Here is a 121,896-nt window from a genome sequence, read left to right as displayed (position 1 = left end):
AATGCTCGACCATGTTCACCAGCTTGTCGCTAACTTTATCTGTTTGCTGTTTGGTGCTAAGAGTGAGCAGTGTTCTAACAAGGCCTTTCTATCTGAACACTTTAATCCACGACAAGCTGATTTGCAGCATATTTAATATAACTGTAGATTCATATATATGGTTGCATTATTTGACAATACATGAAGGTGGGTGAGAGTTTGGTGCTCTAAAATGTGTCTTTATACAACATTGATGTTCAAGACCACAATGGAAAAACAACATAATACAAATCATACGGATCCCCTATAGTCCATTAGATTTGCAATTTTTTTTTTCTTAAAAAAACTTCCATTCATTTTCTATACCGTTAACTTATATACTATTGACCAACTTGGATTAATTAACAGTCAATCAGACGGTTAAAATACAATAATGTGTTTCAATTTTAAATTCCGTCTATTCAAGTTTTGTCCTTAAAATTAAAGAAATAGCTGTGAATAACCCTTGCTCTTATATGTAATGACTAATGCTGGCATATTATGTATATTTATTATGTACATTATGTTTATTTTTAATTAATTTCACAGTGCTAATAATTCTGAAACACCCTGTATGTAAATATAGCATCAAATATATTGTAATCTTATCTCAAATATATTGCTAATTGTAAAACTGTTCATTGTTTTGTGTATGTGAGGGCAGTGACAGTGAAGTAGTGGGTGACGTCAATTGAGAGGGGACAAGCCAGGTTAGGGAAGAATGGCTTGGGCAGTTAGACTGAATATGGAGAGTGTGGGCGTGAGTTGTGGCCAGCAGCAGCTCCTGTGTAAAGGTGTTTTATTTGCTGTCATTTTGGTTATTAAAACGAACAGATGAGTGCATCCTTGACCATTACGACATAATTGTATTTACTGTTGTGAACTCAAAGACACTCAGCAGTGCATAGAAAACAGAAACAACAACAGAGAGAATGTAAGACCTTGCGTCCAAGCCCCTGTCAGAACAGGGAAATAGAATTCTGACCAGCCAAGTTCCTGGCAGGAGCCTCATGTGGATGCAAGGGGGAACAGCTCACTCAGAAGAGAAAACCCGAAGTAAGGAAGAAACTGCAGAGATGAACAGATCAGTGCCACGACCAAAGTCGGTGTACGGAAGGTGAACATCCTGTGGCGGTTCGGTGAACCGTGAGGCGGGAAAATAGGACCCAAGAGCAACCGGGGTGAGGTGAACAGGGTTTATTGAATGAGAAGGCAGGGGAGCAGCACGATCGGGAACCGGGACTGGGAAGCTGGGAGTGGAGCGGCGCGGCGGGTCGGACGAGGTGGCGGAAGCGAGGATCGGCTGGCAGGCGGCGGGCGCTGGTTGCGGGAGGCGGCCTGGTGGCGAAGCAGCGGGAGCAGCGCGGGGAAGGTGGGCACTGGGAGCTCGGGTTCGGACGGCTGGAGGGGGAACAAGCAGACACGAAAGTCAGACGGGCGTGAGCTTCGACACGATCAGGCGAGCATGAAGCGTGCAGAGACATGAGCCAATACCACGTAAGGTCACGGGATAATCCGGCGTCTGGCTCCTGGCGAGGCTGGGTCTTATCCCGGTGGTGATTGCTGCTGATGAGCGGCAGGTGTGCAGGAGCCGACGCCCTCTCGAGCCGGAGGCGTGCCTGGCTGGAAACTGCCGGAGAACTGAAAACAATAATAACTTCGCCAGGCCCCCCAAACCCTAACCACCACACATCCGTCACAATGTGGTGCAGGATCAACCTCCACATGGCACATGGAGAAGAGTCAATGGTGGAACAAGATAACCACAGCATGACAGTTGTCCACCTGAGCCATCAGGATGGAATCCGGAGATAGCCAGCGGGCTATCTGAAAGAGCTTGCTTGCACGAAAAGTGAGTAGTGGTCACAGCCAATGAGAGCATACAGCAGGACAGGTAAAAACCTACCTGGATTCCACCTTCGACCACGGTATGACGGTTAACATCTTGTAACTGCTGACAGGTTGGCCAACTACTTCAGTGGACAATACAATACAATACAATTTTATTTTTAAAGCGCATTTCACAACAGATGGAGCTGTAACAAAGCGATTTCCATATGGTGTAATATAAACACGAATTAAAACACATAAACGCATTTACAATAGATACCAGAAGAACAGCAGAACAGCGACAGTCTTATGTTGAGTCGAAAGCAATTTATTATATAGTGGGGGAGGGACAGATCATGTCAGGGCCAAAGCAGGGGAGATTGCTGCTTGATGTTTATTTTTTTTTACACTTAGAATCAATCACACTTTTAGAATCAAACATACATATGTAACAAATATAGACCAAATTCTCAGGTATATATTTTGTATGTAATTTTCAGATTTTGTGTCAGCGCACAGTTATGTATGATCAATCAAATATAGAGTGTTGTTGCCCCACCATCGTGTATCTTGTCTCACAATATGGGATAAGATTTTACACTGGATTTTGCATCTCGTTGAACAAGGACAAAATTATTGTTGTTCTGCTTTTTTTTTTTTTTTATTCGAAAGTGAACCTTGAAGTCTGCTAAAGAAAATGTTTATCACTGATCTTGGAAAATAAATCATTGGCAGATCCATTGAACAAACTTCAATGTCAAATATTCCACAGTCAGCACTGGATTAAAGTCCTTAGAAAATGCACCTTGGCCGCAGCTCTTAACCTCAGATGCCTTCCTTAAACTGAAAATTTGAAACATCCGAACAATCCTGACAAACAAATGTCCTCACTGTGAAGGTGAAGGTGGACTCTTAAGACGCTGACAAGGGAAAATCGGGGTTGAGCAGGGGTTTATTGTGACCGGCAAGTAACAACCACAATTCAATAGGCAAGATATCTTGCTATCAATCTTATTGCAATAATTGGGTATCTATAATTACTGTCGTCGAGAGAGGATAACGAAAAACGCTGGTGGATCAAACTCACACCAGGAAATCAAAATGAGAAACAGAAATAGCTTGCAACGCAAGAAGACCGAAAACGACAATTGCTTGCCACCAAAGGGCAAGGTGAATCCAAACACAAAACGAGAAAGAAAAGCGAGCCGAGGAATAGCTGGATGCAAAGTAACCAAAACACACAAATACCATACACGGAACAAACGTGGCGGGAACTATAGCAAAGGCACATGAACGAGAGCAATGTTGGTCAATAATCCGACGCTTCATTGAGCGCAGCTGCGTGGCTCGTGAGCGCGTCTCGCTCGCGGCCGGGTCCCAGGATCGCGCGCCGTCTGAACACGCCCACTCAGCTGCAACGAAAACAGACGGATCGTGACACTCACTAGTCAGACTCATGACCCAAATGGCAGTTCAGGAATCTGGAGTCACTGATAGTGCCATGGTGCATTCGCCTGATTTGTGTGCGGGTAGTGTGGGATCGGTTACCACTCTGTGACGGTGTCTCCGTCTGTCCTGCGACTGGCTGGCGACCAGTTCAGGGTGTAGTGTGCCTTTCGCCCGTAGTCAGCTGGGATAGGCTCCAGCACCCTCCCGCGACCCTGTACAGGATAAGCGGTGTGGATAATGACATGACATCAGAAATCTGTAACAGTAGAGTGATAGATGCTGTACAAATTGAATAATGATAAATGCTTTGCATTTAGCTGTGGATGTACAGCATTCTTTAGAATTAAGAATAATTAGAGATACATAGATACTAATGTAACTGCCATGTAAGCTAAGCAACTTGCTTAACTTGGGCGGTGAAGTAAATACAAGGTTTAAGCATTTGTTGTTCATCATTTTGGCCATACAATACAACACAACTTGCTGTAATAAAACGCTTTCCGTATGGTGTAATATAAATTAGTGGAAAATTGCACCACAAATTAAAACACATAAACAATACATACCAGAAGAAGAGCAACAGTCTCGGTAAGCTAAAGAATAAAAATGTGTCTTCAAACGGGTTTTAAAAGTGGACAGAGAGGGGGCTTGCCTCACATTTGACTGGAGGTCATTCCATGGGGAAGGATGGGCAACAGAAAAGGCACGATCCCCCCTGAGGCTGTGCTCAGCAGCATGTGAGACCTGAGGCAGCGTGCAGGTGTGTAGGGGTGGAGGAGCTCAGAGAGGTACGCTGGGACGAGGCCATTTAAAGATTTGAAGATGAACAGAAGTATCGTAAAGCAAACTCTAAAGTGCACTGTGAGCCAGTGAAGAGAGGCTAAGGTTGGGGTTATGTGATCCGTCTTCCCAACTTCAATTAAAATACGATCAGCAGCATTTTGCACCAGTTGGAGGCGCTTGAGGGAGGACTGGCTTGCTCCAAAGTAAAGTGCATTAGAGTAATCTAGCCTAGATGTAACAAAGGCATAGATTACTGTTTCTAAGTGCTGCTGGGAAAAGAAAGGGCTTCACTTTAGCCAACTGCCTAAAATGAAAGAAGCTGGATCGAACAACAGCACTCATTTGTCAACCTAATTTAAAATAATTGTCCAGTTTGGCGGCACGGTGGATGACTGGTTTGCACGATGGCCTCAAAGTGCAGAGGTTGTGGGTTTGATTCCGGCTCCGGCCTTCCTATGTGGAGTTTGCATGTTCTCCCTGTGCCTGTGTGGGCTTTCTTCGGGTCCTCCAGTTTCCTTCCGCATTCCAAAAAATGCATGGTAGGTTAATTGAACACTCTAAATTGCCCGTAGGTATGAGTGTGAGCGCGGATGGTTGTTCGCTTATGTGTGCCCTGCGATTGGCTGGCAACCAGTTCAGGGTGTCCTCTGCCTACTGCCCGAAGACTTCTGGGATAGGCTCCAGCGACCCTTGTGAGGAAAAGCGGTACAGAAAATGGATGGACGGATGGATGTCCAGTTTGAAACTCAGGTTTGTGACTGTTGGCTTTAGATAAGATGCCAGGAGGCCAAGCTCAACAGGTTTGGAAGAAGAAGGGCTACTGGGACCGAACACCATAACTTCTGTCTTCTTTTCATTGAAATTCAAGAAATTCTCTACCCCCAGATTTTGATTTCCTCTAGGCAGGACAAAAGTGGTCTCTTGCACACGTGCAGATTGTTTCAAGTATCCCTTAACTGTAAGCACAGACACATTTGAAAATATATTTCAATAGACAACCGTTTATTCAACAGCCATCCAGTTTGTGCTTTATCTCCCTTACTAATAAACACAGAGACTCCAAAGCCACTTCTACTTCACAACAGTAGGGGGAGTAGTCCAAAAAATCAATAATTCCTTCTCGCTACTTAAGACATGATCTGTTTTGTCTTTGCTCTCTGACACCCCCCCCACACACACACATGCTTCACATGTACATATACTAAAATGAGGGTTTTGCATTCACGTGCAGAAGTGGGGGGGTCGTTCAAAGGACAGAAACACACAGGCAGTCTCTCGTCTGCCCTTAACTTAAACCTCCCCCCACCCAAACATACACGCACACACACACCTCTTCTCCTCTTGTTCCCCTCTGGCCTCAACTTAAACCCTCACCCCAATCTTACCCCAGCCATCACAACCTAGTCTACCCCCTACACTTCCAACAGTCGTTTCCCCATTACCTATCATACACCCACCTCCACACACACGCACATATTCAAACACTCATTTACATATACTGACAATCTTTCTGATACGTTATGCCCTAAATGCTTAAACACATTGCTCACGACTGAATCTGTCGACATTTTTTTTGGTATCTTTCCGAACGATGGCATGTGTGAATGCGCCTGTTATACAGTAGAATCAAAGTTCTGAATCGTGAATGACAAATCAACTGACTAATGTGTTTACGTGCAGGCTCAACCAGCATGGATTGGCCTGAATTGTAAATAAAACGTTGAAAAATTGTGTTTTAAAAAAAATAATGCTGTATAACACAGCTGATACACATTATAAAAAGGCAACTACAGTACATACCTCAACCTACTGGAGATGTCTAAAGCTGGTCTCATTTCTTTTAGCCAAAACACTGAGTTTTTTTAATTGAGAATTCATTAACTAAAGTATATAATACAAAGGGTTTAAAATGTGAGGCAAAGGTCGAAAGGGATTTTCTTTTTTAGCTGCGTAGTTTTTAAGTAGCACCTATCTTGTTAAAATTGCCATTTGTATTTAGAGACAAATCATAGAAGGTAACAAAAATAAATATTAGCCAGATGGCATCACTTCATTGCTTCATTTGAAAAGAAATTCTTATATTTAAGTGAAAGGTGTTTAGATATGCATTTGATTCAAAGCTGACACTAAAAGGTAAAAAGAACAAAGTTTAAAAAAAAAATAAAGCGTCTTTTGTGATGTGATTCTGAAAAAAAAATAAAGTGAAATACAATAAGAAATGTTTTTCTGTGGCAAAAGTTTCGAGGGTCATTTGGTCAGTGAGAACAACAAGCACCTGTGGTTAAATTTTACAAGGTGCAAACACATCAGCCAAATGGAAGATTGCTGCACGCACGCTCTCAGACACACACAGACACACACCCTCGCACACACACACTTACAGCCAGCTGTTGTTAGCGAGCCCTGTGCGAGAGTTCATGATGGTGAAGACACGGCAGGGGGCTGCGACCTCCACACACTGCAATCTGATAGTGGAGGCAGGGCGGGAGGCCTCGGGATGTGTCTGATGTTGAACTTTATTCTGGGCCTCACTTTCAGTTTAGAAAACTCGAAACAGTGTATGAAAAGGTCACATGATTGAGTTATTTTTTTCAAAAGTGTAGAAAAATTAAATGAACCTGGCAAACACCAACAGTTACAGGTAAAGTGTTAGCCGTGCTCTCAAATTCTGTTTGTTTGTTTTTTTTTGCTCAGTTTCCCCATTTTAAGGTTGTCAAACAAATGCAATTATCTGACAATGATAACCCAAAATGTAAAAATGGATTTTGAAAATGGTAATTTGTTGTATTAAACAAAAAAAAATTGAAATTTACCTGCGTGAAAACATTTTTGTGACCTTCAGGAAGGGTCGTCGCTGTGCGCTTGGGACAATTTCTGCTGGCCACTCCTCGGAAGGTTCACCATTGTTTCATGTTTTCTCCATTTGTAGAAACCACTGTCACCGTGTTTCACTGGCATCCTAAAGCTTTTGGAAAGGCTTTGTGTAACTCTTTCTAGACTGACAGATGTCACATTCTGTTTCTCATCTGTTCTTGAATTTCTTTAGATTGTAGCATTTAGTTGCAAGTTCTTTTCGATGATTTGGCAGTTTTGGATGACCTAGCTTCTCTTGAAATGTCCGTCTTGAAATTCACCTTGCAAGTGTATCTGCAATTAAATCCACACTTTCCCCACCTGTGGCGATTGTGGTTTAAAAAAAAAATAGCAAGATTATATTTTACAGTTTCAAACAGTTAGTGTTGTGCGCGCCTCCCAGCGAACGCTGGGAGTTGCGAGGTGGACCCCAAAATCGCAGACACAGCAAGATGTGGATTTACAAGGGTATTTATTATTACTAATGGAATATATCTTCCAATCAGTACAATCAGGGTGCCGACAACTAGTGAACTAAACGCGCTGGCGGAAAGGTCGCGCCAGGAAAGAGGGAACTGACGGCAAAACAGAATGGCCGAGTGGTCTAAGGCGCCGCGTTCAGGATCCAGTCTCCCCAGGAGGCCTGGGTTCGAATCTCGAATTTTATGGGGAATTAGCTCAAATGGTAGAGCGCTCGCTTAGCATGCGAGAGGTAGCGGGATCGATGCCCGCATTCTCCAATATTAGGCTGCCAGGATGGCCGAGTGGTCTAAGGCGCCGCGTTCAGGACCCAGTCTCCCCAGGAGGCCTGGGTTCGAATCTCGAATTTCCCCATTGTGGGACTAATAAAGGGAATATTATTATTATTATTATTATGAAAGCACTTGCAAAAGGCAAGGAACAAAGAACATAAATTGCTTACCGCTGAAGGGCAAGAGGTAGCCAAATGAGCGAACGAGAAACAAAAGGAGAGTAGCCTTAGCTTGATACAAACGAGGAAACACAAAGCGTCAACTGCAAATGCAGAGCGAGAACAAGATACGAGATCGAGACGTGGGATCATGAGTCGTGAGCGATGAAGCAATATTCCGACGCTGAGGAGTCCGTTCCCTCGGCTTATGTAGAGCGGTAATCATGGCGTTGATGTGAGTCTGGTACGCAACCGGTGGGCGCGTCTGTTCCGCTAGGGCGGCATGAATCGAGGAGGTAAGTGGCTGGAGGGAAACGCCCACTCAGCTGGAAAAACAATAACAAAGAGACACGGCATGACAGGACGGATCATGACAGTACCCCCCCCTTAACGGACGCCTCTTGGCGGACCACCTGGTTTTGACGGGTGTGCTGCGTGGAAGTCTCGGATGAGGGATGGACCCAGGATCCAGGAGCGGGGAACCCATTGACGTTCCTCCGGGCCGTAGCCTTCCCAGTCGACCAGGTATTGAATTCCTCTCCCCCTGCGCCTAGAGTCCAGGATTTCACGTACCGTATATACTGGGCCACCATCGATGACCCTCGGAGGCGGAGGTGGGGTGGTTGGAGGAGCCATGGGAGAAGACGACACCGGCTTGAGCAGGGACACGTGGAAGACCGGATGGATCTTCATGGTGGGAGGTAGTTTGAGCTTGACGGATACCGGGTTGAGGACAGCTTCCACCTCGAACGGGCCTATGAATCGTGGTCCCAGCTTGCGGGAGGTTCCGGCCAGGTTGAGGTCCCGGGTGGACAGCCACGCCTTGTCCCCCACCTTGTAGACTGGGGCGGGGCGGCGGTCGGCGATCCGCCGATTCCGTTCGGCGGTGCGGGACAGGGCTGCCCTGGCGTCCCTCCATACATGGTGTGCCCTCTTTAGGTGTCCCTGGATAGAAGGGACCTCCTCTACCCCCGCTTGAGTGGGAAAGAGCGGGGGCTGGTACCCGTAGGCAGTCATGAAGGGCGAGCGCCCAGTGGCAGAGGAAATCAGGGTATTGTGGGCGTATTCTACCCAAGGCAACTGGTCGGCCCACGAGGACGGACGACCGAGGCAGACGCACCTGAGAGCCGCTTCCAAGTCCTGGTTCGTTCGCTCGGACTGGCCGTTGGTCTGGGGGTGGTATCCTGACGACAGGCTGGCTGTGGCCCCCAGGGACTGGCAGAAGCGTTTCCACACTCGCGACACGAACTGCGGCCCCCGGTCGGACACCAGGTCGGAGGGAATGCCGTGAAGCCTGAAAACATGGAGAATGAGTAAATCGGCTGTTTCCAGCGCTGACGGAAGTTTCGGCAGGGCGACGAAGTGGGCGGATTTAGAAAAGCGGTCGACAATGGTAAGTATGACCGAATTTCCCTTGGAGACCGGTAGGCCTGTTACAAAGTCCAGTGAAATGTGCGACCAAGGTCGCGGGGGAACGGGCAGAGGGTGTAGAAGACCCGCCGGAGGTTGATGGGAAGCCTTGCTTGAGGCACGAGGCGTGACAGGCCTTGACAAAGTCCTTGATGTCCCTGCCCATCGCGGGCCACCAGAAGCGTTGACCGATAAGGCCATGGGTTCGTCGAGACCCGGGGTGACAAGCCACCCTGGACGAGTGCCCCCACTCGAGGACCTCTGCTCGATATCGGGGCGGCACGAACAGCCGTCCAGCTGGGCATCCGGGTGGGGCGTTGGCGTTGTCCTGCGCTCTTCGTATCCGTTGCTCCACCTCCCACTGCAGACCTCCCACCAGGCGGTGTCTCGGCACCACGCAGTCGGGTTCCGACTCCTCCTCTGCCGGGTCATGGATGCGCGACAGCGCATCTGGCTTGGTATTCCTGGAGCCTGGGCGGTAGGTCATGGTGTAGTTATAGCGGCTGAGGAGTAGGGTCCAACGCGCCAACCGAGGGTTGAGTCTTTTAACAGAGCGGATGTATGATAAATTTTTATGGTCAGTGAAAACGGTGAATGGTTCGGTGGTACCCTCCAACCAGTGTCTCCACTCCTGGAGTGCCAAGACCACGGCCAGTAGTTCTCGGTTCCCCACATCATAGTTGGCTTCGGCGGGTGTTAGTCGGCGTGAGAAGAAGGCGCAGGGGTGGAGTTTCTGGTCGACCGGGCTTCGCTGGGATAGGACCGCCCCCACTCCCGAATCCGAGGCGTCCACTTCTACAACAAAAGCATAAGCAGGATTAGGATGACGCAGAACTGGGGGTCTCGTGAAGGCCCGTTTTAAATTGTCAAAAGCGGCTTGGGCCTCTGGGTTCCACGCGAAACGGGTTTTAGTAGAAGTTAGGCGAGTAAGGGGTAACGCTTGGTGACTGTAGTTTCTGATGAAACGGCGGTAGAAGTTTGCGAATCCTAAGAAACGCTGTAATTGTTTACGGGTGGTGGGTACCGGCCACTCCACCACCGCGCGGGTCTTGGCCGGGTCGGCCCTAATCTGCCCTTCCTCAACGATAAACCCCAGGAATTGAACGGAATTTTGGTGAAACTCACATTTTTCGGCCTTGACATAAAGCTTGTTCTCTAGCAACCGCTGCAACACGGCCCGGACGTGTTGCTGATGCTCTTCGAGGGAGCGGGAAAAAATCAAAATATCATCGAGATAGACAAAGCAGAAAATGTTCAACATGTCTCTTAGCACGTCGTTGATTAGACTTTGGAATACCGCGGGAGCATTGGACAACCCGAAGGGCATAACCAGGTACTCGAACTGCCCTAGGGGCGTCTTAAAGGCGGTCTTCCACTCGTCCCCCGCCCGTATCCTCACCAAGTGGTATGCGCTACGTAAGTCTAATTTGGTAAATACGGCAGCCGATTGCACTGGGGCGAACGCGGAGTCTAGGAGTGGCAGCGGATAGCGATTCTTAACCGTTATGGCGTTCAGTCCCTTGTAATCGACCACAGGCCGCAAGGTCTTATCTTTTTTCTCCACGAAGAAGAGACCGGCCCCTACCGGGGATTTAGAGGGTCGGATCAAACCGGCTGCGAGGGACTCGGTTATATAATCCTTCATCGCGGTTCCCTCGGGATGAGAGACCTGATATAGGCGCGCTGACGGCAGGGTCGCGTTGGGCAGGAGATCGATGGCGCAATCATATGGGCGGTGCGGGGGTAAGGACTTGGCGTTGTCCTTGCTAAAAACGGCTCGTAGGTCGTGGTAGGCTTGGGGCACGTTTTCTAAGTTTATGACTTCGGGGGGAGCGGGCCGGCCCCTTAACCCTTCCTCTGCCGAACGCAGGCAGTGGGCATAACAATAGGGGCTCCAATTCTCGATGGCCATTCGCCCCCAATCTATCTCCGGGTTGTGCGCTTTCAGCCACGGTATCCCGAGGACGACCGGTGCCGCTCTAGACGGCATGACTAAAAATGATCGTTTTTCGATATGGTTGCCCGATATTTTTAGCGTAAGTGGCTGTGTTACCCGTCGGATATCCGCCAGCAGGCGCCCGTCAAGATCGCACACTCTCTCGGACTCGTCTAGTTCCGCGACCGAACAACCCAATTCTGTTACTAAACCAGAGTCAATGAAGCAGTCATCTGCGCCCGAGTCGATCAAGGCGCGGATCCGGATGCTGGTGTTCAGTCCCGTAATCTCCCCGTCCACCTCCAGTCTCACGATGTCCTTAGAATCTATGCCCCCCTGTCCATGGTGATCGGGGTTGGAGTTCTCCTCCCCGGTGCTGAAGGCGACGGGGTGGTCGGCGGCTGACTTACATTGGTCGGTAGGTGTCGGACGAGCAGTCCGGCGCGGCGGTCGAGTCGGGCATGATGACACCTGGTGTCCCGGTTGTCCGCAATAGAAGCAGGCTCCCGAGCTGCGCCGTCGTCGTCGCTCCTCCGAGTCGAGTCGCCCGGCCCCCAGCTGCATCGGCTCATCGGCGGGCGGCGGTGCTAGGAATCGGGGGGGCGTAGGCTCGCCGCGGCGCTGCTCCGCTCCCCTCTCTCGGCGGCGCTCTCTCAGGCGGTTGTCTAGACGTATTGCCAGGCTGATGAGCTCCTCTAGCGTGGCCGCGTCCTCGCGGACGGCAATTCATCCTTCAGGGCCGAGTTTAGACCGCGGCGAAACACGGACCTCAGCGCGCAGTCGTCAAATCCGCTTTCCGCTGCGCGAATGCGGAAGGCTATGGAGTAATGTGCCACCGAGCGAGTCCCTTGTGTACAGTACAAGAGTTCGGCCCCGGCCTCTTTTCCCCGGAGCGGGTGATGAAACACCCGCTGGAATTCGGTTAGGAAAGCGGGGAACGACGAGCGAATCTCCGGACGGGCATCGCTCACGGCCATGGCCCACGCTCTCGCTTGGCCAGTCAAGAGACTCATCATAAAAGCTATTATTCATGGGCGTAAGTGAAGGGCTGCTGATCGAAAATTAAACGGCAGTGATGGATAAAATGTCCACAGTGGCCGGGTTCCCCCCCGTAGCGGGGTGGGTGGGGTAGGTTAGGTTCGCGACCAGAAAAAACGGGGGGGCTCGGGTCGGCCCCTGTCGCCGGCTGCGAACAGAGCGCCCCTATACGGACGTCAACATTCTCCAAGCGGTGGGCTAACAGGCCGACTGCGTCGCGGAGCGTCGCGAGCTCAGCCTCCTGTTGTCCCGTCCTCCGTCCCTGGCTGGCCAAAGCGTTTAGGATCTTATCTGTGTCTGCAGAGTCCATGGTCGGAATATTCTGTTGTGCGCGCCTCCCAGCGAACGCTGGGAGTTGCGAGGTGGACCCCAAAATCGCAGACACAGCAAGATGTGGATTTACAAGGGTATTTATTATTACTAATGGAATATATCTTCCAATCAGTACAATCAGGGTGCCGACAACTAGTGAACTAAACGCGCTGGCGGAAAGGTCGCGCCAGGAAAGAGGGAACTGACGGCAAAACAGAAAGCGCTTGCAAAAGGCAAGGAACAAAGAACATAAATTGCTTACCGCTGAAGGGCAAGAGGTAGCCAAATGAGCGAACGAGAAACAAAAGGAGAGTAGCCTTAGCTTGATACAAACGAGGAAACACAAAGCGTCAACTGCAAATGCAGAGCGAGAACAAGATACGAGATCGAGACGTGGGATCATGAGTCGTGAGCGAGGAAGCAATATTCCGACGCTGAGGAGTCCGTTCCCTCGGCTTATGTAGAGCGGTAATCATGGCGTTGATGTGAGTCTGGTGCGCAACCGGTGGCGCGTCTGTTCCGCTAGGGCGGCATGAATCGAGGAGGTAAGTGGCTGGAGGGAAACGCCCACTCAGCTGGAAAAACAATAACAAAGAGACACGGCATGACAGGACGGATCATGACAGTTAGGACTTCCGGGTGTGTCGATTCCGCATAGCGCTGCCCCCTAACGAGTGAGTATCCAATCACAAGCCGCGTTCATAACCTTCAGCATAAGGCCAGCGAGAAGACCTTACTGTATCAACTCGTGATCTGATTGGCTATCGCAACTGTCAATCAACTCTGAAAGCTTTGATAGAACAGATGCCCGCACGATTGTATGTGAAGGCCTCGGACGAATAATGCGTGCTACTGGTATTGTGAAATCTGCTTGGCAACAAGAGCTAGCTGAATTCTGATTGGATAAAAACTCAAACTAAAATTACAACACTATGATATAATGTGACATCAATGTGAAGAATATGGTGATGATTTCTTGATTATGTTAGGCCAGCAGAGAAGGCCTTAAGTGCCCACCACTGTATTTAAGTGATTTCTTGGTTGAGTAGGGCTGGAGGGAATTGGGCTTGGTAAGGTCAGTTCACTGACCTCAGTCATCCCCCAAAATTTGATTAGCCACAGTTAATTTATGATTTAACAAGACCGGCAAGACATTTTTACACAGGGCCCTGAGCTTTGAATACTGTATGTTTTTCCTCCTTATTAGATAAAATCTTCCTTTAAAAATGGCATCTGCTGTATACTTGGGTTATCTTTACGTTCATATTAAAAGTGGGCCAGTCATTTTTCACGGCAGTGAAATTAATGACCAGTTGAAAAACTGCCACGTTAATGGGCTGGTGGGTTTGGATTTTGGTTTGCTGATGGTCATTTTGATCAGCATTTTGTTTTTGGCCCTTATTGACATTTACTTCCGGCATTGAATGAATGTTGTCATTAAATTAATTTTAATCACTGTGATATGATTACGTTTTTCCTTTGTATTATAATTTATGCATCTGTGTTTTATACTACAGTAGGTCACGATCCATGCGGGCGGAAAAGCAATTATACAGGAGAAGGAATTTGCCCGACTGTTAAAATGTGAATAAATACTTTGAGTCTAGAAACATTAATTTAAGGAAATTAAAAATACCTCATTGTAGGGTGGATTCACAATGGGCCATAGCAGGTATACTGCATCTTGATTTCATTAGTCCTCCCTCCCCTGTCCATCACTGGGCAGCCCTTACTATTGAAAGACATTTCCTTTTCCGACAAGTGCACTTTTTCCAATACAGATTATAACTTGGTGTCAGGTTTTGGTTGTAGTGTACAGGGACCGGCACAGTGGCCGCCTGATTAGCATGATGGCCTCTTAGTGAGACACAACATTGGTCGTGGGTTCGATTAAGGCTCCGGCCATCCTCTGTGGAGTTTGCATGTTCTCCCCCCGCCTGCGGGGGTTTTCTCCCACATTCCAAAAACATGCATGGCAGGTTGATTGGACACTCTAAATCGCCCCTAGGTATGAGTGTGAGTGCGGATGGTTGTTCGTCTTTGTGTGTCCTGCGATTGGCTGGCAACCAGTTCAGGACGTCCCCTGCCTACTGTCCGAAGATAGCTGGGGTAGGCTCCAGCACCCCCCGCAACCCTTGTGAGGAGAAGCGGTACATATAATGGATGGATGGTTGTAGGTGGACCCAAATGAGGGGAGTGGTTTTAGGAATTTAAAAGGCAAACAAAGAACTAGGAAAATCAAAAATATCAAAGTACAAGACAAGGATCAATGTAACAAACAAAAAACAAACGGCCTCAACTTGCAACAGAATACATGGATAACTGACGTGGACAAAGAAACAGGGGACTAAATACAAGAAAATTAACGGTACAACGGGGAACACCTGGACAAGACGCAAAGGTTTAGAGGGAGCAGATTGGTCAACACGAGGGAATGGGACGACAGAGGTGGCTACAATAAGCTTTAATGAGAGACATTGGAACACAAGGAAAATCATGAAACAAAATATCCATCCATCAGTAGACAGGGTACACCCTGAACTGTCTGCCAGCCAATCGCAGGGTACGCATAGACGGACAACCATCCGTGCTCACACTCTTCCTTCGGGGCAATTTAGAGTGACCAATAAACCAGACATGCATGTTTTTGGAATGTGGGAGTAAAGCGGAGTACCCGGAGGAAACTCATGCAGGCAGGGGAGAACACGCAAACTCCACACAGGAAGGCTGGAGCTGTAATCGAACTATGTGCTATGAGGACATGAAACTAAATACTAAACGCAAAATTGACAAACACAGACCATGACACTTTGGCATGAAAGTTGCCATGCCTCCAACAAGTCAGCAACATTGTAAGCCCACTGTGCCTACTACTCAAATTCCAAAAGAGTGTGAATGGTTTTCTTTCAAGTTTACGTTTACACACACACGTGTAATGTACAGTGACATTTGCAAACATGACAGAAAATGCCATTATAAAATTAAAAACAAAAAACACTATTATTGTAAAAATGAAAGACAATGCAACAGTAATTTCGTCTAAATAAAGTCACCGTACCAAACAACAAGGAATAGTCAAAATCCCAGTTGTGACTTGAATCCACAATTCGTGTCTTCGGAGGCCAGTGCCTTATCCAATAGGGTTGTGGGACACAAATTGGCAGAAAATGTTTTAAGATTATCCACTCTTTACCACCAAGGGAAGTCCCAGTATAAGACAAGGATAGCCAACAACACAAATAGGATTTGAGAAAACCGGTGCCTCATCCCTGAGGCCAATGGGACACAAACTCACAGAAGATCTTTGAAGAAAATCCACTGGTAACCACCTAGGGAATACTCAAAAGGGACTACTGAACAACGAGTAAAAGCCATCACCCAAAATTGGTCTTGAAGCCAGAATACTTTGTTTCGGAGAGCAATGCCTTGTCTATTAGGCCACTGGGAAACACGTTAGTGGGAAATGCTTTAAGACAATCCTTCGTTAATAACCTAGGGAAGGTGCAACATACACAGAATCGAAAAACAAGGAAATGCCAACACCACAGGTAGGACTTGAACCCAAAATCCCTGGTTGTGGAGGGGATTGCCTTGTCCATTAGGCTACTGGGACACGAATCAGCCGCAAATGTTTTAAGACATTCCATCAGTAATAACCAAGGGTAGGCGTAACAGACAGAACCGAACAAGGAAAAACCAAGACCCCAAACGGGACTTGAACAGACAATAGCTGGTTAAGTAGGCCAGAGGATTGTCCGTTACGGCCACTGTGACAATGATTAGCTATGAATGCTTTAAGGCAATCCATCAGTAAGACACAAGGGCGCAAAACCCAAATACTGAACAACAAGGAAAAGACAACGAAGTCACAAAGCCAGAATCCCTGTTTTAGGAGTACAGGGGCTTGTCCATTAGGCAAAAGGGACACAAATTAGCATTGGATACTATAAAGTAATCCATCAGTTATAACTGCGGTCAGGCGCAAAAGCCAAATTACCGAACAACAAGGAAAAGCAGACATCCCAGATGGGACTCGAACCCATAATCCGAGGTTTAGCAGGTTGTCCAATGGGACATAAATCACAGGTGTATGTTTTAAGAGAATCGATCAGTAATAAGCAACGGAAGCAAAAGCCAAAGTACCAAACAACCAGGAAGAGCCAACATCCCAGATGGTTGTTGAAACCAAGATCCCTGTTGTAGGAGGCGAGGGCCTTCTTCATTGCGCACCTGGAATTCTGTGAATGTTTTAAGACAATCCATCAGTAATAACTGCGGGAAGGCGCAAAAGCCACAGTTACGAACAACAAGGAAAAGCCGAGACCCCAGAAGGGACTTATACACACTATCCTTCATTTAGGAGGCCAGTGCCTTGTATATTAGGCCACTGGGACATAAATTAGCTCTGTATTTTGAAGACAATCAACCAGTTTCAATCAAGGGGAGGCACAAAAGTCACAGAACCACACAACAATGAGAAGGCACCACAACTGAACAACAAAGCAACGCCAAAATACCAGATGGAACTTGAACCCACAATGCTTTGGAGGCCAGTGCCTTTTCCATTAATCCACTGGGACTTAAATTGACTGTGTATGTTTTACGCCAATACATCAGTAATAACCAAGGGAAGGCGCAAAAGCCACAGTACCGAACAACAAGGAAAAGCCAACAACACAGGAGGGATTTATACACACAATTTCTGTCTTAAGAGATTTGTACCCAGCATTCTTGATTTCAAAGCCCAGTGCCTTGTCCACTAGGCCACTGGGACATAAATTGGCTCCGTATGTTTTAAGGTAATCCATCAGTAATTACAGAGGGAAGGCACTAAGGCCACAGTACCGAACAACAAGGAAAAGCAAAAGCATTAATGGGCTGCATATATTTTAAGACAATCCATCAGTAATAACGGTGGTTAGGTGCAAATGCCACAGTATGGAACAACAAGTAAAAGCCAACATCTGAGCAGAGATTTGTAACCACCATTCTTGGTTTCGGAGCCTTGCCCTTTCACTGGTGCAGGTGGAGAGGGCAGACGCTTGCAGAAATCCACCACCAGCTCTTTGGATTTGTAGGCGGTTCTTCTGACACCAGTCCACAAAACCCTGAGTAACCCCTCTGTACTCCTGATCGTCACCGTCAGTGATGAGGCCGACAATCGCAGCGTCATCAGAAAACCTCTGCAGGTGACAGGGAGTGGAATTGTATTTGTAGTCCGGGGTATAGAGGAACAGTTCCCTGCGGCGCTCAAGTGCTGCAGAGGAGCACATCAGACACACAATCATGTGTTCTCACGTACTGTGGCCGGTTTGTGAGGTAGTCGTGGATCCATATGACGAGGTGGTGGGCCACTCCCGCCTGCTCCAGCTTGTCTCCCAATAGGGTGGGCTGGATGGTGTTGAAAGCACTGGAGAAATCAAAGAACATGATCCTCACAGTGATCCCCGTCTTCTCCAGGTGGGAGAGTGAAGTGTGGAGCAGGTAGATGATGGCATCATCCACACTGATGCCAGGCTGGTATGCGAACTGGAGTGGGTCCATCGAAGAGCTCACCAGGGGGCGCAGATGGACGAGGACCAATCACTCCAGAGTCTTCATCAGATGAGACGTCAGCGCCACTGGTCTGAAGTTGTTGAGCTCCCCTGTTGGGGGGTCTTTGGAACCGGAATCAGGCAGGATGTTTTCCACAGCTGGGGGACTCTGCCCAGCTTCAGGCTCAGGTTGAACATATGCTGGACAATTCCACACTGCTGGTCTGCGCAGGATTTGAGGAGCTGGGAGCTAATCCCATCTGGACCCGCTGCCTTCATCTTCCTCAGCTGGTTCTTCACCTGAGATGTTGTGATGAACAGGGCTGAGCAGGAGGAAGTGGTGGTTGTCTGATGTGGCTGGGAACTGAAGCCTGTGGGGGGAGGAGGGGAGAGAAGAGGGGAGAGAGAGGGGGAGAGAGAGGGGGAGAGAGGGTCTCGTTCGTAGCGGCATGAGGGGTTGATGGGGGCTAAAGCAGCGGACAGGCATCGGATCAAACCTAATGAAAAATAGGTCAACTCATTTACCCACTAAAACCCCCCCCCCCTTCTGGGTCTTTGGTTGGCCGTGGCCTGAGATGGTCTTCAGGCCCCTCCAGACATCCCTGGCATTATTAAACTGCAGCTGTTCCTCCAGCAACATCCTGAAGGACTTTTTCCCCTCTCTGGTCCTCCTTCTCAGCTGATGTTGCACTCTCCTCAGTTCCTCCTTGTCGCCTGTGTTGGAATTTAGTTTTAAATCAATGTTGGAATTTAATTTTAAATCAATGTATACTCAAATTAGCAATCTGACTCCAATTTGTGACCTTACCCAACTCTCACTCATCCAACAATATGCGCGCTCGTTCTGCAATAGAAAGGTATCAGGAAGCCGGCATTTTCACGCACGAGTGGATTTATTCCTAACACGGATTTTCTACATGTGCACCTGGGTCTCGGGTCCCTCTCAATACAACTCTGTACGCCTCTCTTGCCTCCAGCAGACGTACTCTACATCCGAGTTGCCCAGTAACGATTCATACTATACAATATGCAAATAGCACAACAACAAAGGCATCCTGGCATGATTCTATTGGCTATGTGTATCCTGCAGTTAACTTTAGCTTGCTCTTATTGGTCTTTCTTGCCCCGCCGAATCCCGTGGCTCCTCCTGCGTGTGATCTTTTGAAGGCTGCTCCTTCATCCACTGCCCCCCGAGTCATCTCGTCTCGCTCAGCACCGTCTGCTTCTAAAACATTCCATTCTTGCACATTCCTGCACCCCACACACCGTTTCGCTCCACCAGTCACACACAGGATGCAGCAACAGCTAATGATCTACACCAAGCTCAAATTCCTGTATTCCTTTAATAGTCAAATGTATGAAATCCTTTAAGTGTAACCGAAGTTTGGACCATGCTAATGACAAGACCCTCAGGAGATGACTGCAGGAAGATTGGATCAAGGCTGCAACAATAGGAGGTGTGAACGAGACACCTCTGAAACAATGGACTTTACTTCGGGACAACAAAAGTCATGCTGGCGGCTCCTATCAGTCTACCCTTTGCTCTGTGTTTAGATCATGACTGCCATGATTACATTATCCTTTACCTGACACAAAAGCCTTCTTTTTCTCTTTCAGGAGAGCTTTAATGACATGAATTACCATGGAACGAAAAAGCCAAAATGAATGATAAGGAAAAGCCAACATCCCAGACGGATCTTGAGACCACAATCCTTGGCTTAGGAGAACAGTGCCTTGAACATTGGGCCACTGGGACATAAATTGTCTCAGTATGTTTTAAGACCATCCATCAATTACAACCGAGGGAAGGGGCAAAGGTCAGAGTACTGAACAAGAGAAAGCCAACATCCCAGATGGGACTTGAACCGACAATGGCTGGCTTAGGAGGCCAGAGCCTTATCCATTAGGCCTCCTGGACACAAGACGGCTGGGAACGTTTTGAGACAATCCATCAGTATTATCCTAAGGAACGCGCAAGGTACTGTCATGAACAACAAGGAAACTATTACAACCCAGAAGAGAATTTGGACCAACAGTATTTGCCTTTGGTGGGCAATGCCTTGTCCACCAGGCCACTGCGACATGAATGACCATGGAACGTTTTCAGACAATGCATCAGAAATAACCGAGGGAAGAAGCAAAAGCCACAATGAACAATCAGGAAAAGCCAATATCCTAGTTGGATATTGAACTCACAATCCCGGGGTTAGGAGGCCAGTGCCTCGTCCAATAGGCCACTGGGAGAGTTATGGGCGGCATACATTCTAAGACGATCGATCAGTAATAACTGCGGTTAGGTGCAAATAGTACAGCACCGAACAACAAGGAAAAGCCAACATCTGAGGAGAGATTTGTTCTCACTATTCTTGATTTCAAAGCCCAGTGACTTGTCCATTAGGTCACTGGTATATAAACTATCTCAGAATGTTTTAAGACAATCCATCAGTAATAACCTAAAGAAGGCATAAATGCAACATTCATGAACAGCAAAGAAACGACTACGACCCAGATGGGACTCGAACCCACAATGCCTAGCTAAGGAGGGGAGTGCCTTGGTCCATTAGGCCACTGGGACACAACATGCAGCAAATGATTTAGGACAATCCATCAGTAATAAGCTAAGGAAGGCGCAAAAGGGCAAAGTCATGAACAACAAGGAAATGACAGCATCCCAGACGGGACTTGAACCCATAATCCATGGCTGAAGAGGCCAGTGCCTTGTCCATTAGGCCACTGGGACATGAATTGGGTCGGTACGTTGTCAGACAATCCATCAGTTACAACCGAGGGAAAGCGCAAAGGCCACAGTAGCGAGCAAGAAGGAAAAGGCGACATCCAAGATGGAGATCGAACCAACAACGGCTAGCTTCAGAGGGCAGCGCCTTGTCTATTAAGACACTGGGAAACATGATACCTGCGAATGTTTTAAGACTACCCATCAGTCATCACCTAAGGAAGGCATAAATGCAACATTCATGAACAGCAAACATACAACTACGACCCAGATGGGACTCGAACCCACAATGCCTGGTTTAGGAGGCCAGTGCCTTGTCCATTAGGCCATGGGGACAGTCATGGACTGAGGTGGTACTTAGACAATCCATCAGTAATAACCTCGATTAGGCGTAAATTCGACAGTAATGAACAACAAGGAAGAGCCAAAATCCTTGCACGAATTCCACACATCATTCTTGGTTCCGGATTCCAGTGCCTTGTACATTAGGCCACAGGGACATTAATTCGGTCAGTATGTTGAAAGACAATCCATGAGTTCCAACCGAGGGAAGGAGCAAAGGCCACAGTACCGAAAAACAAGGAAAAGCCAACATCCCAGGTGGGACTGGAACCCACAACCCCTGGCTTAAGAGGGTAGTGCCTTGTCCATTAGGCCACTGGGACACAAATTGGCTGTGAAGGTTTTGAGACAATTCATCAGTAATAACCCAAGGAAGGGGCAAAGTCATTAACATCAAAGAAATGACTTCATCCCAGATGGGACCTGAACCCATAACCCAAAGGTTAGGAGGTCAGTGTCTTGTCCATTCGGTCACATCCATTAGAAATCACCATGGTTATGTGCAAAGAGCACAGTACATGACAACAAGGAAAAGCACCCTAGCAGAGATTTATACCCACAATCCCAGATTTAGGAGGCCAGTGCCTTGTACATGAGGCCACTGGGACATAAATTGACTCAGTATGTTTTCAGAGAATCCAACAGTAATAACCGAGGGAAGGGACTAATGTCCCAGGAAGGAAACACAAGGCCTGTACATTAGGTCATAACTAAGCTGTGAATGTTTTATGACAATTGATCAGTAATTACGGTGTTAAGGCGCAAACGCCAAATTACTCAACATCAAAGAAACACCAACATCCCAAATGGCGCTTGAACCCACAACACGGAGCTTCGGAGGGCAGTGCCTTGTCCATGAACACACTGGGACACACAATGTTTGTGAATGTTATAAGACAACCCATCAGTCACAACCTGAAGAAGGCGTAAATTCCACAGATATGAACAGCAAGGAAACCGCTACGACCCAGATTGGACTTGAACCCACCATGCCTGGCTCAGGAGGGCAGCGCCTTGGTCCATTAGGCCACTGGGACATAAATTGCCTCAGTATGTTTTCAGACAATTCATCAGTAATAACCTAAGGAAGGCGCAAAAGGTTAAAGACATGAACAACAAGGAAATGACAGCATCCCAGACGGGACTTGAACCAACAATCCCTGGCTTAGGAGGCCAGTGCCTTGTCCATTAGGCCACTGGGACATAAATTGTCTCAGTATGTTTTCAGACAATCCATCAGTTCCAATCGAGGGAAGGCGCAAAGGTCAGAGTACTGAACAACAAGAGAAAACCAACATCCCAGATGGGACTTGAACACACAAAACCTGGCTCAGGAGGCCAGTGCCTTATCCATTAGGCCACCAGGAGACCGGGTCTGGTAATGTATTAAGACAATCCATCATTATTTACATAAAGGTACCGTCATGAACAAATAGGAAACTTTTAAAACCTAGAAGGGAATTTGGACCAACAGTATCGTTTGATGGGCCATCCCTTGAATGACCATGGAAGGTTTGAAGACAATGCATCAGAAATAACCGAGGGAAGAAGCAAAAGCCAAAATGAAGGATCAGGAAAAGCCAAGACCCCAGATGGGACTTGAAGCCACAATCCCTGGCGTAGGAGGCCAGCGCCTTGTCCATTAGGCCACCAGGACGTTAATTGGGCCTGTATGTTGTAAGACAATCCATCAGTTTCAACCGAGGGAAGGCGCAACAGGGAAAGCCAACACCCCAGATGGGACTGGAACCCACAATCCCTGGTTTAAGAGGGTAGCGCCTTGTCAATTAGGCCACTGGGACACAAACTGTCTGCGAAGGTTTTGAGACAATCCATCAGTAATAACCTAAGGAAGGCGTAAATGCCACAGATATGAAGAGCAAGGAAACGACCACTACCCGGATGGGACTTGAACCCACAATGCCTGGCTAAGGAGGGCAGTGCCTTGTCCATGAACACACTGGGACACATAATGTCTGCGAATGTTATAAGACAACCAATCAGTCACAACCTGAAGAAGGCGTAAATGCCACATATGAACAACAAGGAAACTACGACTCAGATGGGACTTGAACCCATTATGCCTGGCTAAGGAGGGTAGCGCCTTGGTCCATTACGCCACAGGGACAAACCATGCAGCAAATGTTTCAGGACAATCCATCAGGAATAACCTAAGGAAGGCGCAAAAGACAAAGACATGAACAACAAGGAAATGACAGCATCCCAGATGGGACTTGAACCCACAATCCCTGGCATAGGAGGTCAGTGCCTTGTCCATTAGGCCACTGGGTCAGTAATGTACTGCACAGATTAACAGACAATCGATCAGTAATAAACGCGGATTAGGGAGACAGGGTGTCTGTGAATGTTTTAAGACACTCCATAAGGAATAACCTCAGAAAGGTGCAAAGGCCACAGTACCGAACAACAAGGAAAAGCCAACATCCCAGGTGGGACTGGAACCCACAATCCCTGGTTTAAGAGGGTAGTGCCTTGTCCATTAGCCCACTGGGACACAAAATGGCTGTGATGGTTTTGGGACAATTCCTCAGTAATAACCCAAGGAAGGGGCAAAGTCATTAACAACAAAGAAATGACTTCATCCCAGATGGGACTTGAACCCATAACCCAAAAATCAGGAGGTCAGTGTCTTGTCCATTCGGCCACATCCATCAGAAATCCCCGTGGTTCGGTGGAAAGAGCACAGTAGATGACAACACGGAAAAGCATCCCATAGATTTATACCCACAATCCCAGGTTTAGGAGGCCAGTGCCTTGTACATTAGGCCACTGGGACATAAATTGGCTCAGTATGTTTTCAGAGAATCCATCAGTAATAACCGAGGGAAGGGCCTAATGTCCCAGGACGGGGACACAAGGTTTTGCCAACATCCCAGATGGGACTCGAACCCACAATCTGAGGTTTAAGAGGCCAGTGTCTTGTACATTAGGTCATAACTAAGCTGTGAATGTTTTATGACAATTGATCAGTAATTACGGTGTTAAGGCGCAAACGCCAAATTACTCAACATCAAAGAAACACCAACATCCCAGATGGCGCTTGAACCCACAACACGTAGCTTCGGAGGGCAGTGCCTTGTCCGTGAACACACTGGGACACACAATGTTTGCGAATGTTATAAGACAACCCATCAGTCACAACCTGAAGAAGGCGTAAATGCCACAGATATGAACAGCAAGGAAACCGCTACGACCCAGGTGGGACTTGAACCCACAATGCCTGGCTAAGGAGGGTAGCGGCCTGGTCCATTAGGCCACTGGGACATAAATTGTCTCAGTATGTTTTCAGACAATCCATCAGTAATAACCTAAGGTAGGCGCAAAAGGGCAAAGACATGAACAACCAGGAAATGACAGCATCCCAGACAGGACTTGAACCCACAATCCCTGGCTTGGGAGGCCAGTGCCTTGTCCATTAGGCCACTGGGACATAAATTGTCTCAGTATGTTTTCAGACAATCCATCAGTTCCAATCGAGGGAAGGCGCAAAGGTCAGAGTACTGAACAACAAGAGAAAACCAACATCCCAGATGGGACTTGAACACACAAAACCTGGCTTAGGAGGCCAGTGCCTTATCCATTAGGCCACCAGGAGACCGGGTCGGGGAATGTATTAAGACAATCCATCATTATTTACATAAAGGTACCGTCATGAACAACAAGGAAACTTTTAAAACCTAGAAGGGAATTTGGACCAACAGTATCCTTTGATGGGCAATCCCTTGAATGACCATGGAAGGTTTTAAGACAATGCATCAGAAATAACCGAGGGAAGAAGCAAAAGCCAAAATGAAGAATCAGGAAAAGCCAAGATCTCAGATGGGACTTGAAGCCACAATTCCTGGCGTAGGAGGCCAGCGCCTTGTCTATTAGGCCACCGGGACGTTAATTGGACCTGTATGTTGTAAGACAATCCATCAGTTTCAACTGAGGGAAGGCGCAAAGGCGTCAGTACCGAACAACAGGGAAAGCCAACATCTCAGATGGGACTGGAACCCACAATCCATGGTTTAAGAGGGTAGTGCCTTGTCCATTAGGCCACTGGGACACAAACTGTCTGCAAAGGTTTTGAGACAATCCATCAGTAATAACCTAAGGAATGCGTAAATGCAACATATGAACAGCAAGGAAACGACCACTACCCGGATGGGACTTGGACCCACAATGCCTGGCTAAGGAGGGCAGTGCTTTGTCCATGAACACACTGGGACACACAATGTCTACGAATGTTATAAGACAACCCATCAGTCACAACCTGAAGAAGGCGTAAATTCCCCATATGAACAGTAAGGAAACGACTACGACTCAGATGGGACTTGAACCCATTATGCCTGGCTAAGGAGGGCAGCGCCTTGGTCCATTACACCACAGGGACAAACCATGCAGCAAATGTTTTAGGACAATCCATCAGTAATAACCTAAGGAAGGCGCAAAAGACAAAGACATGGAAAACAAGGAAATGTCAGCATCCCAGATGGGACTGGAACCCACAATCCGTGGTTTAGGAGGCCAGTGCCTTGTCCATTAGGCCACTGGGACAGTAATGTACTGCACAGATTAACAGACAATCGATCAGTAATAAACGCGGATTAGGGAGACAGGGTGTCTGTGAATGTTTTAAGACACTCCATAAGGAATAACCTCAGAAAGGTGCAAAGGCCACAGTACCGAACAACAAGGAAAAGCCAACATTCCAGGTGGGACTGGAACCCACAATCCCTGGTTTAAGAGGGTAGTGCCTTGTCCATTAGCCCACTGGGACACAAAATGGTTGGGATGGTTTTGGGACAATTCCTCAGTAATAACCCAAGGAAGGGGCAAAGTCATTAACAACAAAGAAATGACTTCATCCCAGATGGGACTTGAACCCATAACCCAAAAATCAGGAGGTCAGTGTCTTGTCCATTCGGCCACATCCATCAGAAATCACCGTGGTTCGGTGCAAAGAGCACAGTAGATGACAACAAGGAAAATCATCCCAGAGATTTATACCCACAATCCCAGGTTAAGGAGGCCAGTGCCTTGTACATTAGGCCACTGGGACATAAATTGTCTCTGTATGTTTTCAGACAATCCATCAGTAATAACCTAAGGAAGGCGCAAAAGGGCAAAGACATGAACAACAAGGAAATGACAGCATCCCAGACGGGACTTGAACCCACAATCCCTGGTTTAGGAGGCCAGTGCCTTGTCCATTAGGCCACTGGGACAGTAATGTACTGCACAGATTAACAGACAATCGATCAGTAATAAACGCGGATTAGGGAGACGGGGTGTCTGTGAATGTTTTAAGACACTCCATAAGGAATAACCTCAGAAAGGTGCAAAGGCCACAGTACCGAACAACAAGGAAAAGCCAACATTCCAGGTGGGACTGGAACCCACAATCCCTGGTTTAAGAGGGTAGTGCCTTGTCCATTAGCCCACTGGGACACAAAATGGTTGGGATGGTTTTGGGACAATTCCTCAGTAATAACCCAAGGAAGGGGCAAAGTCATTAACAACAAAGAAATGACTTCATCCCAGATGGGACTTGAACCCATAACCCAAAAATCAGGAGGTCAGTGTCTTGTCCATTCGGCCACATCCATCAGAAATCACCGTGGTTCGGTGCAAAGAGCACAGTAGATGACAACAAGGAAAATCATCCCAGAGATTTATACCCACAATCCCAGGTTAAGGAGGCCAGTGCCTTGTACATTAGGCCACTGGGACATAAATTGTCTCTGTATGTTTTCAGACAATCCATCAGTAATAACCTAAGGAAGGCGCAAAAGGGCAAAGACATGAACAACAAGGAAATGACAGCATCCCAGACAGGACTTGAACCCACAATCCCTGGCTTAGGAGGCCAGTGCCTTGTCCATTAGGCCACTGGGACATTGATTGTCTCAGTATGTTTTCAGACAATCCATCAGTTCCAATCGAGGGAAGGCGCAAAGGTCAGAGGACTGAACAACAAGAGAAAACCAACATCCCAGATGGGACTTGAACACACAAAACCTGGCTTAGGAGGCCAGTGCCTTATCCATTAGGCCACCAGGAGACCGGGTCTGGGAATGTATTAAGACAATCCATCATTATTTACATAAAGGTACCGTCATGAACAACAAGGAAACTTTTAAAACCTAGAAGGGAATTTGGACCAACAGTATCCTTTGATGGGCAATCCCTTGAATGACCATGGAAGGTTTTAAGACAATGCATCAGAAATAACCGAGGGAAGTAGCAAAAGCCAAAATGAAGGATCAGGAAAAGCCCAGATCCCTGATGGGACTTGAAGGCACAATCCCTGGCGTAGGAGGCCAGCGCCTTGTCCATTAGGCCAACGGGACGTTAATTTGGACCTTTATGTTGTAAGACAATCCATCAGTTTCAACCGAGGGAAGGCGCAAAGGCGACAGTACCGAACAACAGGGAAAGCCAACATCCCAGATGGGACTTGAACACACAAAACCCGGCTTAGGAGGCCAGTGCCTTATCCATTAGGCCACCAGGAGACCGGGGCTGGGAATTTATTGAGACAATCCATCATTATTTACATAAAGGTACCGTCATGAACAACAAGGAAACTTTTAAAACCTAGAAGGGAATTTGGACCAACAGTATCCTTTGATGGGCAATCCCTTGAATGACCATGGAAGGTTTTAAGACAATGCATCAGAAATAACCGAGGGAAGAAGCAAAAGCCAAAATGAAGGATCAGGAAAAGCCAAGATACCAGATGGGACTTGAAGCCACAATCCCTGGCGTAGGAGGCCAGCGCCTTATCCATTACGCCACCGGGACGTTAATTGGACTTGTATGTTGTAAGACAATCCATCAGTTTCAACCAAGGGAAGGCGCAAAGGCGACAGTACCGAACAACAGGGAAAGCCAACATCTCAGATGGGACTGGAACCCACAATACCTGGTTTAAGAGGGTAGTGCCTTGTCCATTAGGCCACTGAGACACAAACTGTCTGCGAAGGTTTTGAGACAATCCATCAGTAATAACCTAAGGAAGGCGTAAATGCCACAGATATGAACAGCAAGGAAACGACCACTACCCGGATGGGACTTGAACCCACAATGCCTGGCTCAGGAGGGCAGTGCCTTGTCCATGAACACACTGGGACACACAACGTCTGCAATTGTTATAAGACAACCCATCAGTCACAACCTGAAGAAGGCGTAAATGCCACATATGAACAGCAAGGAAACGACTACGACTCAGATGGGACTTGAACCCATTATGCCTGGCTAAGGAGGGCAGCGCCTTGGTCCATTACACCACAGGGACAAACCATGCAGCAAATGTTTTAGGATAATCCATCAGTAATAACCTAAGGAAGGAGCAAAAGACAGACATGAAAAACAAGGAAACGTCAGCATCCCAGATGGGACTTGAACCCACAATCCCTGGTTTAGGAGGCCAGTGCCTTGTCCATTAGGCCACTGGGACAGTAATGTACTGTACAGATTAACAGACAATCGATCAGTAATAAACGCGGATTAGGGAGACGGGGTGTCTGTGAATGTTTTAAGACACTCCATAAGTAATAACCTCAGAAAGGTGCAAAGGCCACAGTACCGAACAACAAGGAAAAGCCAACATCCCAGGTGGGACTGGAACCCACAATCCCTGGTTTAAGAGGGTAGTGCCTTGTCCATTAGCCCACTGGGACACAAAATGGCTGTGATGGTTTTGGGACAATTCCTCAGTAATAACCCAAGAAAGGGGCAAAGTCATTAACAACAAAGAAATGACTTCATCCCAGATGGGACTTGAACCCATAACCCAAAAATCAGGAGGTCAGTGTCTTGTCCATTCGGCCACATGCATCAGAAATCACCGTGGTTCGGTGCAAAGAGCACAGTAGATGACAACAAGGAAAAGCATCCCAGAGATTTATACCCACAATCCCAGGTTTAGGAGGCCAGTGCCTTGTACATTAGGCCACTGGGACATAAATTGGCTCAGTATGTTTTCAGAGAATCCATCAGTAATAACCGAGGGAAGGGCCTAATGTCCCAGGACAGGGACACAAGGTTTTGCCAACATCCCAGATGGGACTCGAACCCACAATCTGAGGTTTAAGAGGCCAGTGGCTTGTAAATTAGGTCATAACTAAGCTGTGAATGTTTTATGACAATTGATCAGTAATTACGGTGTTAAGGCGCAAACGCCAAATTACTCAACATCAAAGAAACACCAACATCCCAGATGGCGCTTGAACCCACAACACGTAGCTTCGGAGGGCAGTGCCTTGTCCGTGAACACACTGGGACACACAATGTTTGCTAATGTTATAAGACAACCCATCAGTCACAACCTGAAGAAGGCGTAAATGCCACAGATATGAACAGCAAGGAAATCGCTACGACCCAGATGGGACTTGAAGCCACAATGCCTGGCTAAGGAGGGCAGCGCCTTGGTCCATTAGGCCACTGGGACATAAATTGTCTCAGTATGTTTTCAGACAATCCATCAGTAATAACCTAAGGAAGGCGCAAAAGGGCAAAGACATGAACAACAAGGAAATGACAGCATCCCAGACCGGACTTCAACCCACAATCCCTGGCTTAGGAGGCCAGTGCCTTTTCCATTAGGCCACTGGGACATAAATTGTCTCAGTATGTTTTCAGACAATCCATCAGTTCCAATCGAGGGAAGGCGCAAAGGTCAGAGGACTGAACAACAAGAGAAAAACCAACATCCCAGATGGGACTTGAACACACAAAACCTGGCTTAGGAGGCCAGTGCCTTATTCATTAGGCCACCAGGAGACCGGGTCTGGGAATGTATTAAGACAATCCATCATTATTTACATAAAGGTACCGTCATGAACAACAAGGAAACTTTTAAAACCTAGAAGGGAATTTGGACCAACAGTATCCTTTGATGGGCAATCCCTTGAATGACCATGGAAGGTTTTAAGACAATGCATCAGAAATTACCGAGGGAAGTAGCAAAAGCCAAAATGAAGGATCAGGAAAAGCCCAGATCCCAGATGGGACTTGAAGCCACAATCCGTGGCGTAGGAGGCCAGCGCCTTGTCCATCAGGCCACCGGGACATTAATTGGGCCTGTATGTTGTAAGACAATCCATCAGTTTCAACCGAGGGAAGGCGCAAAGGCGACAGTACCGAACAACAGGGAAAGCCAACATCTCAGATGGGACTGGAACGCACAATTCCTGGTTTAAGAGGGTAGTGCCTTGTCCATTAGGCCACTGGGACACAAACTGTCTGCGAAGGTTTTGAGACAATCCATCAGTAATAACCTAAGGAAGGCGTAAATGCCACATATGATCAGCAAGGAAACGACCACTACCCGGATGGGACTTGGACCCACAATGCCTGGCTAAGGAGGGCAGTGCCTTGTCCATGAAAACACTGGGACACACAATGTCTACGAATATTATAAGACAACCCATCAGTCACAACCTGAAGAAGGCGTAAATGCCCCATATGAACAGCAAGGAAACGACTACGACTCAGATGGGACTTGAACCCATTATGCCTGGCTAAGGAGGGCAGCGCCTTGGTCCATTACGCCACAGGGACAAACCATGCAGCAAATGTTTCAGGACAATCCATCAGTAATAACCTAAGGAAGGCGCAAAAGACAAAGACATGAACAACAAGGAAATGACAGCATCCCAGATGGGACTTGAACCCACAATCCCTGGCATAGGAGGCCAGTGCCTTATCCATTAGGCCACCAGGAGACCGGGTCTGGGAGTGTATTAAGACAATCCATCATTATTTACATAAAGGTACCCTTTTGAACAACAAGGAAACTTTTAAAACCTAGAAGGGAATTTGGACCAACAGTATCCTTTGATGGGCAATCCCTTGAATGACCATGGAAGGTTTTAAGACAATGCATCAGAAATAACCGAGGTAAGTAGCAAAAGCCAAAATGATGTATCAGGAAATGCCCAGACTCCAGATGGGACTTGAAGCCACAATCCCTGGCGTAGGAGGCCAGCGCCTTGTCCATTAGGCCACCAGGACGTTAATTGGACCTGTATGTTGTAAGACAATCCATCAGTTTCGACCGAGGGAAGGCGCAAAGGGGACATTACCGAACAACAGGGAAAGCCAACATCCCAGACTGGAACCCACAATCCCTGGTTTAAGAGGGTAGTGCCTTGTCCATTAGGCCACAAACTGTGTGCAAAGGTTTTGAGACAATCCATCAGTAATAACCTAAGGAAGGCGTAAATGCCACAGATATGAACAGCAAGGAAACGACCACTACCCGGATGGGACTTGAACCCACAATGCCTGGCTCAGGAGGGCAGTGACTTGTCCATGAACACACTGGGACACACAATGTCTGCGAATGTTATAAAACAACCCATCAGTCACAACCTGAAGAAGGCGTAAATGCCACATATGAACAGCAAGGAAACGACTACGACTCAGATGGGACTTGAACCCATTATGCCTGGCTAAGGAGGGCAGCGCCTTGGTCCATTACACCACAGGGACAAACCATGCAGCAAATGTTTTAGGACAATCCATCAGTAATAACCTAAGGAAGGCGCAAAAGACAAAGACATGAAAAACAAGGAAATGTCAGCATCCCAGATGGGACTTGAACCCACAATCCCTGTCTTAGGAGGCCAGTGCCTTGTCCATTAGGCCACTGGGACAGTAATGTACTGCACAGATTAACAGACAATCGATCAGTAATAAACGCGGATTAGGGAGACAGGGTGTCTGTGAATGTTTTAAGACACTCCATAAAGAATAACCTCAGAAAGGTGCAAAGGCCACAGTACCGAACAACAAGGAAAAGCCAACATCCCAGGTGTGACTGGAACCCACAATCCCTGGTTTAAGAGGGTAGTGCCTTGTCCATTAGCCCACTGGGACTCAAAATGGCTGTGATGGTTTTGGGACAATTCCTCAGTAATAACCCAAGGAAGGGGCAAAGTCATTAACAACAAAGAAATGACTTCATCCCAGATGGGACTTGAACCCATAACGCAAAAATCAGGAGGTCAGTGTCTTGTCCATTCGGCCACATCCATCAGAAATCACCGTGGTTCGGTGCAAAGAGCACAGTAGATGACAACAAGGAAAAGCATCCCAGAGATTTATACCCACAATCCCAGGTTAAGGAGGCCAGTGCCTTGTACATTAGGCCACTGGGACATAAATTGGCTCAGTATGTTTTCAGAGAATCCATCAGTAATAACCGAGGGAAGGGACTAATGTCCCAGGATGGAAACACAAGGTTTTGCCAACATCCCAGATGGGACTCGAACCCACAATCTGAGGTTTAAGAGGCCAGTGGCTTGTACATTTGGTCATAACTAAGCTGTGAATGTTTTATGACAATTGAGCAGTAATTACGGTGTTAAGGCGCAAACGCCAAATTACTCAACATCAAAGAAACACCAACATCCCAGATGGCGCTTGAACCCACAACACGTAGCTTCGGAGGGCAGGGGCTTGTCCATGAACACACTGGGACACACAATGTTTGCGAATGTTATAAGACAACCCATCAGTCACAACCTGAAGATGGCGTAAATGCCACAGATATGAACAGCAAGGAAACCGCTTCGACCCAGATGGGACTTGAACCCACAATGCCTGGCTACGGAGGGCAGCGCCTTGGTCCATTAGGCCACTGGGACATAAATTGTCTCAGTATGTTTTCAGACAATCCATCAGTAATAACCTAAGGAAGGCGCAAAAGGGTAAAGACATGAACAACAAGGAAATGACAGCATCCCAGACGGGACTTGAACCCACAATCCCTGGCTTAGGAGGCCAGTGCCTTGTCCATTAGGCCACTGGGACACAAATTGTCTCAGTATGTTTTCAGACAATCCATCAGTTCCAATCGAGGGAAGGCGCAAAGGTCAGAGTACTGAACAACAAGAGAAAACCAACATCCCAGATGGGACTTGAACACACAAAACCTGGCTTAGGAGGCCAGTGCCTCATCCATTAGGCCACCAGGAGACCGGGTCTGGGAATGTATTAAGACAATCCATCATTATTTACATAAAGGTACCGTCATGAACAACAAGGAAACTTTTAAAACCTAGAAGGGAACTTGGACAAACAGTATCCTTTGATGGGCCATCCCTTGAATGACCATGGAAGGTTTTAAGACAATGAATCAGAAATAACCGAAGGAAGAAGCAAAAGCCAAAATGAAGGATCAGGAAAAGCCAAGATGCCAGATTAGACTTGAAGCCACAATCCCTGGCGTAGGAGGCCAGCGCCTTGTCCATTAGGCCACCGGGACGTTAATTGGACCTGTATATTGTAAGACAATCCCTCAGTTTCAACCGAGGGAAGGCGCAAAGGTGACAGTACCGAACAACAGGGAAAGCCAACATCCCAGATGGGACTGGAACCCACAATCCCCGGTTTAAGAGGGTAGTGTCTTGTCCATTAGGCCACTGGGACATGAACTGTCTGCGAAGGTTTTGAGACAATCCATCAGTAATAACCTAAGGAAGGCGTAAATGCCACATATGATCAGCAAGGAAACGACCACTACCCGGATGGGACTTGAACCCACAATGCCTGGCTAAGGAGGGCAGTGGCTTGTCCATGAACACACTGGGACACACAATGTCTGCGAATGTTATAAGACAACCCATCAGTCACAACCTGAAGAAGGCGTAAATGCCCCATATGAACAGCAAGGAAACGACTACGACTCAGATGGGACTTGAACCCATTATGCCTAGCTAAGGAGGGCAGCGCCTTGGTCCATTACACCACAGGGACAAACCATGCAGCAAATGTTTTAGGACAATCCATCAGTAATAACCTAAGGAAGGCGCAAAAGACAAAGACATGAAAAACAAGGAAATGTCAGCATCCCAGATGGGACTTGAACCCACAATCCCTGGCTTAGGAGGCCAGTGCCTTGTCCATTAGGCCACTGGGACAGTAATGTACTGCACAGATTAACAGACAATCGATCAGTAATAAACGCGGATTAGGGAGACAGGGTGTCTGTGAATGTTTTAAGACACTCCATAAAGAATAACCTCAGAAAGGTGCAAAGGCCACAGTACCGAACAACAAGGAAAAGCCAACATCCCAGGTGGGACTGGAACCCACAATCCCTGGTTTAAGAGGGTAGTGCCTTGTCCATTAGCCCACTGGGACACAAAATGGCTGTGATGGTTTTGGGACAATTCCTCAGTAATTACCCAAGGAAGGGGCAAAGTCATTAACAACAAAGAAATGACTTCATCGCAGATGGGACTTGAACCCATAACCCAAAAATCAGGAGGTCAGTGTCTTGTCCATTCGGCCACATGCATCAGAAATCTCCGTGGTTCGGTGCAAAGAGCACAGTAGATGACAACAAGGAAAAGCATCCCAGAGATTTATACCCACAATCCCAGGTTTAGGAGGCCAGTGCCTTGTACATTAGGCCACTGGGACATAAATTGGCTCAGTATGTTTTCAGAGAATCCATCAGTAATAACCGAGGGAAGGGACTAATGTCCCAGGACGGAAACACAAGGTTTTGCCAACATCCCAGATGGGACTCGAACCCACAATCTGAGGTTTAAGAGGCCAGTGGCTTGTACATTAGGTCATAACTAAGCTGTGAATGTTTTATGACAATTGATCAGTAATTACGGTGTTAAGGCGCAAACGCCAAATTACTCAACATCAAAGAAACACCAACATCCCAGATGGCGCTTAAACCCACAACACGTAGCTTCGGAGGGCAGGGGCTTGTCCATGAACACACTGGGACACACAATGTTTGCGAATGTTATAAGACAACCCATCAGTCACAACCTGAAGAAGGCGTAAATGCCACAGATATGAACAGCAAGGAAACCGCTTCGACCCAGATGGGACTTGAACCCACAATGCCTGGCTACGGAGGGCAGCGCCTTGGTCCATTAGGCCACTGGGACATAAATTGTCTCAGTATGTTTTCAGACAATCCATCAGTAATAACCTAAGGAAGGCGCAAAAGGGCAAAGACATGAACAACAAGGAAATGACAGCATCCCAGACGGGACTTGAACCCACAATCCCTGGCTTAGGAGGCCAGTGCCTTGTCCATTAGGCCACTGGGACATAAATTGTCTCAGTATGTTTTCAGACAATCCATCAGTTCCAATCGAGGGAAGGCGCAAAGGTCAGAGTACTGAACAACAAGAGAAAACCAACATCCCAGATGGGACTTGAACACACAAAACCTGGCTTAGGAGGCCAGTGCCTCATCCATTAGGCCACCAGGACACCGGGTCTGGGAATGTATTAAGACAATCCATCATTATTTACATAAAGGTACCGTCATGAACAACAAGGAAACTTTTAAAACCTAGAAGGGAATTTGGACAAACAGTATCCTTTGATGGGCCATCCCTTGAATGACCATGGAAGGTTTTAAGACAATGAATCAGAAATAACCGAAGGAAGAAGCAAAAGCCAAAATGAAGGATCAGGAAAAGCCAAGATGCCAGATGAGACTTGAAGCCACAATCCCTGGCGTAGGAGGCCAGCGCCTTGTCCATTAGGCCACCGGGACGTTAATTGGACCTGTATATTGTAAGACAATCCCTCAGTTTCAACCGAGGGAAGGCGCAAAGGTGACAGTACCGAACAACAGGGAAAGCCAACATCCCAGATGGGACTGGAACCCACAATCCCCGGTTTAAGAGGGTAGTGTCTTGTCCATTAGGCCACTGGGACATGAACTGTCTGCGAAGGTTTTGAGACAATCCATCAGTAATAACCTAAGGAAGGCGTAAATGCCACATATGATCAGCAAGGAAACGACCACTACCCGGATGGGACTTGAACCCACAATGCCTGGCTAAGGAGGGCAGTGGCTTGTCCATGAACACACTGGGACACACAATGTCTGCGAATGTTATAAGACAACCCATCAGTCACAACCTGAAGAAGGCGTAAATGCCCCATATGAACAGCAAGGAAACGACTACGACTCAGATGGGACTTGAACCCATTATGCCTAGCTAAGGAGGGCAGCGCCTTGGTCCATTACACCACAGGGACAAACCATGCAGCAAATGTTTTAGGACAATCCATCAGTAATAACCTAAGGAAGGCGCAAAAGACAAAGACATGAAAAACAAGGAAATGTCAGCATCCCAGATGGGACTTGAACCCACAATCCCTGGCTTAGGAGGCCAGTGCCTTGTCCATTAGGCCACTGGGACAGTAATGTACTGCACAGATTAACAGACAATCGATCAGTAATAAACGCGGATTAGGGAGACAGGGTGTCTGTGAATGTTTTAAGACACTCCATAAAGAATAACCTCAGAAAGGTGCAAAGGCCACAGTACCGAACAACAAGGAAAAGCCAACATCCCAGGTGGGACTGGAACCCACAATCCCTGGTTTAAGAGGGTAGTGCCTTGTCCATTAGCCCACTGGGACACAAAATGGCTGTGATGGTTTTGGGACAATTCCTCAGTAATTACCCAAGGAAGGGGCAAAGTCATTAACAACAAAGAAATGACTTCATCGCAGATGGGACTTGAACCCATAACCCAAAAATCAGGAGGTCAGTGTCTTGTCCATTCGGCCACATGCATCAGAAATCTCCGTGGTTCGGTGCAAAGAGCACAGTAGATGACAACAAGGAAAAGCATCCCAGAGATTTATACCCACAATCCCAGGTTTAGGAGGCCAGTGCCTTGTACATTAGGCCACTGGGACATAAATTGGCTCAGTATGTTTTCAGAGAATCCATCAGTAATAACCGAGGGAAGGGACTAATGTCCCAGGACGGAAACACAAGGTTTTGCCAACATCCCAGATGGGACTCGAACCCACAATCTGAGGTTTAAGAGGCCAGTGGCTTGTACATTAGGTCATAACTAAGCTGTGAATGTTTTATGACAATTGATCAGTAATTACGGTGTTAAGGCGCAAACGCCAAATTACTCAACATCAAAGAAACACCAACATCCCAGATGGCGCTTAAACCCACAACACGTAGCTTCGGAGGGCAGGGGCTTGTCCATGAACACACTGGGACACACAATGTTTGCGAATGTTATAAGACAACCCATCAGTCACAACCTGAAGAAGGAGTAAATGCCACAGATATGAACAGCAAGGAAACCGCTTCGACCCAGATGGGACTTGAACCCACAATGCCTGGCTACGGAGGGCAGCGCCTTGGTCCATTAGGCCACTGGGACATAAATTGTCTCAGTATGTTTTCAGACAATCCATCAGTAATAACCTAAGGAAGGCGCAAAAGGGCAAAGACATGAACAACAAGGAAATGACAGCATCCCAGACGGGACTTGAACCCACAATCCCTGGCTTAGGAGGCCAGTGCCTTGTCCATTAGGCCACTGGGACATAAATTGTCTCAGTATGTTTTCAGACAATCCATCAGTTCCAATCGAGGGAAGGCGCAAAGGTCAGAGTACTGAACAACAAGAGAAAACCAACATCCCAGATGGGACTTGAACACACAAAACCTGGCTTAGGAGGCCAGTGCCTCATCCATTAGGCCACCAGGACACCGGGTCTGGGAATGTATTAAGACAATCCATCATTATTTACATAAAGGTACCGTCATGAACAACAAGGAAACTTTTAAAACCTAGAAGGGAATTTGGACAAACAGTATCCTTTGATGGGCCATCCCTTGAATGACCATGGAAGGTTTTAAGACAATGAATCAGAAATAACCGAAGGAAGAAGCAAAAGCCAAAATGAAGGATCAGGAAAAGCCAAGATGCCAGATGAGACTTGAAGCCACAATCCCTGGCGTAGGAGGCCAGCGCCTTGTCCATTAGGCCACCGGGACGTTAATTGGACCTGTATATTGTAAGACAATCCCTCAGTTTCAACCGAGGGAAGGCGCAAAGGTGACAGTACCGAACAACAGGGATAGCCAACATCCCAGATGGGACTGGAACCCACAATCCCCGGTTTAAGAGGGTAGTGCCTTGTCCATTAGGCCACTGGGACATGAACTGTCTGCGAAGGTTTTGAGACAATCCATCAGTAATAACCTAAGGAAGGCGTAAATGCCACATATGATCAGCAAGGAAACGACCACTACCCGGATGGGACTTGAACCCACAATGCCTGGCTAAGGAGGGCAGTGGCTTGTCCATGAACACACTGGGACACACAATGTCTGCGAATGTTATAAGACAACCCATCAGTCACAACCTGAAGAAGGCGTAAATGCCCCATATGAACAGCAAGGAAACGACTACGACTCAGATGGGACTTGAACCCATTATGCCTAGCTAAGGAGGGCAGCGCCTTGGTCCATTACACCACAGGGACAAACCATGCAGCAAATGTTTTAGGACAATCCATCAGTAATAACCTAAGGAAGGCGCAAAAGACAAAGACATGAAAAACAAGGAAATGTCAGCATCCCAGATGGGACTTGAACCCACAATCCCTGGCTTAGGAGGCCAGTGCCTTGTCCATTAGGCCACTGGGACAGTAATGTACTGCACAGATTAACAGACAATCGATCAGTAATAAACGCGGATTAGGGAGACAGGGTGTCTGTGAATGTTTTAAGACACTCCATAAAGAATAACCTCAGAAAGGTGCAAAGGCCACAGTACCGAACAACAAGGAAAAGCCAACATCCCAGGTGGGACTGGAACCCACAATCCCTGGTTTAAGAGGGTAGTGCCTTGTCCATTAGCCCACTGGGACACAAAATGGCTGTGATGGTTTTGGGACAATTCCTCAGTAATTACCCAAGGAAGGGGCAAAGTCATTAACAACAAAGAAATGACTTCATCGCAGATGGGACTTGAACCCATAACCCAAAAATCAGGAGGTCAGTGTCTTGTCCATTCGGCCACATGCATCAGAAATCTCCGTGGTTCGGTGCAAAGAGCACAGTAGATGACAACAAGGAAAAGCATCCCAGAGATGTATACCCACAATCCCAGGTTTAGTAGGCCAGTGCCTTGTACATTAGGCCACTGGGACATAAATTGGCTCAGTATGTTTTCAGAGAATCCATCAGTAATAACCGAGGGAAGGGACTAATGTCCCAGGACGGAAACACAAGGTTTTGCCAACATCCCAGATGGGACTCGAACCCACAATCTGAGGTTTAAGAGGCCAGTGGCTTGTACATTAGGTCATAACTAAGCTGTGAATGTTTTATGACAATTGATCAGTAATTACGGTGTTAAGGCGCAAACGCCAAATTACTCAACATCAAAGAATCACCAACATCCCAGATGGCGCTTGAACCCACAACACGTAGCTTCGGAGGGCAGGGGCTTGTCCATGAACACACTGGGACACACAATGTTTGCGAATGTTATAAGACAACCCATCAGTCACAACCTGAAGAAGGCGTAAATGCCACAGATATGAACAGCAAGGAAACCGCTTCGACCCAGATGGGACTTGAACCCACAATGCCTGGCTACGGAGGGCAGCGCCTTGGTCCATTAGGCCACTGGGACATAAATTGTCTCAGTATGTTTTCAGACAATCCATCAGTTCCAATCGAGGGAAGGCGCAAAGGTCAGAGTACTGAACAACAAGAGAAAACCAACATCCCAGATGGGACTTGAACACACAAAACCTGGCTTAGGAGGCCAGTGCCTCATCCATTAGGCCACCAGGACACCGGGTCTGGGAATGTATTAAGACAATCCATCATTATTTACATAAAGGTACCGTCATGAACAACAAGGAAACTTTTAAAACCTAGAAGGGAATTTGGACAAACAGTATCCTTTGATGGGCCATCCCTTGAATGACCATGGAAGGTTTTAAGACAATGAATCAGAAATAACAGAGGGAAGAAGCAAAAGCCAAAATGAAGGATCAGGGAAAGCCAAGATGCCAGATGAGACTTGAAGCCACAATCCCTGGCGTAGGAGGCCAGCGCCTTGTCCATTAGGCCACCGGGACATTAATTGGACCTCTATGTTGTAAGACAATCCATCAGTTTCAACCGAGGGAAGGCGCAAAGGCGACAGTACCGAAGAGAGAGAGACGATTGAAAGTACGGATCTGACTCACAACAGCAAGAAGGCGTGGAGCACAATCCGAAAACTCGACTGTGACAAACAACCCGTGAAACGCACAGCGGCCGTTACACCTAACCAGGTTGCAAACCAGCTCTTGGTAAATGGAAAGCCGCTAAACAAAGAACGGGGATGCTTGCAGAAAATGAAGAGCGAAATGGCACGTCTCATGAACACCTGTGATGACAGCTTTGAGCCCTTCCGAATAGAAGAACTAAACTCTGCTATAAAGCAAATTAAGCCAGGCAAAGCAGCAGGACTTGATGGGATCCACCCAGAGCTAGTTCAAAACTTTGGAGGAACAGCTAGATCCTGGATTCTTGCCCTGTTCAACTCGTGTGCAACATCTCACACGATCCCAAAGCTATGGCGAAAATCAAGGGTAGTAGCCTTGCTTAAACCAGAGAAACCCCCCGAAGATCCAAAAAGCTATCGACCTATATCTCTGCTTTGTATATTATACAAAGTGTACGAGAGATTGATACTGGAACGAATGGCTCCCTCAGTCGAAGATCAGCTGATCTCAGATCAAGCTGGTTTTCGACAGGGAAAATCATGCTGTGGACAAGTCCTGAATCTAACACAGTATATAGAAGATGGATTTGAGGCCAAGAAGATCACTGGCGCTGTATTTGTTGATCTGTCCGCCGCTTATGATACGGTTAATCATAGGTCACTGCTGATGAAGCTGGCGAAGACGATAAACAACTCACATATCGTCCGGATAGTTGAGTGTCTCCTATCTAACGGTAGATTCTTTGTTGAGATGGACGGAAGGAAGAGCCGTTGGAGGAGCCAGAAGAACGGCTTACCTCAGGGCTCTGTTCTTTCTCCAATACTCTTCAACATCTACACCAACCTGCCTTCAATAATATCAGAAGATTTCTATACGCTGATGACTTGTGTTTAGCAACACAGTCAGATAGCTTCGATACCATCAAGCAGAGACTTACGGAAGCTCTCAAGATATTGACTGAGTACTACCTTCGATGGTCACTAAATGCGAACCCAGGAAAAACCCAAGTTTGTTCATTCCATCTGATCAATAAAGAAGCCAACACCACCATGGACATCAGATGGAATGGAAAAGTCTTGAAGAATACTAAGTATCCTGTTTACCTGGGGATAACATTAGACAGGACTCTGTCCTTCAAAGAGCATATCCTCAAACTGAAGAAGAAACTCTCGACCAGAAACAACTTGCTTGGCAAATTAGGCAACTCAAAGTGGGGATCCGATGCTGCCACAATTCGAACAACTGCGCTTGCATGCTGTTACTCAGTCGCAGAGTACTGTGCTCCAGTATGGTCAAGGTCTGCTCATTCCAGCAAAGTAGACCCAGCACTCAGCAGTGCATGTCGAACCATAACTGGAGCCCTTCGTGCAACCCCATTGCAGCACTTGTATAGGCTAGCGGGAATTGCTCCTCCATCCATTCGACGAGAAGCTCTCACTCGCTCGGAGCGGTACAAGCAGTCTCATGACGAACGCCACCCTCTGCACGACCACAATGAGATCCCTAGCCGACTTACATCCCGCAAGAGTTTCATCAGAGAACAACCTCTCAATCCTACTCAAGCTACAACTTTCCGTCTACAGAGATGGAAAGAAGTTGTCACTGATCATCCTAACCCCGCACTTCCAGAAGTGAGAGAGCAGCTTCCTGTAGGAAGCACACTTACCCGCAAGGACTGGGTAACGCTCAGCCGCGCGAGGTCTGGGGTAGGCAAGACTAAAAACAATCTATTACGCTGGAACATAGCGACAGACGCAAGATGTATATGCGGAGAAGAAGAGACGATGGATCACATCCTGCATCACTGTCCGTCTGGTCCTCACTGTTCCGACGAGGATCTTCGAGATGTCACAGATGACGCCCTCTCCTGGATCAGGCATTACCGCGACAAGATATGAATGAATGAATGAGGGAAGGCGCAAAGGTCAGAGTACTGAACAACAAGAGAAAACCAACATCCCAGATGGGACTTGAACACACAAAACCTGTCTTAGGAGGACAGTGCCTTATCCATTAGGCCACCAGGAGACCGGGTCTGGGAATGTATTAAGACAATCCATCATTATTTACATAAAGGTACCGTCATTAACAACAAGGAAACTTTTAAAACCTAGAAGGGAATTTGGACCAACAGTATCCTTTGATGGGCAATCCCTTGAATGACCATGGAAGGTTTTATGACAATGCATCAGAAAAAACCGAGGGAAGAAGCAAAAGCCAAAATGAAGGATCAGGAAAAGCCAAGATCCCAGATGGGACTTGAAGCCACAATCCCTGGCGTAGGAGGCCAGCGCCTTGTCCATTAGGCCAGCGGGACGTTAATTGGACCTGTATGTTGTAAGACAATCCATCAGTTTCAACCGAGGGAAGGCGCAAAGGCGACAGTACCGAACAACAGGGAAAGCCAACATCCCAGATGGGACTGGAACCCACAATCCCTGGTTTAAGAGGGTAGTGCCTTGTCCATTAGGCCACTGGGACACAAACTGTCTGCGAAGGTTTTGAGACAATCCATCAGTAATAACCTAAGGAAGGCGTAAATGCCACAGATATGAACAGCAAGGAAACGACCACTACCCGGATGGGACTTGAACCCACAATGCCTGGCTAAGGAGGGCAGTGGCTTGTCCATGAACACACTGGGACACACAATGTCTGCGAATGTTATAAGACAACCCATCAGTCACAACCTGAAGAAGGCGTAAATGCCCCATATGAACAGCAAGGAAACGACTACGACTCAGATGGGACTTGAACCCATTATGCCTGGCTAAGGAGGGCAGCGCCTTGGTCCATTACGCCACAGGGACAAACCATGCAGCAAAAGTTTCAGGACAATCCATCAGTAATAACCTAAGGAAGGCGCAAAAGACAAAGACATGAACAACAAGGAAATGACAGCATCACAGATGGGACTTGAACCCACAATCCCTGGCATAAGAGGCCAGTGCCTTGTCCATTAGGCCACTGGGACAGTAATGTACTGCACAGATTAACAGACAATCGATCAGTAATAAACGCGGATGAGGGAGACAGGGTGTCTGTGAATGTTTTAAGACACTCCATAAGGAATAACCTCAGAAAGGTGCAAAGGCCACAGTACCGAACAACAAGGAAAAGCCAACATCCCAGGTGGGACTGGAACCCACAATCCCTGGTTTAAGAGGGTAGTGCCTTGTCCATTAGGCCACAAACTGTCTGCAAAGGTTTTGAGACAATCCATCAGTAATAACCTAAGGAAGGCGTAAATGCCACAAATATGAACAGCAAGGAAACGACCACTACCCGGATGGGACTTGAACCCACAATGCCTGGCTAAGGAGGGCAGTGCCTAGTCCATGAACACACTGGGACACACAATGTCTGCGAATGTTATAAGACAACCCATCAGTCACAACCTGAAGAAGGCGTAAATGCCACATATGAACAGCAAGGAAACGACTACGACTCAGATGGGACTTGAACCCATTACGCCTGGCTAAGGAGGGCAGCGCCTTGGTCCATTCCGCCACAGGGACAAACCATGCAGCAAATGTTTTAGGACAATCCATCAGTAATAACCTAAGGAAGGCGCAAAAGACAAAGACATGAACAACAAGGAAATGACAGCATCCCAGATGGGACTTGAACCCACAATCCCTGGCTTAGGAGGCCAGTGCCTTGTCCATTAGGCCACTGGGACAGTAATGTACTGCACAGATTAACAGACAATCGATCAGTAATAAACGCGGATTAGGGAGACAGGGTGTCTGTGAATGTTTTAAGACACTCCATAAGGAATAACCTCAGAAAGGTGCAAAGGCCACAGTACCGAACAACAAGGAAAAGCCAACATCCCAGGTGGGACTGGAACCCACAATCCCTGGTTTAAGAGGGTAGTGCCTTGTCCATTAGCCAACTGGGACACAAAATGGCTGTGATGGTTTTGGGACAATTCCTCAGTAATAACCCAAGGAAGGGGCAAAGTCATTAACAACAAAGAAATGACTTCATCCCAGATGGGACTTGAACCCATAACCCAAAAATCAGGAGGTCAGTGTCTTGTCCATTCGGCCACATCCATCAGAAATCATCGTGGTCCGGTGCAAAGAGCACAGTAGATGACAACAAGGAAAAGCATCCCAGAGATTTATACCCACAATCCCAGGTTTAGGAGGCCAGTGCCTTGTACATTAGGCCACTGGGACATAAATTGGCTCAGTATGTTTTCAGAGAATCCATCAGTAATAACCGAGGGAAAGGACTAAAGTCCCAGGACCGAAACACAAGGTTTTGCCAACATCCCAGATGGGACTCGAACCCACAATCTGAGGTTTAAGAGGCCAGTGGCTTGTACATTAGGTCATAACTTAGCTGTGAATGTTTTATGACAATTGATCAGTAATTACGGTGTTAAGGCGCAAACGCCAAATTACTAAACATCAAAGAAACACCAACATCCCAGATGGCGCTTGAACCCACAACACGTAGCTTCGGAGGGTAGGGGCTTGTCCATGAACACAATGGGACACACAATGTTTGCGAATGTTATAAGACAACCCATCAGTCACAACCTGAAGAAGGCGGAAATGCCACAGATATGAACAGCAAGGAAACAGCTTCGACCCAGATGGGACTTGAACCCACAATGCCTGGCTACGGAGGGCAGCGCCTTGGTCCATTAGGCCACTGGGACATAAATTGTCTCAGTATGTTTTCAGACAATCCATCAGTAATAACCTAAGGAAGGCGCAAAAGGGCAAAGACATGAACAACAAGGAAATGACAGCATCCCAGACGGGACTTGAACCCACAATCCCTGGCTTAGGAGGACAGTGCCTTGTCCATTAGGCCACTGTGCCATAAATTGTCTCAGTATGTTTTCAGACAATCCATCAGTTCCAATCGAGGGAAGGCGCAAAGGTCAGAGTACTGAACAACAAGAGAAAACCAACATCAAAGATGGGACTTGAACACACAAAACCTGGATTATGAGGCCAGTGCCTCATCCATTAGGCCACCAGGACACCGGGTCTGGGAATGTATTAAGACAATCCATCATTATTTACATAAAGGTACCGTCATGAACAACAACGAAACTTTGAAAACCTAGAAGGGAATTTGGACCAACAGTATCCTTTGATGGGCCATCCCTTGAATGACCATGGAAGGTTTTAAGACAATGAATCAGAAATAACCGAGGGAAGAAGCAAAAATCCAAAATCAAGGATCAGGAAAAGCCAAGATGACAGATGAGACTTGAAGCCACAATCCCTGGCGTAGGAGGCCAGCGGCTTGTCCATTAGGCCACCGGGACGTTAATTGGACCTGTATGTTGTAAGACAATCCATCAGTTTCAACCGAGGGAAGGCGCAAAGGCGACAGTACCGAACAACAGGGAAAGCCAACATCCCAGATGGGACTGGAACCCACAATCCCCGGTTTAAGAGGGTAGTGCCTTGTCCATTAGGCCACTGGGACATGAACTGTCTGCTAAGGTTTTGTGACAATCCATCAGTAATAACCTAAGGAAGGCGTAAATGCCACATAAACAGCAAGGAAACGACCACTACCCGGATGGGACTTGGACCCACAATGCCTGGCTAAGGAGGGCAGTGCCTTGTCCATGAACACACTGGGACACACAATGTCTATGAATGTTATAAGACAACCCATCAGTCACAACCTAAAGAAGGCGTAAATGCCCCATATGAACAGCAAGGAAACGACTACGACTCAGATGGGACTTGAACCCATTATGCCTGGCTAAGGAGGGCAGCGCCTTGGTCCATTACACCACAGGGACAAACAATGCAGCAAATGTTTTCGGACAATCCATCAGTAATAACCTAAGGAAGGCGCAAAAGACAAAGACATGGAAAACAAGGAAATGTCAGCATTCCAGATGGGACTGGAACCCACAATCCCTGGTTTAGGAGGCCAGTGCCTTGTCCATTAGGCCACTGGGACAGTAATGTACTGTACAGATTAACAGACAATCGATCAGTAATAAACGCGGATTAGGGAGACAGGGTGTCTGTGAATGTTTTAAGACACTCCATAAGGAATAACCTCAGAAAGGTGCAAAGGCCACAGTACCGAACAACAAGGAAAAGCCAACATCCCAGGTGGGACTGGAACCCACAATCCCTGGTTTAAGAGGGTAGTGCCTTGTCCATTAGCCCACTGGGACACAAAATGGCTGTGATGGTTTTGGGACAATTCCTCAGTAATAACCCAAGGAAGGGGCAAAGTCATTAACAACAAAGAAATGACTTCATCCCAGATGGGACTTGAACCCATAACCCAAAAATCAGGAGGTCAGTGTCTTGTCCATTCGGCCACATGTATCAGAAACCACCGTGGTTCGGTGCAAAGAGCACAGTAGATGACAACAAGGAAACGCATCCCAGAGATTTATACCCTCAATCCCAGGTTTAGGAGGCCAGTGCCTTGTACATTAGGCCACTGGGACATAAATTGGCTCAGTATGTTTTCAGAGAATCCATCAGTAATAACCGAGGGAAGGGACTAATGTCCCAGGACGGAAACAAAAGGTTTTGCCAACATCCCAGATGGGACTCGAACCCACAATCTGAGGTTTAAGAGGCCAGTGGCCTGTACATTAGGTCATAACTAAGCTGTGAATGTTTTATGACAATTGATCAGTAATTACGGTGTTAAGGCGCAAACGCCAAATTAATCAACATCAAAGAAACACCAACATCCCAGATGGCGCTTGAAACCACAACACGTAGCTTCGGAGGGCAGTGCCTTGTCCGTGAACACACTGGGACACACAATGTTTGCGAATGTTATTAGACAACCCATCAGTCACAACTTGAAGAAGGCGTAAATGCCACAGATATGAACAGCAAGGAAATCGCTACGACCCAGATGGGACTTGAAGCCACAATGCCTGGCTAAGGAGGGCAGCGCCTTGGTCCATTAGGCCACTGGGACATAAATTGTCTCAGTATGTTTTCAGACAATCCATCAGTAATAACCTAAGGAAGGCGCAAAAGGGCAAAGACATGAACAACAAGGAAATGACAGCATCCCAGAAGGGACATGAACCCACAATCCCTGGCTTAGGAGGCCAGTGCCTTGTCCATTAGGCCACTGGGACATAAATTGTCTCAGTATGTTTTCAGACAATCCATCAGTTCCAATCGAGGGAAGGCGCAAAGGTCAGAGGACTGAACAACAAGAGAAAACCAACATCCCAGATGGGACTTGAACACACAAAACCTGGCTTAGGAGGCCAGTGCCTTATCCATTAGGCCACTAGGAGACCGGGTCTGGGAATGTATTAAAACAATCCATCATTATTTACATAAAGGTACCGTCATGAACAACAAGGAAACTTTTAAAACCTAGAAGGGAATTTGGACCAACAGTATCCTTTGATGGGCAATCCCTTGAATGACCATGGAAGGTTTTAAGACAATGCATCAGAAATAACCGAGGGAAGTAGCAAAAGCCAAAATGAAGGATCAGGAAATGCCCAGATCCCAGATGGGACTTGAAGCCACAATCCCTGGCGTAGGAGGCCAGCGCCTTGTCCATTAGGCCACCGGGACGTTAATTGGACCTGTATGTTGTAAGACAATCCATCAGTTTCAAGCGAGGGAAGGCGCAAAGGTGACAGTACCGAACAACAGGGAAAGCCAACATCCCAGACTGGAACCCACAATCCCTGGTTTAAGAGGGTAGTGCCTTGTCCATTAGGCCACTGGGACACAAACTGTCGGCACAGGTTTTGAGACAATCCATCAGTAATAACCTCAGGAAGGCGTAAATGCCACAAATATGAACAGCAAGGAAACGACCACTACCCGGATGGGACTTGAACCCACAATGCCTGGCTAAGGAGGGCAGTGCCTTGTCCATGAACACACTGGGACACACAATGACTGCGAAGGTTATAAGACAACCCATCAGTCACAACCTGAAGAAGGCGTAAATGCCACATATGAACAGCAAGGAAACGACTACGACTCAGATGGGACTTGAACCCATTATGCCTGGCTAAGGAGGGCAGCGCCTTGGTCCATTACACCACAGGGACAAACCATGCAGCAAATGTTTTAGGACAATCCATCAGTAATAACCTAAGGAAGGCGCAAAAGGGCAAAGACATGAACAACAAGGAAATGACAGCATCCCAGACGGGACTTGAACCCACAATCCCTGGCTTAGGAGGCCAGTGCCTTGTCCATTAGGCCACTGGGACATAAATTGTCTCAGTATGTTTTCAGACAATCCATCAGTTCCAATTGAGGGAAGGCGCAAAGGTCAGAGGACTGAACAACAAGAGAAAACCAACATCCCAGATGGGACTTGAACACACAAAACCTGGCTTAGGAGGCCAGTGCCTTATCCATTAGGCCACCAGGAGACCGGGTCTGGGAATGTATTAAGACAATCCATCATTATTTACATAAAGGTACCGTCATGAACAACAAGGAAACTTTTAAAACCTAGAAGGGAATTTGGACCAACAGTATCCTTTGATGGGCAATCCCTTGAATGACCATGGAAGGTTTTAAGACAATGCATCAGAAATAACCGAGGGAAGTAGCAAAAGCCAATATGAAGGATCAGGAAAAGCCCAGATCCCTGATGGGACTTGAAGGCACAATCCCTGGAGTAGGAGGCCAGCGCCTTGTCCATTAGGCCAACGGGACGTTAATTTGGACCTTTATGTTGTAAGACAATCCATCAGTTTCAACCGAGGGAAGGCGCAAAGGCGACAGTACCGAACAACAGGGAAAGCCAACATCCCAGATGGGACTTGAACACACAAAACCCGGCTTAGGAGGCCAGTGCCTTATCCATTAGGCCACCAGGAGACCGGGGCTGGGAATTTATTAAGACAATCCATCATTATTTACATAAAGGTACCGTCATGAACAACAAGGAAACTTTTAAAACCTAGAAGGGAATTTGGACCAACAGTATCCTTTGATGGGCAATCCCTTGAATGACCATGGAAGGTTTTAAGACAATGCATCAGAAATAACCGAGGGAAGAAGCAAAAGCCAAAATGAAGGATCAGGAAAAGCCAAGATACCAGATGGGACTTGAAGCCACAATCCCTGGCGTAGGAGATAGCGCCTTGTCCATTACGCCACCGGGACGTTAATTGGACTTGTATGTTGTAAGACAATCCATCAGTTTCAACCAAGGGAAGGCGCAAAGGCGACAGTACCGAACAACAGGGAAAGCCAACATCTCAGATGGGACTGGAACCCACAATACCTGGTTTAAGAGGGTAGTGCCTTGTCCATTAGGCCACTGGGACACAAACTGTCTGCGAAGGTTTTGAGACAATCCATCAGTAATAACCTAAGGAAGGCGTAAATGCCACAGATATGAACAGCAAGGAAACGACCACTACCCGGATGGGACTTGAACCCACAATGCCTGGCTCAGGAGGGCAGTGCCTTGTCCATGAACACACTGGGACACACAATGTCTGCAAATGTTATAAGACAACCCATCAGTCACAACCTGAAGAAGGCATAAATGCCACATATGAACAGCAAGGAAACGACTACGACTCAGATGGGACTTGAACCCATTATGCCTGGCTAAGGAGGGCAGCGCCTTGGTCCATTACACCACAGGGACAAACCATGCAGCAAATGTTTTAGGATAATCCATCAGTAATAACCTAAGGAAGGAGCAAAAGACAGACATGAAAAACAAGGAAATGTCAGCATCCCAGATGGGACTTGAACCCACAATCCCTGGCTTAGGAGGCCAGTGCCTTGTCCATTAGGCCACTGGGACAGTAATGTACTGCACAGATTAACAGACAATCGATCAGTAATAAACGCGGATTAGGGAGACGGGGTGTCTGTGAATGTTTTAAGACACTCCATAAGGAATAACCTCAGAAAGGTGCAAAGGCCACAGTACCGAACAACAAGGAAAAGCCAACATCCCAGGTGGGACTGGAACCCACAATCCCTGGTTTAAGAGGGTAGTGACTTGTCCATTAGCCCACTGGGACACAAAATGGCTGTGATGGTTTTGGGACAATTCCTCAGTAATAACCCAAGAAAGGGGCAAAGTCATTAACAACAAAGAAATGACTTCATCCCAGATGGGACTTTAACCCATAACCCAAAAATCAGGAGGTCAGTGTCTTGTCCATTCGGCCACATGCATCAGAAATCACCGTGGTTCGGTGCAAAGAGCATAGTAGATGACAACAAGGAAAAGCATACCCACAATCCCAGGTTTAGGAGGCCAGTGCCTTGTACATTAGGCCACTGGGACATAAATTGGCTCAGTATGTTTTCAGAGAATCCATCAGTAATAACCGAGGGAAGGGCCTAATGTCCCAGGACAGGGACACAAGGTTTTGCCAACATCCCAGATGGGACTCGAACCCACAATCTGAGGTTTAAGAGGCCAGTGGCTTGTAAATTAGGTCATAACTAAGCTGTGAATGTTTTATGACAATTGATCAGTAATTACGGTGTTAAGGCGCAAACGCCAAATTACTCAACATCAAAGAAACACCAACATCCCAGATGGCGCTTGAACCCACAACACGTAGCTTCGGAGGGCAGTGCCTTGTCCGTGAACACACTGGGACACACAATGTTTGCTAATGTTATAAGACAACCCATCAGTCACAACCTGAAGAAGGCGTAAATGCCACAGATATGAAAAGCAAGGAAATCGCTACGACCCAGATGGGACTTGAAGCCACAATGCCTGGCTAAGGAGGGCAGCGCCTTGGTCCATTAGGCCACTGGGACATAAATTGTCTCAGTATGTTTTCAGACAATCCATCAGTAATAACCTAAGGAAGGCGCAAAAGGGCAAAGACATGAACAACAAGGAAATGACAGCATCCCAGACCGGACTTCAACCCACAATCCCTGGCTTAGGAGGCCAGTGCCTTTTCCATTAGGCCACTGGGACATAAATTGTCTCAGTATGTTTTCAGACAATCCATCAGTTCCAATCGAGGGAAGGCGCAAAGGTCAGAGGACTGAACAACAAGAGAAAAACCAACATCCCAGATGGGACTTGAACACACAAAACCTGGCTTAGGAGGCCAGTGCCTTATTCATTAGGCCACCAGGAGACCGGGTCTGGGAATGTATTAAGACAATCCATCATTATTTACATAAAGGTACCGTCATGAACAACAAGGAAACTTTTAAAACCTAGAAGGGAATTTGGACCAACAGTATCCTTTGATGGGCAATCCCTTGAATGACCATGGAAGGTTTTAAGACAATGCATCAGAAATTACCGAGGGAAGTAGCAAAAGCCAAAATGAAGGATCAGGAAAAGCCCAGATCCCAGATGGGACTTGAAGCCACAATCCCTGGCGTAGGAGGCCAGCGCCTTGTCCATCAGGCCACCGGGACATTAATTGGACCTGTATGTTGTAAGACAATCCATCAGTTTCAACCGAGGGAAGGCGCAAAGGCGACAGTACCGAACAACAGGGAAAGCCAACATCTCAGATGGGACTGGAACGCACAATTCCTGGTTTAAGAGGGTAGTGCCTTGTCTATTAGGCCACTGGGACACAAACTATCTGCGAAGGTTTTGAGACAATCCATCAGTAATAACCTAAGGAAGGCGTAAATGCCACATATGATCAGCAAGGAAACGACCACTACCCGGATGGGACTTGGACCCACAATGCCTGGCTAAGGAGGGCAGTGCCTTGTCCATGAAAACACTGGGACACACAATGTCTACGAATGTTATAAGACAACCCATCAGTCACAACCTGAAGAAGGCGTAAATGCCCCATATGAACAGCAAGGAAACGACTACGACTCAGATGGGACTTGAACCCATTATGCCTGGCTAAGGAGGGCAGCGCCTTGGTCCATTACGCCACAGGGACAAACCATGCAGCAAATGTTTCAGGACAATCCATCAGTAATAACCTAAGGAAGGCGCAAAAGACAAAGACATGAACAACAAGGAAATGACACTATCCCAGATGGGCCTTGTACCCACAATCCCTGGCATAGGAGGCCAGTGCCTTGTCCATTAGGCCACTGGGAAAGTAATGTACTGCACAGATTAACAGACAATCGATCAGTAATAAACGCGGATTAGGGAGACAGGGTGTCTGTGAATTTTTTAAGACACTCCATAAGGAATAACCTCAGAAAGGTACAAAGGCCACAGTACCGAACAACAAGGAAAAGCCAACATCCCAGGTGGGACTGGAACCCACAATCCCTGGTTTAAGAGGGTAGTGCCTTGTCCATTAGCCCACTGGGACACAAAATGGCTGTGATGGTTTTGGGACAATTCCTCAGTAATAACCCAAGGAAGGGGCAAAGTCATTAACAACAAAGAAATGACTTCATCCCAGATGGGACTTGAACCCATAACCCAAAAATCAGGAGGTCAGTGTCTTGTCCATTCGGCCACATCCATCAGAAATCCCCGTGGTTCGGTGCAAAGAGCACAGTAGATGACAACAAGGAAAAGCATCCCAGAGATTTATACCCACAATCGCAGGTTTAGGAGGCCAGTGCCTTGTACATTAGGCCACTGGGACATAAATTGGCTCAGTATGTTTTCAGAGAATCCATCAGTAATAACCGAGGGAAGGGACTAATGTCCCAGGACGGAAACACAAGGTTTTGCCAACATCCCAGATGGGACTCAAACCCACAATCTGAGGTTTAAGAGGCCAGTGGCTTGTACATTAGGTCATAACTAAGCTGTGAATGTTTTATGACAATTGATCAGTAATTACGGTGTTAAGGCGCAAACGCCAAATTACTCAACATCAAAGAAACACCAACATCCCAGATGGCGCTTGAACCCACAACACGTAGCTTCGGAGGGCAGTGCCTTCTCCGTGAACACACTGGGACACACAATGTTTGCGAATGTTATAAGACAACCCATCAGTCACAACCTGAAGAAGGCGTAAATGCCACAGATATGAACAGCAAGGAAACCGCTACGACCCAGATGGGACTTGAACCCACAATGCCTGGCTAAGGAGGGTAGCGCCTTGGTCCATTAGGCCACTGGGACATAAATTGTCTCAGTATGTTTTCAGACAATCCATCAGTAATAACCTAAGGAAGGCGCAAAAGGGCAAAGACATGAACAACAAGGAAATGACAGCATCCCAGACAGGACTTGAACCCACAATCCCTGGCTTAGGAGGACAGTGCCTTGTCCATTAGGCCACTGGGACATAAATTGTCTCAGTATGTTTTCAGACAATCCATCAGTTCCAATCGAGGGAAGGCGCAATGGTCAGAGTACTGAACAACAGGAGAAAACCAACATCCCAGATGGGACTTGAACACACAAAACCTGGCTTAGGAGGCCAGTGCCTTATCCATTAGGCCACCAGGAGACCGGGTCTGGGAGTGTATTAAGACAATCCATCATTATTTACAGAAAGGTACCCTTTTGAACAACAAGGAAACTTTTAAAACCTAGAAGGGAATTTGGACCAACAGTATCCTTTGATGGGCAATCCCTTGAATGACCATGGAAGGTTTTAAGACAATGCATCAGAAATAACCGAGGGAAGTAGCAAAAGCCAAAATGATGGATCAGGAAATGCCCAGACTCCAGATGGGACTTGAAGCCACAATCCCTGGCATAGGAGGCCAGCGCCTTGTCCATTAGGCCACCGGGACGTTAATTGGACCTGTATGTTGTAAGACAATCCATCAGTTTCAACCGAGGGAAGGCGCAAAGGGGACATTACCGAACAACAGGGAAAGCCAACATCCCAGACTGGAACCCACAATCCCTGGTTTAAGAGGGTAGTGCCTTGTCCATTAGGCCACAAACTGTGTGCAAAGGTTTTGAGACAATCCATCAGTAATAACCTAAGGAAGGCGTAAATGCCACATATGATCAGCAAGGAAACGACCACTACCCGGATGGGACTTGGACCCACAATGCCTGGCTAAGGAGGGCAGGGGCTTGTCCATGAACACACTGGGACACACAATGTCTGCGAATGTTATAAAACAACCCATCAGTCACAACCTGCAGAAGGCGTAAATGCCCCATATGAACAGCAAGGAAACGACTACGACTCAGATGGGACTTGAACCCATTATGCCTGGCTAAGGAGGGCAGCGTATTAAGACAATCCATCATTATTTACATAAAGGTACCCTTTTGAACAACAAGGAAACTTTTAAAACCTAGAAGGGAATTTGGACCAACAGTATCCTTTGATGGGCAATCCCTTGAATGACCATGGAAGGTTTTAAGACAATGCATCAGAAATAACCGAGGGAAGTAGCAAAAGCCAAAATGATGGATCAGGAAATGCCCAGACTCCAGATGGGACTTGAAGCCACAATACCTGGCGTAGGAGGCCAGCGCCTTGTCCATTAGGCCACCGGGACGTTAATTGGACCTGTTTGTTGTAAGACAATCCATTAGTTTCAACCGAGGGAAGGCGCAAAGGGGACATTACCGAACAACAGGGAAAGCCAACATCCCAGACTGGAACCCACAATCCCTGGTTTAAGAGGGTAGTGCCTTGTCCATTAGGCCACAAACTGTGTGCAAAGGTTTTGAGACAATCCATCAGTAATAACCTAAGGAAGGCGTAAATGCCACAGATATGAACAGCAAGGAAACGACCACTACCCGGATGGGACTTGAACCCACAATGCCTGGCTCAGGAGGGCAGTGACTTGTCCATGAACACACTGGGACACACAATGTCTGCGAATGTTATAAAACAACCCATCAGTCACAACCTGAAGAAGGCGTAAATGCCACATATGAACAGCAAGGAAACGACTACGACTCAGATGGGACTTGAACCCATTATGCCTGGCTAAGGAGGGCAGCGCCTTGGTCCATTACACCACAGGGACAAACCATGCAGCAAATGTTTTAGGACAATCCATCAGTAATAACCTAAGGAAGGCGCAAAAGACAAAGACATGAAAAACAAGGAAATGTCAGCATCCCAGATGGGACTTGAACCCACAATCCCTGGCTTAGGAGGCCAGAGCCTTGTCCATTAGGCCACTGGGACAGTAATGTACTGCACAGATTAACAGACAATCGATCAGTAATAAACGCGGATTAGGGAGACAGGGTGTCTGTGAATGTTTTAAGACACTCCATAAGGAATAACCTCAGAAAGGTGCAAAGGCCACAGTACCGAACAACAAGGAAAAGCCAACATCCCAGGTGGGACTGGAACCCACAATCCCTGGTTTAAGAGGGTAGTGCCTTGTCCATTAGCCCACTGGGACACAAAATGGCTGTGATGGTTTTGGGACAATTCCTCAGTAATAACCCAAGGAAGGGGCAAAGTCATTAACAACAAAGAAATGACTTCATCCCAGATGGGACTTGAACCCATAACGCAAAAATCAGGAGGTCAGTGTCTTGTCCATTCGGCCACATCCATCAGAAATCACCGTGGTTCGGTGCAAAGAGCACAGTAGATGACAACAAGGAAAAGCATCCCAGAGATTTATACCCACAATCCCAGGTTAAGGAGGCCAGTGCCTTGTACATTAGGCCACTGGGACATAAATTGGCTCAGTATGTTTTCAGAGAATCCATCAGTAATAACCGAGGGAAGGGACTAATGTCCCAGGACGGAAACACAAGGTTTTGCCAACATCCCAGATGGGACTCGAACCCACAATCTGAGGTTTAAGAGGCCAGTGGCTTGTACATTTGGTCAGAACTAAGCTGTGAATGTTTTATGACAATTGATCAGTAATTACGGTGTTAAGGCGCAAACGCCAAATTACTCAACATCAAAGAAACACCAACATCCCAGATGGCGCTTGAACCCACAACACGTAGCTTCGGAGGGCAGGGGCTTGTCCATGAACACACTGGGACACACAATGTTTGCGAATGTTATAAGACAACCCATCAGTCACAACCTGAAGATGGCGTAAATGCCACAGATATGAACAGCAAGGAAACCGCTTCGACCCAGATGGGACTTGAACCCACAATGCCTGGCTACGGAGGGCAGCGCCTTGGTCCATTAGGCCACTGGGACATAAATTGTCTCAGTATGTTTTCAGACAATCCATCAGTAATAACCTAAGGAAGGCGCAAAAGGGTAAAGACATGAACAACAAGGAAATGACAGCATCCCAGACGGGACTTGAACCCACAATCCCTGGCTTAGGAGGCCAGTGCCTTGTCCATTAGGCCACTGGGACATAAATTGTCTCAGTATGTTTTCAGACAATCCATCAGTTCCAATCGAGGGAAGGCGCAAAGGTCAGAGTACTGAACAACAAGAGAAAACCAACATCCCAGATGGGACTTGAACACACAAAACCTGGCTTAGGAGGCCAGTGCCTCATCCATTAGGCCACCAGGAGACCGGGTCTGGGAATGTATTAAGACAATCCATCATTATTTACATAAAGGTACCGTCATGAACAACAAGGAAACTTTTAAAACCTAGAAGGGAATTTGGACAAACAGTATCCTTTGATGGGCCATCCCTTGAATGACCATGGAAGGTTTTAAGACAATGAATCAGAAATAACCGAAGGAAGAAGCAAAAGCCAAAATGAAGGATCAGGAAAAGCCAAGATGCCAGATGAGACTTGAAGCCACAATCCCTGGCGTAGGAGGCCAGCGCCTTGTCCATTAGGCCACCGGGACGTTAATTGGACCTGTATATTGTAAGACAATCCCTCAGTTTCAACCGAGGGAAGGCGCAAAGGTGACAGTACCGAACAACAGGGAAAGCCAACATCCCAGATGGGACTGGAACCCACAATCCCCGGTTTAAGAGGGTAGTGCCTTGTCCATTAGGCCACTGGGACATGAACTGTCTGCGAAGGTTTTGAGACAATCCATCAGTAATAACCTAAGGAAGGCGTAAATGCCACATATGATCAGCAAGGAAACGACCACTACCCGGATGGGACTTGAACCCACAATGCCTGGCTAAGGAGGGCAGTGGCTTGTCCATGAACACACTGGGACACACAATGTCTGCGAATGTTATAAGACAACCCATCTGTCACAACCTGAAGAAGGCGTAAATGCCCCATATGAACAGCAAGGAAACGACTACGACTCAGATGGGACTTGAACCCATTATGCCTGGCTAAGGAGGGCAGCGCCTTGGTCCATTACACCACAGGGACAAACCATGCAGCAAATGTTTTAGGACAATCCATCAGTAATAACCTAAGGAAGGCGCAAAAGACAAAGACATGAAAAACAAGGAAATGTCAGCATCCCAGATGGGACTTGAACCCACAATCCCTGGCTTAGGAGGCCAGTGCCTTGTCCATTAGGCCACTGGGACAGTAATGTACTGCACAGATTAACAGACAATCGATCAGTAATAAACGCGGATTAGGGAGACAGGGTGTCTGTGAATGTTTTAAGACACTCCATAAAGAATAACCTAAGAAAGGTGCAAAGGCCACAGTACCGAACAACAAGGAAAAGCCAACATCCCAGGTGGGACTGGAACCCACAATCCCTGGTTTAAGAGGGTAGTGCCTTGTCCATTAGCCCACTGGGACACAAAATGGCTGTGATGGTTTTGGGACAATTCCTCAGTAATAACCCAAGAAAGGGGCAAAGTCATTAACAACAAAGAAATGACTTCATCGCAGATGGGACTTGAACCCATAACCCAAAAATCAGGAGGTTAGTGTCTTGTCCATTCGGCCACATCCATCAGAAATCATCGTGGTCCGGTGCAAAGAGCACAGTAGATGACAACAAGGAAAAGCATCCCAGAGATTTATACCCACAATCCCAGGTTTAGGAGGCCAGTGCCTTGTACATTAGGCCACTGGGACATAAATTGGCTCAGTATGTTTTCAGAGAATCCATCAGTAATAACCGAGGGAAGGGACTAATGTCCCAGGACGGAAACACAAGGTTTTGCCAACATCCCAGATGGGACTCCAACCCACAATCTGAGGTTTAAGAGGCCAGTGGCTTGTACATTAGGTCATAACTAAGCTGTGAATGTTTTATGACAATTGATCAGTAATTACGGTGTTAAGGCGCAAACGCCAAATTACTCAACATCAAAGAAACACCAACATCCCAGATGGCGCTTGAACCCACAACACGTAGCTTCGGAGGGCAGTGCCTTGTCCGTGAACACACTGGGACACACAATGTTTGCGAATGTTATAAGACAACCCATCAGTCACAACCTGAAGAAGGCGTAAATGCCACAGATATGAACAGCAAGGAAATCGCTACGACCCAGATGGGACTTGAAGCCACAATGCCTGGCTAAGGAGGGCAGCGCCTTGGTCCATTAGGCCACTGGGACATAAATTGTCTCAGTATGTTTTCAGACAATCCATCAGTAATAACCTAAGGAAGGCGTAAAAGGGCAAAGACATGAACAACAAGGAAATGACAGCATCCCAGACGGGACTTGAACCCACAATCCCTGGTTTAGGAGGGCAGTGCCTTGTCCATTAGGCCACTGGGACATAAATTGTCTCAGTATGTTTTCAGACAATCCATCAGTTCCAATTGAGGGAAGGCGCAAAGGTCAGAGGACTGAACAACAAGAGAAAACCAACATCCCAGATGGGACTTGAACACACAAAACCTGGCTTAGGAGGCCAGTGCCTTATCCATTAGGCCACCAGGAGACCGGGTCTGGGAATGTATTAAGACAATCCATCATTATTTACATAAAGGTACCGTCATGAACAACAAGGAAACTTTTAAAACCTAGAAGGGAATTTGGACCAACAGTATCCTTTGATGGGCAATCCCTTGAATGTCCATGGAAGGTTTTAAGACAATGCATCAGAAATAACCGAGGGAAGTAGCAAAAGCCAAAATGAAGGATCAGGAAATGCCCAGATCCCAGATGGGACTTGAAGCCACAATCCCTGGCGTAGGAGGCCAGCACCTTGTCCATTAGGCCACCGGGACGTTAATTGGACCTGTATGTTGTAAGACAATTCATCAGTTTCAACCGAGGGAAGGCGCAAAGGTGACAGTACCGAACAACAGGGAAAGCCAACATCCCAGACTGGAACCCACAATCCCTGGTTTAAGAGGGTAGTGCCTTGTCCATTAGGCCACTGGGACACAAACTGTCTGCAAAGGTTTTGAGACAATCCATCAGTAATAACCTAAGGAAGGCGCAAAAGGGCAAAGACATGAACAACAAGGAAATGACAGCATCGCAGACGGGACTTGAACCCACAATCCCTGGTTTAGGAGGCCAGTGCCTTGTCCATTAGGCCACTGGGACATAAATTGTCTCAGTATGTTTTCAGACAATCCACCAGTTCCAATCGAGGGAAGGCGCAAAGGTCAGAGTACTGAACAACAAGAGAAAACCAACATCCCAGATGGGACTTGAACACACAAAACCTGGCTTAGGAGGCCAGTGCCTCATCCATTAGGCCACCAGGACACCGGGTCTGGGAATGTATTAAGACAATCCATCATTATTTACATAAAGGTACCGTCATGAACAACAAGGAAACTTTTAAAACCTAGAAGGTAATTTGGACAAACAGTATCCTTTGATGGGCCATCCCTTGAATGACCATGGAAGGTTTTAAGACAATGAATCAGAAATAACCGAAGGAAGAAGCAAAAGCCAAAATGAAGGATCAGGAAAAGCCAAGATGCCAGATGAGACTTGAAGCCACAATCCCTTGGGTAGGAGGTCAGCGCCTTGTCCATTAGGCCACCGGGACGTTAATTGGACCTGTATGTTGTAAGACAATCCATCAGTTTCAACCGAGGGAAGGCGCAAAGGGGACATTACCGAACAACAGGGAAAGCCAACATCCCAGACTGGAACCCACAATCCCTGGTTTAAGAGGGTAGTGCCTTGTCCATTAGGCCACAAACTGTGTGCAAAGGTTTTGAGACAATCCATCAGTAATAACCTAAGGAAGGCGTAAATGCCACATATGATCAGCAAGGAAACGACCACTACCCGGATGGGACTTGGACCCACAATGCCTGGCTAAGGAGGGCAGTGCCTTGTCCATGAACACACTGGGACACACAATGTCTACGAATGTTATAAGACAACCCATCAGTCACAACCTGAAGAAGGCGTAAATGCCCCATATGAACAGCAAGGAAACGACTACGACTCAGATGGGACTTGAACCCATTATGCCTGGCTAAGGAGGGCAGCGCCTTGGTCCATTACGCCACAGGGACAAACCATGCAGCAAATGTTTCAGGACAATCCATCAGTAATAACCTAAGGAAGGCGCAAAAGACAAAGACATGAACAACAAGGAAATGACAGCATCCCAGATGGGACTTGAACCCACAATCCCTGGCATAGGAGGCCAGTGCCTTGTCCATTAGGCCACTGGGAAAGTAATGTCCTGCACAGATTAACAGACAATCGATCAGTAATAAACGCGGATTAGGGAGACAGGGTGTCTGTGAATGTTTTAAGACACTCCATAAGGAATAACCTCAGAAAGGTGCAAAGGCCACAGTACCGAACAACAAGGAAAAGCCAACATCCCAGGTGGGACTGGAACCCACAATCCCTGGTTTAAGAGGGTAGTGCCTTGTCCATTAGCCCACTGGGACACAAAATGGCTGTGATGGTTTTGGGACAATTCCTCAGTAATAACCCAAGGAAGGGGCAAAGTCATTAACAACAAAGAAATGACTTCATCCCAGATGGGACTTGAACCCATAACCCAAAAATCAGGAGGTCAGTGTCTTGTCCATTCGGCCACATCCATCAGAAACCCCCGTGGTTCGGTGCAAAGAGCACAGTAGATGACAACAAGGAAAAGCATCCCAGAGATTTATACCCACAATCCCAGGTTTAGGAGGCCAGTGCCTTGTACATTAGGCCACTGGGACATAAATTGGCTCAGTATGTTTTCAGAGAATCCATCAGTAATAACCGAGGGAAGGGACTAATGTCCCAGGACGGAAACACAAGGTTTTGCCAACATCCCAGATGGGACTCAAACCCACAATCTGAGGTTTAAGAGGCCAGTGGCTTGTACATTAGGTCATAACTAAGCTGTGAATGTTTTATGACAATTGATCAGTAATTACGGTGTTAAGGCGCAAACGCCAAATTACTCAACATCAAAGAAACACCAACATCCCAGATGGCGCTTGAACCCACAACACGTAGCTTCGGAGGGCAGTGCCTTGTCCGTGAACACACTGGGACACACAATGTTTGCGAATGTTATAAGACAACCCATCAGTCACAACCTGAAGAAGGCGTAAATGCCACAGATATGAACAGCAAGGAAACCGCTACGACCCAGATGGGAATTGAACCCACAATGCCTGGCTAAGGAGGGTAGCGCCTTGGTCCATTAGGCCACTGGGACATAAATTGTCTCTGTATGTTTTCAGACAATCCATCAGTAATAACCTAAGGAAGGCGCAAAAGGGCAAAGACATGAACAACAAGGAAATGACAGCATCGCAGACGGGACTTGAACCCACAATCCCTGGCTTAGGAGGCCAGTGCCTTGTCCATTAGGCCACTGGGACATAAATTGTCTCAGTATGTTTTCAGACAATCCACCAGTTCCAATCGAGGGAAGGCGCAAAGGTCAGAGTACTGAACAACAAGAGAAAACCAACATCCCAGATGGGACTTGAACACACAAAACCTGGCTTAGGAGGCCAGTGCCTCATCCATTAGGCCACCAGGACACCGGGTCTGGGAATGTATTAAGACAATCCATCATTATTTACATAAAGGTACCGTCATGAACAACAAGGAAACTTTTAAAACCTAGAAGGTAATTTGGACAAACAGTATCCTTTGATGGGCCATCCCTTGAATGACCATGGAAGGTTTTAAGACAATGAATCAGAAATAACCGAAGGAAGAAGCAAAAGCCAAAATGAAGGATCAGGAAAAGCCAAGATGCCAGATGAGACTTGAAGCCACAATCCCTGGCGTAGGAGGCCAGCGCCTTGTCCATTAGGCCACCGGGACGTTAATTGGACCTGTATGTTGTAAGACAATCCATCAGTTTCAACCGAGGGAAGGCGCAAAGGGGACATTACCGAACAACAGGGAAAGCCAACATCCCAGACTGGAACCCACAATCCCTGGTTTAAGAGGGTAGTGCCTTGTCCATTAGGCCACAAACTGTGTGCAAAGGTTTTGAGACAATCCATCAGTAATAACCTAAGGAAGGCGTAAATGCCACATATGATCAGCAAGGAAACGACCACTACCCGGATGGGACTTGGACCCACAATGCCTGGCTAAGGAGGGCAGGGGCTTGTCCATGAACACACTGGGACACACAATGTCTGCGAATGTTATAAAACAACCCATCAGTCACAACCTGCAGAAGGCGTAAATGCCCCATATGAACAGCAAGGAAACGACTACGACTCAGATGGGACTTGAACCCATTATGCCTGGCTAAGGAGGGCAGCGTATTAAGACAATCCATCATTATTTACATAAAGGTACCCTTTTGAACAACAAGGAAACTTTTAAAACCTAGAAGGGAATTTGGACCAACAGTATCCTTTGATGGGCAATCCCTTGAATGACCATGGAAGGTTTTAAGACAATGCATCAGAAATAACCGAGGGAAGTAGCAAAAGCCAAAATGATGGATCAGGAAATGCCCAGACTCCAGATGGGACTTGAAGCCACAATACCTGGCGTAGGAGGCCAGCGCCTTGTCCATTAGGCCACCGGGACGTTAATTGGACCTGTTTGTTGTAAGACAATCCATTAGTTTCAACCGAGGGAAGGCGCAAAGGGGACATTACCGAACAACAGGGAAAGCCAACATCCCAGACTGGAACCCACAATCCCTGGTTTAAGAGGGTAGTGCCTTGTCCATTAGGCCACAAACTGTGTGCAAAGGTTTTGAGACAATCCATCAGTAATAACCTAAGGAAGGCGTAAATGCCACAGATATGAACAGCAAGGAAACGACCACTACCCGGATGGGACTTGAACCCACAATGCCTGGCTCAGGAGGGCAGTGACTTGTCCATGAACACACTGGGACACACAATGTCTGCGAATGTTATAAAACAACCCATCAGTCACAACCTGAAGAAGGCGTAAATGCCACATATGAACAGCAAGGAAACGACTACGACTCAGATGGGACTTGAACCCATTATGCCTGGCTAAGGAGGGCAGCGCCTTGGTCCATTACACCACAGGGACAAACCATGCAGCAAATGTTTTAGGACAATCCATCAGTAATAACCTAAGGAAGGCGCAAAAGACAAAGACATGAAAAACAAGGAAATGTCAGCATCCCAGATGGGACTTGAACCCACAATCCCTGGCTTAGGAGGACAGTGCCTTGTCCATTAGGCCACTGGGACAGTAATGTACTGCACAGATTAACAGACAATCGATCAGTAATAAACGCGGATTAGGGAGACAGGGTGTCTGTGAATGTTTTAAGACACTCCATAAGGAATAACCTCAGAAAGGTGCAAAGGCCACAGTACCGAACAACAAGGAAAAGCCAACATCCCAGGTGGGACTGGAACCCACAATCCCTGGTTTAAGAGGGTAGTGCCTTGTCCATTAGCCCACTGGGACACAAAATGGCTGTGATGGTTTTGGGACAATTCCTCAGTAATAACCCAAGGAAGGGGCAAAGTCATTAACAACAAAGAAATGACTTCATCCCAGATGGGACTTGAACCCATAACGCAAAAATCAGGAGGTCAGTGTCTTGTCCATTCGGCCACATCCATCAGAAATCACCGTGGTTCGGTGCAAAGAGCACAGTAGATGACAACAAGGAAAAGCATCCCAGAGATTTATACCCACAATCCCAGGTTAAGGAGGCCAGTGCCTTGTACATTAGGCCACTGGGACATAAATTGGCTCAGTATGTTTTCAGAGAATCCATCAGTAATAACCGAGGGAAGGGACTAATGTCCCAGGACGGAAACACAAGGTTTTGCCAACATCCCAGATGGGACTCGAACCCACAATCTGAGGTTTAAGAGGCCAGTGGCTTGTACATTTGGTCAGAACTAAGCTGTGAATGTTTTATGACAATTGATCAGTAATTACGGTGTTAAGGCGCAAACGCCAAATTACTCAACATCAAAGAAACACCAACATCCCAGATGGCGCTTGAACCCACAACACGTAGCTTCGGAGGGCAGGGGCTTGTCCATGAACACACTGGGACACACAATGTTTGCGAATGTTATAAGACAACCCATCAGTCACAACCTGAAGATGGCGTAAATGCCACAGATATGAACAGCAAGGAAACCGCTTCGACCCAGATGGGACTTGAACCCACAATGCCTGGCTACGGAGGGCAGCGCCTTGGTCCATTAGGCCACTGGGACATAAATTGTCTCAGTATGTTTTCAGACAATCCATCAGTAATAACCTAAGGAAGGCGCAAAAGGGTAAAGACATGAACAACAAGGAAATGACAGCATCCCAGACGGGACTTGAACCCACAATCCCTGGCTTAGGAGGCCAGTGCCTTGTCCATTAGGCCACTGGGACATAAATTGTCTCAGTATGTTTTCAGACAATCCATCAGTTCCAATCGAGGGAAGGCGCAAAGGTCAGAGTACTGAACAACAAGAGAAAACCAACATCCCAGATGGGACTTGAACACACAAAACCTGGCTTAGGAGGCCAGTGCCTCATCCATTAGGCCACCAGGAGACCGGGTCTGGGAATGTATTAAGACAATCCATCATTATTTACATAAAGGTACCGTCATGAACAACAAGGAAACTTTTAAAACCTAGAAGGGAATTTGGACAAACAGTATCCTTTGATGGGCCATCCCTTGAATGACCATGGAAGGTTTTAAGACAATGAATCAGAAATAACCGAAGGAAGAAGCAAAAGCCAAAATGAAGGATCAGGAAAAGCCAAGATGCCAGATGAGACTTGAAGCCACAATCCCTGGCGTAGGAGGCCAGCGCCTTGTCCATTAGGCCACCGGGACGTTAATTGGACCTGTATATTGTAAGACAATCCCTCAGTTTCAACCGAGGGAAGGCGCAAAGGTGACAGTACCGAACAACAGGGAAAGCCAACATCCCAGATGGGACTGGAACCCACAATCCCCGGTTTAAGAGGGTAGTGCCTTGTCCATTAGGCCACTGGGACATGAACTGTCTGCGAAGGTTTTGAGACAATCCATCAGTAATAACCTAAGGAAGGCGTAAATGCCACATATGATCAGCAAGGAAACGACCACTACCCGGATGGGACTTGAACCCACAATGCCTGGCTAAGGAGGGCAGTGGCTTGTCCATGAACACACTGGGACACACAATGTCTGCGAATGTTATAAGACAACCCATCAGTCACAACCTGAAGAAGGCGTAAATGCCCCATATGAACAGCAAGGAAACGACTACGACTCAGATGGGACTTGAACCCATTATGCCTGGCTAAGGAGGGCAGCGCCTTGGTCCATTACACCACAGGGACAAACCATGCAGCAAATGTTTTAGGACAATCCATCAGTAATAACCTAAGGAAGGCGCAAAAGACAAAGACATGAAAAACAAGGAAATGTCAGCATCCCAGATGGGACTTGAACCCACAATCCCTGGCTTAGGAGGCCAGTGCCTTGTCCATTAGGCCACTGGGACAGTAATGTACTGCACAGATTAACAGACAATCGATCAGTAATAAACGCGGATTAGGGAGACAGGGTGTCTGTGAATGTTTTAAGACACTCCATAAAGAATAACCTAAGAAAGGTGCAAAGGCCACAGTACCGAACAACAAGGAAAAGCCAACATCCCAGGTGGGACTGGAACCCACAATCCCTGGTTTAAGAGGGTAGTGCCTTGTCCATTAGCCCACTGGGACACAAAATGGCTGTGATGGTTTTGGGACAATTCCTCAGTAATTACCCAAGGAAGGGGCAAAGTCATTAACAACAAAGAAATGACTTCATCGCAGATGGGACTTGAACCCATAACCCAAAAATCAGGAGGTTAGTGTCTTGTCCATTCGGCCACATGCATCAGAAATCTCCGTGGTTCGGTGCAAAGAGCACAGTAGATGACAACAAGGAAAAGCATCCCAGAGATTTATACCCACAATCCCAGGTTTAGGAGGCCAGTGCCTTGTACATTAGGCCACTGGGACATAAATTGGCTCAGTATGTTTTCAGAGAATCCATCAGTAATAACCGAGGGAAGGGACTAATGTCCCAGGACGGAAACACAAGGTTTTGCCAACATCCCAGATGGGACTCGAACCCACAATCTGAGGTTTAAGAGGCCAGTGGCTTGTACATTAGGTCATAACTAAGCTGTGAATGTTTTATGACAATTGATCAGTAATTACGGTGTTAAGGCGCAAACGCCAAATTACTCAACATCAAAGAAACACCAACATCCCAGATGGCGCTTGAACCCACAACACGTAGCTTCGGAGGGCAGGGGCTTGTCCATGAACACACTGGGACACACAATGTTTCTGAATGTTATAAGACAACCCATCAGTCACAACCTGAAGAAGGCGTAAATGCCACAGATATGAACAGCAAGGAAACCGCTTCGACCCAGATGGGACTTGAACCCACAATGCCTGGCTACGGAGGGCAGCGCCTTGGTCCATTAGGCCACTGGGACATAAATTGTCTCAGTATGTTTTCAGACAATCCATCAGTAATAACCTAAGGAAGGCGCAAAAGGGCAAAGACATGAACAACAAGGAAACGACAGCATCCCAGACGGGACTTGAACCCACAATCCCTGGCTTAGGAGGCCAGTGCCTTGTCCATTAGGCCACTGGGACATAAATTGTCTCAGTATGTTTTCAGACAATCCATCAGTTCCAATCGAGGGAAGGCGCAAAGGTCAGAGTACTGAACAACAAGAGAAAACCAACATCCCAGATGGGACTTGAACACACAAAACCTGGCTTAGGAGGCCAGTGCCTCATCCATTAGGCCACCAGGACACCGGGTCTGGGAATGTATTAAGACAATCCATCATTATTTACATAAAGGTACCGTCATGAACAACAAGGAAACTTTTAAAACCTAGAAGGGAATTTGGACAAACAGTATCCTTTGATGGGCCATCCCTTGAATGACCATGGAAGGTTTTAAGTCAATGAATCAGAAATAACAGAGGGAAGAAGCAAAAGCCAAAATGAAGGATCAGGGAAAGCCAAGATGCCAGATGAGACTTGAAGCCACAATCCCGGGCGTAGGAGGCCAGCGCCTTGTCCATTAGGCCACCGGGACATTAATTGGACCTCTATGTTGTAAGACAATCCATCAGTTTCAACCGAGGGAAGGCGCAAAGGCGACAGTACCGAAGAGAGAGAGACGATTGAAAGTACGGATCTGACTCACAACAGCAAGAAGGCGTGGAGCACAATCCGAAAACTCGACTGTGACAAACAACCCGTGAAACGCACAGCGGCCGTTACACCTAACCAGGTTGCAAACCAGCTCTTGGTAAATGGAAAGCCGCTAAACAAAGAACGGGGATGCTTGCAGAAAATGAAGAGCGAAATGGCACGTCTCATGAACACCTGTGATGACAGATTTGAGCCCTTCCGAATAGAAGAACTAAACTCTGCTATAAAGCAAATTAAGCCAGGCAAAGCAGCAGGACTTGATGGGATCCACCCAGAGCTAGTTCAAAACTTTGGAGGAACAGCTAGATCCTGGATTCTTGCCCTGTTCAACTCGTGTGCAACATCTCACACGATCCCAAAGCTATGGCGAAAATAAAGGGTAGTAGCCTTGCTTAAACCAGAGAAACCCCCCGAAGATCCAAAAAGCTATCGACCTATATCTCTGCTTTGTATATTATACAAAGTGTACGAGAGATTGATACTGGAACGAATGGCTCCCTCAGTCGAAGATCAGCTGATCTCAGATCAAGCTGGTTTTCGACAGGGAAAATCATGCTGTGGACAAGTCCTGAATCTAACACAGTATATAGAAGATGGATTTGAGGCCAAGAAGATCACTGGCGCTGTATTTGTTGATCTGTCCGCCGCTTATGATACGGTTAATCATAGGTCACTGCTGATGAAGCTGGCGAAGACGATAAACAACTCACATATCGTCCGGATAGTTGAGTGTCTCCTATCTAACCGTAGATTCTTTGTTGAGATGGACGGAAGGAAGAGCCGTTGGAGGAGCCAGAAGAACGGCTTACCTCAGGGCTCTGTTCTTTCTCCAATACTCTTCAACATCTACACCAACGACCAACCTGCCTTCAATAATATCAGAAGATTTCTATACGCTGATGACTTGTGTTTAGCAACACAGTCAGATAGCTTCGATACCATCAAGCAGAGACTTACGGAAGCTCTCAAGATATTGACTGAGTACTACCTTCGATGGTCACTAAATGCGAACCCAGGAAAAACCCAAGTATGTTCATTCCATCTGATCAATAAAGAAGCCAACACCACCATGGACATCAGATGGAATGGAAAAGTCTTGAAGAATACTAAGTATCCTGTTTACCTGGGGATAACATTAGACAGGACTCTGTCCTTCAAAGAGCATATCCTCAAACTGAAGAAGAAACTCTCGACCAGAAACAACTTGCTTGGCAAATTAGGCAACTCAAAGTGGGGATCCGATGCTGCCACAATTCGAACAACTGCGCTTGCATGCTGTTACTCAGTCGCAGAGTACTGTGCTCCAGTATGGTCAAGGTCTGCTCATTCCAGCAAAGTAGACCCAGCACTCAGCAGTGCATGTCGAACCATAACTGGAGCCCTTCGTGCAATCCCATTGCAGCACTTGTATAGGCTAGCGGGAATTGCTCCTCCATCCATTCGACGAGAAGCTCTCACTCGCTCGGAGCGGTACAAGCAGTCTCATGACGAACGCCACCCTCTGCACGACCACAATGAGATCCCTAGCCGACTTACATCCCGCAAGAGTTTCATCAGAGAACAACCTCTAAATCCTACTCAAGCTACAACTTTCCGTCTACAGAGATGGAAAGAAGTTGTCACTGATCATCCTAACCCCGCACTTCCAGAAGTGAGAGAGCAGCTTCCTGTAGGAAGCACACTTACCCGCAAGGACTGGGTAACGCTCAGCCGCGCGAGGTCTGGGGTAGGCAAGACTAAAAACAATCTATTACGCTGGAACATAGCGACAGACGCAAGATGTATATGCGGAGAAGAAGAGACGATGGATCACATCCTGCATCACTGTCCGTCTGGTCCTCACTGTTCCGACGAGGATCTTCGAGATGTCACAGATGACGCCCTCTCCTGGATCAGGCATTACCGCGACAAGATATGAATGAATGAATGAGGGAAGGCGCAAAGGTCAGAGTACTGAACAACAAGAGAAAACCAACATCCCAGATGGGACTTGAACACACAAAACCTGGCATAGGAGGCCAGTGCCTTATCCATTAGGCCACCAGGAGACCGGGTCTGGGAATTTATTAAGACAATCCATCATTATTTACATAAAGGTACCGTCATGAACAAGGAAACTTTTAAAACCTAGAAGGGAATTTGGACCAACAGTATCCTTTGCTGGGCAATCCCTTGAATGACCATGGAAGGTTTTAAGACAATGCATCAGAAATAAACGAGGGAAGAAGCAAAAGCCAAAATGAAGGATCAGGAAAAGCCAAGATCCCAGATGGGACTTGAAGCCACAATCCCTGGCGTAGGAGGCCAGCGCCTTGTCCATTAGGCCACCGGGACGTTAATTGGACCTGTATGTTGTAAGACAATCCATCAGTTTCAACCGAGGGAAGGCGCAAAGGCGACAGTACCGAACAACAGGGAAAGCCAACATCTCAGATGGGACTGGAACCCACAATCCCTGGTTTAAGAGGGTAGTGCCTTGTCCATTAGGCCACTGGGACACAAACTGTCTGCGAAGGTTTTGAGACAATCCATCAGTAATAACCTAAGGAAGGCGTAAATGCCACAGATATGAACAGCAAGGAAACGACCACTACCCGGATGGGACTTGAACCCACAATGCCTGGCTCAGGAGGGCAGTGCCTTGTCCATGAACACACTGGGACACACAATGTCTGCGAATGTTATAAGACAACCCATCAGTCACAACCTGAAGAAGGCGTAAATGCCCCTTATGAACAGCAAGGAAACGACTACGACTCAGATGGGACTTGAACCCATTATGCCTGGCTAAGGAGGGCAGCGCCTTGGTCCATTACGCCACAGGGACAAACCATGCAGCAAATGTTTCAGGACAATCCATCAGTAATAACCTAAGGAAGGCGCAAAAGACAGACATGAAAAACAAGGAAATGTCAGCATCCCAGATGGGACTTGAACCCACAATACCTGGTTTAGGAGGCCAGTGCCTTGTCCATTAGGCCACTGGGACAGTAACGTACTGCACAGATTAACAGACAATCGATCAGTAATAAACGCGGATTAGGGAGACGGGGTGTCTGTGAATGTTTTAAGACACTCCATAAGGAATAACCTCAGAAAGGTGCAAAGGCCACAGTACCGAACAACAAGGAAAAGCCAACATCCCAGGTGGGACTGGAACCCACAATCCCTGGTTTAAGAGGGTAGTGCCTTGTCCATTAGGCCACAAACTGTCTGCAAAGGTTTTGAGACAATCCATCAGTAATAACCTAAGGAAGGCGTAAATGCCACAAATATGAACAGCAAGGAAACGACCACTACCCGGATGGGACTTGAACCCACAATGCCTGGCTAAGGAGGGCAGTGCCTAGTCCATGAACACACTGGGACACACAATGTCTGCGAATGTTAGAAGACAACCCATCAGTCACAACCTGAAGAAGGCGTAAATGCCACATATGAACAGCAAGGAAACGACTACGACTCAGATGGGACTTGAACCCATTACGCCTGGCTAAGGAGGGCAGCGCCTTGGTCCATTACGCCACAGGGACAAACCATGCAGCAAATGTTTTAGGACAATCCATCAGTAATAACCTAAGGAAGGCGCAAAAGACAAAGACATGAACAACAAGGAAATGACAGCATCCCAGATGGGACTTGAACCCACAATCCCTGGCTTAGGAGGCCAGTGCCTTGTCCATTAGGCCACTGGGACAGTAATGTACTGCACAGATTAACAGACAATCCATCAGTAATAAACGCGGATTAGGGAGACAGGGTGTCTGTGAATGTTTTCAGACACTCCATAAGGAATAACCTCAGAAAGGTGCAAAGGCCACAGTACCGAACAACAAGGAAAAGCCAACATCCCAGGTGGGACTGGAACCCACAATCCCTGGTTTAAGAGGGTAGTGCCTTGTCCATTAGCCAACTGGGACACAAAATGGCTGTGATGGTTTTGGGACAATTCCTCAGTAATAACCCAAGGAAGGGGCAAAGTCATTAACAACAAAGAAATGACTTCATCCCAGATGGGACTTGAACCCATAACCCAAAAATCAGGAGGTCAGTGTCTTGTCCATTCGGCCACATCCATCAGAAATCATCGTGGTCCGGTGCAAAGAGCACAGTAGATGACAACAAGGAAAAGCATCCCAGAGATTTATACCCACAATCCCAGGTTTAGGAGGCCAGTGCCTTGTACATTAGGCCACTGGGACATAAATTGGCTCAGTATGTTTTCAGAGAATCCATCAGTAATAACCGAGGGAAGGGACTAATGTCCCAGGACGGAAACACAAGGTTTTGCCAACATCCCAGATGGGACTCCAACCCACAATCTGAGGTTTAAGAGGCCAGTGGCTTGTACATTAGGTCATAACTAAGCTGTGAATGTTTTATGACAATTGATCAGTAATTACGGTGTTAAGGCGCAAACGCCAAATTACTCAACATCAAAGAAACACCAACATCCCAGATGGCGCTTGAACCCACAACACGTAGCTTCGGAGGGCAGTGCCTTGTCCGTGAACACACTGGGACACACAATGTTTGCGAATGTTATAAGACAACCCATCAGTCACAACCTGAAGAAGGCGTAAATGCCACAGATATGAACAGCAAGGAAATCGCTACGACCCAGATGGGACTTGAAGCCACAATGCCTGGCTAAGGAGGGCAGCGCCTTGGTCCATTAGGCCACTGGGACATAAATTGTCTCAGTATGTTTTCAGACAATCCATCAGTAATAACCTAAGGAAGGCGTAAAAGGGCAAAGACATGAACAACAAGGAAATGACAGCATCCCAGACGGGACTTGAACCCACAATCCCTGGTTTAGGAGGGCAGTGCCTTGTCCATTAGGCCACTGGGACATAAATTGTCTCAGTATGTTTTCAGACAATCCATCAGTTCCAATTGAGGGAAGGCGCAAAGGTCAGAGGACTGAACAACAAGAGAAAACCAACATCCCAGATGGGACTTGAACACACAAAACCTGGCTTAGGAGGCCAGTGCCTTATCCATTAGGCCACCAGGAAACCGGGTCTGGGAATGTATTAAGACAATCCATCATTATTTACATAAAGGTACCGTCATGAACAACAAGGAAACTTTTAAAACCTAGAAGGGAATTTGGACCAACAGTATCCTTTGATGGGCAATCCCTTGAATGTCCATGGAAGGTTTTAAGACAATGCATCAGAAATAACCGAGGGAAGTAGCAAAAGCCAAAATGAAGGATCAGGAAATGCCCAGATCCCAGATGGGACTTGAAGCCACAATCCCTGGCGTAGGAGGCCAGCACCTTGTCCATTAGGCCACCGGGACGTTAATTGGACCTGTATGTTGTAAGACAATTCATCAGTTTCAACCGAGGGAAGGCGCAAAGGTGACAGTACCGAACAACAGGGAAAGCCAACATCCCAGACTGGAACCCACAATCCCTGGTTTAAGAGGGTAGTGCCTTGTCCATTAGGCCACTGGGACACAAACTGTCTGCAAAGGTTTTGAGACAATCCATCAGTAATAACCTAAGGAAGGCGCAAAAGGGCAAAGACATGAACAACAAGGAAATGACAGCATCGCAGACGGGACTTGAACCCACAATCCCTGGTTTAGGAGGCCAGTGCCTTGTCCATTAGGCCACTGGGACATAAATTGTCTCAGTATGTTTTCAGACAATCCACCAGTTCCAATCGAGGGAAGGCGCAAAGGTCAGAGTACTGAACAACAAGAGAAAACCAACATCCCAGATGGGACTTGAACACACAAAACCTGGCTTAGGAGGCCAGTGCCTCATCCATTAGGCCACCAGGACACCGGGTCTGGGAATGTATTAAGACAATCCATCATTATTTACATAAAGGTACCGTCATGAACAACAAGGAAACTTTTAAAACCTAGAAGGTAATTTGGACAAACAGTATCCTTTGATGGGCCATCCCTTGAATGACCATGGAAGGTTTTAAGACAATGAATCAGAAATAACCGAAGGAAGAAGCAAAAGCCAAAATGAAGGATCAGGAAAAGCCAAGATGCCAGATGAGACTTGAAGCCACAATCCCTTGGGTAGGAGGTCAGCGCCTTGTCCATTAGGCCACCGGGACGTTAATTGGACCTGTATGTTGTAAGACAATCCATCAGTAATAACCTAAGGAAGGCGTAAATGCCACATATGATCAGCAAGGAAACGACCACTACCCGGATGGGACTTGGACCCACAATGCCTGGCTAAGGAGGGCAGTGCCTTGTCCATGAACACACTGGGACACACAATGTCTACGAATGTTATAAGACAACCCATCAGTCACAACCTGAAGAAGGCGTAAATGCCCCATATGAACAGCAAGGAAACAACTACGACTCAGATGGGACTTGAACCCATTATGCCTGGCTAAGGAGGGCAGCGCCTTGGTCCATTACGCCACAGGGACAAACCATGCAGCAAATGTTTCAGGACAATCCATCAGTAATAACCTAAGGAAGGCGCAAAAGACAAAGACATGAACAACAAGGAAATGAAAGCATCCCAGATGGGACTTGAACCCACAATCCCTGGCATAGGAGGCCAGTGCCTTGTCCATTAGGCCACTGGGAAAGTAATGTCCTGCACAGATTAACAGACAATCGATCAGTAATAAACGCGGATTAGGGAGACAGGGTGTCTGTGAATGTTTTAAGACACTCCATAAGGAATAACCTCAGAAAGGTGCAAAGGCCACAGTACCGAACAACAAGGAAAAGCCAACATCCCAGGTGGGACTGGAACCCACAATCCCTGGTTTAAGAGGGTAGTGCCTTGTCCATTAGCCCACTGGGACACAAAATGGCTGTGATGGTTTTGGGACAATTCCTCAGTAATAACCCAAGGAAGGGGCAAAGTCATTAACAACAAAGAAATGACTTCATCCCAGATGGGACTTGAACCCATAACCCAAAAATCAGGAGGTCAGTGTCTTGTCCATTCGGCCACATCCATCAGAAATCCCCGTGGTTCGGTGCAAAGAGCACAGTAGATGACAACAAGGAAAAGCATCCCAGAGATTTATACCCACAATCCCAGGTTTAGGAGGCCAGTGCCTTGTACATTAGGCCACTGGGACATAAATTGGCTCAGTATGTTTTCAGAGAATCCATCAGTAATAACCGAGGGAAGGGACTAATGTCCCAGGACGGAAACACAAGGTTTTGCCAACATCCCAGATGGGACTCAAACCCACAATCTGAGGTTTAAGAGGCCAGTGGCTTGTACATTAGGTCATAACTAAGCTGTGAATGTTTTATGACAATTGATCAGTAATTACGGTGTTAAGGCGCAAACGCCAAATTACTCAACATCAAAGAAACACCAACATCCCAGATGGCGCTTGAACCCACAACACGTAGCTTCGGAGGGCAGTGCCTTGTCCGTGAACACACTGGGACACACAATGTTTGCGAATGTTATAAGACAACCCATCAGTCACAACCTGAAGAAGGCGTAAATGCCACAGATATGAACAGCAAGGAAACCGCTACGACCCAGATGGGAATTGAACCCACAATGCCTGGCTAAGGAGGGTAGCGCCTTGGTCCATTAGGCCACTGGGACATAAATTGTCTCTGTATGTTTTCAGACAATCCATCAGTAATAACCTAAGGAAGGCGCAAAAGGGCAAAGACATGAACAACAAGGAAATGACAGCATCGCAGACGGGACTTGAACCCACAATCCCTGGCTTAGGAGGCCAGTGCCTTGTCCATTAGGCCACTGGGACATAAATTGTCTCAGTATGTTTTCAGACAATCCACCAGTTCCAATCGAGGGAAGGCGCAAAGGTCAGAGTACTGAACAACAAGAGAAAACCAACATCCCAGATGGGACTTGAACACACAAAACCTGGCTTAGGAGGCCAGTGCCTCATCCATTAGGCCACCAGGACACCGGGTCTGGGAATGTATTAAGACAATCCATCATTATTTACATAAAGGTACCGTCATGAACAACAAGGAAACTTTTAAAACCTAGAAGGTAATTTGGACAAACAGTATCCTTTGATGGGCCATCCCTTGAATGACCATGGAAGGTTTTAAGACAATGAATCAGAAATAACCGAAGGAAGAAGCAAAAGCCAAAATGAAGGATCAGGAAAAGCCATGATGCCAGATGAGACTTGAAGCCACAATCCCTGGCGTAGGAGGCCAGCGCCTTGTCCATTAGGCCACCGGGACGTTAATTGGACCTGTATGTTGTAAGACAATCCATCAGTTTCAACCGAGGGAAGGCGCAAAGGGGACATTACCGAACAACAGGGAAAGCCAACATCCCAGACTGGAACCCACAATCCCTGGTTTAAGAGGGTAGTGCCTTGTCCATTAGGCCACAAACTGTGTGCAAAGGTTTTGAGACAATCCATCAGTAATAACCTAAGGAAGGCGTAAATGCCACATATGATCAGCAAGGAAACGACCACTACCCGGATGGGACTTGGACCCACAATGCCTGGCTAAGGAGGGCAGTGCCTTGTCCATGAACACACTGGGACACACAATGTCTACGAATGTTATAAGACAACCCATCAGTCACAACCTGAAGAAGGCGTAAATGCCCCATATGAACAGCAAGGAAACGACTACGACTCAGATGGGACTTGAACCCATTATGCCTGGCTAAGGAGGGCAGCGCCTTGGTCCATTACGCCACAGGGACAAACCATGCAGCAAATGTTTCAGGACAATCCATCAGTAATAACCTAAGGAAGGCGCAAAAGACAAAGACATGAACAACAAGGAAATGACAGCATCCCAGATGGGACTTGAACCCACAATCCCTGGCATAGGAGGACAGTGCCTTGTCCATTAGGCCACTGGGAAAGTAATGTACTGCACAGATTAACAGACAATCGATCAGTAATAAACGCGGATTAGGGAGACGGGGTGTCTGTGAATGTTTTAAGACACTCCATAAGGAATAACCTCAGAAAGGTGCAAAGGCCACAGTACCGAACAACAAGGAAAAGCCAACATCCCAGGTGGGACTGGAACCCACAATCCCTGGTTTAAGAGGGTAGTGCCTTGTCCATTAGCCCACTGGGACACAAAATGGCTGTGATGGTTTTGGGACAATTCCTCAGTAATAACCCAAGGAAGGGGCAAAGTCATTAACAACAAAGAAATGACTTCATCCCAGATGGGACTTGAACCCATAACCCAAAAATCAGGAGGTCAGTGTCTTGTCCGTTCGGCCACATCCATCAGAAATCCCCGTGGTTCGGTGCAAAGAGCACAGTAGATGACAACAAGGAAAAGCATCCCAGAGATTTATACCCACAATCCCAGGTTTAGGAGGCCAGTGCCTTGTACATTAGGCCACTGGGACATAAATTGGCTCAGTATGTTTTCAGAGAATCCATCAGTAATAACCGAGGGAAGGGACTAATGTCCCAGGACGGAAACACAAGGTTTTGCCAACATCCCAGATGGGACTCAAACCCACAATCTGAGGTTTAAGAGGCCAGTGGCTTGTACATTAGGTCATAACTAAGCTGTGAATGTTTTATGACAATTGATCAGTAATTACGGTGTTAAGGCGCAAACGCCAAATTACTCAACATCAAAGAAACACCAACATCCCAGATGGCGCTTGAACCCACAACACGTAGCTTCGGAGGGCAGTGCCTTGTCCGTGAACACACTGGGACACACAATGTTTGCGAATGTTATAAGACAACCCATCAGTCACAACCTGAAGAAGGCGTAAATGCCACAGATATGAACAGCAAGGAAACCGCTACGACCCAGATGGGAATTGAACCCACAATGCCTGGCTAAGGAGGGTAGCGCCTTGGTCCCTTAGGCCACTGGGACATAAATTGTCTCAGTATGTTTTCAGACAATCCATCAGTAATAACCTAAGGAAGGCGCAAAAGGGCAAAGACATGAACAACAAGGAAATGACAGCATCCCAGACAGGACTTGAACCCACAATCCCTGGCTTAGGAGGCCAGTGCCTTGTCCATTAGGCCACTGGGACATAAATTGTCTCAGTATGTTTTCAGACAATCCATCAGTTTCAATCGAGGGAAGGCGCAAAGGTCAGAGTACTGAACAACAGGAGAAAACCAACATCCCAGATGGGACTTGAACACACAAAACCTGGCTTAGGAGGCCAGTGCCTTATCCATTAGGCCACCAGGAGACCGGGTCTGGGAGTGTATTAAGACAATCCATCATTATTTACATAAAGGTACCCTTTTGAACAACAAGGAAACTTTTAAAACCTAGAAGGGAATTTGGACCAACAGTATCCTTTGATGGGCAATCCCTTGAATGACCATGGAAGGTTTTAAGACAATGCATCAGAAATAACCGAGGGAAGTAGCAAAAGCCAAAATAATGGATCAGGAAATGCCCAGACTCCAGATGGGACTTGAAGCCACAATCCCTGGCGTAGGAGGCCAGTGCCTTGTCCATTAGGCCACTGGGACATAAATTGTCTCAGTATGTTTTCAGACAATCCACCAGTTCCAATCGAGGGAAGGCGCAAAGGTCAGAGTACTGAACAACAAGAGAAAACCAACATCCCAGATGGGACTTGAACACACAAAACCTGGCTTAGGAGGCCAGTGCCTCATCCATTAGGCCACCAGGACACCGGGTCTGGGAATGTATTAAGACAATCCATCATTATTTACATAAAGGTACCGTCATGAACAACAAGGAAACTTTTAAAACCTAGAAGGTAATTTGGACAAACAGTATCCTTTGATGGGCCATCCCTTGAATGACCATGGAAGGTTTTAAGACAATGAATCAGAAATAACCGAAGGAAGAAGCAAAAGCCAAAATGAAGGATCAGGAAAAGCCATGATGCCAGATGAGACTTGAAGCCACAATCCCTGGCGTAGGAGGCCAGCGCCTTGTCCATTAGGCCACCGGGACGTTAATTGGACCTGTATGTTGTAAGACAATCCATCAGTTTCAACCGAGGGAAGGCGCAAAGGGGACATTACCGAACAACAGGGAAAGCCAACATCCCAGACTGGAACCCACAATCCCTGGTTTAAGAGGGTAGTGCCTTGTCCATTAGGCCACAAACTGTGTGCAAAGGTTTTGAGACAATCCATCAGTAATAACCTAAGGAAGGCGTAAATGCCACATATGATCAGCAAGGAAACGACCACTACCCGGATGGGACTTGGACCCACAATGCCTGGCTAAGGAGGGCAGTGCCTTGTCCATGAACACACTGGGACACACAATGTCTACGAATGTTATAAGACAACCCATCAGTCACAACCTGAAGAAGGCGTAAATGCCCCATATGAACAGCAAGGAAACGACTACGACTCAGATGGGACTTGAACCCATTATGCCTGGCTAAGGAGGGCAGCGCCTTGGTCCATTACGCCACAGGGACAAACCATGCAGCAAATGTTTCAGGACAATCCATCAGTAATAACCTAAGGAAGGCGCAAAAGACAAAGACATGAACAACAAGGAAATGACAGCATCCCAGATGGGACTTGAACCCACAATCCCTGGCATAGGAGGACAGTGCCTTGTCCATTAGGCCACTGGGAAAGTAATGTACTGCACAGATTAACAGACAATCGATCAGTAATAAACGCGGATTAGGGAGACGGGGTGTCTGTGAATGTTTTAAGACACTCCATAAGGAATAACCTCAGAAAGGTGCAAAGGCCACAGTACCGAACAACAAGGAAAAGCCAACATCCCAGGTGGGACTGGAACCCACAATCCCTGGTTTAAGAGGGTAGTGCCTTGTCCATTAGCCCACTGGGACACAAAATGGCTGTGATGGTTTTGGGACAATTCCTCAGTAATAACCCAAGGAAGGGGCAAAGTCATTAACAACAAAGAAATGACTTCATCCCAGATGGGACTTGAACCCATAACCCAAAAATCAGGAGGTCAGTGTCTTGTCCGTTCGGCCACATCCATCAGAAATCCCCGTGGTTCGGTGCAAAGAGCACAGTAGATGACAACAAGGAAAAGCATCCCAGAGATTTATACCCACAATCCCAGGTTTAGGAGGCCAGTGCCTTGTACATTAGGCCACTGGGACATAAATTGGCTCAGTATGTTTTCAGAGAATCCATCAGTAATAACCGAGGGAAGGGACTAATGTCCCAGGACGGAAACACAAGGTTTTGCCAACATCCCAGATGGGACTCAAACCCACAATCTGAGGTTTAAGAGGCCAGTGGCTTGTACATTAGGTCATAACTAAGCTGTGAATGTTTTATGACAATTGATCAGTAATTACGGTGTTAAGGCGCAAACGCCAAATTACTCAACATCAAAGAAACACCAACATCCCAGATGGCGCTTGAACCCACAACACGTAGCTTCGGAGGGCAGTGCCTTGTCCGTGAACACACTGGGACACACAATGTTTGCGAATGTTATAAGACAACCCATCAGTCACAACCTGAAGAAGGCGTAAATGCCACAGATATGAACAGCAAGGAAACCGCTACGACCCAGATGGGAATTGAACCCACAATGCCTGGCTAAGGAGGGTAGCGCCTTGGTCCCTTAGGCCACTGGGACATAAATTGTCTCAGTATGTTTTCAGACAATCCATCAGTAATAACCTAAGGAAGGCGCAAAAGGGCAAAGACATGAACAACAAGGAAATGACAGCATCCCAGACAGGACTTGAACCCACAATCCCTGGCTTAGGAGGCCAGTGCCTTGTCCATTAGGCCACTGGGACATAAATTGTCTCAGTATGTTTTCAGACAATCCATCAGTTTCAATCGAGGGAAGGCGCAAAGGTCAGAGTACTGAACAACAGGAGAAAACCAACATCCCAGATGGGACTTGAACACACAAAACCTGGCTTAGGAGGCCAGTGCCTTATCCATTAGGCCACCAGGAGACCGGGTCTGGGAGTGTATTAAGACAATCCATCATTATTTACATAAAGGTACCCTTTTGAACAACAAGGAAACTTTTAAAACCTAGAAGGGAATTTGGACCAACAGTATCCTTTGATGGGCAATCCCTTGAATGACCATGGAAGGTTTTAAGACAATGCATCAGAAATAACCGAGGGAAGTAGCAAAAGCCAAAATAATGGATCAGGAAATGCCCAGACTCCAGATGGGACTTGAAGCCACAATCCCTGGCGTAGGAGGCCAGCGCCTTGTCCATTAGGCCACCGGGACGTTAATTGGACCTGCATGTTGTAAGACAATCCATCAGTTTCAACCGAGGGAAGGCGCAAAGGGGACATTACCGAACAACAGGAAAAGCCAACATCCCAGACTGGAACCCACAATCCCTGGTTTAAGAGGGTAGTGCCTTGTCCATTAGGCCACAAACTGTGTGCAAAGGTTTTGAGACAATCCATCAGTAATAACCTAAGGAAGGCATAAATGCCACAGATATGAACAGCAAGGAAACGACCACTACCCGGATGGGACTTGAACCCACAATGCCTGGCTCAGGAGGGCAGTGACTTGTCCATGAACACACTGGGACACACAATGTCTGCGAATGTTATAAAACAACCCATCAGTCACAACCTGAAGAAGGCGTAAATGCCACATATGAACAGCAAGGAAACGACTACGACTCAGATGGGACTTGAACCCATTATGCCTGGCTAAGGAGGGCAGCGCCTTGGTCCATTACACCACAGGGACAAACCATGCAGCAAATGTTTTAGGACAATCCATCAGTAATAACCTAAGGAAGGCGCAAAAGACAAAGACATGAAAAACAAGGAAATGTCAGCATCCCAGATGGGACTTGAACCCACAATCCCTGGCTTAGGAGGCCAGTGCCTTGTCCATTAGGCCACTGGGACAGTAATGTACTGCACAGATTTACAGACAATCGATCAGTAATAAACGCGGATTCGGGAGACAGGGTGTCTGTGAATGTTTTAAGACACTCCATAAGGAATAACCTCAGAAAGGTGCAAAGGCCACAGTACCGAACAACAAGGAAAAGCCAACATCCCAGGTGGGACTGGAACCCACAATCCCTGGTTTAAGAGGGTAGTGCCTTGTCCATTAGCCCACTGGGACACAAAATGGCTGTGATGGTTTTGGGACAATTCCTCAGTAATAACCCAAGGAAGGGGCAAAGTCATCAACAACAAAGAAATGACTTCATCCCAGATGGGACTTGAACCCATAACGCAAAAATCAGGAGGTCAGTGTCTTGTCCATTCGGCCACATCCATCAGAAATCACCGTGGTTCGGTGCAAAGAGCACAGTAGATGACAACAAGGAAAAGCATCCCAGAGATTTATACCCACAATCCCAGGTTAAGGAGGCCAGTGCCTTGTCCATTAGGCCACTGGGACATAAATTGGCTCAGTATGTTTTCAGAGAATCCATCAGTAATAACCGAGGGAAGGGACTAATGTCCCAGGACGGAAACACAAGATTTTGCCAACATCCCAGATGGGACTCGAACCCACAATCTGAGGTTTAAGAGGCCAGTGGCTTGTACATTTGGTCATAACTAAGCTGTGAATGTTTTATGACAATTGAGCAGTAATTACGGTGTTAAGGCGCAAACGCCAAATTACTCAACATCAAAGAAACACCAACATCCCAGATGGCGCTTGAACCCACAACACGTAGCTTCGGAGGGCAGGGGCTTGTCCATGAACACACTGGGACACACAATGTTTGCGAATGTTATAAGACAACCCATCAGTCACAACCTGAAGATGGCGTAAATGCCACAGATATGAACAGCAAGGAAACCGCTTCGACCCAGATGGGACTTGAACCCACAATGCCTGGCTACGGAGGGCAGCGCCTTGGTCCATTCGGCCACTGGGACATAAATTGGCTCAGTATGTTTTCAGACAATCCATCAGTAATAACTTAAGGAAGGCGCAAAAGGGTAAAGACATGAACAACAAGGAAATGACAGCATCCCAGACGGGACTTGAACCCACAATCCCTGGCTTAGGAGGCCAGTGCCTTGTCCATTAGGCCACTGGGACATAAATTGTCTCAGTATGTTTTCAGACAATCCATCAGTTCCAATCGAGGGAAGGCGCAAAGGTCAGAGTACTGAACAACAAGAGAAAACCAACATCCCAGATGGGACTTGAACACACAAAACCTGGCTTAGGAGGCCAGTGCCTCATCCATTAGGCCACCAGGAGACCGGGTCTGGGAATGTATTAAGACAATCCATCATTATTTACATAAAGGTACCGTCATGAACAACAAGGAAACTTTTAAAACCTAGAAGGGAATTTGGACAAACAGTATCCTTTGATGGGCCATCCCTTGAATGACCACGGAAGGTTTTAAGACAATGAATCAGAAATAACCGAAGGAAGAAGCAAAAGCCAAAATGAAGGATCAGGAAAAGCCAAGATGCCAGATGAGACTTGAAGCCACAATCCCTGGCGTAGGAGGCCAGCGCCTTGTCCATTAGGCCACCGGGATGTTAATTGGACCTGTATATTGTAAGACAATCCCTCAGTTTCAACCGAGGGAAGGCGCAAAGGTGACAGTACCGAACAACAGGGAAAGCCAACATCCCAGATGGGACTGGAACCCACAATCCCCGGTTTAAGAGGGTAGTGCCTTGTCCATTAGGCCACTGGGACATGAACTGTCTGCGAAGGTTTTGAGACAATCCATCAGTAATAACCTAAGGAAGGCGTAAATGCCACATATGATCAGCAAGGAAACGACCACTACCCGGATGGGACTTGAACCCACAATGCCTGGCTAAGGAGGGCAGTGGCTTGTCCATGAACACACTGGGACACACAATGTCTGCGAATGTTATAAGACAACCCATCAGTCACAACCTGAAGAAGGCGTAAATGCCCCATATGAACAGCAAGGAAACGACTACGACTCAGATGGGACTTGAACCCATTATGCCTGGCTAAGGAGGGCAGCGCCTTGGTCCATTACACCACAGGGACAAACCATGCAGCAAATGTTTTAGGACAATCCATCAGTAATAACCTAAGGAAGGCGCAAAAGACAAAGACATGAAAAACAAGGAAATGTCAGCATCCCAGATGGGACTTGAACCCACAATCCCTGGCTTAGGAGGCCAGTGCCTTGTCCATTAGGCCACTGGGACAGTAATGTACTGCACAGATTAACAGACAATCGATCAGTAATAAACGCGGATTAGGGAGACAGGGTGTCTGTGAATGTTTTAAGACACTCCATAAGGAATAACCTCAGAAAGGTGCAAAGGCCACAGTACCGAACAACAAGGAAAAGCCAACATCCCAGGTGGGACTGGAACCCACAATCCCTGGTTTAAGAGGGTAGTGCCTTGTCCATTAGCCCACTGGGACACAAAATGGCTGTGATGGTTTTGGGACAATTCCTCAGTAATAACCCAAGGAAGGGGCAAAGTCATTAACAACAAAGAAATGACTTCATCCCAGATGGGACTTGAACCCATAACCCAAAAATCAGGAGGTCAGTGTCTTGTCCATTCAGCCACATGTATTAGAAATCACCGTGGTTCGGTGCAAAGAGCACAGTAGATGACCACAAGGAAAATCATCCCAGAGATTTATACCCACAATCCTGGGTTTAGGAGGCCAGTGCCTTGTACATTAGGCCACTGGGACATAAATTGGCTCAGTATGTTTTCAGAGAATCCATCAGTAATAACCGAGGGAAGGGACTAATGTCCCAGGACGGAAACACAAGGTTTTGCCAACATCCCAGATGGGACTCAAACCCACAATCTGAGGTTTAAGAGGCCAGTGGCTTGTACATTAGGTCATAACTAAGCTGTGAATGTTTTATGACAATTGATCAGTAATTACGGTGTTAAGGCGCAAACGCCAAATTACTCAACATCAAAGAAACACCAACATCCCAGATGGCGCTTGAACCCACAACACGTAGCTTCGGAGGGCAGTGCCTTGTCCGTGAACACACTGGGACACACAATGTTTGCGAATGTTATAAGACAACCCATCAGTCACAACCTGAAGAAGGCGTAAATGCCACAGATATGAACAGCAAGGAAACCGCTACGACCCAGATGGGACTTGAACCCACAATGCCTGGCTAAGGAGGGTAGCGCCTTGGTCCATTAGGCCACTGGGACATAAATTGTCTCAGTATGTTTTCAGACAATCCATCAGTTTCAATCGAGGGAAGGCGCAAAGGTCAGAGTACTGAACAACAGGAGAAAACCAACATCCCAGATGGGACTTGAACACACAAAACCTGGCTTAGGAGGCCAGTGCCTTATCCATTAGGCCACCAGGAGACCGGGTCTGGGAGTGTATTAAGACAATCCATCATTATTTACATAAAGGTACCCTTTTGAACAACAAGGAAACTTTTAAAACCTAGAAGGGAATTTGGACCAACAGTATCCTTTGATGGGCAATCCCTTGAATGACCATGGAAGGTTTTAAGACAATGCATCAGAAAAAACCGAGGGAAGTAGCAAAAGCCAAAATGATGGATCAGGAAATGCCCAGACTCCAGATGGGACTTGAAGCCACAATCCCTGGCGTAGGAGGCCAGCGCCTTGTCCATTAGGCCACCGGGACGTTAATTGGACCTGTATGTTGTAAGACAATCCATCAGTTTCAACCGAGGGAAGGCGCAAAGGGGACATTACCGAACAACAGGAAAAGCCAACATCCCAGACTGGAACCCACAATCCCTGGTTTAAGAGGGTAGTGCCTTGTCCATTAGGCCACAAACTGTGTGCAAAGGTTTTGAGACAATCCATCAGTAATAACCTAAGGAAGGCATAAATGCCACAGATATGAACAGCAAGGAAACGACCACTACCCGGATGGGACTTGAACCCACAATGCCGGGCTCAGGAGGGCAGTGACTTGTCCATGAACACACTGGGACACACAATGTCTGCGAATGTTATAAAACAACCCATCAGTCACAACCTGAAGAAGGCGTAAATGCCACATATGAACAGCAAGGAAACGACTACGACTCAGATGGGACTTGAACCCATTATGCCTGGCTAAGGAGGGCAGCGCCTTGGTCCATTACACCACAGGGACAAACCATGCAGCAAATGTTTTTGGACAATCCATCAGTAATAACCTAAGGAAGGCGCAAAAGACAAAGACATGAAAAACAAAGAAATGTCAGCATCCCAGATGGGACTTGAACCCACAATCCCTGGCTTAGGAGGCCAGTGCCTTGTCCATTAGGCCACTGGGACAGTAATGTACTGCACAGATTTACAGACAATCGATCAGTAATAAACGCGGATTAGGGAGACAGGGTGTCTGTGAATGTTTTAAGACACTCCATAAGGAATAACCTCAGAAAGGTGCAAAGGCCACAGTACCGAACAACAAGGAAAAGCCAACATCCCAGGTGGGACTGGAACCCACAATCCCTGGTTTAAGAGGGTAGTGCCTTGTCCATTAGCCCACTGGGACACAAAATGGCTGTGATGGTTTTGGGACAATTCCTCAGTAATAACCCAAGGAAGGGGCAAAGTCATCAACAACAAAGAAATGACTTCATCCCAGATGGGACTTGAACCCATAACGCAAAAATCAGGAGGTCAGTGTCTTGTCCATTCGGCCACATCCATCAGAAATCACCGTGGTTCGGTGCAAAGAGCACAGTAGATGACAACAAGGAAAAGCATCCCAGAGATTTATACCCACAATCCCAGGTTAAGGAGGCCAGTGCCTTGTACATTAGGCCACTGGGACATAAATTGGCTCAGTATGTTTTCAGAGAATCCATCAGTAATAACCGAGGGAAGGGACTAATGTCCCAGGACGGAAACACAAGATTTTGCCAACATCCCAGATGGGACTCGAACCCACAATCTGAGGTTTAAGAGGCCATTGGCTTGTACATTTGGTCATCACTAAGCTGTGAATGTTTTATGACAATTGAGCAGTAATTACGGTGTTAAGGCGCAAACGCCAAATTACTCAACATCAAAGAAACACCAACATCCCAGATGGCGCTTGAACCCACAACACGTTGCTTCGGAGGGCAGGGGCTTGTCCATGAACACACTGGGACACACAATGTTTGCGAATGTTATAAGACAACCCATCAGTCACAACCTGAAGATGGCGTAAATGCCACAGATATGAACAGCAAGGAAACCGTTTCGACCCAGATGGGACTTGAACCCACAATGCCTGGCTACGGAGGGCAGCGCCTTGTCCATTAGGCCACTGGGACATAAATTGTCTCAGTATGTTTTCAGACAATCCATCAGTTCCAATCGAGGGAAGGCGCAAAGGTCAGAGTACTGAACAACAAGAGAAAACCAACATCCCAGATGGGACTTGAACACACAAAACCTGTCTTAGGAGGCCAGTGCCTCATCCATTAGGCCACCAGGAGACCGGGTCTGGGAATGTATTAAGACAATCCATCATTATTTACATAAAGGTACCGTCATGAACAACAAGGAAACTTTTAAAACCTAGAAGGGAATTTGGACAAACAGTATCCTTTGATGGGCCATCCCTTGAATGACCATGGAAGGTTTTAAGACAATGAATCAGAAATAACCGAAGGAAGAAGCAAAAGCCAAAATGAAGGATCAGGAAAAGCCAAGATGCCAGATGAGACTTGAAGCCACAATCCCTGGCGTAGGAGGCCAGCGCCTTGTCCATTAGGCCACCGGGACGTTAATTGGACCTGTATATTGTAAGACAATCCCTCAGTTTCAACCGAGGGAAGGCGCAAAGGTGACAGTACCGAACAACAGGGAAAGCCAACATCCCAGATGGGACTGGAACCCACAATCCCCGGTTTAAGAGGGCAGTGCCTTGTCCATGAGGCCACTGGGACATGAACATTCTGCGAAGGTTTTGAGACAATCCATCAGTAATAACCTAAGGAAGGCGTAAATGCCACATATGATCAGCAAGGAAACGACCACTACCCGGATGGGACTTGAACCCACAACGCCTGGCTAAGGAGGGCAGTGGCTTGTCCATGAACACACTGGGACACACAATGTCTGCGAATGTTATAAGACAACCCATCAGTCACAACCTGAAGAAGGCGTAAATGCCCCATATGAACAGCAAGGAAACGACTACGACTCAGATGGGACTTGAACCCATTATGCCTGGCTAAGGAGGGCAGCGCCTTGGTCCATTACACCACAGGGACAAACCATGCAGCAAATGTTTTAGGACAATCCATCAGTAATAACCTAAGGAAGGCGCAAAAGACAAAGACATGAAAAACAAGGAAATGTCAGCATCCCAGATGGGACTTGAACCCACAATCCCTGGCTTAGGAGGCCAGTGCCTTGTCCATTAGGCCACTGGGACAGTAATGTACTGCACAGATTAACAGACAATCGATCAGTAATAAACGCGGATTAGGGAGACAGGGTGTCTGTGAATGTTTTAAGACACTCCATAAGGAATAACCTCAGAAAGGTGCAAAGGCCACAGTACCGAACAACAAGGAAAAGCCAACATCCCAGGTGGGACTGGAACCCACAATCCCTGGTTTAAGAGGGTAGTGCCTTGTCCATTAGCCCACTGGGACACAAAATGGCTGTGATGGTTTTGGGACAATTCCTCAGTAATAACCCAAGGAAGGGGCAAAGTCATTAACAACAAAGAAATGACTTCATCCCAGATGGGACTTGAACCCATAACCCAAAAATCAGGAGGTCAGTGTCTTGTCCATTCGGCCACATGTATCAGAAATCACCGTGGTTCGGTGCAAAGAGCACAGTAGATGACCACAAGGAAAATCATCCCAGAGATTTATACCCACAATCCCAGGTTTAGGAGGCCAGTGCCTTGTACATTAGGCCACTGGGACATAAATTGGCTCAGTATGTTTTCAGAGAATCCATCAGTAATAACCGAGGGAAGGGACTAATGTCCCAGGACGGAAACACAAGGTTTTGCCAACATCCCAGATGGGACTCAAACCCACAATCTGAGGTTTAAGAGGCCAGTGGCTTGTACATTAGGTCATAACTAAGCTGTGAATGTTTTATGACAATTGATCAGTAATTACGGTGTTAAGGCGCAAACGCCAAATTACTCAACATCAAAGAAACACCAACATCCCAGATGGCGCTTGAACCCACAACACGTAGCTTCGGAGGGCAGTGCCTTGTCCGTGAACACACTGGGACACACAATGTTTGCGAATGTTATAAGACAACCCATCAGTCACAACCTGAAGAAGGCGTAAATGCCACAGATATGAACAGCAAGGAAACCGCTACGACCCAGATGGGACTTGAACCCACAATGCCTGGCTAAGGAGGGTAGCGCCTTGGTCCATTAGGCCACTGGGACATAAATTGTCTCAGTATGTTTTCAGACAATCCATCAGTAATAACCTAAGGAAGGCGCAAAAGGGCAAAGACATGAACAACAAGGAAATGACAGCATCCCAGACAGGACTTGAACCCACAATCCCTGGCTTAGGAGGCCAGTGCCTTGTCCATTAGGCCACTGGGACATAAATTGTCTCAGTATGTTTTCAGACAATCCATCAGTTCCAATCGAGGGAAGGCGCAAAGGTCAGAGTACTGAACAACAGGAGAAAACCAACATCCCAGATGGGACTTGAACACACAAAACCTGGCTTAGGAGGCCAGTGCCTTATCCATTAGGCCACCAGGAGACCGGGTCTGGGAGTGTATTAAGACAATCCATCATTATTTACATAAAGGTACCCTTTTGAACAACAAGGAAACTTTTAAAACCTAGAAGGGAATTTGGACCAACAGTATCCTTTGATGGTCAATCCCTTGAATGACCATGGAAGGTTTTAAGACAATGCATCAGAAATAACCGAGGGAAGTAGCAAAAGCCAAAATGATGGATCAGGAAATGCCCAGACTCCAGATGGGACTTGAAGCCACAATCCCTGGCGTAGGAGGCCAGCGCCTTGTCCATTAGGCCACCGGGACGTTAATTGGACCTGTATGTTGTAAGACAATCCATCAGTTTCAACCGAGGGAAGGCGCAAAGGGGACATTACCGAACAACAGGGAAAGCCAACATCCCAGACTGGAACCCACAATCCCTGGTTTAAGAGGGTAGTGCCTTGTCCATTAGGCCACAAACTGTGTGCAAAGGTTTTGAGACAATCCATCAGTAATAACCTAAGGAAGGCGTAAATGCCACAGATATGAACAGCAAGGAAACGACCACTACCCGGATGGGACTTGAACCCACAATGCCTGGCTCAGGAGGGCAGTGACTTGTCCATGAACACACTGGGACACACAATGTCTGCGAATGTTATAAGACAACCCATCAGTCACAACCTGAAGAAGGCGTAAATGCCACATATGACCAGCAAGGAAACGACTACGACTCAGATGGGACTTGAACCCATTATGCCTGGCTAAGGAGGGCAGCGCCTTGGTCCATTACACCACAGGGACAAACCATGCAGCAAATGTTTTAGGACAATCCATCAGTAATAACCTAAGGAAGGCGCAAAAGACAAAGACATGAAAAACAAGGAAATGTCAGCTTCCCAGATGGGACTGGAACCCACAATCCCTGGCTCAGGAGGCCAGTGCCTTGTCCATTAGGCCACAGGGACAGTAATGTACTGTACAGATTAACAGACAATCGATCAGTAATAAACGCGGATTAGGGAGACAGGGTGTCTGTGAATGTTTTAAGACACTCAATAAGGAATAACCTCAGAAAGGTGCAAAGGCCACAGTACCGAACAACAAGGAAAAGCCAACATCCCAGGTGGGACTGGAACCCACAATCCCTGGTTTAAGAGGGTAGTGCCTTGTCCATTAGCCCACTGGGACACAAAATGGCTGTGATGGTTTTGGGACAATTCCTCAGTAATAACCCAAGGAAGGGGCAAAGTCATTAACAACAAAGAAATGACTTCATCCCAGATGGGACTTGAACCCATAACCCAAAAATCAGGAGGTCAGTGTCTTGTCCATTCGGCCACATGCATCGGAAATCACTGTGGTTCGGTGCAAAGAGCACAGTAGATGACCACAAGGAAAATCATCCCAGAGATTTATACCCACAATCCCAGGTTTAGGAGGCCAGTGCCTTGTACATTAGGCCACTGGGACATAAATTGGCTCAGTATGTTTTCAGAGAATCCATCAGTAATAACCGAGGGAAGGGACTAATGTCCCAGGACGGAAACACAAGGTTTTGCCAACATCCCAGATGGGACTCCAACCCACAATCTGAGGTTTAAGAGGCCAGTGGCTTGTACATTAGGTCATAACTAAGCTGTGAATGTTTTATGACAATTGATCAGTAATTACGGTGTTAAGGCGCAAACGCCAAATTACTCAACATCAAAGAAACACCAACATCCCAGATGGCGCTTGAACCCACAACACGTAGCTTCGGAGGGCAGTGCCTTGTCCGTGAACACACTGGGACACACAATGTTTGCGAATGTTATAAGACAACCCATCAGTCACAACCTGAAGAAGGCGTAAATGCCACAGATATGAACAGCAAGGAAACCGCTACGACCCAGATGGGAATTGAACCCACAATGCCTGGCTAAGGAGGGTAGCGCCTTGGTCCATTAGGCCACTGGGACATAAATTGTCTCTGTATGTTTTCAGACAATCCATCAGTAATAACCTAAGGAAGGCGCAAAAGGGCAAAGACATGAATAACAAGGAAATGACAGCATCGCAGACGGGACTTGAACCCACAATCCCTGGCTTAGGAGGCCAGTGCCTTGTCCATTAGGCCACTGGGACATAAATTGTCTCAGTATGTTTTCAGACAATCCACCAGTTCCAATCGAGGGAAGGCGCAAAGGTCAGAGTACTGAACAACAAGAGAAAACCAACATCCCAGATGGGACTTGAACACACAAAACCTGGCTTAGGAGGCCAGTGCCTCATCCATTAGGCCACCAGGACACCGGGTCTGGGAATGTATTAAGACAATCCATCATTATTTACATAAAGGTACCGTCAGGAACAACAAGGAAACTTTTAAAACCTAGAAGGTAATTTGGACAAACAGTATCCTTTGATGGGCCATCCCTTGAATGACCATGGAAGGTTTTAAGACAATGAATCAGAAATAACCGAAGGAAGAAGCAAAAGCCAAAATGAAGGATCAGGAAAAGCCAAGATGCCAGATGAGACTTGAAGCCACAATCCCTGGCGTAGGAGGCCAGCGCCTTGTCCATTAGGCCACCGGGACGTTAATTGGACCTGTATGTTGTAAGACAATCCATCAGTTTCAACCGAGGGAAGGCGCAAAGGGGACATTACCGAACAACAGGGAAAGCCAACATCCCAGACTGGAACCCACAATCCCTGGTTTAAGAGGGTAGTGCCTTGTCCATTAGGCCACAAACTGTGTGCAAAGGTTTTGAGACAATCCATCAGTAATAACCTAAGGAAGGCGTAAATGCCACATATGATCAGCAAGGAAACGACCACTACCCGGATGGGACTTGGACCCACAATGCCTGGCTAAGGAGGGCAGTGCCTTGTCCATGAACACACTGGGACACACAATGTCTACGAATGTTATAAGACAACCCATCAGTCACAACCTGAAGAAGGCGTAAATGCCCCATATGAACAGCAAGGAAACGACTACGACTCAGATGGGACTTGAACCCATTATGCCTGGCTAAGGAGGGCAGCGCCTTGGTCCATTACGCCACAGGGACAAACCATGCAGCAAATGTTTCAGGACAATCCATCAGTAATAACCTAAGGAAGGCGCAAAAGACAAAGACATGAACAACAAGGAAATGACAGCATCCCAGATGGGACTTGAACCCACAATCCCTGGCATAGGAGGCCAGTGCCTTGTCCATTAGGCCACTGGGAAAGTAATGTACTGCACAGATTAACAGACAATCGATCAGTAATAAACGCGGATTAGGGAGACGGGGTGTCTGTGAATGTTTTAAGACACTCCATAAGGAATAACCTCAGAAAGGTGCAAAGGCCACAGTACCGAACAACAAGGAAAAGCCAACATCCCAGGTGGGACTGGAACCCACAATCCCTGGTTTAAGAGGGTAGTGCCTTGTCCATTAGCCCACTGGGACACAAAATGGCTGTGATGGTTTTGGGACAATTCCTCAGTAATAACCCAAGGAAGGGGCAAAGTCATTAACAACAAAGAAATGACTTCATCCCAGATGGGACTTGAACCCATAACCCAAAAATCAGGAGGTCAGTGTCTTGTCCATTCGGCCACATCCATCAGAAATCCCCGTGGTTCGGTGCAAAGAGCACAGTAGATGACAACAAGGAAAAGCATCCCAGAGATTTATACCCACAATCCCAGGTTTAGGAGGCCAGTGCCTTGTACATTAGGCCACTGGGACATAAATTGGCTCAGTATGTTTTCAGAGAATCCATCAGTAATAACCGAGGGAAGGGACTAATGTCCCAGGACGGAAACACAAGGTTTTGCCAACATCCCAGATGGGACTCAAACCCACAATCTGAGGTTTAAGAGGCCAGTGGCTTGTACATTAGGTCATAACTAAGCTGTGAATGTTTTATGACAATTGATCAGTAATTACGGTGTTAAGGCGCAAACGCCAAATTACTCAACATCAAAGAAACACCAACATCCCAGATGGCGCTTGAACCCACAACACGTAGCTTCGGAGGGCAGTGCCTTGTCCGTGAACACACTGGGACACACAATGTTTGCGAATGTTATAAGACAACCCATCAGTCACAACCTGAAGAAGGCGTAAATGCCACAGATATGAACAGCAAGGAAACCGCTACGACCCAGATGGGAATTGAACCCACAATGCCTGGCTAAGGAGGGTAGCGCCTTGGTCCCTTAGGCCACTGGGACATAAATTGTCTCAGTATGTTTTCAGACAATCCATCAGTAATAACCTAAGGAAGGCGCAAAAGGGCAAAGACATGAACAACAAGGAAATGACAGCATCCCAGACAGGACTTGAACCCACAATCCCTGGCTTAGGAGGCCAGTGCCTTGTCCATTAGGCCACTGGGACATAAATTGTCTCAGTATGTTTTCAGACAATCCATCAGTTTCAATCGAGGGAAGGCGCAAAGGTCAGAGTACTGAACAACAGGAGAAAACCAACATCCCAGATGGGACTTGAACACACAAAACCTGGCTTAGGAGGCCAGTGCCTTATCCATTAGGCCACCAGGAGACCGGGTCTGGGAGTGTATTAAGACAATCCATCATTATTTACATAAAGGTACCCTTTTGAACAACAAGGAAACTTTTAAAACCTAGAAGGGAATTTGGACCAACAGTATCCTTTGATGGGCAATCCCTTGAATGACCATGGAAGGTTTTAAGACAATGCATCAGAAATAACCGAGGGAAGTAGCAAAAGCCAAAATAATGGATCAGGAAATGCCCAGACTCCAGATGGGACTTGAAGCCACAATCCCTGGCGTAGGAGGCCAGCGCCTTGTCCATTAGGCCACCGGGACGTTAATTGGACCTGCATGTTGTAAGACAATCCATCAGTTTCAACCGAGGGAAGGCGCAAAGGGGACATTACCGAACAACAGGAAAAGCCAACATCCCAGACTGGAACCCACAATCCCTGGTTTAAGAGGGTAGTGCCTTGTCCATGAGGCCACTGGGACATGAACATTCTGCGAATGTTTTGAGACAATCCATCAGTAATAACCTAAGGAAGGCGTAAATGCCACATATGATCAGCAAGGAAACGACCACTACCCGGATGGGACTTGAACCCACAATGCCTGGCTAAGGAGGGCAGTGGCTTGTCCATGAACACACTGGGACACACAATGTCTGCGAATGTTATAAGACAACCCATCAGTCACAACCTGAAGAAGGCGTAAATGCCCCATATGAACAGCAAGGAAACGACTACGACTCAGATGGGACTTGAACCCATTATGCCTGGCTAAGGAGGGCAGCGCCTTGGTCCATTACACCACAGGGACAAACCATGCAGCAAATGTTTTAGGACAATCCATCAGTAATAACCTAAGGAAGGCGCAAAAGACAAAGACATGAAAAACAAGGAAATGTCAGCATCCCAGATGGGACTTGAACCCACAATCCCTGGCTTAGGAGGCCAGTGCCTTGTCCATTAGGCCACTGGGACAGTAATGTACTGCACAGATTAACAGACAATCGATCAGTAATAAACGCGGATTAGGGAGACAGGGTGTCTGTGAATGTTTTAAGACACTCCATAAGGAATAACCTCAGAAAGGTGCAAAGGCCACAGTACCGAACAACAAGGAAAAGCCAACATCCCAGGTGGGACTGGAACCCACAATCCCTGGTTTAAGAGGGTAGTGCCTTGTCCATTAGCCCACTGGGACACAAAATGGCTGTGATGGTTTTGGGACAATTCCTCAGTAATAACCCAAGGAAGGGGCAAAGTCATTAACAACAAAGAAATGACTTCATCCCAGATGGGACTTGAACCCATAACCCAAAAATCAGGAGGTCAGTGTCTTGTCCATTCAGCCACATGTATCAGAAATCACCGTGGTTCGGTGCAAAGAGCACAGTAGATGACCACAAGGAAAATCATCCCAGAGATTTATACCCACAATCCTGGGTTTAGGAGGCCAGTGCCTTGTACATTAGGCCACTGGGACATAAATTGGCTCAGTATGTTTTAAGAGAATCCATCAGTAATAACCGAGGGAAGGGACTAATGTCCCAGGACGGAAACACAAGGTTTTGCCAACATCCCAGATGGGACTCAAACCCACAATCTGAGGTTTAAGAGGCCAGTGGCTTGTACATTAGGTCATAACTAAGCTGTGAATGTTTTATGACAATTGATCAGTAATTACGGTGTTAAGGCGCAAACGCCAAATTACTCAACATCAAAGAAACACCAACATCCCAGATGGCGCTTGAACCCACAACACGTAGCTTCGGAGGGCAGTGCCTTGTCCGTGAACACACTGGGACACACAATGTTTGCGAATGTTATAAGACAACCCATCAGTCACAACCTGAAGAAGGCGTAAATGCCACAGATATGAACAGCAAGGAAACCGCTACGACCCAGATGGGACTTGAACCCACAATGCCTGGCTAAGGAGGGTAGCGCCTTGGTCCATTAGGCCACTGGGACATAAATTGTCTCAGTATGTTTTCAGACAATCCATCAGTTTCAATCGAGGGAAGGCGCAAAGGTCAGAGTACTGAACAACAGGAGAAAACCAACATCCCAGATGGGACTTGAACACACAAAACCTGGCTTAGGAGGCCAGTGCCTTATCCATTAGGCCACCAGGAGACCGGGTCTGGGAGTGTATTAAGACAATCCATCATTATTTACATAAAGGTACCCTTTTGAACAACAAGGAAACTTTTAAAACCTAGAAGGGAATTTGGACCAACAGTATCCTTTGATGGGCAATCCCTTGAATGACCATGGAAGGTTTTAAGACAATGCATCAGAAAAAACCGAGGGAAGTAGCAAAAGCCAAAATGATGGATCAGGAAATGCCCAGACTCCAGATGGGACTTGAAGCCACAATCCCTGGCGTAGGAGGCCAGCGCCTTGTCCATTAGGCCACCGGGACGTTAATTGGACCTGTATGTTGTAAGACAATCCATCAGTTTCAACCGAGGGAAGGCGCAAAGGGGACATTACCGAACAACAGGGAAAGCCAACATCCCAGACTGGAACCCACAATCCCTGGTTTAAGAGGGTAGTGCCTTGTCCATTAGGCCACAAACTGTGTGCAAAGGTTTTGAGACAATCCATCAGTAATAACCTAAGGAAGGCGTAAATGCCACAGATATGAACAGCAAGGAAACGACCACTACCCGGATGGGACTTGAACCCACAATGCCTGGCTCAGGAGGGCAGTGACTTGTCCATGAACACACTGGGACACACAATGTCTGCGAATGTTATAAAACAACCCATCAGTCACAACCTGAAGAAGGCGTAAATGCCACATATGAACAGCAAGGAAACGACTACGACTCAGATGGGACTTGAACCCATTATGCCTGGCTAAGGAGGGCAGCGCCTTGGTCCATTACACCACAGGGACAAACCATGCAGCAAATGTTTTTGGACAATCCATCAGTAATAACCTAAGGAAGGCGCAAAAGACAAAGACATGAAAAACAAGGAAATGTCAGCATCCCAGATGGGACTTGAACCCACAATCCCTGGCTTAGGAGGCCAGTGCCTTGTCCATTAGGCCACTGGGACAGTAATGTACTGCACAGATTTACAGACAATCGATCAGTAATAAACGCGGATTAGGGAGACAGGGTGTCTGTGAATGTTTTAAGACACTCCATAAGGAATAACCTCAGAAAGGTGCAAAGGCCACAGTACCGAACAACAAGGAAAAGCCAACATCCCAGGTGGGACTGGAACCCACAATCCCTGGTTTAAGAGGGTAGTGCCTTGTCCATTAGCCCACTGGGACACAAAATGGCTGTGATGGTTTTGGGACAATTCCTCAGTAATAACCCAAGGAAGGGGCAAAGTCATCAACAACAAAGAAATGACTTCATCCCAGATGGGACTTGAACCCATAACGCAAAAATCAGGAGGTCAGTGTCTTGTCCATTCGGCCACATCCATCAGAAATCACCGTGGTTCGGTGCAAAGAGCACAGTAGATGACAACAAGGAAAAGCATCCCAGAGATTTATACCCACAATCCCAGGTTAAGGAGGCCAGTGCCTTGTACATTAGGCCACTGCGACATAAATTGGCTCAGTATGTTTTCAGAGAATCCATCAGTAATAACCGAGGGAAGGGACTAATGTCCCAGGACGGAAACACAAGATTTTGCCAACATCCCAGATGGGACTCGAACCCACAATCTGAGGTTTAAGAGGCCAGTGGCTTGTACATTTGGTCATCACTAAGCTGTGAATGTTTTATGACAATTGAGCAGTAATTACGGTGTTAAGGCGCAAACGCCAAATTACTCAACATCAAAGAAACACCAACATCCCAGATGGCGCTTGAACCCACAACACGTTGCTTCGGAGGGCAGGGGCTTGTCCATGAACACACTGGGACACACAATGTTTGCGAATGTTATAAGACAACCCATCAGTCACAACCTGAAGATGGCGTAAATGCCACAGATATGAACAGCAAGGAAACCGCTTCGACCCAGATGGGACTTGAACCCACAATGCCTGGCTACGGAGGGCAGCGCCTTGGTCCATTCGGCCACTGGGACATAAATTGTCTCAGTATGTTTTCAGACAATCCATCAGTAATAACCTAAGGAAGGCGCAAAAGGGTAAAGACATGAACAACAAGGAAATGACAGCATCCCAGACGGGACTTGAACCCACAATCCCTGGCTTAGGAGGCCAGTGCCTTGTCCATTAGGCCACTGGGACATAAATTGTCTCAGTATGTTTTCAGACAATCCATCAGTTCCAATCGAGGGAAGGCGCAAAGGTCAGAGTACTGAACAACAAGAGAAAACCAACATCCCAGATGGGACTTGAACACACAAAACCTGTCTTAGGAGGCCAGTGCCTCATCCATTAGGCCACCAGGAGACCGGGTCTGGGAATGTATTAAGACAATCCATCATTATTTACATAAAGGTACCGTCATGAACAACAAGGAAACTTTTAAAACCTAGAAGGGAATTTGGACAAACAGTATCCTTTGATGGGCCATCCCTTGAATGACCATGGAAGGTTTTAAGACAATGAATCAGAAATAACCGAAGGAAGAAGCAAAAGCCAAAATGAAGGATCGGGAAAAGCCAAGATGCCAGATGAGACTTGAAGCCACAATCCCTGGCGTAGGAGGCCAGCGCCTTGTCCATTAGGCCGCCGGGACGTTAATTGGACCTGTATATTGTAAGACAATCCCTCAGTTTCAACCGAGGGAAGGCGCAAAGGTGACAGTACCGAACAACAGGGAAAGCCAACATCCCAGATGGGACTGGAACCCACAATCCCCGGTTTAAGAGGGCAGTGCCTTGTCCATGAGGCCACTGGGACATGAACATTCTGCGAAGGTTTTGAGACAATCCATCAGTAATAACCTAAGGAAGGCGTAAATGCCACATATGATCAGCAAGAAAACGACCACTACCCGGATGGGACTTGAACCCACAACGCCTGGCTAAGGAGGGCAGTGGCTTGTCCATGAACACACTGGGACACACAATGTCTGCGAATGTTATAAGACAACCCATCAGTCACAACCTGAAGAAGGCGTAAATGCCCCATATGAACAGCAAGGAAACGACTACGACTCAGATGGGACTTGAACCCATTATGCCTGGCTAAGGAGGGCAGCGCCTTGGTCCATTACACCACAGGGACAAACCATGCAGCAAATGTTTTAGGACAATCCATCAGTAATAACCTAAGGAAGGCGCAAAAGACAAAGACATGAAAAACAAGGAAATGTCAGCATCCCAGATGGGACTTGAACCCACAATCCCTGGCTTAGGAGGCCAGTGCCTTGTCCATTAGGCCACTGGGACAGTAATGTACGGCACAGATTAACAGACAATCGATCAGTAATAAACGCGGATTAGGGAGACAGGGTGTCTGTGAATGTTTTAAGACACTCCATAAGGAATAACCTCAGAAAGGTGCAAAGGCCACAGTACCGAACAACAAGGAAAAGCCAACATCCCAGGTGGGACTGGAACCCACAATCCCTGGTTTAAGAGGGTAGTGCCTTGTCCATTAGCCCACTGGGACACAAAATGGCTGTGATGGTTTTGGGACAATTCCTCAGTAATAACCCAAGGAAGGGGCAAAGTCATTAACAACAAAGAAATGACTTCATCCCAGATGGGACTTGAACCCATAACCCAAAAATCAGGAGGTCAGTGTCTTGTCCATTCGGCCACATGTATCAGAAATCACCGTGGTTCGGTGCAAAGAGCACAGTAGATGACCACAAGGAAAATCATCCCAGAGATTTATACCCACAATCCCAGGTTTAGGAGGCCAGTGCCTTGTACATTAGGCCACTGGGACATAAATTGGCTCAGTATGTTTTCAGAGAATCCATCAGTAATAACCGAGGGAAGGGACTAATGTCCCAGGACGGAAACACAAGGTTTTGCCAACATCCCAGATGGGACTCAAACCCACAATCTGAGGTTTAAGAGGCCAGTGGCTTGTACATTAGGTCATAACTAAGCTGTGAATGTTTTATGACAATTGATCAGTAATTACGGTGTTAAGGCGCAAACGCCAAATTACTCAACATCAAAGAAACACCAACATCCCAGATGGCGCTTGAACCCACAACACGTAGCTTCGGAGGGCAGTGCCTTGTCCGTGAACACACTGGGACACACAATGTTTGCGAATGTTATAAGACAACCCATCAGTCACAACCTGAAGAAGGCGTAAATGCCACAGATATGAACAGCAAGGAAACCGCTACGACCCAGATGGGACTTGAACCCACAATGCCTGGCTAAGGAGGGTAGCGCCTTGGTCCATTAGGCCACTGGGACATAAATTGTCTCAGTATGTTTTCAGACAATCCATCAGTAATAACCTAAGGAAGGCGCAAAAGGGCAAAGACATGAACAACAAGGAAATGACAGCATCCCAGACAGGACTTGAACCCACAATCCCTGGCTTAGGAGGCCAGTGCCTTGTCCATTAGGCCACTGGGACATAAATTGTTTCAGTATGTTTTCAGACAATCCATCAGTTCCAATCGAGGGAAGGCGCAAAGGTCAGAGTACTGAACAACAGGAGAAAACCAACATCCCAGATGGGACTTGAACACACAAAACCTGGCTTAGGAGGCCAGTGCCTTATCCATTAGGCCACCAGGAGACCGGGACTGGGAGTGTATTAAGACAATCCATCATTATTTACATAAAGGTACCCTTTTGAACAACAAGGAAACTTTTAAAACCTAGAAGGGAATTTGGACCAACAGTATCCTTTGATGGTCAATCCCTTGAATGACCATGGAAGGTTTTAAGACAATGCATCAGAAATAACCGAGGGAAGTAGCAAAAGCCAAAATGATGGATCAGGAAATGCCCAGACTCCAGATGGGACTTGAAGCCACAATCCCTGGCGTAGGAGGCCAGCGCCTTGTCCATTAGGCCACCGGGACGTTAATTGGACCTGTATGTTGTAAGACAATCCATCAGTTTCAACCGAGGGAAGGCGCAAAGGGGACATTACCGAACAACAGGGAAAGCCAACATCCCAGACTGGAACCCACAATCCCTGGTTTAAGAGGGTAGTGCCTTGTCCATTAGGCCACAAACTGTGTGCAAAGGTTTTGAGACAATCCATCAGTAATAACCTAAGGAAGGCGTAAATGCCACAGATATGAACAGCAAGGAAACGACCACTACCCGGATGGGACTTGAACCCACAATGCCTGGCTCAGGAGGGCAGTGACTTGTCCATGAACACACTGGGACACACAATGTCTGCGAATGTTATAAGACAACCCATCAGTCACAACCTGAAGAAGGCGTAAATGCCACATATGACCAGCAAGGAAACGACTACGACTCAGATGGGACTTGAACCCATTATGCCTGGCTAAGGAGGGCAGCGCCTTGGTCCATTACACCACAGGGACAAACCATGCAGCAAATGTTTTAGGACAATCCATCAGTAATAACCTAAGGAAGGCGCAAAAGACAAAGACATGAAAAACAAGGAAATGTCAGCTTCCCAGATGGGACTGGAACCCACAATCCCTGGCTCAGGAGGCCAGTGCCTTGTCCATTAGGCCACAGGGACAGTAATGTACTGTACAGATTAACAGACAATCGATCAGTAATAAACGCGGATTAGGGAGACAGGGTGTCTGTGAATGTTTTAAGACACTCAATAAGGAATAACCTCAGAAAGGTGCAAAGGCCACAGTACCGAACAACAAGGAAAAGCCAACATCCCAGGTGGGACTGGAACCCACAATCCCTGGTTTAAGAGGGTAGTGCCTTGTCCATTAGCCCACTGGGACACAAAATGGCTGTGATGGTTTTGGGACAATTCCTCAGTAATAACCCAAGGAAGGGGCAAAGTCATTAACAACAAAGAAATGACTTCATCCCAGATGGGACTTGAACCCATAACCCAAAAATCAGGAGGTCAGTGTCTTGTCCATTCGGCCACATGCATCGGAAATCCCCGTGGTTCGGTGCAAAGAGCACAGTAGATGACCACAAGGAAAATCATCCCAGAGATTTATACCCACAATCCCAGGTTTAGGAGGCCAGTGCCTTGTACATTAGGCCACTGGGACATAAATTGGCTCAGTATGTTTTCAGAGAATCCATCAGTAATAACCGAGGGAAGGGACTAATGTCCCAGGACGGAAACACAAGGTTTTGCCAACATCCCAGATGGGACTCCAACCCACAATCTGAGGTTTAAGAGGCCTGTGGCTTGTACATTAGGTCATAACTAAGCTGTGAATGTTTTATGACAATTGATCAGTAATTACGGTGTTAAGGCGCAAACGCCAAATTACTCAACATCAAAGAAACACCAACATCCCAGATGGCGCTTGAACCCACAACACGTAGCTTCGGAGGGCAGTGCCTTGTCCGTGAACACACTGGGACACACAATGTTTGCGAATGTTATAAGACAACCCATCAGTCACAACCTGAAGAAGGCGTAAATGCCACAGATATGAACAGCAAGGAAACCGCTACAACCCAGATGGGACTTGAACCCACAATGCCTGGCTAAGGAGGGTAGCGCCTTGGTCCATTAGGCCACTGGGACACAAATTGTCTCAGTATGTTTTCAGACAATCCATCAGTAATAACCTAAGGAAGGCGCAAAAGGGTAAAGACATGAACAACAAGGAAATGACAGCATCCCAGACGGGACTTGAACCCACAATCCCTGGCTTCGGAGGCCAGTGCCTTGTCCATTAGGCCACTGGGACATAAATTGTCTCAGTATGTTTTCAGACAATCCATCAGTTCCAATCGAGGGAAGGCGCAAAGGTCAGAGTACTGAACAACAAGAGAAAACCAACATCCCAGATGGGACTTGAACACACAAAACCCGGCTTAGGAGGCCAGTGCCTTATCCATTAGGCCACCAGGAGACCGGGTCTGGGAGTGTATTAAGACAATCCATCATTATTTACATAAAGGTACCCTTTTGAACAACAAGGAAACTTTTAAAACCTAGAAGGGAATTTGGACCAACAGTATCCTTTGATGGTCAATCCCTTAAATGACCATGGAAGGTTTTAAGACAATGCATCAGAAATAACCGAGGGAAGTAGCAAAAGCCAAAATGATGGATCAGGAAATGCCCAGACTCCAGATGGGACATGAAGCCACAATCCCTGGCGTAGGAGGCCAGCGCCTTGTCCATTAGGCCACCGGGACGTTAATTGGACCTGTATGTTGTAAGACAATCCATCAGTTTCAACCGAGGGAAGGCGCAAAGGGGACATTACAGAACAACAGGGAAAGCCAACATCCCAGACTGGAACCCACAATCCCTGGTTTAAGAGGGTAGTGCCTTGTCCATTAGGCCACAAACTGTGTGCAAAGGTTTTGAGACAATCCATCAGTAATAACCTAAGGAAGGCGTAAATGCCACAGATATGAACAGCAAGGAAACGACCACTACCCGGATGGGACTTGAACCCACAATGCCTGGCTCAGGAGGGCAGTGACTTGTCCATGAAGACACTGGGACACACAATGTCTGCGAATGTTATAAGACAACCCATCAGTCACAACCTGAAGAAGGCGTAAATGCCACATATGACCAGCAAGGAAACGACTACGACTCAGATGGGACTTGAACCCATTATGCCTGGCTAAGGAGGTCAGCGCCTTGGTCCATTACACCACAGGGACAAACCATGCAGCAAATGTTTTAGGACAATCCATCAGTAATAACCTAAGGAAGGCGCAAAAGACAAAGACATGAAAAACAAGGAAATGTCAGCTTCCCAGATGGGACTGGAACCCACAATCCCTGGCTCAGGAGGCCAGTGCCTTGTCCATTAGGCCACAGGGACAGTAATGTACTGTACAGATTAACAGACAATCGATCAGTAATAAACGCGGATTAGGGAGAGGGTGTCTGTGAATGTTTTAAGACACTCAATAAGGAATAACCTCAGAAAGGTGCAAAGGCCACAGTCCCGAACAACAAGGAAAAGCCAACATCCCAGGTGGGACTGGAACCCACAATCCCTGGTTTAAGAGGGTAGTGCCTTGTCCATTAGCCCACTGGGACACAAAATGGCGGTGATGGTTTTGGGACAATTCCTCAGTAATAACCCAAGGAAGGGGCAAAGTCATTAACAACAAAGAAATGACTTCATCCCAGATGGGACTTGAACCCATAACCCAAAAATCAGGAGGTCAGTGTCTTGTCCATTCGGCCACATGCATCGGAAATCCCCGTGGTTCGGTGCAAAGAGCACAGTAGATGACCACAAGGAAAATCATCCCAGAGATTTATACCCACAATCCCAGGTTTAGGAGGCCAGTGCCTTGTACATTAGGCCACTGGGACATAAATTGGCTCAGTATGTTTTCAGAGAATCCATCAGTAATAACCGAGGGAAGGGACTAATGTCCCAGGACGGAAACACAAGGTTTTGCCAACATCCCAGATGGGACTCCAACCCACAATCTGAGGTTTAAGAGGCCTGTGGCTTGTACATTAGGTCATAACTAAGCTGTGAATGTTTTATGACAATTGATCAGTAATTACGGTGTTAAGGCGCAAACGCCAAATTACTCAACATCAAAGAAACACCAACATCCCAGATGGCGCTTGAACCCACAACACGTAGCTTCGGAGGGCAGTGCCTTGTCCGTGAACACACTGGGACACACAATGTTTGCGAATGTTAAAAGACAACCCATCAGTCACAACCTGAAGAAGGCGTAAATGCCACAGATATGAACAGCAAGGAAACCGCTACGACCCAGATGGGACTTGAACCCACAATGCCTGGCTAAGGAGGGGAGCGCCTTGGTGCATTAGGCCACTGGGACATAAATTGTCTCAGTATGTTTTCAGACAATCCATCAGTAATAACCTAAGGAAGGCGCAAAAGACAAAGACATGAACAACAAGGAAATGACAGCATCATAGATGGGACTTGAACCCACAATCCCTGGCATAAGAGGCCAGTGCCTTGTCCATTAGGCCACTGGGACAGTAATGTACTGCACAGATTAACAGACAATCGATCAGTAATAAACGCGGATTAGGGAGACAGGGTGTCTGTGAATGTTTTAATACACTCCATAAGGAATAACCTCAGAAAGGTGCAAAGGCCACAGTACCGAACAACAAGGAAAAGCCAACATCCCAGGTGGGACTGGAACCCACAATCCCTGGTTTAAGAGGGTAGTGCCTTGTCCATTAGCCCACTGGGACACAAAATGGCTGTGATGGTTTTGGGACAATTCCTCAGTAATAACCCAAGGAAGGGGCAAAGTCATAAACAACAAAGAAATGACTTCATCCCAGATGGGACTTGAACCCATAACCCAAAAATCAGGAGGTCAGTGTCTTGTCCATTCGGCCACATCCATCAGAAATCCCTGTGGTTCGGTGCAAAGAGCACAGTAGATGACAACAAGGAAAAGCATCCCAGAGATTTACACCCACAATCCCAGGTTTAGGAGGCCAGTGCCTTGTACATTAGGCCACTGGGACATAAATTGGCTCAGTATGTTTTCAGAGAATCCATCAGTAATAACCGAGGGAAGGGCCTAATGTCCCAGGACGGAAACACAAGGTTTTGCCAACATCCCAGATGGGACTCGTACCCACAATCTGAGGTTTAAGAGGCCAGTGGCTTGTACATTAGGTCATAACTAAGCTGTGAATGTTTTATGACAATTGATCAGTAATTACGGTGTTAAGGCGCAAACGCCAAATTACTCAACATCAAAGAAACACCAACATCCCAGATGGCGCTTGAACCCACAACACGTAGCTTCGGAGGGCAGTGCCTTGTCCGTGAACACACTGGGACACACAATGTTTGCGAATGTTAAAAGACAACCCATCAGTCACAACCTGAAGAAGGCGTAAATGCCACAGATATGAACAGCAAGGAAACCGCTACGACCCAGATGGGACTTGAACCCACAATGCCTGGCTAAGGAGGGGAGCGCCTTGGTGCATTAGGCCTCTGGGACATAAATTGTCTCAGTATGTTTTCAGACAATCCATCAGTAATAACCTAAGGAAGGCGCAAAAGGGTAAAGACATGAACAACAAGGAAATGACAGCATCCCAGACGGGACTTGAACCCACAATCCCTGGCTTAGGAGGCCAGTGCCTTGTCCATTAGGCCACTGGGACATAAATTGTCTCAGTATGTTTTCAGACAATCCATCAGTTCCAATCGAGGGAAGGCGCAAAGGTCAGAGGACTGAACAACAAGAGAAAACCAACATCCCAGATGGGACTTGAACACACAAAACCTGGCATAGGAGGCCAGTGCCTTATCCATTAGGCCACCAGGAGACCGGGTCTGGGAATTTATTAAGACAATCCATCATTATTTACATAAAGGTACCGTCATGAACAACAAGGAAACTTTTAAAACCTAGAAGGGAATTTGGACCAACAGTATCCTTTGATGGGCAATCCCTTGAATGACCATGGAAGGTTTTAAGACAATGCATCAGAAATAAACGAGGGAAGAAGCAAAAGCCAAAATGAAGGATCAGGAAAAGCCAAGAACCCAGATGGGACTTGAAGCCACAATCCCTGGCGTAGGAGGCCAGCGCCTTGTCCATTAGGCCACCGGGACGTTAATTGGACCTGTATGTTGTAAGACAATCCATCAGTTTCAACCGAGGGAAGGCGCAAAGGCGACAGTACCGAACAACAGGGAAAGCCAACATCTCAGATGGGACTGGAACCCACAATCCCTGGTTTAAGAGGGTAGTGCCTTGTCCATTAGGCCACTGGGACACAAACTGTCTGCGAAGGTTTTGAGACAATCCATCAGTAATAACCTAAGGAAGGCGTAAATGCCACAGATATGAACAGCAAGGAAACGACCACAACCCGGATGGGACTTGAACCCACAATGCCTGGCTCAGGAGGGCAGTGCTTTGTCCATGAACACACTGGGACACACAATGTCTGCGAATGTTATAAGACAACCCATCAGTCACAACCTGAAGAAGGCGTAAATGCCCCATATGAACAGCAAGGAAACGACTACGACTCAGATGGGACTTGAACCCATTATGCCTGGCTAAGGAGGGCAGCGCCTTGGTCCATTAGGCCACAGGGACAAACCATGCAGCAAATGTTTCAGGACAATCCATCAGTAATAACCTAAGGAAGGCGCAAAAGACAGACATGAAAAACAAAGAAATGTCAGCATCCCAGATGGGACTTGAACCCACAATACCTAGCTTAGGAGGCCAGTGCCTTGTCCATTAGGCCACTGGGACAGTAATGTACTGCACAGATTAACAGACAATCGATCAGTAATAAACGCGGATTAGGGAGACGGGGTGTCTGTGAATGTTTTAAGACACTCCATAAGGAATAACCTCAGAAAGGTGCAAAGGCCACAATACCGAACAACAAGGAAAAGCCAACATCCCAGGTGGGACTGGAACCCACAATCCCTGGTTTAAGAGGGTAGTGCCTTGTCCATTAGCCCACTGGGACACAAAATGGCTGTGATGGTTTTGGGACAATTCCTCAGTAATAACCCAAGGAAGGGGCAAAGTCATAAACAACAAAGAAATGACTTCATCCCAGATGGGACTTGAACCCATAACCCAAAAATCAGGAGGTCAGTGTCTTGTCCATTCGGCCACATGCATCAGAAATCACCGTGGTTCGGTGCAAAGAGCACAGTAGATGACAACAAGGAAAAGCATCCCAGAGATTTATACCCACAATCCCAGGTTTAGGAGGCCAGTGCCTTGTACATTAGGCCACTGGGACATAAATTGGCTCAGTATGTTTTCAGAGAATCCATCAGTAATAACCGAGGGAAGGGACTAATGTCCCAGGACGGAAGCACAAGGTTTTGCCAACATCCCAGATGGGACTCGAACCCACAATCTGAGGTTTAAGAGGCCAGTGGCTTGTACATTAGGTCATAACTAAGCTGTGAATGTTTTATGACAATTGATCAGTAATTACGGTGTTAAGGCGCAAACGCCAAATTACTCAACATCAAAGAAACACCAACATCCCAGATGGCGCTTGAACCCACAACACGTAGCTTCGGAGGGCAGTGCCTTGTCCGTGAACACACTGGGACACACAATGTTTGCGAATGTTATAAGACAAACCATCAGTCACAACCTGAAGAAGGCGTAAATGCCACAGATATGAACAGCAAGGAAATCGCTACGACCCAGATGGGACTTGAAGCCACAATGCCTGGCTAAGGAGGGCAGCGCCTTGGTCAATTAGGCCACTGGGACATAAATTGTCTCAGTATGTTTTCAGACAATCCATCAGTAATAACCTAAGGAAGGCGCAAAAGGGCAAAGACATGAACAAAAAGGAAATGACAGCATCCCAGACGGGACTTGAAACCACAATCCCTGGCTTAGGAGGCCAGTGCCTTGTCCATTAGGCCACTGGGACATAAATTGTCTCAGTATGTTTTCAGACAATCCATCAGTTCCAATCGAGGGAAGGCGCAAAGGTCAGAGGACTGAACAACAAGAGAAAACCAACATCCCAGATGGGACTTGAACACACAAAACCTGGCTTAGGAGGCCAGTGCCTTATCCATTAGGCCACCAGGAGACCGGGTCTGGGAATGTATTAAGACAATCCATCATTATTTACATAAAGGTACTGTCACGAACAACAAGGAAACTTTTAAAACCTAGAAGGGAATTTGGACCAACAGTATCCTTTGATGGGCAATCCCTTGAATGACCATGGAAGGTTTTAAGACAATGCATCAGAAATAACCGAGGGAAGAAGCAAAAGCCAAAATGAAGGATCAGGAAAAGCCCAGATCCCAGATAGGACTTTAAGCCACAATCCCTGGCGTAGGAGGCCAGCGCCTTGTCCATTAGGCCACCGGGACGTTAATTGGACCTGTATGTTGTAAGACAATCCATCAGTTTCAACCGAGGGAAGGCGCAAAGGCGACAGTACCGAACAACAGGGAAAGCCAACATCCCAGATGGGACTGGAACCCACAATCCCTGGTTTAAGAGGGTAGTGCCTTGTCCATTAGGCCACTGGGACAAAAACTGTCTTCAAAGGTTTTGAGACAATCCATCAGTAATAACCTAAGGAAGGCGTAAATGCCACAAATATGAACAGCAAGGAAACGACCACTACCCGGATGGGACTTGAACCCACAATGCCTGGCTAAGGAGGGCAGTGCCTTGTCCATGAACACACTGGGACACACAATGTCTGCGAAGGTTATAAGACAACCCATCAGTCACAACCTGAAGAAGGCGTAAATGCCACATATGAACAGCAAGGAAACGACTACGACTCAGATGGGACTTGAACCCATTATGCCTGGCTAAGGAGGGCAGCGCCTTGGTCCATTACGCCACAGGGACAAACCATGCAGCAAATGTTTCAGGACAATCCATCAGTAATAACCTAAGGAAGGCGCAAAAGACAAAGACATGAACAACAAGGAAACAACAGCATCCCAGATGGGACTTGAACCCACAATCCCTGGTTTAGGAGGCCAGTGCCTTGTCCATTAGGCCACTGGGACAGTAATGTACTGCACAGATTAACAGACAATCGATCAGTAATAAACGCGGATTAGGGAGACGGGGTGTCTGTGAATGTTTTAAGACACTCCATAAGGAATAACCTCAGAAAGGTGCAAAGGCCACAGTACAGAACAACAAGGAAAAGCCAACATCCCAGGTGGGACTGGAACCCACAATCCCTGGTTTAAGAGGGTAGTGCCTTGTCCATTAGCCCATGGGACACAAAATGGTTGTGATGGTTTTGGGACAATTCCTCAGTAATAACTCAAGGAAGGGGCAAAGTCATGAACAACAAAGAAATGACTTCATCCCAGATGGGACTTGAACCCATAAACCAAAAATCAGGAGGTCAGTGTCTTGTCCATTCGGCCACATGCATCAGAAATCCCTGTGGTTCGGTGCAAAGAGCACAGTAGATGACAACAAGGAAAAGCATCCCAGAGATTTATACCCACAATCCCAGGTTTAGGAGGCCAGTGCCTTGTACATTAGGCCACTGGGACATAAATTGGCTCAGTATATTTTCAGAGAATCCATCAGTAATAACCGAGAGAAGGGACTAATGTCCCAGGACGGAAACACAGGTTTTGCCAACATCCCAGATGGGACTCGAACCCACAATCTGAGGTTTAAGAGGCCAGTGGCTTATACATTAGGTCATAACTAAGCTGTGAATGTTTTATGACAATTGATCAGTAATTACGGTGTTAAGGCGCAAACGCCAAATTACTCAACATCAAAGAAACACCAACATCCCAGATGGCGCTTGAACCCACAACACGTAGCTTCGGAGGGCAGGGGCTTGTCCATGAACACACTGGGACACACAATGTTTGCGAATGTTATAAGACAACCCATCAGTCACAACCTGAAGATGGCGTAAATGCCACAGATATGAACAGCAAGGAAACCGCTTCGACGCAGATGGGACTTGAAGCCACAATCCCTGGCGTAGGAGGCCAGCGCCTTGTCCATTAGGCCACCGGGACGTTAATTGGACCTGTATGTTGTAAGACAATCCATCCGTTTCAACCGAGGGAAGGCGCAAAGGCGACAGTACCGAACAACAGGGAAAGCCAACATCTCAGATGGGACTGGAACCCACAATCCCCGGTTTAAGAGGGTAGTGCCTTGTCCATTAGGCCACTGGGACGCAAAGTGTCTGCGAAGGTTTTGAGACAATCCATCAGTAATAACCTAAGGAAGGCGTAAATGCCACAGATATGAACAGCAAGGAAACGACCACTACCTGGATGGGACTTGAACCCAAAATGCCTGGCTCAGGAGGGCAGTGCCTTGTCCATGAACACACTGGGACACACAATGTCTGCGAATGTTATAAGACAACCCATCAGTCACAACCTGAAGAATGCGTAAATGCCACATGAACAGCAAGGAAACGACTACGACTCAGATGGGACTTTAACCCATTATGCCTGGCTAAGGAGGGCAGCGCCTTGGTCCATTACACCACAGGGACAAACCATGCAGCAAATTTTTTCGGACAAGCCATCAGTAATAACCTAAGGAAGGCGCAAAAGACAAAGACATGAAAAACAAGGAAATGTCAGCATCCCAGATGGGACTTGACGCCACAATCCCTGGCGTCGGAGGCCAGCGCCTTGTCCATTAGGCCACCGGGACGTTAATTGGACCTGTATGTTGTAAGACAATCCATCAGTTTCAACCGAGGGAAGGCGCAAAGGCGACAGTACCGAACAACAGGGAAAGCCAACATCTCAGATGGGACTGGAACCCACAATCCCTGGCTTAGGAGGCCAGTGCCTTGTCCATTAGGCCACTGGGACAGAAATGTAATGTACAGATTAACAGACAATCGATCAGTAATAAACACGGATTAGGGAGACAGGGTGTCTGTGAATGTTTTAAGACACTCCATAAAGAATAACCTCAGAAAGGTGCAAAGGCCACAGTACCGAACAACAAGGAAAAGCCAACATCCCAGGTGGGACTTGAACCCACAATCCCTGGTTTAAGAGGGTAGTGCCTTGTCCATTAGCCCACTGGGACACAAAATGGCTGTGATGGTTTTGGGACAATTCCTCAGTAATAACCCAAGGAAGGGGCAAAGTCATTAACAACAAAGAAATGACTTCATCCCAGATGGGACATAGCCCATAACCCAAAAATCAGGAGGTCAGTGTCTTGTCCATTCGGCCACATCCATCAGAAATCACAGTGGTTCGGTGCAAAGAGCACAGTAGATGACAACAAGGAAAATCATCCCAGAGATTTATACCCACAATCCCAGGTTTAGGAGGCCAGTGCCTTGTACATTAGGCCACTGGGACATAAATTGGCTCAGTATGTTTTCAGAGAATCCATCAGTAATAACCGAGGGAAGGGACTAATGTCCCAGGAGGGAAAAACAAGGTTTGGCCAACATCCCAGATGGGACTCGAACCCACAATCTGAGGTTTAAGAGGCCAGTGGCTTGTACATTAGGTCATTGGGGTATAACTAAGCTGTGAATGTTTTATGACAATTGATCAGTAATTACGGTGTTAAGGCGCAAACGCCAAATTACTCAACAACAAAGAAACACCAAGATCCCAGATGCCGCTTGAACCCACAATGCCTAACTTCGGAGGGCAGTGCCTTGTCCATTAATACACTGGGACACACGATGTCTGCGAATGTTTTAAGACAACCCATCAGTAATTACTCAAGTAAGGAGTATATGGCACAGTCATGAACAGAAAGGAAACGACCAAGACCCAGATGGGACTTGAATCCACGATGCCTGGGTTCGGAGGCCAGTGCCTTGGTCCATAAGGCCACTGGGACACAACATGCAGCCAATGTTTTAAGACAATGCATCAGTAATAACCTAAGTAAGGTGCAAAAGAGACGAGTCGTGAACAACAAGGAAATGACGGCATCCCAGATGTGACTTGAAGCCACAATCCCTGGTTTAGGAGGCCAGTGCCTTGAACATTAGGCCACTGGGACATAAATTGTCTCAGTATGTTTTAAGACAATCCATCAGTTACAAACGAGGGAAGGAGCAAAGGTTAGTATGAACAACAAGAGAACACCAACATCCCAGAGGGGACTTGAACCCACAATCTCTGGTTTAGGAGGCCAGTGCCTTATCCATAAGGCCACCAGGACACATTATGTCTGGGAATGTATTGACACAATCCATCAGGATTAACCTAAGGAACGCTCAAGGTACCGTCATGAACAACAAGGAAACTATGACAACCCAGACCGGAATTTGGACCAACAGTATCTGCCTTTGGTGGGCAATGCCTTGTCCACCAGGCCACTGCGACATGAATGACCATGGAACATTTTCAGACAATGCATCAGAATTAACCGGGGGAAGAAGCAAAAGTCACAATGAACGATCAGGAAAAGCCAACATGCCACAACCCCTGGCTTAGGACGCCAGTGCCTCGTCCATTACGCCACTGGGACAGTAAGGGGCAGCATATATTCGAAGATGATCCATCAGTAATAACTGCGGTTAGGTGCAAATATTACAGCACCGAACAACAAGGAAAAGCCAACATCCGAGGAGAGATTTGTACCAACTATTCTTGATTTCAAAGGAATATAAGAGTTTGAGCTTAACGTAGTTCATTAGATGTTGCTGCATCCTGTGTATGAAAGTGTGAGACTGTAAAGTGCTGAGCGTGTGACTGGTGGAGCGGAACAGGGTATGTGGTGCAAGAATGTGCAAGAATGGAATGTCTTAGAACAGACGGTGCTCACCGCAAGGAGGGGGCGGAGATGAGATGACTCAAGCGGCAGTTGGTGGAAAAACAACTGTCAGGAAACCACAACCAGGAGGAGCCACCACATGATTCTGCAGGGGAAAAAAGACCAATAAGATCAAGCTAAAGTTAACTGCAGTATACACATAGCCAATAGAATCATGCGAGGATGCCTTTGTTGCTGTGCCATTTGCATATTGTGTAGTATGAATCATTACTGGGCAACTCGGATGTAGAGTACGTCTGCTGGTGGCAACAGAGGCGTACAGAGCTGTTTTGAGAGAGACCCGAGACCCAGGTGCTTGTATTCGATCTGTGTGTTAGGAATAAATCCACTCGTGTGTGAAAATGCCGGCTTCCTGATACCTTTCTATTGCAGAACGAGCGCGCGTATTGTTGGATGAGTGGCAGTTGGGTAAGGTCACAAATTGGAGTCAGATTACTAACTTGAGTTTATGTTGATTTAGAAATAATTACAACAATTTCAAAGCCCAGTGACTTGTCCATTAGGTCACTGGTATATAAACTGTCTCAGTATGTTTTAAGACAATCCATCAGTAACGACCGAGGTAAGGTACTAAGGTCAGAGTACCGAACTACAAGGACGGGATAACATCCCAGATGGGACTTGAACCCACAATGCTTGTCTTAGGAGGCCAGTGCCTTGTCGATTAGGCTACTGGGACAGTAATAGCTACAAATATTCTAAGACAATCCAGCAGTAATAACCGTGGTTTGGTGCAAATAGCCAAGTACCGGACAACAAGGAAAAGCCAAGACCCTAGCAGGGATTTATACCCACAATCCCTGGTTTAAGAGGCCAGTGACTTGTACATGAGGCCACGAGGAGACAACATGCAACAAATGTTTTAAGACACTCCATCAGTAATAACCTAAGGAAGGCACAAAAGGGCAAAGTCATGAACAACAAGGAAATGACTGTATCCCAAATGGGACTTAAACGCACAATACCTGGCTTAGGAGGCCAGTCCCTTGTCCATTAGGCACCTGGGACATTAACGACCTACATATATTATCAGACAATCTATCAGTAATAAACGCGGTTAGGGACAAACCGTGTCTGTGAATATTTTAAGACAATCCATCAGTAATAACCTAAGAAATGACTTCAGTCCAGAAGGGACATTAACCCACAATCCCTGTCTTAGGAGGCCAGTGCCTTGTCGATTAGGCTACTGGGACAGTAATAGCTACAAATATTCTAAGACAATCCAGCAGTAATAACCGTGGTTTGGTGCAAATAGCACAGTACCGGACAACAAGGTAAAGCCAACAACCGAGTAGGGATTTATTCCTACAATACCTGGTTTAGGAGGCCAGTGCCTTGAACATTAGACCACTGGGACATAAATTGTCTCAGTATGTTTTAAGACAATCCATCAGTTCCAAACGAGGGGAGGAGCAAAGGTCAGAGTATGAACAACAAGAGAATGCCAACATCCCAGATGGGACTTAAAACCACAATTACTGGCTTAGGAGGCCAGTGCCTTATCCATAGGCCACCAGGTCCGGAAATGTATTGAGAAAATCCATCATTACCTAAGGCACCGTCATGAACAACAAGGAAACTATTACAACCCAGAAGGGAATTTGGACCAACAGTATCCTTTGATGGGCAATCCCTTGAATGACCATGGAAAGTTTTAAGACAACGCATCAGAAATAACCGAGGGAAGAAGCAAAAGCCAAAATGAACAATCAGGAAAAGCCAACATCCCAGATGGGACTTGAAGACACAATCCCTGGCGTAGGAAGCCAGCACCTTGTCCTTTAGGCCACTGGGACGTTAATTGGGTCCGTATGTTGTAAGACAATCCATCAGTTCCAACCGAGGGAAGGCGCGAAGGCCACAGTACCGCACAACAGTGGAAGCCAACATCCCAGATGGGACTTGAACCCACAATCTCTCGCTTAGGAGGTCAGTGCCGTATCCATTAGGCCACTAGGACACCAGGTCTGGGAAAGTATTAAGACAATCCATCATTATTTACCTAAGGCACCGTCATGAACAACAAGGAAACTATTACATCCCAGAAGGGAATTTGGACCAACAGTATCCTTTGATGGGCAATCCCTTGAATGACCATGGAAGGTTTTCAGACAATGCATCAGAAATAACCGAGGGAAGAAGCAAAAGCCACAATGAACGATCAGGAAAAGCCAATATTCCAGATGGGACTTGAAAGCATAAACCTTGGCTTAGGAGGCCAGTGCCTGGTCCATTAGGCCACGGGGACAGTCATGGGCTGCGGAGATTCTTACACAATCCATCAGTAATAACCTCGATTCTGCGTAAATTCCACAGTAATGAACAACAAGGAAGAGCCAAAATCCTTGCACGAATTCCACACATCATTCTTGGTTTCAGATTACAGTGCCTTGTACATTAGGCCACTGGGACATTAATTCGGTCAGTATGTTGTAAGACAATCCATCAGTTCCAACCGAGGGAAGGCGCAAAGGCCACAGTACCGAACAACAAGGAAAAGCCAACATCCCAGGTGGGACTGGAACCCACAATTCCTGGCTTAAGAGGGTCGATCGTGTACACAAGAGATCAGCTGTTAGCACTCCGTGCTAACCCCGCGTGGGCTCCCGGAGCGAGACCCGATATTCCCCGCGAGCTGAGGAGGAAGAGACGGGGATGTCGTGCGGGGGCTAAACGCCAGGCAAGGAGGAGACGATATCACCCCGTCCGTTATTATGGGGAATGTTCGATCCCTCCCCAACAAAATGGACGAGCTAACAGCACTAACCCGGCACGAGAGGATTGTCCGGGAGGCTAGCTTGCTGGTGTTCACGGAGTCGTGGCTAACAGAGCTAACGCCGGACGCCGTCGTGGAATTGGACGGCTTCCAAATACTTCGCGCGGACAGGACACTGGAGAGCGGTAAGAGAAAAGGGGGAGGGCTGGCTGTGTTTGTTAATGATAGATGGTGTAACCCTGGGCATATAACTGTTAAGGATCAACTTTGCAGTTGAGATGATAGCTGTTAGCATGCGTCCGGTCTATTTACCGCGAGAGTTCAGTCATGTGATCGCGGTGGCGGCGTACGTGCCTCCCTCTGCTAACGGTGAGACAGCCTGTGATGTACTGAATGCAGCTGTGAGCAGGCTACAAACACAGCACCCAAATGCCTTGTTCCTTATCTCTGGTGACTTCAATCATGCTTCTCCTTCCTCCTCTCTGCCTTCATTCACACAATATGTAACATGCCAAACCAGAGACAATAAAATATTGGACCTCTTCTATGCCAACACCAAGGAGGCGTACACGTCACTGCCCCTCCCCCCGCTGGGCAAAGCTGACCACAACTTGGTTGCTCTCCTGCCTGTGTACAAACCTCTCGTCCGCAGGCAGCCAGCTGTGACACGCACAGTTCAGCGATGGTCCGGAGAAGCCGAGGAGGCCTTGAAGGACTGTTTCAACACAACTGTGTGGGAGGTATTCAGCGAAGCTCACGGTGAGGACATTAATGGTCTAACAGACACAGTTACAGACTATATTAACTTCTGCATGGAGAACACCATTCCCACCAGGACTGTAAGATGTTTCTCCAACAACAAACCCTGGATCACACCGGACATTAAAGCTCTCCTGAAGGAGAAAAAGAGGGCTTTTGTTTCAGGCGACAAGGACGAGCTGAAGAGAGTGCAGCGTCAGCTGAAAAGGAGGATCCGAGAGGGGAAAAAGTCCTACAGGATGCGGATGGAAGAACAACTGCAGCGGAACAATGCCAGGGATGTCTGGAGGGGCCTGAAGACCATCTCAGGCCACGGACAAGCAGGTAAGACCCAGAAGGGGGGGGGGCTTCAGTGGGCAAATGAGTTGAACCTATTTTTCAATAGGTTTGATCAAATGTCTGACCCCGCTCAGGCTTCCCTGATGCAGCCCCCACCCACCCCTCCTGCCACTGCGAACAAGACCCTCCCTCCCCCTCTCTCGCCCCTCTCTCTCTCCACAGGCTCCAGTTCCCAGCCTCATCAGACAACCACCACTTCCTCCTGCTCAGCCTTGTTCCTCACAACATCTCAGGTGAAGAACCAGCTGAGGAAGATGAAGGCGAGGAAGGCGGCAGGCCCAGATGGGATCAGCTCCCAGCTCCTCAAATCCTGCGCAGACCAGCTGTGTGGAATCGTCCAGCACATGTTCAACCTGAGCTTGAAGCTGGGCAGAGTCCCCCAGCTGTGGAAAACATCCTGCCTGGTTCCGGTTCCAAAGACACCCCATCCGAAGGAGCTCAACAACTTCAGACCAGTGGCGCTGACGTCTCATCTGATGAAGACCCTGGAGAGACTGGTCCTCGTCCATCTGCGCCCCCTGGTCAGCTCCTCAATGGACCCACTCCAGTTTGCATACCAGCCTGGCATCAGTGTGGATGATGCCATCATCTACCTGCTCCACACTTCACTCTTCCACCTGGAGAAGGCGGGGGGCACGGTGAGGATCATGTTCTTTGATTTCTCAAGTGCTTTCAACACCATCCAGCCCGCCTTATTGGGAGACAAGCTGGAGCAGGCGGGAGTGGCCCACCACCTCATCACATGGATTCACAACTACCTCACAAACCGGCCACAGTACGTGAGAACACAGGACTGTGTGTCTGACGTGCTCCTCTGCAGCACGGGAGCGCCGCAGGGAACTGTGCTGGCTCCCTTCCTGTTCACCCTCTACACCTCGGACTACAAATACAATTCCACAACCTGTCACCTGCAGAAGTTCTCTGATGACTCTCATCACTGACGATGACGATCGGGAGTACAGAGGGGTTACGCAGGGGTTCGTGGACTGGTGTCAGCAGAACCGCCTCCAAATCAACGCTGGGAAATCCAAAGAGCTGGTGGTGGATTTCCGCAAGCGTCGGCACTCTCCACCTGCACCAGTGAATATCCAGGGAACAGACGTTGAGAGGGTCTCAACTTACAAGTACCTGGGTGTTCATCTATACAATAAACTGGACTGGAGCGACAACACAGACGCTCTCTATAGGAAGGGTCAGAGCAGACTCTTCCTACTCAGGCGGCTGAGGTCCTTTGGCGTTCGGGGAACACTCCTCAGGAACTTCTATGACTCGGTGGTTTCATCAGTCATCTTCTATGGAGTGGTCTCCTGGGCAGGAGGCATCTCGGGCCGAGACAAAAAGAGACTGGACAAACTGGTGAGGAGGGCCAGCTCTGTCCTGGGCTGCTCCCTGGACTCTGTGGACTCAGTGGGGGGCAGGAGGATGACAGCAAAACTGTCATCAATGCTGGACAAACCAGCCCACCCATTCAATGACACTCTGAGAACACTTTACAGCTCCTTCAGTGACAGACTTTTACACCCTCGCTGTACCAAAGAGAGATTTCGCCGCTCCTTCCTGCCGACTGCTGTCAGACTTTTTAACAAGAACATTGGGTCAGGCCTACAAACAGGAGGGCATTAGTGCAATTGTGCAGTCCTAGAATGCAATATACACTCCTACTTTACTTTCAGCCAAGGGTGTACTTAAACATCGACCAATGATGTATTTTGTTTACCATTACAGTATTCTTATTACAATACTTCTATCACTGTAGTATTTCTACCACTGCAGGATGTTCACTATGACAGTACTTTTATCATTGCAGTACTTTTATAATTACGGTATTTCCTATCATTGCGGTACTTTTACTATTACAATACTTCATCATTGCAGTATTTTTCCATCGTTGCAGTCATTCATTCATATCTTGTCGCGGTAATGCCTGATCCAGGAGAGGGCGTCATCTGTGACATCTCGAAGATCCTCGTCGGAACAGTGAGAACCAGACGGACAGTGATGCAGGATGTGATCCATCGTCTCTTCTTCTCCGCATATACATCTTGCGTCTGTCGCTATGTTCCAGCGTAATAGATTGTTTTTAATCTTGCCTACACCAGACCTCGCGCGGCTGAGCGTTACCCAGTCCTTGCGGGTAAGTGTGCTTCCTACAGGAAGCTGCTCTCTCACTTCTGGAAGTGCGGGGTTAGGATGATCAGTGACAACTTCTTTCCATCTCTGTAGACGGAAAGTTGTAGCTTGAGTAGGATTGAGAGGTTGTTCTCTGATGAAACTCTTGCGGGATGTAAGTCGGCTAGGGATCTCATTGTGGTCGTGCAGAGGGTGGCGTTCGTCATGAGACTGCTTGTACCGCTCCGAGCGAGTGAGAGCTTCTCGTCGAATGGATGGAGGAGCAATTCCCGCTAGCCTATACAAGTGCTGCAATGGGGTTGCACGAAGGGCTCCAGTTATGGTTCGACATGCACTGCTGAGTGCTGGGTCTACTTTGCTGGAATGAGCAGACCTTGACCATACTGGAGCACAGTACTCTGCGACTGAGTAACAGCATGCAAGCGCAGTTGTTCGAATTGTGGCAGCATCGGATCCCCACTTTGAGTTGCCTAATTTGCCAAGCAAGTTGTTTCTGGTCGAGAGTTTCTTCTTCAGTTTGAGGATATGCTCTTTGAAGGACAGAGTCCTATCTAATGTTATCCCCAGGTAAACAGGATACTTAGTATTCTTCAAGACTTTTCCATTCCATCTGATGTCCATGGTGGTGTTGGCTTCTTTATTGATCAGATGGAATGAACAAACTTGGGTTTTTCCTGGGTTCGCATTTAGTGACTATCGAAGGTAGTACTCAGTCAATATCTTGAGAGCTTCCGTAAGTCTCTGCTTGATGGTATCGAAGCTATCTGACTGTGTTGCTAAACACAAGTCATCAGCGTATAGAAATCTTCTGATATTATTGAAGGCAGGTTGGTCGTTGGTGTAGATGTTGAAGAGTATTGGAGAAAGAACAGAGCCCTGAGGTAAGCCGTTCTTCTGGCTCCTCCAACGGCTCTTCCTTCTGTCCATCTCAACAAAGAATCTACGGTTAGATAGGAGACACTCAACTATCCGGACGATATGTGAGTTGTTTATCGTCTTCGCCAGCTTCATCAGCAGTGGCCTATGATTAACCGTATCATAAGCGGTGGACAGATCAACAAATACAGCGCCAGTGATCTTCTTGGCCTCAAATCCATCTTCTATATACTGTGTTAGATTCAGGACTTGTCCACAGCATGATTTTCCCTGTCGAAAACCAGCTTGATCTGAGATCAGCTGATCTTCGACTGAGGGAGCCATTCGTTCCAGTATCAATCTCTCGTACACTTTGTATAATATACAAAGCAGAGATATAGGTCGATAGCTTTTTGGATCTTCGGGGGGTTTCTCTGGTTTAAGCAAGGCTATTACCCTTGATTTTCGCCATAGCTTTGGGATCGTGTGAGATGTTGCACACGAGTTGAACAGGGCAAGAATCCAGGATCTAGCTGTTCCTCCAAAGTTTTGAACTAGCTCTGGGTGGATCTCATCAAGTCCTGCTGCTTTGCCTGGCTTAATTTGCTTTATAGCAGAGTTTAGTTCTTCTATTCGGAAGGGCTCAAAGCTGTCATCACAGGTGTTCATGAGACGTGCCATTTCGCTCTTCATCTTCTGCAAGCATCCCCGTTCTTTGCTTAGCGGCTTTCCATTTACCAAGAGCTGGTTTGCAACCTGGTTAGGTGTAACGGCCGCTGTGCGTTTCACGGGTTGTTTGTCACAGTCGAGTTTTCGGATTGTGCTCCACGCCTTCTTGCTGTAGTGAGTCAGATCCGTACTTTCAATCGTCTCTCTCCATCGCTCCTTCCTCTGATCATTAACCAAAGCCATGAGAGCTTCGCCGAGCTCGATTGTATCGGCGCCAAAAGGATCGATGTTGTACGCATTCACGTATTCATTATATACATCACGGCTTTTGCTGTTCAGGCCTGGGATGTATTCCTTCCTGCATCCTCTGGGGATGTGGTGTTTTGCACACTCCCATACGAGATTGCGAAAGGCGTCGTAATTTTGAGGCGTTGGTGGTATATTCCTCACTTTATCATCAAGCCCGGCAGTAAAATCTTCCCAGTTTGCTCTTCGGAAGTTGAAGCGTGGCATTGGTTTGTTAGTCACACGTGGTCTCAGAACGGGTCTAACCTCAATCAATATTGGCCTGTGTTGTGACCTTGGAATGGGGTCGATTACAGTTTTTTCAAAGTTGTTGTGATGTAGTGCAGATGTGAACACTAGATCGGGATTATAGCCCCGTTTCCATCTATCGCTAAGGAAGGATGGTTTATCCTTAGCATTGTGGAGTAAAGTCAGGTCGTTATTAAGTGCCCACTCCTCTACTGCTCCGCCATCGTTGTTGGTATGGTCGTAGCCCCATAGAGTATTATGGCTATTGAAATCGCCAGCCACTAATAGCACTTTGTCTCCAAAATCAAAGTTGTCAGGCCATTGAAATCTTATTGGCGGTGGCTTGTAGACCGAAATGATGGAAATTTTTTCGGTGTCCGCCTTCAGTATTTCAATCCCATTTTGTGTGCAGTCTCTACTTTGCGAGATGATGGACGAGTCTCTGGCATAAATAGCACTGCCATGGGTTTGGCTGGGATGGCTGACAATCAGAGTCATTCCGGGTATAGTAGGAGGTGCGCCACTTTTGTGTGTCTCTTGAAGGCACAAAAAGTCCACATCCAGTTGTGACAAAAATATAGATTTGTCCTGGGACATGCCCTCTGCGTTGAAAGTGCAGATTTTTAAGGACTTCATGGTAAGGGTCGAGGGTCTATCCTTTTACCACCCTAGTTTTTGGCATATTCGCGTGTTGAAGCAATTGGTCTCTGTCATTTGTCAGATTAACGGAGGACACCACGGGAAGGTTTGCTTCTTGTCCTCTATCGTTGCAGTACTTCTACCATTATAGTACTTTTATCATTGCAGTATATTTTATCATTGCAGTACTTTTACCATTACAGTACTTTTATCATTGCAGTATTTTCTATCATTGCAGTACTTTCCTGTCATTTCAGTACTCTCACCATTACAGTACTTTTATCAGTGTAATATCTTTATCATTGCAGTATTTTCAATCATTCAGTAGTTTTTATCATTACAGTGTTTCCCCCTCTGTATAATGGACAGGCATTAGGAGTGTTTCCTTACACTTAGAT

The 121,896-nt window shown here is 47.1% G+C and overlaps 40 non-coding genes across 40 annotated transcripts; 1 reads left to right on the top strand and 39 right to left on the bottom strand.

The window, feature by feature from the left end:
• Positions 1-7,600: 7,600 nt before the first annotated feature.
• Positions 7,601-7,673, top strand: trnaa-agc (transfer RNA alanine (anticodon AGC)). The gene has a single exon. It is a non-coding gene; the product is annotated as a tRNA-Ala (tRNA).
• A 16,854-nt stretch (positions 7,674-24,527) lies between these two features.
• Positions 24,528-24,600, bottom strand: trnag-ccc (transfer RNA glycine (anticodon CCC)). Its single transcript has one exon. It is a non-coding gene; the product is annotated as a tRNA-Gly (tRNA).
• Positions 24,601-26,978: 2,378 nt separating this feature from the next.
• On the bottom strand, positions 26,979-27,051 carry trnar-ccu (transfer RNA arginine (anticodon CCU)). Its single transcript has one exon. It is a non-coding gene; the product is annotated as a tRNA-Arg (tRNA).
• Positions 27,052-28,541: 1,490 nt separating this feature from the next.
• Positions 28,542-28,614, bottom strand: trnar-ccu (transfer RNA arginine (anticodon CCU)). Its single transcript has one exon. It is a non-coding gene; the product is annotated as a tRNA-Arg (tRNA).
• A 4,288-nt stretch (positions 28,615-32,902) lies between these two features.
• On the bottom strand, positions 32,903-32,975 carry trnar-ccu (transfer RNA arginine (anticodon CCU)). Its single transcript has one exon. It is a non-coding gene; the product is annotated as a tRNA-Arg (tRNA).
• A 1,036-nt stretch (positions 32,976-34,011) lies between these two features.
• trnar-ccu (transfer RNA arginine (anticodon CCU)) lies at positions 34,012-34,084 on the bottom strand. The gene has a single exon. It is a non-coding gene; the product is annotated as a tRNA-Arg (tRNA).
• A 1,086-nt stretch (positions 34,085-35,170) lies between these two features.
• On the bottom strand, positions 35,171-35,243 carry trnar-ccu (transfer RNA arginine (anticodon CCU)). Its single transcript has one exon. It is a non-coding gene; the product is annotated as a tRNA-Arg (tRNA).
• A 1,036-nt stretch (positions 35,244-36,279) lies between these two features.
• trnar-ccu (transfer RNA arginine (anticodon CCU)) lies at positions 36,280-36,352 on the bottom strand. The gene has a single exon. It is a non-coding gene; the product is annotated as a tRNA-Arg (tRNA).
• Positions 36,353-37,438: 1,086 nt separating this feature from the next.
• trnar-ccu (transfer RNA arginine (anticodon CCU)) lies at positions 37,439-37,511 on the bottom strand. Its single transcript has one exon. It is a non-coding gene; the product is annotated as a tRNA-Arg (tRNA).
• Positions 37,512-38,547: 1,036 nt separating this feature from the next.
• trnar-ccu (transfer RNA arginine (anticodon CCU)) lies at positions 38,548-38,620 on the bottom strand. Its single transcript has one exon. It is a non-coding gene; the product is annotated as a tRNA-Arg (tRNA).
• A 5,188-nt stretch (positions 38,621-43,808) lies between these two features.
• On the bottom strand, positions 43,809-43,881 carry trnar-ccu (transfer RNA arginine (anticodon CCU)). The gene has a single exon. It is a non-coding gene; the product is annotated as a tRNA-Arg (tRNA).
• Positions 43,882-48,341: 4,460 nt separating this feature from the next.
• trnar-ccu (transfer RNA arginine (anticodon CCU)) lies at positions 48,342-48,414 on the bottom strand. Its single transcript has one exon. It is a non-coding gene; the product is annotated as a tRNA-Arg (tRNA).
• A 1,489-nt stretch (positions 48,415-49,903) lies between these two features.
• trnar-ccu (transfer RNA arginine (anticodon CCU)) lies at positions 49,904-49,976 on the bottom strand. The gene has a single exon. It is a non-coding gene; the product is annotated as a tRNA-Arg (tRNA).
• Positions 49,977-55,142: 5,166 nt separating this feature from the next.
• On the bottom strand, positions 55,143-55,215 carry trnar-ccu (transfer RNA arginine (anticodon CCU)). Its single transcript has one exon. It is a non-coding gene; the product is annotated as a tRNA-Arg (tRNA).
• Positions 55,216-56,301: 1,086 nt separating this feature from the next.
• On the bottom strand, positions 56,302-56,374 carry trnar-ccu (transfer RNA arginine (anticodon CCU)). Its single transcript has one exon. It is a non-coding gene; the product is annotated as a tRNA-Arg (tRNA).
• A 1,036-nt stretch (positions 56,375-57,410) lies between these two features.
• On the bottom strand, positions 57,411-57,483 carry trnar-ccu (transfer RNA arginine (anticodon CCU)). The gene has a single exon. It is a non-coding gene; the product is annotated as a tRNA-Arg (tRNA).
• A 2,961-nt stretch (positions 57,484-60,444) lies between these two features.
• trnar-ccu (transfer RNA arginine (anticodon CCU)) lies at positions 60,445-60,517 on the bottom strand. The gene has a single exon. It is a non-coding gene; the product is annotated as a tRNA-Arg (tRNA).
• A 4,069-nt stretch (positions 60,518-64,586) lies between these two features.
• trnar-ccu (transfer RNA arginine (anticodon CCU)) lies at positions 64,587-64,659 on the bottom strand. Its single transcript has one exon. It is a non-coding gene; the product is annotated as a tRNA-Arg (tRNA).
• Positions 64,660-65,695: 1,036 nt separating this feature from the next.
• On the bottom strand, positions 65,696-65,768 carry trnar-ccu (transfer RNA arginine (anticodon CCU)). Its single transcript has one exon. It is a non-coding gene; the product is annotated as a tRNA-Arg (tRNA).
• A 1,086-nt stretch (positions 65,769-66,854) lies between these two features.
• trnar-ccu (transfer RNA arginine (anticodon CCU)) lies at positions 66,855-66,927 on the bottom strand. Its single transcript has one exon. It is a non-coding gene; the product is annotated as a tRNA-Arg (tRNA).
• Positions 66,928-71,124: 4,197 nt separating this feature from the next.
• trnar-ccu (transfer RNA arginine (anticodon CCU)) lies at positions 71,125-71,197 on the bottom strand. The gene has a single exon. It is a non-coding gene; the product is annotated as a tRNA-Arg (tRNA).
• Positions 71,198-74,007: 2,810 nt separating this feature from the next.
• On the bottom strand, positions 74,008-74,080 carry trnar-ccu (transfer RNA arginine (anticodon CCU)). Its single transcript has one exon. It is a non-coding gene; the product is annotated as a tRNA-Arg (tRNA).
• Positions 74,081-77,421: 3,341 nt separating this feature from the next.
• On the bottom strand, positions 77,422-77,494 carry trnar-ccu (transfer RNA arginine (anticodon CCU)). The gene has a single exon. It is a non-coding gene; the product is annotated as a tRNA-Arg (tRNA).
• Positions 77,495-80,130: 2,636 nt separating this feature from the next.
• On the bottom strand, positions 80,131-80,203 carry trnar-ccu (transfer RNA arginine (anticodon CCU)). The gene has a single exon. It is a non-coding gene; the product is annotated as a tRNA-Arg (tRNA).
• Positions 80,204-81,228: 1,025 nt separating this feature from the next.
• On the bottom strand, positions 81,229-81,301 carry trnar-ccu (transfer RNA arginine (anticodon CCU)). The gene has a single exon. It is a non-coding gene; the product is annotated as a tRNA-Arg (tRNA).
• Positions 81,302-82,387: 1,086 nt separating this feature from the next.
• Positions 82,388-82,460, bottom strand: trnar-ccu (transfer RNA arginine (anticodon CCU)). The gene has a single exon. It is a non-coding gene; the product is annotated as a tRNA-Arg (tRNA).
• A 1,036-nt stretch (positions 82,461-83,496) lies between these two features.
• On the bottom strand, positions 83,497-83,569 carry trnar-ccu (transfer RNA arginine (anticodon CCU)). Its single transcript has one exon. It is a non-coding gene; the product is annotated as a tRNA-Arg (tRNA).
• Positions 83,570-85,587: 2,018 nt separating this feature from the next.
• On the bottom strand, positions 85,588-85,660 carry trnar-ccu (transfer RNA arginine (anticodon CCU)). Its single transcript has one exon. It is a non-coding gene; the product is annotated as a tRNA-Arg (tRNA).
• A 2,028-nt stretch (positions 85,661-87,688) lies between these two features.
• On the bottom strand, positions 87,689-87,761 carry trnar-ccu (transfer RNA arginine (anticodon CCU)). Its single transcript has one exon. It is a non-coding gene; the product is annotated as a tRNA-Arg (tRNA).
• A 1,086-nt stretch (positions 87,762-88,847) lies between these two features.
• On the bottom strand, positions 88,848-88,920 carry trnar-ccu (transfer RNA arginine (anticodon CCU)). Its single transcript has one exon. It is a non-coding gene; the product is annotated as a tRNA-Arg (tRNA).
• A 3,280-nt stretch (positions 88,921-92,200) lies between these two features.
• trnar-ccu (transfer RNA arginine (anticodon CCU)) lies at positions 92,201-92,273 on the bottom strand. Its single transcript has one exon. It is a non-coding gene; the product is annotated as a tRNA-Arg (tRNA).
• A 1,086-nt stretch (positions 92,274-93,359) lies between these two features.
• trnar-ccu (transfer RNA arginine (anticodon CCU)) lies at positions 93,360-93,432 on the bottom strand. Its single transcript has one exon. It is a non-coding gene; the product is annotated as a tRNA-Arg (tRNA).
• A 1,031-nt stretch (positions 93,433-94,463) lies between these two features.
• trnar-ccu (transfer RNA arginine (anticodon CCU)) lies at positions 94,464-94,536 on the bottom strand. The gene has a single exon. It is a non-coding gene; the product is annotated as a tRNA-Arg (tRNA).
• Positions 94,537-96,554: 2,018 nt separating this feature from the next.
• Positions 96,555-96,627, bottom strand: trnar-ccu (transfer RNA arginine (anticodon CCU)). The gene has a single exon. It is a non-coding gene; the product is annotated as a tRNA-Arg (tRNA).
• A 1,086-nt stretch (positions 96,628-97,713) lies between these two features.
• On the bottom strand, positions 97,714-97,786 carry trnar-ccu (transfer RNA arginine (anticodon CCU)). Its single transcript has one exon. It is a non-coding gene; the product is annotated as a tRNA-Arg (tRNA).
• Positions 97,787-98,822: 1,036 nt separating this feature from the next.
• On the bottom strand, positions 98,823-98,895 carry trnar-ccu (transfer RNA arginine (anticodon CCU)). The gene has a single exon. It is a non-coding gene; the product is annotated as a tRNA-Arg (tRNA).
• Positions 98,896-99,981: 1,086 nt separating this feature from the next.
• On the bottom strand, positions 99,982-100,054 carry trnar-ccu (transfer RNA arginine (anticodon CCU)). Its single transcript has one exon. It is a non-coding gene; the product is annotated as a tRNA-Arg (tRNA).
• A 2,184-nt stretch (positions 100,055-102,238) lies between these two features.
• On the bottom strand, positions 102,239-102,311 carry trnar-ccg (transfer RNA arginine (anticodon CCG)). Its single transcript has one exon. It is a non-coding gene; the product is annotated as a tRNA-Arg (tRNA).
• A 3,340-nt stretch (positions 102,312-105,651) lies between these two features.
• On the bottom strand, positions 105,652-105,724 carry trnar-ccu (transfer RNA arginine (anticodon CCU)). The gene has a single exon. It is a non-coding gene; the product is annotated as a tRNA-Arg (tRNA).
• A 3,306-nt stretch (positions 105,725-109,030) lies between these two features.
• On the bottom strand, positions 109,031-109,103 carry trnar-ccu (transfer RNA arginine (anticodon CCU)). Its single transcript has one exon. It is a non-coding gene; the product is annotated as a tRNA-Arg (tRNA).
• Positions 109,104-121,896: the final 12,793 nt, after the last annotated feature.

Source organism: Idiotropiscis lumnitzeri, chromosome 20 (genome assembly GCF_059441095.1).
Source record: "Idiotropiscis lumnitzeri isolate Australia: NSW breed Sydney's pygmy pipehorse chromosome 20, RoL_Ilum_1.0, whole genome shotgun sequence".
Taxonomy (NCBI): domain Eukaryota; kingdom Metazoa; phylum Chordata; class Actinopteri; order Syngnathiformes; family Syngnathidae; genus Idiotropiscis; species Idiotropiscis lumnitzeri.
The sequence above is the reverse complement of the archived record's forward strand: the minus strand, read 5'-3'. Positions and strand labels throughout refer to the sequence as shown.